The sequence below is a fragment of the Podarcis vaucheri genome, assembly GCF_965113315.1.
Source record: "Podarcis vaucheri genome assembly, chromosome: 2".
NCBI classification, from domain to species: Eukaryota; Metazoa; Chordata; class Lepidosauria; order Squamata; family Lacertidae; genus Podarcis; species Podarcis vaucheri.
In genome coordinates, this window is record NC_138760.1 from 24,957,232 (window position 1) to 25,101,410 (window position 144,179).

The 144,179-nt window shown below is 45.0% G+C and overlaps 2 protein-coding genes and 1 long non-coding RNA gene across 4 annotated transcripts; 1 reads left to right on the forward strand and 2 right to left on the reverse strand.

The window, feature by feature from the left end:
• Nucleotides 1-1,477: 1,477 nt before the first annotated feature.
• On the reverse strand, nucleotides 1,478-52,238 carry SPATS2 (spermatogenesis associated serine rich 2). Of its 2 annotated transcripts, none has more exons than XM_082212556.1 (13): nucleotides 52,109-52,238; nucleotides 42,448-42,749; nucleotides 20,039-20,118; nucleotides 19,292-19,400; nucleotides 17,535-17,584; nucleotides 16,260-16,521; nucleotides 15,321-15,527; nucleotides 11,548-11,683; nucleotides 8,250-8,308; nucleotides 7,114-7,223; nucleotides 5,001-5,103; nucleotides 3,947-4,152; nucleotides 1,478-2,665 (listed from the first exon to the last, which is right to left on the reverse strand). In XM_082212556.1, the coding sequence occupies exons 2-13, from the start codon at nucleotides 42,470-42,472 to the stop codon at nucleotides 2,354-2,356; spliced, it is 1,659 nt and encodes a 552-aa protein (XP_082068682.1). In that variant the 5' UTR covers nucleotides 42,473-42,749; nucleotides 52,109-52,238; the 3' UTR covers nucleotides 1,478-2,353. The 2 variants fall into 2 exon arrangements, with proteins under 2 accessions (XP_082068682.1, XP_082068683.1); XM_082212557.1 differs by having other exon boundaries at nucleotides 52,053-52,114.
• Nucleotides 52,239-61,692: 9,454 nt separating this feature from the next.
• DNAJC22 (DnaJ heat shock protein family (Hsp40) member C22) lies at nucleotides 61,693-68,714 on the reverse strand. The gene is made up of 3 exons (XM_082212773.1): nucleotides 68,690-68,714; nucleotides 66,047-66,934; nucleotides 61,693-62,742 (listed from the first exon to the last, which is right to left on the reverse strand). Exons 2-3 carry the CDS (start codon nucleotides 66,866-66,868, stop codon nucleotides 62,563-62,565), a joined length of 1,002 nt encoding a protein of 333 aa, XP_082068899.1. The 5' UTR covers nucleotides 66,869-66,934; nucleotides 68,690-68,714; the 3' UTR covers nucleotides 61,693-62,562.
• Nucleotides 68,715-82,143: 13,429 nt separating this feature from the next.
• Nucleotides 82,144-90,590, forward strand: LOC309526744. Its single transcript, XR_014216902.1, has 3 exons — nucleotides 82,144-82,250; nucleotides 84,704-84,768; nucleotides 90,423-90,590. It is a non-coding gene; the product is annotated as an uncharacterized lncRNA (long non-coding RNA).
• Nucleotides 90,591-144,179: the final 53,589 nt, after the last annotated feature.

Below are 144,179 nucleotides of genomic sequence, written 5' to 3' on the forward strand. Positions count from 1 at the left end.
AGGGGACAACTAAAAGGCTTCACTGGGAAAACCAGGATAAGCTCGCTTGCTCTAAGCTCTGTAAAACATGAATTTTCTGCTGCTGAATTTTACGAGGTCACCTGCTCTTAGCTCCCCCTCTCCCCTTACAAGCTGAACACTGCACTAGGAGAAAGGATTTTTTTTAAAAAAGCTAAAAAATGAATCACCACATTTTGAGTTGGCATGGAGCTGCAAGCAGGATTTGGATGTAGAGCTTGGATTCCTTGATAGCACAGTTGGCACTTAGATCCATTGGTGAACACCAGCAAAAAGAAGCAAACACAGTACTCAAGGATATGGAAAACAAACATGCATTCTATTCTAACCACTACACACTTTCGAGCCAACAGAACTGTATCATGTTTGCAATGGTTAATCCTGCAACCTAGATTAGTGGCTTTGTCCCTCCAGTTGTTGCTGAACTACAACTTCCATCAGCCCTAGCTAGCGATGCCAATGCCACTGGCTGAGAGTTGTAGTTCGCCAATATCTGGAGGGACAAAGGTTCCCTACATCTGTTGCCTATGTTCCAACACCCACTTGAATCTTCTCAAACCAGTAGCTGAGGTGTGCTTGATTAAGTTTCCAAGACAGAAAGTGAATGTGCTCTAAGCAATGAAAGATGAAAACACTCGCTGCCCTCACTCATTTCTCACTACTACCCATGCCTCTAATGTACTTGATTCGCCTTGGTGTGTTTGAATATCCTTTTCGCTGTTGTAAACGCTTCGGTCTACAACCAGGTAGATGTTGTTGCCCTCCGGTTGACTAGCAGGTTTGAGAATTTTGTTCATGTAATAGTGATGCTTTTCTAAATGAACTGCTTTGCCATTTATTGCCCCCATCCTATTCTAACCTACACAGTTCTGTGCTTCTGGAACACACCACAATTTATTAATGCTTGTCCTATGAGAACAATTATTTAGACAAGTTAAATTGATAATAAGAGTAGGGAAGTCATGCCTAAGAGCTCAATCTCTTAGCCAGAAAGTCCCTAGTTCAAATTTCTCTTCTGTTATAAAACTCAGCAGTTGCCCTCAGACAAGTTACCATTTTTCAACAGTCTTCTATTTTGGGTATGAAGCTAAATACATCACATGGTCATAATGGTTTACCAAGATGTGCTTTGAACACTTTTGACAGCATTTTTTTACCTTCCGAAAGCCTATTATCTTTCTTCTGCTATTTCCCTTTGGCCTGCAAAGCCAAGCCTGGAGTCAAGACTAAGCTGTTTGTATTATCCATCGGGTGTCTCAAATAAATTTTCCATTTTGTCTTACTGGTCACAGCTGCACAGAGAACTTAAGATTACACAAGCTAGCCAGAACTATACCAGTTCCACTTGCTAAACGCTTTAGAAATTAGATTTGACATACTCTGAACTCATCTGATCAGCCCACATCACCACAAACTCTCTTTAATTACAAGAAATAACAGCACAAACTAGAGACTCGCCGTCTTTTAAACATGTACGTCATTTTTATTTATACAAGGATAGAGAAAGACCGTAGCAATTTTTATTGGAACTTGCAATCACCTAGGATTAGCACTGCTAATTAAATTGCTAGAAATTTAGTTTAGGATCAGACGATGGGATCCTGACCGGGAGCAAATTAAACCTCCCATCCCTCACCAAACATTAAAAGTAGGGGACATCTAAATGTACGCATGACGTACAGTCAAAATGATGCTTCTCTCAGGAGGACTGGACCTCTCCATTCTCTAGTGAGAGAGAGATACAAGCCCAGTTTCCCCAAATGTAGTATTTAGGTAAGATGTAAAAAGAAAATAACCATCCCAGCAGTCTCTCTTAATGGCTCCTCCCATTAGGATCACTCATCTTGGTCTCACAATTCACAGCAATTTGTCTCATTGCCAGCATGAAGAGTTTTGCTGTTAGGAGTAAGGCCTGGCTAGCAGCATTCAGGGAGGGCGAGGGGAGAGCAAAAGCTTTTGGGCTGGGGTTCTTGGAAGACATCCCCCCCTTTTTAATTTTTTGCTTCTAGGGCTGAAAGTCTGCCCATGTTTAAGGACGGCACCAGAATAAGAGGAGCCAGAGAGTGCAAAGGAGGTGGCAGCAGTGAGGTTTGCCAAGGCCATGCCTGGAGATCATGTGTGCATTTTCCACTAAAGCCTGACCCATGTCACGTGGCAGAAAGCAAGGGCAGGAGAAGCGCTAGGGAGCCGCTTTTCCCAGAAAGGAATGATTAAAGGAAGAGAAAAGTGGCAAAGGGGGCAGCAAGTGTAAACGTTCCTTTGTTAATATCTCTAGCTAGGTGTGTCCTACAATCTCGTCATCCAGTTTTGGGAAGTGGCAGAGAGTTCGTGCTCTTCAGGAATTGGCCGCCTCATATTGGCTTGACCTAGGTTTCCGCTGCGGCAGAGCCTTGGCTTCTTTGCTGAGTGTGCCCGAATGGGACTGTGCAGTTGGGGCTGGCATACCCGGCTCAGAACCAGTTCCATTGGTTCCTGTGGAGTAAGTCTGGCTGAGGCTGTTTGCGTTTCCAGGAGGTGGCCGGGACCTGGAGTTGGACTGGTACCAAGGCCCGCTTCGGTACCGATTTGAATTGGGGTGTGGGGGCCCATTTTGGCGTTGCCCTTGGCCCCTGTAACCTTGACCAGATCTTCTATTACCCTGGAAACCCTAAAACGGAAAGAAAGGGAGGATTACTGTGAGCAATAGCTATGGCAGCCGGCAGGTTTTGCCACATTCAGCAAAGAGCCAAGACACACCAAGGATATTCCGCCACTAAATCAGTATAACAAGAATGTCTTGCCAGGCTCCTGTTTTAGGAGTGATTCAAAAAGGACAGTGCCCACTCCCACATCTATTAACAGAGTTAGAGCATTTAGACAACTAGGGTCAATTTTTAAAAAAAAGATATTAGTGATGACAAGCACATCTTTAAACCTGCAAGGCATCACTTGAGCATATTTGTACAATATATAAAAAAATGGAAGAGAGCATTTTATATTGGATACACTTTCTAGTTACAGTGGTACCTCGGGTTACATACGCTTCAGCTTACAGACTCCGCTAACCCAGAAATAATACCTTGGGTTAAGAACTTTGCTTCAGGATAAGAATAAAAATCGTGCTCCAGTGGTGCGGCAGCAGCGGGAGGCCCAATTAGCTAAAGAGGTGCTTCAGGTTAAGAACAGTTTCAGGTTAAGAACGGACCTCCGGAACGAATTAAGTACGAAACCAGAGGTACCACTGTATTAACAGATTTTCATTCTATTTTCAGGGAATATGGATTTAAGCATATTTTTAAATTTTCATGCAAATGGACACAATAAAGGCAAGCCTCTTCCGATCAGTCCAGCATACAGGAAAAAGGTTGCCCATGGGAAATTAAGATGACGACTTCCACATGCCCCTGCCTATTCAGTGGTTCCTAAACTTTCCCCCCACGGACCACCTGAAAACCACTGAGGGTCTTGGTGGACCACCTTAAGGCCTTTTGTAGCAATTGCAATGCAGCTAGATGCTGTATGATTGTTAATTGTATTTTTTCAGATACACCACAGACCATCCCAATGAAATTTGGCAACCATGGTGGGGGGAACCCCTGCATCACAGCACAACTGCCTTGCTTATTCACAGCCATGAGGAAGCTTAGCTCCCTCTACTCATGGCCTGCTAAAAAGCCGTTTAGGGTGCATGAATGCATGCAGAAAAAGAGTGGAAGAGACACAGAGCCGTAGCCCTTTCTGGGCCACAAGGAGCCCAGGGCTTTGGTAGTCTGGCCTTTTGTGGTAGCCTCCATGTTGCAAGGCTGGCAGCGAATGCAAAGCTGAGATATAAACAAGAGGGGCTGCATCCACTCGTTCTTACACTACAAGCAAAGGCCATTCAAAGCAACGTACTCATGGTCCACCCACATGCCAGTTGCAACCACAACAGGAAACATTAATCCATTACCTCACGGTAGGGCTGATATGGACGGCTTGTTGCATTTGCAGCGGCTTCTGCAGGGGGTGGTGGTTTCTTATTGGTCGTCGTAAGGCTCGGAGCAGAAACAGAGGCACATACTGTGCTTGCGGCACTGGGCTCATCTGGGCTGCTCACAGACGTGGCAATAGAGCTGCAGCGTGACCTGGTGGAGTAGCTGTTCTTTGGGTGCGAAACTGAAATAAGAACACAAGGCAAGCTCTTAGGAAGAGGCTGTCGTAATCTGAATCCCCTGCACACATCTTCTATAACAAAGTCAAAGGAGAATCTACCTCCTCTTGACAACAATGAGAGATAAAGTGCTGCATATTCAAAGGTGATATGTTACATGGGGGGGGGGGGTCTTCTCTCTGTATTCCTGCAGCACCCTTGTGGTAATATTACAAACTTTTCCCAATAGAGAACTCAAGTGGTGGTCAGCCACAGGACTGTAGCCAAAATGCAGCAATTCTTGGATAAATCCCAAGGTTTGCAGTTTTCCCCCCGTTAAAAGATAAACACCTTAAAGTGGCAAAAATTATGCATTGTCCAATAGGGACTGAATTTAGCCACTGAATGTAGAGTAACAATTGGAAAAGGAGCGATACATCAAGAGGAAAGGAGTGAGGGGAAAGGTTGAATGGCTACGTGGGGTTAATTCGAAAACAGGAGCCCACCTCCTTTTAGGAGGGAGAATGAACTGCAACATTTCGTTGCAGCCCCCACCTGTTTCCACTTCATTAGTACAACCATCAGAGCTCTGAAGCAGATGACCTCCCAAGGACAAAAGACAGATGAATGGCAGAACAGAAGTTTGAATTTGAAATGTCCAAATCCCCAATAAAGCCTTACTTAGCAATTCCCTCTTCCTCTGCACAGACAATGCTGAATTTGGTGTCACAGCAAAACATGGCATTGTCACACCTTTAGGGTACCATAAAATTATTTCTTTTTATAATAGCTTTGGAAATGAGAGGAAGAACTTATCTATATTACACACACACACACACACACACACACACACACACACACACGGTTGGCTCACCTTGTCCAAAAGATTCAATGCTCCTCTTGAGTGCATCTAGGTCACAAGTGAAACGAGCCACCCTTCCAAGATCTTCATCGTATTTGCGCTCACTAACAAAGTGCTAGAGAGGAAAATGCCGGCATGTTAAGGTTCCATTAATGACGTTCTGTTAAGTATGTTCAGGGTTTGAGCCAAGCTGAGGCCCCGATGCCAAGAGGTCTGCCAAGGCATAGCTTGCAAGAGTGTGTCCAAGGTACATGCTACCTTCCGGATTCACCAACACAGCTGCAGAAAACTAAGCCCTCCAATTGCAAGGAAATCCCATTTATCTGCAAGCGTTTTCAAAACATTCATTCCAGTGTCATTAATGCAAGGTTACCAGATTTTTTTCAATGAACACTTTTCAACTTCAATGGATTTTGTATGGGGACTGATTTGTAAATCCAGGGACTGTCCCCGGGAAACGGGGACGTCTGGTAACCTTACATTAATGGTAATTTACGTGAGATAAAAATTATGCATGGTCTTGCTGGTGGAACAGTGTGTCGGAGCTCAATGGGATGTTTATGCAACTTTGTTCTGCCCTCTGGTGGTAGAAAAAAAGAGCATTTATTGGAGCTATGTGTTTGAAGCAAGCATGCTTGATGCTCCATGATCAGATAGATTATTCTACTTTTTAGAAAACAAACGCGAGAACAAATGTAAAGAGAAAGCACAGGCAAAGGTTTCTGCTTGGTAGCTGAGAGGTTATTGTCTAGACTGGAATTTCTCTCTAAACGAGATGCTGAACACCAGTGAAGTGCAAATGTTTCTCAGGAAAAAGGGGAATGCAATGTTTTGAAATGCATTATGCAAGCAAATGAATTTACATACATTTATTTAATCTGAGCACTTTATCTTGGTTTTCTTTAGAAATAAAAAAAGATCAGAATGAGAACTTTTAATGAAACCTTAGCTTTGACTAGATGGCCACCGATTGGGGATATTGTAGCAGTGGATTTCCTGCATTGGCAGAAGTCTGGAATACCTTGGAGGTTCTTTCTATTATTCAGATGGAGGAAAAAGTTAGAACTTCAGACACCCTTGGAAACACACCTGTGCAGAGTTGGTTCCGGAGACTATCAGTAAGAAGAGATTCCTTATGAAGAATGTCTTCTTTCAAAGGTTCTTTCGCTACCAAGGTGAACATTGGCACAATTCCAGCAACACGTTTCAAGAGGATACCAAGTCTCTGCCCCCGCCCTCTCTGTGCAACCTTTTCAGACCCAGGACATGTATTTTGGGGCCCAATTTTTAATCTTTTACCATATATATGCATGGTGGTAGTAGTGCTCCTGTTGCAACCCACCTCGAATTAGGCCACTCCTAGCGGTGCAGCGATAAAACCGCTAGCACATCAGCAAAGCTATGCAAGGCCTGGTATGGTTTTAAATTGGGTGGGCAGCCATGTGCTGAAATGCCTGCCTGCGAGGAAGGGGGTTGGACTAGATGACCCTCGGGGTCCCTTCCGACTCTACAACTGTATGATTCTGTGACCCACCAGTTGGAAGACCAGTGCCTAGCCTAGTCCTCTCAACCCTGACCCTATCAAGGTCAAACATTCTCCAGAGACTCTTCGCAGCTCAGGTATGAAAGAGCACTCCTTAACACAAAATGGTACGATGGACTGAGCCTGGGCCATCCTACATGCAAAATATACCGTATTTTTTGCTCTATAAGACTCACTTTTTCCCTCCTAAAAAGTAAGGGGAAATGTGTGTGCGTCTTATGGAGTGAATGCAGGCTGCACAGCTATCCCAGAAGCCAGAACAACAAGAGGGATCGCTGCTTTCGCTGCACAGCGATCCCTCCTGCTATTCTGGCTTCTGGGATTCAGAATATTTTTTTTCTTGTTTTCCTCCTCCAAAAACTAGGTGCGTCTTATGGTCTGGTGTGTCTTATAGAGCAAAAAATATGGTAAATTCAGCTACAATTCTCCTGTAACAGGAGGATACCAGGGAATTAAGCTATGGCTACATGGTTACTATTTCTGACTCTACTTTGCTCTGACTTCTACACCAGCTGTTTAGTCCACAATCATGATTAATGGTAAGAATAGGGCTAGCATAGCACACAGAAGTCCAAGGTTCACCTTTATATCAGCTCTAAGCTCTACCAACTGCTCCTCGGACATTCGGACAGCCACATCAGTCATCTTCTTCAGCGCCTCTGCCTTCTTTTGCCGGCTGCTTAGGATGTCCACTGAAATGTAAAGGAATGCAGACCAAGCGGTTATGATGCCCAAGGCAGTTACATAACCAGCTCAGTGATACTAATCACTGGCTCACTGATATTAGCAGCTCATTGCAAGCAGCAAATTAATGAACAAAACTGAAACCTACATTAAAGCAGATGCTAAAAACGCCAACTGTATGTAGCCCCAAAAGGCCAACTCTAGGGAGTAGGAGTTCAATAGTTATGAGGAATCCACCTAGAAGGCTTCCACACACTCTGCCCTGACTTGGACTAATTGCATTTGTTAAACTGGAGCTTTCAGGACTAAACATGATGCAATATTGGAGATCTATGGATAGGATCAAATGCTAATAGCGCTAATAATAATAATAGCAACTGTGTACATTCATGCAATCTTGCTTGTACGTGAAATGCCAAGGGTTGGGAGTGGTGTTAACCCTTTCCCTCCAGGATTGATTTCCTGCTAAATAGTTACCTCACTGAAGCTGCTACTTTTCCAATGGGGTGTGTGTGCAAAAGGTATGATATATGCGCCTGTCTTTGACATTATAATGGGACACAGGGAGGAAGCAATTTCTTTGGTATGTTATGCCTAGCCATTTAGTTCTTTAAAATAAGACCCATGCACCCAGATGACACAACTGTTGATGGAGCTATTGAGGTGTTCCTGAAGTCTTCTTATAGACAAGCCTTATTGAATTAAGTTTCATAATCAGGTTCTCACACCAAAAATGAGACTCCAGTGGGTAGCCTGCCCATTGTCTGTGCCCTAGCCCTTGTTCGGCCTGTTGCTCAGGTTAGTTTCAGCAGTGGAAACTGCAGTTTTGCCCATACCTGCAAGACTTTGGTATTTGTACTCAGAATTCACTCATTTAATGCCATTTTTGCCTATGAGATAATGGATTTTATATTTGGAAGGGACATGGAATGGGCTGGAGAGAAGGTCTGGCTCACTGTTTGTTTTTAAGTCACTGCATTGCCATAAAAAAAGGTTTTAACACAATTTCTTTAAAAACAAAACAAAATACTTACTTGCTTCTGCTTTCACTTTGTCCATTTCACCTAGAAGGGCTACTTCTCGATCCATGAGACTAGAAAAAAGGAGGATAAAAGATAGAGGTGAGAGGGGCAAACCTTTTACACTCATAGCCTGTATATTGTCAGACTGTGGACAAAAAACAAGTCTGCTATAAACCCTATGCAGAAAGAACAGGGACAAAAGAGGCATGTGAATTGTTCATGCTGTTCAGTGAGCTTGAATGGATCAGTACCAGTATAAAGAATGAGCCAACAGATGGCAACAGAAAACTGCAAGCCCTTTCCAGAATTTGTGACATAACTTTATTGAGTGCACAGAAACATGGCACTAACAATCAATTCACTGCCTGGAAATCAGAAGAACCTTGATTTGAGGTTTAAGCTCTGATTCTTCAGAATTTTCTACAGTTCTAAAGGTAAAGGGACCCCTGACCATTAGGTCCAGTCATGACCGACTCTGGGGTTGCGGCACTCATCTCACTTTATTGGCCGAGGGAGCCGGCGTATTGGCTGAGGGAGTCATGTGGCCAGCATGACTAAGCCACTTCTGGCAAACCAGAGCAGCACACGGAAACGCCGTTTACCTTCCCACCAGAGCAGTACTTATTTATCTACTTGCACTTTGACGTGCTTTCAAACTGCTAGGTTGGCAGGAGCAGGGACCGAACAACGGGAGCTCACCCCGTCGCGGAGATTCGAACCACCGACTTTCTGATCGGCAAGTACTAGGCTCTGTGGTTTAACCCACAGCGCCACCTGCGTCCCTTTTCTACAGTTCTAGGTGGCCTTAATTTTTTTGCTGCAAATGCTGTTACCCACATAATCTGAAATGGCACCTCAAAGGACCACACACACAGCCTAAGGCAACTGTGTCTGCCACAGGAAGGCTGGTTCTCTGGAGGGAAATCTATTGAAAGAAAGCTTAGCATTGTGTTCTGTTCTCGTTCCACTGCTTGGTATGTCTTACGGAAGACAATATGACAATATAACATCTTTTTAAAACCAACTGCAACTCCTGTGGTGTTAAGGAACAATTCTGCTGTGTCAACCATCACAGCATCTAAAACTAAAATTCTTCCAAAGCCGGTTGCTCCTGTGACACCCTTCCTGCTTTACATACTGACATGAATTGGTTTCCTCAGAAATGGACAGAAAAGCATTTCATTTGTCTGCACTGACTTCAACCCGTGCAACAGTTGTTCCTTGAAACCCACAGGGAATGTGGAAGAGATTCTTTCTAGCAGACCCGTCACTGCGTTTTAAGGAAAAGGCAAATAATCTTGGCTATAATGTAGAGCCAAACTGACCCCAGGCTCAGTGTTTTATCAGTCCTGTGTACAAAAGCCTCCCTGCAGGAACCTTCTCTACTTGACATTTATTGAAGGAGGTTCCCCTGGCTTGCTTCCAAACAGGCACTATATATCCCTGTGTCACGGAACTGAACTTCCTGGTTTCTGCTGATTCCACCCTCACCCTTCCCATAGCAACTGGGACACACAGACTTATCTGAGCCAGGCTGCTGAACCACACTCGGGTCTTTGACCTTTCTGAACGTGACGCAAGTGTGAGTCAAAGAGCAAAGAATTAATTGTTACAAGAGGAGGACTTTTTAAGCTAGCAAAACTAGAGCTCTCATTTTGCAGAGATTATAACCCACAGAAAGGGGCACTGATGGGCGAAAATAATGCTTGACCAATTGATTATTATTATTTATTAAATTTGTATACCGCCCTATAACGGTAAAAGTAAAGGACCCCTGGAAGGTTAAGTCCATTCAAAGGCGACTATGGGGTTGTGGCGCTCAAAATAATGCTTGACCAATTAATTATTATTATTTATTAAATTTGTATACTGCCCTATAAAGGTAAAACTAAAGGGCCCCTGGACGGTTAAGTCCAGTCAAAGGCGACTATGGGGTTGTGGCGCTCATCTCACTTTCAGGCCGAGGGAGCCGGCGTTTGTCCACAGACAACTTTCCGGGTCATGTGGCCAGCATGACTAAACTGCTTCTGGCGCAATAGAACACCGTGACGGAAACTAGAGCACACGGAAATACAGTTTACCTTCCCGCTGCAGCGGTACATATTTATCTACTTGCACTGGTGTGCTTTCGAACTGCTAGGTTGGCAGAAGCTGGGACAGAGCAATGGGAGCTCATCCTGTTGAGGGGATTTGAACCACGGACCTGTCAATCGGCAAGCCCAAGAGGGTCAGTGGTTTCGACCACAGCGCAGGTCTCAGGGCGATTACATCATAAAATCACAATGTAAAAACACGAAATACATAATAAAAACAAAAGCAACCCAACCCCCCCAACACATTTTAAAAGGGCATTGGATGCCAATCAGCCAAAGGCCTAGTCAAAGAGGAACATTTTCCCCTGACACTTAAAAGGTGTATAATGAAGGCACCAGCTGAACTTCCCTGGGGAGAGCATTCCACAGATGGGGAACCACTACAGAAATATGCTAATACTATGGGCAAAACTCATTAACTGCCTCAGTCATTTTCCCCTCTGGAAGAGCCCACTCACCCGAGAGACAGGGAGGAAGTGCATGCGGATTTTGAGCCTTGGAAAGCACATGAGTTGAAAAAGGAAACTGGAAAGAGTGTCACTCTTCCAACTTTTCCCTTCAGCAATGTGTGCTTTTCAAGGAAGACAGAGGTGACTGCCCTCGCCACCTTTTGACCAAGGGGCTCAGATGTTTTGCCATCTGACCAGGGGAAGACTTCAAGAGCAGCACTGAGCCCATGGGTGCCCCACTGGCAACCCCTGAATTAAATATCTATTCCTTCAGAATTGAGTTATGCTTCACCACGTCAGAGTGCACAATTGCAACAAGGGCCTCACAGGGGATTTTTAAACCTGGAACCATTGGCATACAGATCAGGGGCTTCACGTCTTCAGCTCTTCCCCCAAAAGGGGGCTTTCCTTGCAGCTGTGGGCATTTCAAGACATGCATAGTTCAGCGGCTTCAAGGAACAATGGGAGGAGATTGTGACTGCCTATAATGCAGAACTGTCATATGATGTTTCAGGGTCCAATAGCTTGGATTGGTAGCCAGGTTTGTAACATGAAGACCACCACCAGCTTCAGTTACTGGTGGCAGCCTTTCCAAACAACCACCATCAATGAGAAGATACACGTGACCATGTACACTACCTACATGACTACCTTACAAGTGACAGGCCCCAAGGAAAACACTCGTAAAAGTAAAGTGGTTGCCTTTTCCCAAGACATGTTAAACTTATTCAGATCTGAATAATTCAGCCTCTGCAGGTGTTAGCATACCAGCTCTGAAGTTCTGCAAAGGCCTGTTTCATTTTCTTAATGGAGGCATCCATTTCTTCTTTAACTACAACACGATACCGAGCCAGTGACACAGTGCACCGTTGGAGGTCTTTCACTGATTTTTCAATATTAGAACCTGCCGGGGGGGAAGAAACACACAAAGCCTTCTAGTATTAGTCCATCCAAGTTTTCCAAATTGCTATAAAAGCAGAGGTGACGAACTGGATCCGCCTGAAGGCCCAATCCAGGACTGGCCAATTCTCCATGGAGCATTTTTGACAGGTGCATAGGACCGCCTACTGGTAAATCCCTTGAAGCTAGGCAATTCAATTTCAAAAGGAAGTTTTGGGCACACACTCTAAGGGGTGCTCTTCCTCTCTTCCTTCACATGAATTAAGCCATGGCTGCAAAGGTTCCTGGTAAAAGCGGGCCTGCATCCGGCACAAAGTTTAAATTCAGCAGCAAATGTAAGCCCTGCCTTCAGTAGAATCAACTCAGGAGTTCCCAATCAAAGCTCCTAGGTGAGACTCATCCTAGTGGGGCTTGCATTCAGCAATGAAATTAATACATAGTCAACCACTGACTAACTGCCATGAAGTACCCATTTGATTTTTTTCAAAAAAACCACAGATTACCAGATTGACCAGAAGATGATATCTTGATTTCAAGAATACGCCAGATGCACTGGACTGTGTGCACATGTGGGGCATCTAATTATGAATTAAATTTCAGAGTTTTAACTTTGAGAAGGCGTTTCCCCCTAGTAAACTCAAATCTGTACAAGCGTAGGTAAAGGTAAAGGGACCCCTGACCATTAAGTCCAGTCATGACCGATTCTGGGGTTGCGGCGCTCATCTCGCTTTATTGGCTGAGGGAGCCGGCGTACAGCTTCCAGGTCATGTGGCCAGCATGACTAAGCCGCTTCTGGCGAACCAGAGCAGCGAACGGAAACGCTGTTCACCTTCCCGCTGAAGCGGTACCTATTTATCTACTAGCACTTTGACATGCTTTCGAACTGCTAGGTTGGCAGGAGCAGGGACCGAGCAACAGGAGCTCACCCTGTTGCGGGGATTCGAACCGCCAACCTTCTGATCAAGCAAGTTCTAGGCTCTGTGGTTTAACCCACAGCACCACCCGCGTCCCTTGTACAAGAGTAGTTTCTTCTAAAAGAAAAGATGAAAGACTCAAGAGAGAGCAATAAAGGTTATAGACACTCTGCCTCATCTCTCCAGCAGAGCACATCTCCATGCTTATTTCCATCACCAAGGCATGCTGAAGTGTTCACCCCCTGCTAAGCTAAACTGCCAGTTGCTTGTTATAGCCCTTGTTACTGCGAGAAGGTGAACCATTGATGCTGGGAGCCGGATGTTCATCTCTCCCCGAAGTTAGGGATAATGGCCATGCTTAGAATCAAGGTCTTGGAGGTCCTTGCTGCTGACAGGTAGAGACAGGAACAGAGGAGACTAAAGGAAGGAATGGTAAGAAACTGCCGCTTCTCATTAACCACCAGGTTTCTTTGAGATACTGGCTCGCGTCATGGGAAAAATGTACACGATCTTGAAAAGTTTCCAGTAAGGAACATCGTGAAAAAATATGGGATAGTACAAATTCTAAATGATATGAACAGTGGGCAACGATTGAGCAGGAAAACCAATTAATTAAAAGATTTCAGTTAACCAACTCTGTGTCTTAGTTTTATAGCAGTTGGAGGAAAGGCAGTTAACAGACAGGGTGTCATCTATAGCCTGCTCAACAAAGATGCAACATTCCTATTAAAGCGCTCATAATCCTCCCACCACTAGGCAATTTAATTAAATTCAATTTCAGCAGACTGTCTGCCTAATGCGCTCTGCAAATGAAGCCCCGGCTTACCTAACACATTCTGTACCTTACAAGAGGTCTCTGCAGCCCAAATGGAAGCAGAACTGGAATTCAAATTCAACAGGGAAGAGACATTTCGCCTGGTGACTTATGTTCTCAAATCATCCAGGGGATAAGCCTCAGAGCTGGGAGACTGCTCAGTAATTCTGCATGCAATTTCTTCCCCAACCACAGGACTTGCAGAACAAGCATAAAACTGGACAAGAACTACAGGGGTGGCAGCAGTCTGACATTAAAGCAGGCTTGGAAAGTTACCACCAAGGCAGTGGGGAAGGAGGAGGTGAGCTATCAGTTTCAATCTTCCACAGGAAGATCACAACTCAGGACCCACCAGGTGCAAGATACCAATGTAGCAGCTAGCACAGTGTTTGTGTTAAAACACAGTGAAAGACAAGGATGGTGATTTATTGTTTAGAAAACGTCTTCTTAATGCATTTTTACAAGATAATAAATGGAAATAAAAATTTCAATGCTGTGCTATTACAATTGTTCTGTCAGCACACATATTTCTGTGTGCTAGACGGAACCATTTTTCCTTCTTTTGCTGTTCTAATCCCAAAGCTGATTTGAGGAGGGCACTGTATGGAGGAAAAAAAGCTGAGAAAAATCACTTTGCACCAGTGGGACTTATATTGCTGGTTCCTGCTAGTGCAATTATTTAGTTGAATCTAGCCCAAAGAGCTGCAGAACAGTAATGTAAATGATTAATTTATATTGGGCTGAGGAGCAGCATGCAGACATGTTCCTAAGACTGCTGGACATGAACAAGACAAACAGAATACAGTCGTACCTTAGAAGCCGAACGGAATCCATTTGCGAAGTCCGTTCAACTTCCAAAACGTTCGACAGCTAAGGCATGGCTTCTGATTGGCTGCAGGACCTTCCTGCAGCAAACTGGAAGCCACGGAAGCCGTGCCAGACGTTTGGCTTCCGGAAATCATTCGAAAACCAAAACACTCACTTCCGGTTTTCAATCGTTCAGGAGCCAAAAATTCGACTCCCAAGGCGTTCGACTTTCAAAGTACAACTGTACATCTCTAATGCCTTTGTATACACTCTTTACAACATATGGAACTAATAGCTAACAGCTTTCAATTTTATATCCAGTTTTCAAGATCCCATTGATGTGGGCACATTTATTTCTCTCATCTTTTATACCACCATTCTTCAAGGAGTTGGGAGCAGCATTTATGGTGGGTCAGGTTCTTCCTCTTCTACCTTCATAGAAGCTGTGAGGGAGGGTCAGGCTGAGAGTGACTTGGGACAATGTTATCCAGTGTTGTTTATGGCTGAGCAGGCTCTTGACCTAGGTGTCTTAGAATCATAGAATCATAGAGTTGGAAGAGACCACAAGGGCCAACGAGTCCAACCCCCTGCCAAGCAGGAAACACCATCAGAGCACTCCTGACATATGGTTGTCAAGCCTCTGCTTAAAGACCTCCAAAGTAGGAGACTCCACCACACTCCTTGGCAGCAAATTCCACTGTCAAACAGCTCTTACTGTCAGGAAGTTCTTCCTAATGTTTAGGTGGAATCTTCTTTCTTGTAGTTTGGATCCATTGCTCCGTGTCCGCTTCTCTGGAGCAGCAGAAAACAACCTTTCTCCCTCCTCTATGTGACATCCTTTTATATATTTGAACATGGCTATCATATCACCCCTTAACCTCCTCTTCTCCAGTGTCTTTCGGATCCTAGTCCAATGCTATCCATTCCTACCCCCATAGTGAGACAAGAGGCGGCACACATTAAAACTTTTCAGCCCAGTAATTAGAACAAATGTAGTCACTCTGTAGCTTTTTCCAGATCTGCTCGGCGAAACTATGATGTGCTCAGCGAAGCCTAGAAAATGAACAACAAAATCATGCAGCAGTCACAGATCCCACCCAGCCTACCTAGCTTTTTGTTCCCAGAGGAGGCAGGGACCTCATCCAGCATCGTCAGAGATGAAGGGGCAGGTGAATGGTTGCTGGATACAGGCCTGGAAAGCGGCTTGCTGGAGCTTCTCAGTTCAGGCTGCACCCGGAGAGGCTGGGCATTCTGGGAAGACCGTGCGGTGGCAGGCTTTGGACTGAGGTCTGCTAGCCCATTTTCTAATGTTACTAAAGAGGGAGGAAAAGAAGGTCCTACTTCATGCATCTGAAGATCATAACACAGTAAAACAGTGCAATTATGTAAGCCAGGGTTCCCAAACTATTTTTCCTAGGCACCTCTTTATAGTTTTGGCAGAGCACCATATCGCCAGAAAGAACAATGCGCTATGAACGCTCATCTACCTAGAAGATACACTAGCATCCATCTCTATGAAGCCACTTCTAAGTGAGCCTTTAGTGCAAAATTTAGATACCCAACCTTATACAGTCATACCTTGGTTTTTGAACAGCTTAGTTCTCGTTTTGGCTCCCAAACGCTGCAAACCTGGAAGTGACTCTTCCGGTTTGCAAACTATTTTGGGAAGCCAAACCTCCAATGTGCCTTCCGCAGCTTCTGATTGGCTGCAGGAGCTTCCTGCAGCCAATCAGAAGCCGTCCTTTGGCTTCCAAACCTTTTGGAAGTTGAACCGACTTCTGGAACAGATTTCGTTTGACTTCCAAGGTATGACTGTAGCAGAATTCGCTCCTATTGCCATCTCCTTCCTCTGGGAACCTGGAATAGTTTCCACCGTATTTCCAAAGTGCTGTTAAAAGTGCTAAACAGCAAAAAAGGTATTTAATCTGTTTTTAATATTATTACATATTTAAGCACAGCGGAAGGGAGAGAACAAGGCCCTCCTATTTCTTTACACACACAAGCAGCAGTACTGCTTTTCGGCAACAACCTGACAGAGAACTAACCTGCTCCATCAGGCACCTCAGGCATTGCAGGCTCGCCCTCCTCCAACTCTCTGGCATCTATGGAAAGCGCATCCAAACCTTCGCTGAGTGAGTCCACAGACTCTGTGTCATTGGCCGAGCCGTTGACATGGTAACCGTTGATCCCACCCTTATCAGATGAAGCTACAGACTGTTCTTCTTCGGTGGATGCTGGCTTGCTGGGGTCAGGAAGGCTGGCCCTCGATTCTGCAGGAGGCTTTGGCTTAGTTTTCTTCTTTTTGTTCTAGGGATTAATATATCCACCCCACCAAGGGGGAAGGGGGAGAGGAAAGAAAAACGCTAAGCTTAATTTCCAGGATCATTCTTACTACTTGAACATCAGATAATTAGATACTTTATAGCTGAACGTCCTAGGCATTGATCCCTTAAAAGTGGGATGGATTTATTTAACAATTAGAACCGACAGACTGAGATTAATGTGGCCCAAGTGTACTATGCGTGGCAACTGTGCATAGAGAAAGACTTTAGTGCAGGAGAACATTAAAAATACTGCTCTCAACCATCAATTATTCTGAAGGACTGGCTGCACTCACAGATGTGTGCACACCACTATTTTGTACAAATGCAGAAAAGGCACAGGATGTGTCACTGGGCTCTGAGAGTTGCAGCTTTCCATTTTTAGCCCTTGCAACTGAAAAGGTGTGCTTGACAGTGAGTGAGAACCACACTGTGAAATCTTAGAAGCCAGAGACATGGTTGAGTAACATTTTCACTGGCCAAAGGGATAACAATTTAATCAAGAAATCAGAAAACTTCCCCTGAACCTAGAAGAAGCCTAATAGACAGGTGCCAAGGAACAGTTTTGCAGGACTAGGAATTTTTTTCAGCATGCCAGCTGAAAATGTTCCCACATGATACTGTCTCTCATGAATGGTTTGTGGTTTTATATTCTGTTTATTCTGTGAACCAACCTGCAGGTATAGGGCAGTATTTTACACACACACACACACACACACACACACACACACACACACACACCAATAATGCTAAGCAGAAGTGAATTGTGGTTTTGAAACTTTGTTCCAAAAAGCTACCAGACACTGGAGTAGTTTCTCAGATCAACATTATCTAGTAATAAATACGCAGTGCTGCCCTACGACAAATTCTCTTTTTCTTGCGTCATTGCCGTTTGGTGTGAGTGGTACAAGAAGATGGGCTTAGAAAACCCCATGGTTCTTCCAGAAAGACTCCAAACCAACCCAATACACTGCAGTTCAAGACCAAATTACGGCTTACCTTTTTCTTTCCAGTTACTGTCCATTCTTTCAACACTGCACTGGCACTACCTGTTTTCGAAAAAGAAAAATCGTAAGCAGAAATGTATTATGAATTATGCGCTATGAATGTGAAGTAGAAAGGAGATAGTAACACGAGATATTAAAAGAGAATCTAGAGTTACAAAAGTAACTGATGTGGCGCAGATAGCACATGAAGGAAAGAATTATATATTTCTTTTCTGCCCATGGGTTGGAAAGCAGACCATCCTCTTATCCCCAGGTGTTTTCTGAGAGTTTTTGACCAAAAAAACCAAAGAGAAAAATATAGCAGAGCCTGAATTTCCATGAAGTTAGAGCCAGGAAAACGAAGGAGGGATGAGGATTTACGTACAAGGGGCATCCAAATGCTCTTGTAGGAATTTTCTCTTTCTGTGTGTGATATTAAAAGTCTTTGTATGTTACAAAGTGCCTGTTTGGTTTGGGCACAAGAAATGTCAGCGAGAACGAGATAACACTGATACAGGCTGCTGCAGAGATCTAATTTGAACTCAAGTGTGCCCCTTCTGAATCACAGTATTCCACGCAATGTGTTGCAGCATGCATGTGCTGGAGCAATAAAACTGCATTAATACAGAGGTGTTTCCTGGCACTGGAAGTACAGCCTACTAACTTCCAAGTAACTAAAAATTTATTTCTAGCCATTGCATAGATAATTTACACATTGGTTGATTTTTTTTATGGTAGTATAGCGACAAAAGAGTTTAAAAACTCTGTGCGTACAATTCTAGTTTCAATCCTATACCGAAATATGGCCTTTTTGTTTCATGTGGATCCTAAATAGATTCTGAAAGAGTATATGCAAAAAGAAAGAAAGAAAGAAAGAAAACATATTCAGGAATGAAACCAATGTGCTGCTCATTCTGAGAAAAGCCAAGAAAAACTCTCCCTACGTAGTCTAAAGACAATTACCATTTAATGAGAGGTACATTTGGGCTGGCCACCAAACTGGCTCTTGTCCAACCTCAAGTAATAAACATTTAAATGTTCATGTACCTACATAAGCATATACAAAAGAATGAAGCAGGAAAAGTGGGAATTTATATTGTCAAGATGGTGCAATATAGAACCCAGATGCTAAAGCAAAATTGTACTGATCCAAGCACATAAACTTCTGAGCCGAGAAACAAATTTCTAGCCCACGTTGACTGAAAGTAAAATCTAGAAATGTATGGCTGCTTCTTCATTAAAAAGTCAGAAAACAGTATTTGGGGGCTTTGCACACATATGTCCTACATGAACCAAATATTTGTTTTAAGTATGTATACTTGTGTAAAAGTTGCAGGAATATCTATTTTGCCACAATGATGCATATTTGGATGTCATGCTTGCTTGTGATCTTTGTAAAATAGTTGCCCAGGAGACTTTCCCCTCAACAGTTTACGGAGCTGAGGACTGATTTTCCCTTTTATGTGGATTGTCTTTGCATGTAAAACATGCAAAGGAAATAAATGTTCAGAGTGGAACTCTTTACTCTTACACCCTTCCTTCTTTTCCAGTCTTTCTCCATACCAAATTCCACACCCCAAATGTTACCTTCCTGGTCCCCAACAAAACCAAGAATCTCAAACACCCACACCAAATAAACTAGGTGCAAAAGTGAAGAGTTTGTAACTGCACATATTCACAATGCAAGGCCCATAACCCCTACCCACCATTTATCCCCATCACAGATGACAGCCAGCATCTGAGATAGAACCTGGTTATTAAAAAACTCACCTTCCATGAAAGCCTGCACCGTTCGATCTACACAGTTATCAAAGTGCTGCAGCACCAGGATAATTTCGTTGTTGCTGCGGTTGGGGACTATTGCTCTCACAGCACTGATCTAGAAAAATGAGATATGCAGGTCACATATTAACCACTTGCTTCCAAGTCAAACATTTCCCCTTGCTTCCAACACAGGAAACTAGTTAAGTTTCTTTTCTTCCAGCTGATGTCAGTTTCAGTTTTGCTCTGGGAACAGCCCATTAGTGTTGTTTTCTCTGGCAATGTTTTTCTGAAGCCCATCCCAAGGAAGCAAACCTCTCACAGACGCTATAGCTGGAAGCAACATGAACACACAGCAGCACTGAAGCCACCTGGGTCCCTTTTGCTTCAGTTATTACTGCAACGCTTACATTATGACTCAATATGTTGCCAAATGCAACTGGCCAGTACATCTCTGCCCCCAAATAAATGCTGGCCCCCCCTTTTTTTGATAATGCACATGTCTCAATCACGGCTTTAAAGTCACTTGCAGGAATGGCAGAGGAAAGGAGGCAAGGGAGAAATGGAGAGTTACAGAGAGATCATTTCCCCCCAAACCAGTAGTACAGGAATCAAAGAATCAAAAGGGGTAACAGCTTTGCTTACAGCAGAGGTCTCTATCTACTCCAAATTTCTGTTCGTCGCAGATCATAAGAATCTAGCAGCAATATAACATGCCAAACTCCTAGCTACAAGAACTGTTCAGGAATTCCTTACCTTCTCTTTCATGTTTTCAAAGGTACCTCCTTGGGCCATCACAGTATTGGACTGCACATCAAAAATAAATCCTGATGAATCTGATGAAGTGGAAAGAGACACAGAATATTCAGAATGAAAGGAACCAAGAAGATGGAAATAACCTCTCAGACGAATTGTAGATATACACTGTGCTGTGCAGAAAGAAAATAAAAAGTAGGCTGGAGATTATGCTAAAAGGTCTCATCCAATCCCTGGTGACAAGAGTATGCAAACACACCCTACTAGAGAGGCAGAGTGCACAGGGGTTCCACCTGTTGAACACTGCAGCAATTGTATACACTGCCTTGAAGCAGAACTCTGAAAACAGCCAGCCTTGGCAATATGGCAAGACCAGCCCCAAATCAGACTGCCTGGGAAGAGCTTGTGATGAGTTCTGAAGGTCAGAAGCTTAGTCTGGTATATTCCTAGGCATACTAAAGCTTATCTTCAAGATTTATCATTGGGTTAGACACACCTTCAACATAGCTTTGCGAATCCTTAACTCTACTTCAGAGCAAACATAACGGCAGCAGAAAATTGGGAGCAGCAATGTACAGCAGTGTTTCCCAAACTTTTTTGGGCAACGGCACACCTGTTTACTGAAAAAAATCTCGCGGCACACCACCATTACAGCCCCGTGACGTCAACGCGCAGCATCATGCCGGGAGGGACGCACGAAAGTGAAAGTTTTTTCCCTCCCTTGCCGGGGAACCTCCAAGCTTTGGGGGTGGGAGGAGGCAGCAGAGCGAGGGACTGAGGGACGGCGGCAACTGAGGCGGCGGTGGCTGTTGTGGTGGTGGCGGCGATAGCGGGCGGAGGAGGGGGCGGCGGCGGGGCTTGAGGAGCCGTCGCCGGGAGTTGCTGCTGCTGTTGGTGCTGCTGCTGCCCGGACATGCCGGCCTCCTCCTCCTCCGCTGTCTCGCGCTCCTCCCTTTTGCACGCGCTGCCCCGCCGCTCGGCACCACCACCGCGGAGCCGCCCCCGGCTCAACGCGGATCCTCGCCGCCGCCGCCTCTCACCGCCCGACTCGCCCGCCTCCCTCCCACGGCACACCAGCCAACGTCTCACGGCACAGTAGTGTGCCGCGGAACACCGGTTGGGAAACACTGATGTACAGTATCGCCTTAACGATTCATGGCCTATTCACACAACCCTCTCCTTTAGCTGATGCTCCCATTTTCAGTCAGTCCATGCCTGCTTCTCAGCCACATGTACACCATCAACATTCACTGAATTCAACCCAGGTAAGCATATGGCACACTGCTGCTGATGTAGCAAGAGCATGAACAGAACCACCTCGCTACACTTGACTGGAAGTCAACACAGGCTCAACATAGCAGGAGGCCCAGGCTGAACGGATCAGAAGGACGATCTTTCGCAAGATCTGCTTTGACCCGTACAGTTTTGTGAGACCCCCGACATATTGTTGAAATTCTGCTTTGTTAGCCTACTCAGGCAAAAGAAAAGAAAAATACAGAAGGATCAAAGCAGCAGCGAAGGAAGTGTAACCTCTAACAGAACTAGTCCGATATCAATTAAGACAACTGGGGCAGTCTCAATGCTGCCTTTGTTGTTTGGTACTAATCTTGAGGATAATACGCAGCTACCGAATGTGCACAGAGGAATCCATCACAGCACCAAACCTTTACTCAATATTTAATGTTGTCGCTCCCTCCTGGGTACGCAAACTGCAGTTTTTACAATTCATTTATCAAGATCTGCCAGCTGCTAATTCTGTTTAATGCTAGCATAACTGCCAGCACACATTTATTTGTTCTGCTTTTAGGACTTGTGCGTCACAAAAGGGGTGCTCCTTTTCTGTTATTCAATTACAATTTCCAGAACTAAAAGACTGAAGCAGTAAGTGAGGAGTGGCTTGACGATCAGGACTACTGTAATCCCTGGTAAAGCCAACTATGTGGTTGAGAGATCAGGCCTTCTCTGACCTGAGAGGTGGTGTTCAGGCTGCTTTGGATGGGGGTGCACTTTGCCTAAAGATTCAGGTGTTAATTTTGAGCGTGCTTTTAGATCTGACCTTCCCATTGGCGGCTGAAGTGGCATTCAAGACACAAAGTACCCATAGCCAGCTATAGCCATGTCAAACAGAGGGAGAGGGGCTACAGTTCTTTACACTCCTGAAATGTTAATGCAATGTGCTGCAATGAGGCTGCCCTCGAAGACCGCTCAAAAACTAGTGGGCTGGTTCACATGTCACTTTCAAAGCATGGTCAAGCTCAACCACGGTTTAAAGGTGAGCATGCAGCATGGTGGTACAAAGACTGAAAATCACAACCATTCCACTTCTCCTTCGGTCTTACTGCACCTGTACTATTGGGAGCTAAAAAAAAAAAAATCCTTCCAGTAGCACCTTAAAGACCAACTAAGTTAGTTCTTGGTATGAGCTTTCGTGTGCATGCACACTTCTTCAGATACACTGAAACAGAAGTTGCCAGATCCTTCTATATAGTGAGAAGGTGGGGAGGGGTATTACTCAGAAGGGTGGTGGGAATGGGAGATTGGCAGATAGCTGAGATGAGCCTGTTGACGACTCTTAACGACTGTAATAGGTCTAAGTCCTGGTTGGGTTTGTTTTCCCCCATATAAACCACAAGCAATAAGCCAAGAACAAACCTCATTCACAGCTTGTGCTATGAATGGTTTGAAGACAAACCTAATGCAGTAGCCAAGATGGTGCCCTACAGATGCTTTGGACTACAGTGGTACCTCAGGTTAAGTACTTAATTCGTTCCAGAGGTCCGTACTTAACCTGAAACTGTTCTTAACCTGAAGCACCACTTTAGCTAATGGGGTCTCCTGCTGCACCGCCGGAGCACGATTTCTGTTCTCATCCTGAAGCAAAGTTCTTAACCTGAAGCACGATTTCTGGGTTAGTGGAGTCTGTAACCTGAAGCATATGTAACCTGAAGTGTATGTAACCCGAGGTACCACTGTATAGCTCCTAACAACTATCTAGACTGGCCAATGGTCAGGGATTATGGGAACTACAGCCCACAACACAGAGAGCATCAATGAACAAAATTATTCAGCATTCCTACTCATATTCAGTTTCTGTTTTAACACCTATATCTTTTAAACATATCCTGTCGTCAAGCTAGGTGCTACACTGTTCTGTATGTGTGTATCTCATTCTTCCTACCTAGATGTGGAACTTTGCATTCATTTCTTCTGAAATTCTTGTTTTTGGTTGGTCCAGTTGCCTGTCCTATCAAGACCTCAAATCCCTCAGCATGCTGATAAAGACCTTTGCAGGCTAGTAATGCCTGCGGGCTTACTTATGAAAAGGACGGAGCCTGTTAACTCATTCACCCAAATACAGGGATTACCTGCATATAGGAGAGCAAAATCTACATTTGAGATGCTACAGGTATTCAAAACCAGTTGGGAGTGGGGAATACATTTTGCTATTGTTAAACAGTTTGGGGTCAGAAACTCACCTGACGTACTCTTAATCATTCTGCAATCTGCTTGTAGGTCTCCATCTGCCTTCTGCCTACCCTGGGTTTATAGTGAAAGAACTTAAGAACAGCAGTTGCATCTGGCCAGTAGCCAATCTATTCCAAAATCCTGCACTCATCCTGCTCCCTGCCCTGCCCCTCCCAGACCTTTTCCCACCTGGCCTGGGAGGGCAGGACCCTGACTGACTCCAGCTGCAAAAGCTGAGGCTGCTGGACAGACTCTTGGCTGGGGTATCATTTAGGGGGTATTGTTGTGGGGTGTTGCTGGTATTGGGTTTTTTTGGTATATTTAATCTAGATCTTATGATTTATTTGGAAATGGTTCAATGTGTACTTATTGATACAAGCATTTATGACTACTTTTATTATGTTGGTAATTATGCTAGCCACCTTGAGCATGGCTATAACTTTGGAAAGTTAGCATACAAATAAAATGATTGACAGCTTGATAGTGGTCAACCAGATAGATGCCCATGAGAAACGCACAAGTAGGACCTGAGCAGAACAGCGCTCTTCTGACCTGCAGTTTCTAGCATACTGCCTCCTACCAAGAAGGCAGATGATGACCCTGATTGGTACTGATAGCTTTATCCACCATGAATTTGTCTAATCCTCTTTCAAAGCCATGCAATTGCTACTCATGATGCCCTTTGTGGGAGTAAATTCCACTCAAATGATGAGCTGTGTGAATAAGTACTTCCTTTTTTTCTGCCCTGAATCTTCCAACATTCAACTTCACTGGATGCCTGTAAGATCTAGCACATTGAGAAAACATTTCTCTATTCACTCCTCCATGCCATGCATAATTTTAGGAACATTATCACGTTGCCTCTTACTTGCCTTTTCTCTAAACTAAAAAGTCCCAAATCCTGCAACTTTTCCTCATAGAAGAGGTGGCTCCACCCCCATTGATCATTTTGAATGCCCTAAAAAACAAAACAAAACAAAAAAACCTTCTCCAATCCTGCAATACAGTGGTACCTTGGTTCCTGAACTGCTTAGCTGTCAAACAAATTGACTCCCGAACGCAGAAAACCCGGAAGTACCGTATTTTTCGCCCTATAGGACGCACTTTTCCCCCTCCAAAAATGAAGGGGAAATATGTGTGCATCCTATGGGGCGAATACAGGCTTTCGCTGAAGCTTGGAGAGCGAGAGGGGTTGGTGCGCACCGACCCCTCTCGCTCTCCAGGCTTCAGGAAGCTATCAGCAAGCCTGGGGAGCCCGCGGGAGTTCCTGCAGGGCTCCCCACGCTGCGGATAGCAGCCTGCCGCCTGGCGCGCGGGGCGCCCTGAAGCAGAGCGCCCCTTGCGCCAGGCAGACATCGGCCAGTCCTACAAGCTTGGGGGACAGCGGGGAGGCGCAGCGCCGCCATCCCGCTGTTCCCCGACCTGGTTTGGGGGGGAAGTTTCCTTTATTTCCCCCCCAAAAAGCTAGGTGCGTCCTATGGGATGAAAAATACGGTAAGTGTTCCGGTTTGCAAACATTTTTCGGAAGCCGAACATCCTTCTGCAGCTTCCGCTTGAGTGCAGGAAGCTCCTGCAGCCCATCGGAAGCCATGCCTAGGTTTTCAAAAGGTTTTCAGGAGTCGAACAGACTCCCGGAACAGATTAAGTTTGAGAACCAGGGTACCACTGTATTCTTTTTGCGGCGAGGCAACCAGAACTGTACACAATACCCCTAGTGTGGTTTCACCATCATCTTTAGAAAGGCATTGTGACATTGGTGCTTTTATTTTTCAATTCTTGTCCTAACCATCCTTAGCGTGAAAATTTGCCTTTTTCACAGCTCCCACACACTGGACCAACAGCTTCATAGCAATCCACAACACCAAGGCTTTGCTCTTGGTCAGTCAATGCCAGTTCAGACATATATGTGAAATCAAGTTTTTTGGCCTCTACATGCATCACTTTACACTTGTTTACATTGAACTGCACTTGCCATTTTACTGCCCATTCACAATTTATCTAGCTTCTGTATCTTGCCTCCATGCCCAAAATTCAAAGTCCTCCAAGGCAGTAAAAATGTAACATCTATCTCTCAAAGTCCATTCACAAACTAATCAATATGCCGATCTCTTGTTTGACTTTAATAGATACTGCACTGACCCTTGATGCAAGTTGTTGTGCGTAGGATCTGCTATTGTTGGGGAATGTTTTCACGAAACATGCTTTTTCGTGACTCTGGATTCTCTTTTCTTTCCTTTGTTAAGAAATGGTTGAAAAAAGCAGCCAAGACAGTTATCGGTTAACTGCTCCTCTTTAGGTGCTTAAGATCTCAGCTTGCCTGCTAACAATGACACAGCAGTCTTTGTTTTCATAAGCAGCAGCTTGCAATTCCAGAACTTGAGTAGCAAGTATGCATTCACAGTATGATCAAGCCACTGAAAGCAGAAGAGGTTTGCCCTTTATGATTGTTGTTTTTTCTTAAGCTCATGGCACGCTGAAGCTCTTCCTTTTGAGTGGATGTGATCAATTCCATAGACCAGGGGGTGGGCAGAAGGTAGATCATAATCTATTTGGAAACTGAGGGAATTTTGAAATGTATCAGCCAGGATTTTTGGCACCTTGTTTAGCACAATACCCCCCCATGCCGCTAAAATGAAGAAAGCTGGCAGAGGGGGAGAACAAAGACTTGTGTGCAAAAGGGCTGTGAGCTCCACTCAATTCTGGGACTTAAACCAAATTCCTGGGCCTAGAATTCTTTAATTCTATCTCTTTTGCACATGCCTCCAGTTAGTGGCTCTCTCGGGATTCCAGTAAAAAATGAGGCAGATCCTGAAAGTGTGAACTCTGCCCATTGCTGCCATAGACTCAAAACCTTAACTGTTCACAGCTTCCTTTCACAAAGAGTCTAAGGCATGTATGTAGCCATTACAAGTCATTTTATTCAAGGCTATTGTTCTAAACCACTCTTTTTCATACCACACCAAAACTAGTTTGTTAAATAGCTGCAATCCTGGAAACACCTCGCAGACCATAGCATTATCCATTATTTGGCCCTAACTTTCTTGGGGAAACTTCTGTAGTTTCAGTGCCCACACCTTGAAAGATAACCAAGTGTTAATAACATTGTGTGCATATAGGCAGAGAGTGATTTTACACACACACACACACACACACACACACACACGATGCTCAATAGCAACTGTCCAACATTGTAAAGATCCAACCAGTTTGCCAAGTTCTCTACTAAAGTTAAACCCAACCCTGCACCTTCTCTCAAAACAATGCCAACAAGAAGATATACTTAGTGGAAAGGCAAGCTATTCCCTTCTAATTTAGTATGACAGAAAATGGGCTTCATAATCAGTGAACCCCAACATATCCTGATTTAGAAACATCTTAAGCATGCATATTGTAATCCATGCTTCTGTAAGCACGACCATGGATACAGTCACAGATGATATGCCATCCACCTGCCACGTCAATGGTGGAAGTTACATAATAAGCCCATTATCAGTGACAGTTTATACTGACCTTTCCATGCAACTCCCCAAAGTACAGATCACAAGGGTCAAACTAGATGCGATGCTGGCATGCACAATATTTCTTTCCATATATTCACTCCACTCATCTACGAAATAGGAGGTTAGCTGGATCTTCTTTTAGAATGAATGGAGAGGAGAGGGATGCTGAACACTTCCTTGGAAAAGTAGTTCAACAGGCATGGGGAGAGGTAAGGCATGGGAAGAGGAAAAGTTCAGTGTCCCTGGTCCTATGCTCACTTACTGTAAGTAAGGCTGCGTTCCAGCTTTATATGCAAATGAGGCTGATATATGACTTATAGCGTCACCTGGTTTAGCTTAGTTTCCTCACTTTAAACTAGTGTTCTGCTACCAAATCACTACGTTTCCCCACATTTCAGACAATGTGATGACCCTCCACTCTAGTAACTCATCCACTTCCACATGTGACACAACTCCTTGGCACTAAAGCACTTCAGAACCTTGCCATACTTTCTCTTACAAGGCAGTAAGTTTTTAACAAATAACCTTCCTCCAACTTTACCACTCCTGCACACTTTAATGACCCCACCTCTTCTCCCTTGCTGCCCTTGTCTAGAAGACGGGTGGCAAAGCAGTGAATCAGGCTGGCCATGCTGCTTTAAATGACTTGCCAGCCCAACTTCCTCCCCACCATTGCACTGGGAGGCATCAAACTCAGATGGTGGGGTATCACTCTCTCAGAACAGTAGAAAAGATAACTCTCCTCCCCATCACAGTGCTAGGCTGAGCAGAGAAGAAACTTCTCCTTTCAGCCTAGTGCTGTGATGAGAATGAATGTAGCAGTTTTGTTTTGTTTTTTGACCAAGAGCAGACCATGTGCTTGCATATAGCAAGCTATATGAGTGATGAGCACTGGCGTGCATGAGCGTAGCCAAGTCCAAGTGAAAGAGTGGAGAACATTGTGGAGGAGACAGGTGAGGAACAACCACCCTCCTTCTGAAGGCGGAAAATGCAGGAGGGTTAAGACCCTGCTGTTTTACAAAGAATATGCCAGTAAGGAACGAAAATAGACCAAGGAGAACTTGCAACTAACCTGCACGATAACTTAGCTCTACATATCAGCACCAAAAGCTTTCCTAAAATATCTCTGAGCACATCAAAAACTTTTTGTTTCTGAATTTCTTTTCCTTGTTAAAAAGGTGATCCACTCATCAGATGTTTATACTTGAAAACCTCTCATTATGGTATCAACAGCACAAGTCTATCAATGCAGCATAATCCACCACATTATGAACAGCAGCTTCTAGAAAACGATGAAACATGACATCTTCAACAAGAAAATTATGCACATTTGGCAGTACTGCAAAACTAACATACTTCTGTAAATTATTCATTGGGATTTCTACTTGTCATTGGAGCTGCACTTCAAGCACAGACAGGTGTTTATTAGGAGATTAAGGGGGGGGTGTGTGAACAGATTATTATCGTGTTCAGTTATATCACGGCTGACAATGCTCTACAGAATTTTACAAGCAAAAAGCAGACACGTCCCTGCCCCTAGAGAATTCACTATTGCACGAAGCTGTATTTTCAATAGATCTCTTTGATGGCCTAGCTATACAAAAAAAACAGGATATAGTATGAAGAAATTCTGTGCAATGCTGGCACTGCAGTTCTCAAATTGTCACAGTGACCCTTTTTACTGCAAGGCTGTTGGCCAGTTTATAATGAGCCCTTTCTCTATATTGTGTAACTTCAGGCTGCAGCCACATTCCCCACAATAAAATAAAACAAATAAAAAACCCCTAAAAGGTAAGGAAGGAAGCTAGGTTCTACATTCATTCCTAGTTTTCCATGTACAGAGTTAGCAGGCATGGGGGAGAAAATTCAAACATGATCACCATCTGCTGCCTGAATTGGTACAGATGAGGAAAATATTACAGTTCTAGCATTGTCCTGGTTAAAGCGGCCAGGATGGTGGGCAAACTGAACTTTCATTTTCCTTCATACTTGGCAATCACAGACCTAGTGATCTTCTTCTACCGTAAAGGCCAGCTTTCTACTTGGAGAACCACTGTGTTGGGATAAATCTTACAATCACCAGAATTAGTTGAGCAGAGCCAAACATAAAAGGTGCTTTGAAAACATTTCTAACTGCACTATAAGGGCAACTTTACAGTCTGTATAAAAGACTGCTCTATGGACATGCAAAAAGAGATGTAGCATTGTGAGGTGGATATTCACATCTGTACATGTAGACACAGTCAACCATGGCTCCAAAGCTCATGTCTGTTGCATGGTCCTGTGTGTTTAAATACCTTCAAATGTTAAGGTGTCCATCACACACTTACACAGACAGTGCATACTTGAAACACATCTGTCACGCTTAGCATTCAGTGACACTTAGCTTCCAAGATAACACTTCCAATAATACAGAGCAAGTTGACTGGGTGAATAAAACACTCTTTGCTTTCCTGGAGATGCCAGGAAATACTTTTAGGGCACCTCTAATTACTCATCCTGTTATTACCTTCCAATTCTATTTAAGAGCAGCTGCCCTCCAATTTACAGGCAACAGCAAGTCACACCTAGTAATTTAAACCCAAGAGCACGGTGAAATCTTGCTGCTTTTATAAGTGAAAACTTAACAAAATAGACCATTAGGGTAATTTTTAAATTACAGGAGAGAAACTGTCCTCTCAAGTCATTCCCAGCTGCACTGAAGAAGCAACAGCAAGAAATCCAAGCACCTTCTTAAGTTCAGCCAATCTAGTCCTATCTGAAAATACAGCATTAGATAAATTAAAAATTGCATTAAAAAACCAGTAATCATCTTCAATTTTGGAAATTTGTAAACTAGTAATAATGTCAATATTTGACATACAAATATTGTATGTATTTAAGTAACTAGGGAGGAGGTAGAATGCTAATTTATAATTCTAAAAAAGAAACGACAACACATGCAGTGGATTAAGAAAAACAGGTCTCTATAGCAATTAATAGTTATATTAAAATACATTTTTCTAAATCCCCTAATGTAGCTAATCTACTGATATCTATCAATTTTGTACCACAAGTCCACAAATGCAGTTACCTGTAACATATAAGAAATAGTATGTCTTTTAATCAACTCCAACTCTCAAGAACCATTTCACATGCTAAGAAATAAGTGGAAACATCACAAGCACCCACAACGTATACCATTATACATAGGAGCAACTATTTTTACATAGATGTCATAAGAAGCCGAGACCAGCTGTTGCTCACTACAATGTAAGTGTGAGTAAATGCCTCTCAAGAAGAATTCCCCCCCTCCCCCCGGTAATACATGGTCACGCATGATACACTCAACCATAGTGTACTCATTCACTTTGAGATGCATGAAGTAGCTTGCAAATTCACTTTGAGCTATCCAAAGGTTAGGACATCATCTGCTTCTCTACTATCAGCTCAAAAGAGACAGCTGGGTCATGCAGGGATATTGGCATTTCAGTTTCTGAAATTTACAGCCTCTATTGCTAATACTTCTGACAATGGTGAATTAGCAGAACGAATCTTAAAAATATTTACTTGTACTGTTACCATCAAGGAGCATTGCTCAAATGCCTACCAGTGCTTTTCCATGGAAATTATAACTAGTTATAATGGGAAGACATTAAATTTATGACTAATGTCTTCCGCACTGGCATTAGTTAGAATCATTCTGTAATAAGCCACAGAAAAACCATGCATCTGAGCTAAAAGAAACCATAATTCAAATGCACATATATATTCTGCTAGAAGAGAAGTATTACGTTAGGGTGCAAGAATTATGAGCCGAAACTTTCCTTGGGTACTTAGAAAAAAACACAACATTTTCACAATGTCTGAACATCAATGGTGATGGTGGAATAACATGGTTCCCGAGCTGCATTTTGAAAAGGTTGGTTCCTATTGCAAATAATTTAAAAGTCAGGGTTTGCTCTAAATACTGAATGGGAAATATAGGAGCTTTCAATTTTGACAATTACTTTGATTTAAAACCCCCCAGTAACATTCCTTTCTAGCAGCTGTATAAAGAAAATTAAAGATACACCCTTCCCATAGACATACAGTCTCATGTACACAGGAAGATAGGGGAGAAGGGGTACAACAGGAAAAGAAATGGAGAATTAATAGGTAAGGGCCCAAAAGCCAAAATGTCTTCCAAATTCTGTTTAACAACCAAAGTGAGCTTGTAACCGCAAAGATCACACTGATACAGTTGTAGCTACACGACTTTAAGTAGTGATAAAATTATGAGCTCAATTTAGGAAACCAGGAGATAAATGATGGAAACAGAATATACAAGCTGTAGATACATCTACATTTTAAAAAATGCTGATCTTTCAACAGCAGCTTCCCTGGAAGAACAAGCCAGCTTTTGAAATTTGTGTGCAATTGGGACTCCTGATGCACACTATGGGAGTTGTTGCTGAGAGGTAACAGAAAATCCAACTGCAAGCCCAAGTGTTTTATGTACAGAGGATCAGTAGATTGAGACCATAATTTTATCAAAATAGTGATAAAATTATGGTCTCAATCTACTGATCCTCTGTAGTTACAACCGAATGTGCCCATTATTGTGATCCTTGCAGTTGTTTACTTTTGTAACTTGCTCATTCTTTCAAACTGGGAATTCAAAATCAAGGGTAACTAAGCCAGAAGTACCAGAAAGGAGTTTAACACATGTTAGCTACTGCTGGTAAAATGATGGGATGCAATCAGGTAAGACACATTTTGACAAGATAGTAAACATGCTTAGAGTTGTTCTTTAATAACTTCTTTAAAGTACATAGTGAATAACAATCAAAGGATTTATAAAGAACTGAAGAGGATATTTTGATCAGCCCAAACACTGAGGTCCTCCTCAGAGGGTCTTCTGCTGGTTCCCTCCCTGTGAGAAATGAAGCTACAGGGAACCAGACAGAGGGTCTTCTCGGTAGTGGCGCCCTCCCTGTGGAATGCCCTCCCTTGATAAAAGTACCTCCTGTAAAGCCACTTTCCAGATTAAGATGTTAAATAGATCAACTACTTTCTGGGGTTCAGTCCCCACAGAGATCATCTGTACTCTTGCAGATCATCTGTACAGATGGAAACTAAATTAATACTTCTTAAATGTAAGCTCCAGACGCTTTTCTACCCACACCTGTTCAATTTGACTCGGTGTCTACTGTTCCAACAGTTGGAAATGCAACAGAAAGTATGAGCACTATTTCTCACAGGCTGTTTGATTTCTGGCTTTTAATCTATTAAGCACATCCTGTTTTTCAAGAAGCAGATATATAATACTCTTTAGTTAAAAGTACAGAAGTCTCTCTTTTGCTTTGGCCAATCAAGAGTTCACCATGTGAACTCTGTTTTGAACAAGTTAACCAACAAAGGACTCAAATTGGACAGAGGGGTCAGTAGCTTTTCTGCGCAGCTGCCAGGCCCTCTACTGGTGACAAAGCCTTGTGGATTTATATCTTGCTCTTTCACCAATGAAGTCAGCACAGCTTACATTAGTTATTTCTATTCTTATACCCTCTGCAGATAGGCTAAGATACTTAGGGCTAAGAGACAGTGACTTGCGAACTATGCTATCAAGCAGGCGTTAGGGCTGAGATGGGATCTGAGCCAAGGTTTTTCCTATCCAAGCCCAGAACGCTATCCAATATACTGTAATCTAATGCTATGACAGGTTTTGAGCCCCTCTTTCAATAGTGGCTTATCAGATTCCAATTAAGTTCCCCCAAAAAGACACAGAATTCAACATCACGCTAAAATGATCATTCCATCAGTGCAAGCATTTCAGCTTGCCAGACAGAACAATCTCCCCTCTCCTCCTCCTGTGTGCTGTTCTGGGGGTTCTCCCAGTCCCCCTGAGCTGATGGGGGGTCCTCGGGGGCACCTGAGGGCATGAGAGGGTGGAATTCCCTTTGCGCTAGTGGGACTAGCACAAAATCCAGAGAATTCCTATTTGAAAAGTCAGCTGCTAGAATTTTGTAAGCCAAATCTCAGTCTGAAAGCAGTGGCATCAATTTAGGGGTGGAACAGCAAAGTAACCTGAAGACTACTTATTGAAGTTCTTATTTAACATAATTTTAATTGGATTTGTTCCCAACTCCTCTGAACCAGTTATTTTAGGTTTTACCACAAAATATTACAGTCTCTTATTCATTTTATTGAAGAGGTAGATGAACACCCACGTTTCAGACATTAGAGGCAGAAGATGCAACTAAATATACTTGAATTTTTTTGAGAGAGACAGATCCAATGTATTGCCCATATCTAGACAAAACACTAAACCAGCCTTCTCCAACTTAGTTCCCTCCAGATTATTTGTACTATAACTCCCTCCAGATCCAGCCATTATAGGCTTCCTGGCTAGAGCTGATGGGAATTTAAGTCCAAAACATTTGGAGGGCACCAGGGGTGGGTGGGTGTATGCCTGCCTGCCTGCCTGATGGGACTCAAGGAGACTTGCAGGTAAAAATAAGAACTGCTAAAAACATAGAAAAAACAATTGAACATCAACAGGACTAAAACTACATACATACATAAAATCTATTAAAACCATACCAATAATTACAATAAAAATACCACAGCATCAGATCTTTCATAAAAAGCAGTGAACTCCCATAAGCCTGTTGGAACCAGGAAGCCTACCCTTGCTGGCAGAAGGGCAACAAGGAGGGAGCCAGTATAGTTTTTATAGGAAGGGATTTCCAAAGTCTGGGAGCAGCCACTGAAAAGGCCCTCTCCCGTGTGCCTACCAAGCATGCCTGTGAGGGTGGCGGGAATGAGAGAACAGCTGGGGAAGACTGCTCTGAACTACTAAGTCATACTCAGCATAGACCCACTAAAATGAAGTGGACTGATTTTAGTAAATCTACTGATTTCAAAGGGTTTACTCCAAATACAACTTAGCTAAATTTTAAGAGCTGTAGCTTGAGGAGTTCTGTAATGTCAGGTTTTCACCAAACTAGGTCCAGAAAAATGGGTTTTCTTTGTATCTCTTCAGTGAAGATGCAATATTATTTTCAACAATATTAAACTAGGCTTCTTTTCCACTGAAAACTGGCAGTTAAATCACTCTGCTTTTATGACTTCATTTAAAAATATTTAGTTCTTGTGCAATGAGAAAGGAAAAAGAAACCAGATGTTTCAACTACTAAACACTATACAGAGATACAGTTCTCAGCTGTTTTATGCCTGGGCAAAGATTATACAGGATTTATTGTCACTGGCTCATGTGTTTTCCTTACTGCAGCTTCCCAGTTCATATACAGATGGTGAAATAAAGGCATGAGAAATTGCAGTAATAAAATAAAGGTGGGCAAAATTATATGCACTACATAACAGTGGCCGCTGTTTAGAAGTGTGCAATGTTTGAAGCAAGCCTGAATCTTCGCTGATCCACACTAGCTAAGCTGGATTGATTCAGGCAGTCATAGCCCCAGTGCTTTTTTCCCTAGGGGTACGCAGGGGTACACATACCCCTAAACATTTTGTGAATCTTTGTACTTTTGTCCATTTACTGTATTTATTTTCCCCGATTTTAATGATAAAATGATTTTCTTGAGTCAAAATGAGAGTAGCACTCCTAAACATTTTTTAAAGAAAAAATGCACTGCATAGCCCTATACATAATACCATTGCTTCAGATACAAAGATGTACCGTATTTTTTGCTCTATAAGACTAACTTTTTCCCTCCTAAAAAGTAAGGGGAAATGTGTGTGAGTCTTATGGAGCGAATGCGGGCTGCGCAGCTATCCCAGAAGCCTGAACAGCAAGAGGGATCGCTACTTTCGCTGCGCAGTGATCCCTCTTGTTGTTCTGGCTTCTGAGATTCAGAATATTTTTTTTCTTGTTTTCCTCCTCCAAAAACTAGGTGCGTCTTATGGTCTGGTGCGTCTTATAGAGCAAAAAATACGGCATCTTTTCCCCTTTATTGTAAGAAAAGGAGGAAGCAGAATGAAACATTCTCATCAGTACTTTTAAGTGGCAAGAAGGGGAGAAAGAATGAGCCCAGATTCTCCTGTGTAAGGCAATGCCCATATGTTAGGTACATCTGAAGAAGACTGGTCTTCACAGTGCTGCTGACAAGCCTGGAAAAAAATCCCAGGCACCAAGCTGCTCAAACTCTTGTATAACCTAAAGGTGGCACGCCTTACTTTGAAAGTTGGGCTGTCCTGAGCAGAGTTTATGGCTGTATAACACCAATGCCTTTTTTAACAAGAAGAATTTTCCAGCTCTGGTGCCAGAAAGTGTGTCATCGGGGTTTCCCATTCTTGCCTTTGCAGAGACTTCAATAATCCACTAGACAAGGGTGAAAGCTACCAGAATTTAAAAACAACAATATAGCTAGAATGCAGTGTCTTGTCCCACCCACCTTCCTTACTCTCCAATATATATATATATATATCACTGCTAATTGATTATGTAGCTTAACAGCATTGGTTTTACTTTCCCACAAGCCTTTTGTCTGGGTTAACAGATGCAATTCAAAAAATATGAATAATTCCAGTAAGCTACAGATAGGTAGCCGTGTTGGTCTGCCATAGTCAAAATAAAAAAATTCCTTCCAGTAGCACCTTAAAGACCAACTAAGTTAGTTCTTGGTATGAGCTTTCGTGTGCATGCACACTTCTTCAGATACACTGTGTATCTGAAGAAGTGTGCATGCACACGAAAGCTCATACCAAGAACTAACTTAGTTGGTCTTTAAGGTGCTACTGGAAGGAATTTTTCCAGTAAGCTAGTAACCCAAGACTATGATAAAAGTATAACCCTTCCTTCCATGCCTCTTGTTTCCAGACATTACAGCACAGGTTATTAATGCAACTGTAATTAAGCATTTATACCGTGGAACATAACGTAGTCTGGAACAATGTGTCTGCTCTAGGATTTGGGGAAGGGGGGTCAGAACTCTTTTTCCACAGTGTGAGTAGTACTTCTCATAACAATTTAGCAGCTGGAATAAGGAATGTCCAGTCAATTATGTAATCTCTGTTCTAGAAGTTTGGCATACAGAGACCATATTCAGCTACTTTGGTGAGGGGTTCTCAGATATACTGGCATTATGGCACAGCAGCAAGACTCATTCATTCGTGTAGTTATTTTTAAATTCCCACACTTCCCTTCTTCTGAGGATCACAGTGTAGTTCACAACATAAAAACACAAAAATACCTAACATAGTAGCAAACAAAACAATAACACCCCCCCCCCAGTTGTAAAGGTCACAGATTGCTTAATTAGCCAAAGACCTGGGAGAAACTTTATTACCATTTAGTTATTATGGGGAGTGCAGTTGCTTTTAATATTTCTAACTTGTATATGGAGCACTTGGTTCAAACTAAGTCATTTCCAAGAAAGAAATCCCTATATATTTGTTATATTATGGCATATATATTGATATTTACATTATTGCTTATCTAGATTGTGCAGTGGATGACTTTTTTCCAATGGATACAGTTGATCCTCACACGAGGTTCACAAAATCACACAGGGTTACAAGAAATACCATATAATAACTTTTAAGTGGAATAGACAAATTAACTACAGCAAACCTACTGATCAGAATACAGTGGTGCCCCGCAAGACGAATGCCTTGCAAGACGGAAAACTTGCTAGACGAAAGAGTTTTCCGTTTTGGAGGTGCTTCGCAAAACGAATTTCCTATGGGCTTGCTTCGCAAGACGACAATGTCTTGCGAGTTCCTGCTGGTTTTTTCCCCTTTCCCCCACTTTTTCTAAGCCGCTAAACCGCTTATCAGCTGATCTGATCAGCAGATAAGCCGCTAAAAGCCGCTAAAAGCGCTAATCCGTCAATGGGCTTGCTTTGCAAGACGGAAAAACCACTAGACGAAGAGAATCACAGAACGGATTCTTTTCGTCTTGCGAGGCACCACTGTACTATTTTACATTATAGAATCATTCAGTTCATTTCAGAAGCGATTTACCATCTGCACAGTTTCTAAGACTAAAATTGTACTTGTTCAGATTTGTAATATCAGTGTAGTATGTAAAGAGGTTATCCTCAGGCTGTTATCAGAAGAGCAAAATACAGAGCAAAGATGTATCACAGAAGTGAACTGCTTCAAGATAAAAAGTTGGTTCACAAACATATATATATATATATATATTTGCTTTCGTAGATTTTCACGGGTACAGGAATGCAGGTTTTGGTGTCTTCGGGTGTCTTCCCGTGTAAGAGTCGGGGTGTCTGTGCGACGTTTCAACGAGGTCTCACTCGTCATCTTCAGGCTGGTGCTTTCGGCTTCTTGTTACTGGAACAGAGCAGAATCTGGTGTTTGAGTTCCTATAAATACTGTTGAGGGGTGTGGTGTATAGCCTCCAACGTTCTGGGCAGAGAGGAAGTTCCTAGATTAGTGTGCCTTTTCTTCTTTTGTTCCTTAATTACTTGAGGGATATCTTGAGTGATTTCATGAGTGATATTCTGAATACCACTGGGTGGGTCATTAAGTGTAGATTAGTTGCTAAAGCTTTTGTGTCTTGACCTCTTGAGCTTGTGAAGAGTTTTTCTGAGAAGATGGCTGTGCTGCATTTAGTTGTGCTCTGGCTTGGCTTCGTGTATAGGGGCGAGCTGTGGTTTTGTGCCTTGTGCCAGCCAGATCTGTGTAGGGATTGCAGGGGGGTGCAGCATCCGGAGGTGCCACTATAGTTTGGCTACTGGATGGAGTCTGTAATATGTCTGTGGAGAGGGTCTGGGTTTGGGTCTGGTGTGGTTGATTGGTGACGGCGTTCTGTGTGCCTCTGGTTCTGGTGTCGGTTTTTGTGGGGAGGGCTAATTTCCAGATGTCTGGCAGGCGGGACGTGTCGTCACGCTTGTTCATGTTGTGAGGGTGTTTCTCTATCTCGATGGCTTCCATGATTATTCTCTTGTGGTGATGTTCCATGTTAAAGAGCAATTTGGAATCTGCAAAATTAATTTCGTGTCCTGTTTCTTTCATGTGTTGGAAAAGAGAGGAAGTTTTTTCTTCTTTTTTGACGGCATTCTTGTGTTCTGCGATACGTGCATTTATTCGTCTGTTTGTTTGTCCAATGTACGTGGCTGGGCAGACTTTGCAGGGTATTTCATAGACCCCTTGGTTTTCCAGCTGGATTTTGTCTTTTGGACAAACAAACAGACGAATAAATGCACGTATCGCAGAACACAAGAATGCCGTCAAAAAAGAAGAAAAAACTTCCTCTCTTTTCCAACACATGAAAGAAACAGGACACGAAATTAATTTTGCAGATTCCAAATTGCTCTTTAACATGGAACATCACCACAAGAGAATAATCATGGAAGCCATCGAGATAGAGAAACACCCTCACAACATGAACAAGCGTGACGACACGTCCCGCCTGCCAGACATCTGGAAATTAGCCCTCCCCACAAAAACCGACACCAGAACCAGAGGCACACAGAACGCCGTCACCAATCAACCACACCAGACCCAAACCCAGACCCTCTCCACAGACATATTACAGACTCCATCCAGTAGCCAAACTATAGTGGCACCTCCGGATGCTGCACCCCCCTGCAATCCCTACACAGATCTGGCTGGCACAAGGCACAAAACCACAGCTCGCCCCTATACACGAAGCCAAGCCAGAGCACAACTAAATGCAGCACAGCCATCTTCTCAGAAAAACTCTTCACAAGCTCAAGAGGTCAAGACACAAAAGCTTTAGCAACTAATCTACACTTAATGACCCACCCAGTGGTATTCAGAATATCACTCATGAAATCACTCAAGATATCCCTCAAGTAATTAAGGAACAAAAGAAGAAAAGGCACACTAATCTAGGAACTTCCTCTCTGCCCAGAACGTTGGAGGCTATACACCACACCCCTCAACAGTATTTATAGGAACTCAAACACCAGATTCTGCTCTGTTCCAGTAACAAGAAGCCGAAAGCACCAGCCTGAAGATGACGAGTGAGACCTCGTTGAAACGTCGCACAGACACCCCGACTCTTACACGGGAAGACACCCGAAGACACCAAAACCTGCATATATATATATATATATATATATATATATATATATATATATATATGGTCAATGGAATAGAATAGAATGCCTTTTTCCATAGAATGCAGTGTGTTGAAACACTGGCAAGTGGTAAGAGATAGTCCAGGATTTGCCTGTTACACCACCAATTATTTAATGTAAAAGACAAAATAGCTCATTCCAATATAGTTGATACCCTCTATTGCAAGTGGGCAGTATTACGTGTGGAAAGTGTTCTTGTGCAAAATCCATACGGTTAAAAATAAACAAACTAATCCCAGAGATGGAAAGATTTTTATTTCAAGAGACTACAATGTCAGATAATGTGTATGTAGGGCAAACAAGTAGAGCTTGAAGAATTACTGATCGGTGAACACAAGAGCAAGGTTAGAACAAAATGCTTGAGGCTCCATTAACATTTTAGGAACACATTCATACACCTGAAGTACACACATCTTTTTTAAAAAAGAGAAAAGACAGACCCCACTACCATTCTACTTTCTCAACTTGGAGTGTTTTGTTTTTTTTTGCATTGCATACATTAACACCTAGTTGCTTAAATGTGAAGTTTGATTTATAATGAGAATAGTCAGCTGAATGCAGCATGTTTTCAATTGAAATAATAGTTATTTAAAAACTGGTATTGTCTTGTTAGGGGAGTGATATAAACTGAGAAATCTGAAGCTGTGCTTACGCATTTCTTGGGCTAGTGAAGTGAAAGGGAAAGTGTTCTGACAGTCTGAAATTGCCATAAGAACCTATTAGGAGATATTTAAACTGGAATTGGTTAGGTGTGTCATACAGTGAGATACTGAGAAGTGAAATATAAATTTGCAAGCAATTTGAATTACACTAAAGTTGGGGATTCATGCTCGGCAACAACTCAAGCTGGAATCTAACAAATACTCCAGCAACTAGAAACTGGCTTTATATGAACTTGAAAAATACCTGGTGCTGAAACAGACTTTTACCAGTATTCCATTGTTTATGGTAACAGTGTGTATAGAACGTAAATACTGCATGAGGTTGTAAGAATTTCTCCAGTTTGGGTCTTGTGTTTGTGGTGGGGTTACAGCAACAGGCAGGCCTCATTGTGCTGCACACTAGGCTTGCTGCAAATGCAGGAGAGTTCTTTTGTCAGCAACTTTTTCTTAATAATCCAAGCAATCATAAAAAATGAAGTCAACCAATAAAGATCAGGAACTTGAAAATGGGTTGTGGATCAACACTAGCAGAATTAAGGTTTAAGTTCAGAACTAGCCATGTCAAAGGTGTGCCATGTTGCTCACAAGTTGTGTTCAATGGTGAAAAAGACTACAAGGCATGTACATCAGTGTAGTCTTCCATGAAGAAACTGTCATGGAAGAGGTCAGCCCCAAAGGGCTAAGTTACAAATAAAGGCACAAGTTCCAAGTCATGTTGTTTCAGGGGAGCCTACTGGCATCTTAATAATGGCTGATGTCTTTCTCAGAATACCTGCTGCAGGGCCATCTGAAATTGTGAGTGGTTATGATGGAGAGCTACCAAAGACAAAGCCTTCTTGACAGTGGCACCGTATCTGCGCTACTCTCCAGCAGAAGAGCTTTCCATCATTTTCTGCTGATATTCATGCCAAAGGCAGTGCTTTTCTTAAGAGAACCTTAGAATTCAAAGTTTAGCACTTTTGTTTTCTGTTTCCACTGTTTCCTGCTGCTGAATTCAAGTAGTTGTTTCCTGTTGTGCACTGTCCATTTTAAAATATTTGCTCTGTTACTTTGTATTATTAGTTTTATTGCTATTGGACTGTTAGCTATCCCAGATCTTTTAGATCAAACTGTGGCATACAAAGCTTTTAATAAATAAAACCTGACGCATACAGGAAAAGCACAACCCCAAGCCAGAAAGAACTGGCAAGAAATCTACAGCTGTTGACAGAAACCCAAGGTGTATGTTAACTCTCTCCTTTATAACATGTAGTAAAACTTACCTGTCTCCCAATTTCATGTAATGATGTGTTTTGCTACTTTATATTATTTGCTGCTGCTAGGGGTATTCAGGGAAATGTACAACATTATGACATCAGAATACAGTTAAGTTTTGCTGGATGTTACTGTGAGGAGTGGGGCGCTAGTTGGGAGGCAGCTACCATTTTCAGGAGGAGCCACATCTAGTTCTGCCCTAAGAGACCCATTTAACAAGTCCCTTGTATTCAAGGACTCAAGACTTTGCAAATTAAACAATGTGAAATTCTCCTTCACACAAATTGTTAATCCTCTGTGACATAATGTGATGGCATGGGATTCGGACTCGGAGGCTGAACCTGAGGGATCCCAGCCTGCACAGGAGTCCCCGCCTCCAGAACCAGCTGAGCCGGGGTTGGAGCATGAGCCTGAAGGGTCCTCACCTGTGCTGGATCCTCAGGTGCAGGCATCAGCTGAGCCTGCTCTGGCTCCTGAGGTGCCTGCAGGCGCTCCACTCTCAGCCCCGTCAGAGGAAGCTGAGGTTGCCTCTGCGTCCGGTCACCCTCCAGCCTCTCCTGAGCTGCAGAGGCTCAGGGCAGAGAGGCGTAGGGAATTAAGTTCCCGCAGGAGGAGTGCTCACCTCCAGGCCAGGAGAGGCAAGTCACCAGAGGATCGGTGCCACCCTATGCCTCGGGGCAGATAAAAGCCAGCCAGCCCCAGCCACAAGTTGCGGGAGCAACATTGTTGGTTGCTAGTTCCTGCCTGAACCCTGTCCTGCTTTTCTGCCAGAGCTCCTGACCCGCCCAGGCTCTCTGCTTGCATACCTGTTCCTGACTCCCTGCCCTGCACCCAGCTTCAGCTACTACGGACTGCCTCCACGGTGCACCTTCAACCACGGACCGGACTGGGACCTCACCTCTTGGGTAACCCACGGGACCAGCACACATAAGCTGCCACAAACGACACCAGATTTGAAAAAGACGTATGATCCTTGTACCAGTGGTTCTCAGAGGCACATAAGACTCCCTGGGAAGGTAGAGGCAGATCCTAGAAAAGACACCAGCTTTTCCTTGACAGATCAGAAATGTGTGTGTCTCTCAAATGGGTCAAGGGGCAGAATATCAACCCATTGCCATAGGGAGACCATTTGCCTCATTACACCTTGCTCACTGTTAAGTACAGAGAACCATGAAGTGACCCTGTTTTCTCATGCTCCTTGTTTGCTTGATTTCCAACACCAGGAAGCCAAAAGGCTGCTGGGCTGTCTTCCTTTGGGTCGAGAAGGGAAGGGATGTGAAAGAACACATCATTATGATTCATTTCACATTTTGGAAGACATTGAGTGTTTTCTTACTAGGGAGGCAACTTGAGAATAGCCGATCTAGAGCAATTATCTTCTACTGTGGACCAAAATGGCAGGAACAAAAATTCATACTTGACATTTGCCTGTAACACAACACTCCTTACTATATATGCCCGTCTAGTATCGTAAATCTTACCTTTTTGGTTTTGCCTCTTAGACATAATAGGTTCCCTGTATTTAGTGTTCAATTACACAGCAATAAGAATCTGTTTCCTCAAGGAACAGAGAGTGGCAGGTTTAATTCAAGTGCTGCTTTGCATCAAGGCAGGAAATGGCAAATATCTGCTTGGGGACAGCAATCCTCCAGCTTCCAAGGCAACAGACGAGTTGTCAAAAACCTTCTTGGACAACCTGTTGATCACTGTAGATTTTTCCTCTTAGCATCACCTTCTGTCAAGAAGCACAAGCACAGCAGTTCATATTGCTGTTTTTCAGATTCTGAAAAAGGAAACGTACAAGACTTTGATTTATTAGTCTGGCAGACATATTGTGGTCTGTAAATGCATTCTTCAATAGTTGTTGTTTTTTTTAACCTGAATGCAATTCATGTTGCTTAAAGTGAACTGCAGAACAAGGGGTCAACAAAAAGCCATCGAGATACTCTGTAAAGTTTCAGGTAGACTTTGCCCTGCATTTGAAACAGCTTGCAGTTCCAGCACTGCAGTTATTGCATTCTGGTAAAACAAACTTTGAAACTATTGTTCAAAATTCATTAGCAGAAGCAGCACTTCAAGTTTCAGTATTTTAAAAAAATGTTATTTTCTAAGGGTTAGACTTAAAAGAATGGGAGAGAAGTCCTGGAACTGTGCACTCCCTAAGGTTTAGCAACACAGTGCAACAGAGTAGAAGTATGTAATTGAAGTAGCAGCTGCTCATTTTTCTCCTAATTGTAAACACTTCATATTGCAAAATAATAATAATCCTTCTAGATGTCCTTTAAAAATGCCCTTTTGCAGTTGTCATCTTAAAGTAATGTAACTACCAGAACCGGCAATTAACTTTGTCATGCATAGCATCATATGAACTGGAAAGCAATAGTGCCTACACTGATAATACAAAAACTGGTACAGTTCAGTAGGAATGGGAAAGTGAGGCTCTAAGTGTTGTTGGACTTCAAATTCTATCAGCCCCAGTCAGCATGGCCAATGGTCATGGAAGATCAGAGTTGGAATCCAAGAACATCTGCCTGTATTTTAGAAGAACTTGAGTTTTTCAAATGGGGGCAGGGGGGCACGCACATGTGCACAAAAATCATATTTAAGACTGATAAACATGAAGTAGTAGTCAAAAGGTGCTTTTATTGATACCCTCCAATGCAGGACTGTACTAGGTAGGCTTAAATATGAACTTTCACTTATGTATCATGACCAAGCTTTTTGCACACAAATATATATATTACAGAATTGCTAACCCTGGTTCTCATCACTATCCACCAGTTTCTCACTATTTATACTCATTCTTAAAGAAGAGCAGAAGACAACTGAGACAAAGTTAGTTGCCCTATTTAAGGCACTAAGAAATTAGACTGGCAATTCTTCCAGTTGTGATACATTTCCCCATTAACCAACAGCTCTGTCCTGTGTACCACATGAATGCGTTAAGCTTCAATCCAAAGAAGCCAATTATACAGGTGCAAGAGCAACATGCACCCAACTACTGCAGATGACACCATGATCCAACAGTTGAAATCTAAATGGTGGCTTGCCTCACAAGTCACGAGTATCCTCTACATGCAGAAATTGAACCGGCGGATTGAAGCCACAAGTGATTAAAATTTTAGTTACACTTTTAGCATAGAGCAAGCTGTGCTTTAAAGGGAACATATAAGCATAGTAGTTTTTCCTAACTTGACATGTTAATTGCTGTAAGAATGCACATGCCCTGGAACAAAGTAGCAAGCAAGGGATGCTTCACACAGCCACTCTCTTAGCAGTCAGACAACTGTTAATCCTGCCAGAAGCCAACCATGCTCTCGGTTTTCTACGTTCAGATGCCACATTTCAAGCCAACATTTTGGAAATAGGCCAAGTGGCAACATGCAAATCTAAATCTTCCGCACAGCGTGAACAATTCCAACAAACCAGTTTGAACTAAGAGTTGTATCTGAGCAGAGACCAAAGCTATATTCTAAGTGATCGTGAGCTCAGCCTTCAATTCCTATAGATTTTCTTCCATATAATGGATTTTATTATTTAATACAGTGCTAGCTATAGTTTTGATGCTTCATAAAGCTTCAAAGGCAAAAAAGAGAGAGGCAGAACCCCACTGCAAACCACCTTACAATTCAAATATCAACAGTGGGAAAGACTAGGAAGCATAGAAGAAAAGGGATAAATGTGAACAAAGCCTAAAGATTATGATATAAATCAGGAGTGGTTAAACTGGGCCTCGAGACCTGATCCAGCCCAGTGAAAAAATGTTCTGACCCCACCAATTCTGGCAGTGGCATCAAAAAGAAAAGTACTATGCACAGCACTGTGGTGGGGAAGAAGTTTAAACCTCTCTGCTCAGCCCAGTGCCTCATGGGGATGCAAGCTGCCCCTCCCTCATCACCAGATTGATCACTTAATGAGAAAGCAGGGGAACAATAACCACCCTCCTCAGCTGATCTATACAGTTCAGCTCAGCCTGTGTGTGTGTGTGTGCGCGTGCGTGCGTGCGTGCAAGTGCATGGTGTGGCCACACTCACTTTTGGACATACAGTACTGCTACACATTTTAAACAGGTACACATTGCAGAGACTTCCTGATTATCAGCAGACCCTTACATATAGTGCATTGCCGCACTTGGAGAGACAGGGCTGTAGCTAATATCCTGTGAAGCAGCTCCCAAATGCCCGTTTTAACATTCATCAGGGGCTCTTTGCTGATTATTTGACTGCAACTATACAGCTATTTCTGTCAAACAGGAAGACTACATCCAGCCCAAACTACGCAGAACTTCACATGCAAAACACTTCCTAATTTTGGAGCCTGGTCCGACCATAGCAAAGTGCTTTTTAGTCCAACTGATTTCATGAGAAAAATGTAAGAATGCACTTAACTCCTAACTGAAATCAACAGGTCTTAGAGCAAGATGAAGCATTTCTATCAAATTGGTAGCGTGCAGTTTACATCTACCATGTCTGTAGGTAAGCATGGTTTCACAATTTATGGCTATGTTGGATTTTACTCTGCTGTACTCTTTAATGAAAACACATCCACAAAAACAGACAAGTAAGTTTTTGAGGAAAAAGCTTTATAAATGATTTTGCAAAGTGAAGTCCTTCACACAGCTCACGGCTAAACTATGGAATTCACTCACACAAAATGTAGTGACCCTCCACCATATTAAATGGCTTTAAAAGACCATTAGCCAGGATAAGGCTACCAATGTCTACTAGCCACAGTGGCTATGTTCTACATCCACTATCAGCTGTGTCATGCCTCTAAACTGCCAGGAATCACAAGTGAGTAGAGTGCACTCGCAACCTACGTGTGGGCTTTCCATAGGCATCTGGCTAACCACTGTGGGAACAGGTTGCTAGACTAGATGGGCCTTTAGTCTGATCCAGCGGGGCTCTTTTGTTTTTATTTGAAGCAGTGGAGCACAAATTGATTCACTATATGTGTGTATATTCATACAAGAAGATGGCAGCCAGATGTTTAACTAATCCTGTGAAATATAATTGCTCTGCCTTGTGGTGGAACAGGAAATAAGTTTATTTTATTTATTGAAAATAGTTTTATCCTGCTTTCCCTTGAAAGAGACCTCAAGTTTAGAGTTAACAACTTTCAGAAAGAAGCTAGCAAATTTAAGCCAATGGTAAATAAAGAATACTGCTTTCTGAGTGCCTCAGCTCAGCACAACTCCAAGGATTAACCCCCAGACTTTGTCCACGCTGTCCTCACTTGATAAAAAGATATGGTCACCACTAGCAAGCACATTTGTGGATCCCATCAATCTTCCCTCAAACTCAAAAAAAAGCCCCAGATTAAATCATAAATCTCAGATTAAAAATGTAGGAGTGCACATTATCGAAGTGTGAAATGTAAGAGCAATATTGGGTACATTTATTATATTTATGCAAGAGACAGTTGTGAAATAAGCACACTTAAAATGTCAGAAAATAATGTATTTAAATCTTATAGAAACAGAACCTGGAAAAGAACAAATCTAAATCTACAGCAGCTAAGCCAAGACAAAGAAACAGATGAGAAATATTTTACCTTTGAGCCAAACACACCAAAATGGAATTTGAAGGAACGTGTTTCTGATTCCAGAAAGATACACAAGAGATCAGGGAACACAAAATTCAGAAGCAGCACAAAAAGTATCTAAAAGCACTTCTGAATGTGGCCAGATACCAAAGGTTGTCAGCCATATAGTGTGCTGATTATAACTGAAAGAAGTGTCTACGTGCTTTTATTAAAAAAAAACAAAACTATAATGACATTTGCTTACTAGCTAGACAGTTTTGTAAGCACCTATTTTAAGTTGTATTTGGCCCCAAAAGAAAAGGATTGACATTTGGTCATCTGGAAGTAATTATTTCTTGCCACATGCAACTGGGTGAGTGGCAATTCACAACTCTGACCTAACATTAATGAAAGAAAATACTGGCCTTCTCTATCAGATGAAATAGCTTAGTGGAAGTATGGAAGATAAATGACAATTCTATTGCTGAAATAAGGAGGTCCAGCTCCAAGCATGTGCAGATAGTGCAAGTCTGCATGGACATCATGTGTGAGCCGCTTTCAACTAACTCTTCAAATGAGTGTAAAACAAGTATAAAAAGCTACACAGAATGAAAAAAAAGAAGTGGAGAAGTGTGGGTCTTTTCTTCACACTCCAGAAAAATAAAGTCCACTCAGTGAATATTTTAATAATGTTAGAAAAGAAGGACTTTTTAAAAAAATGTGATTTTCTCCCTTCCCATCCGTAAACAAATACCTGAGCAGAACTATTGCACTGTCCTCTGAACTATGCTTACATTTACCTTATACTACCTATCTGATCATCTGAAAAGTTTGCTACACTATCATCAATGCCGATTCGTCTGAAGCATTCAGCGGCACTGTTTTTGCGAGAAGGAAAGTCAAGTGCTGATAAAATAGAGTAAGGTAAGACTTGTAGGACAATAGTTTTAGGTTTCTCCTGAAGAGTAATTACAAACAAATCTGAAATCATTCTAAAGCATTCTGTGGCAAGTTCATTTATGCAGTTGGCTGGTCAAGTCAATAGTTCTGCCTACATTTCACACTAAATCTACTAGCAAGACTCCTAACATCACAATACACACTCTTCAGTAGAGAGCAGTGGTTCCCAACCTTTTTAGTATGGCAACCCACAAATCCAGATTTACTTGATATGGTGATCCACTGATTTATTGTTACAAGAATTTTGAAACTTGGGTCTTCTGCAATCATTAGTTTTGCCTATTTTATAACCATTATATGAGGCATCCAAGCAAAAATTTACTTGCACACCCATTAATGCAGAATTTGCTAAAATATTTATAATACTTATAGACTTATTCAGCTTTGTATATGCATTGAATATAATCAATCAATGAGAACAATTTACAAGTAGCAAGCTCTTTTCTAATAAAACCAGTAAAATCAGATTAAAAGCGTTTAATCTGCTCAACAGCTATGCCCAGTGGTATAGTAACCCTAGTCATTCAATCCTCGGGACACACTTAAATGGTGCAATCCACAAATCAATTGTATTGGAATATTTAAGCACCACCTTTAGCTTGATTTAATGTCAAAGTAGATTAAATGGGACTTACTTCCAGGTAACTGTGCAAAGGATTGCAGACCTGCAGCATAATCCTACATATTATGTTCAGTTAGCAGGTATCTCACACTGCTTTCGGTGAGATGCATTTCTCAGTAAGGATGGGAACCTGACTGCACTTATCTAAAAGGACCACTGTATTGAACAGGGCTTAATTCTGAGATGACATGGTTAGGACTGTGCTGTGTCTTTAGGATGGCAGTTTTGCAGTGCAATCCTATACTAATATCTACTCAGAAGTAAGTTCCCTTTTGTTCAACTGGAATTACTCACAGGGAAGTGTATGGGGACCATAGACTGCTATCCTCAACAGGTATTTATTTTCAAGCTTTTTTGCCTACACTTGTGAAATGTAAAATAACAATAGTAATAATGGTGTACATCAGGGTTTTTTATTCCAATGACCAGTACATCAAGAAAACTGGCAGTTCATTCTGCAAAAGTTTGTCTGATGGCCAAAAACATAACTCCTCCAGCATAGGTGGGCTGAGAGACTACACCATCACTCACACACACACACACACACACACACACACACACACACCAACCCCTGACATCTCTCCTCCTCTCCCACACCAGCCTTTCAAAGGCCCTCCCTGCATCTCCTTCTCAGAGCCCTCTGACAAGGAAAGGGTTGCAGGGGATGGAGCTGTGGCCACACCCCGGAGTTATAACGTCTCTCCAGCTGGGTGGGAGTGCCTGCTGACAGTCAGTTCTGATGTCTGGCAAAAATGTTTGCATTTTGGGCTCCAGGAGTTGGTGCATGGGCAAAGGAGGGTGCTCTGCTACTGCAGATGGGCAACAATTCATTTAAGACTTAATTGTAAATTAAATGCAAGAATTACTTTGGGTTTGCTTATACAGTGGTGCCTCGCAAGACGAAAATAATTCGTTCCGTGAGTCTTTTTGTCTTGCAATGTTTTTTGTCTTGCGAAGCACGGTCCGTCGCAACTGCGCCTCTTCAAGTGGCTTTAAGAAAAAAGCGCAAGACATTTTCATCTTGCGAAGCAAGCCCATAGGGAAATTTGTCTAGCGAAGCAATGCAAAACCGAAAAACCCTTTCGTCTAGTAAGTTTTTCGTCTTGCGAGGCATTCGTCTTGCGGGGCACCACTGTAAAGCCCGTGACCCACTTGCACATGCTTCACAACCAACAGGCTGAGAAACGCTGCTCTACAGCAGAGGTCTATTACCTGTAAGAATCTTTTTTCATTTTGTGATTTCAAGCAAAGGGAGATCTTCTCCCACTCCACATTTGAACAACATCTATATTATGCAGCAGCAGCTGGCTAATTGGCTTTTGAGTACAATAGTCCCTTACCAAGCTATTTTAATCTTGTTGATCACATACATGAATCTTTGCAAGGGGCATAATTTGTAACTTACAGGTATTCTCACAAACACATACAGTTCGCAATATACTAGGTTTATTACACAAATAGGAAATGCCCTAGCGAACAAATATGTTTACCCCATGTCTTTCTAAGCAAGGTAGAGAAGTACAAGTCTCTGTATTAAAACCACACTGAACAATTCAAGTAGTATTCATTGGTTTCTACTTTAAGTTACACTTTAGAATTTGACATTCATCTCAGCCTTGTATTTAAAGTACAAGCCTAATAGGCACAGGCAACAAGGAACTGCATGCAGGTGAGTGTGTGGGCTGCAAGAAAGATGGAGTGCTCTGTCCCTCTTCTGTGCCCAATATAGAAATCAGGTGGGTTGTTAGAGGACAGAAGTTCCTCCCCTTCATATGAAGCACCCCTGAAAACATTCAGCTTTTGCTATGACAGCTTGTACCTCAGAAAGAAGTTTCAGTTCTGGCCTGGAGAGGCCTCAAGGGAGAACTCATTACAGAATGCCATGCTCACATGTTCCAAACAAGCTGAGCTGCAAGAGCATCTGCTAAACTCATTGTCTCTTTTCAATGTAAATCTCTGCCATTCCCCTCTTATCATTTATAACATTAATAGTAAATAAAAGACTCCTTCTGGAAGTGTTAAACCAATATATGGTCACTTCTTCCTTTCCCTGCTCCTTACAGTTACTTATCAATAAGTAAATAGAGCTTATTTTTTATTTATTTCGGTGGTCTGTGTTAATTCTTGGGGTAACAAACTCTGGAATGCATCCAGGTCTCAATGTCAGAAGATCCCTAGAATGGAGTGTCAGATTGCATGTGAGAATTGTAGGCTTGCATGCCAACTACACTACATAAAAACCCTAATCTAGCACAGAGATGCAGTGGGCTGCTGGAGTAGGGACAGAGCTCTTCATCCTACCTATATTAGTGCCTGACAACAGGCTAGTTAACTTCTGTGGGCTTATCTGAAAGACTGGCTTATCTATACCATCATTTACACAGCTCTTTAATTGTGCAGCATTATACCTGTGTTGTTTCTAAGCCCCCTGAGAAGGTAGGTAACCAAAAATTGAGACTGACTCCTCAAAAGCCACCTGATTCCAACTAGGCTGCTATTCAAACTCAGGACCCAGCACAGTAGGGTTGCTATATTTTCAAAAGTAAAAACCAGGACACCCTGGATGTGAGCTTTTTTTAAAAAAATCACAAAACTGCCCCCAAAATGTGATTTTTCAATTGACTTGCCTATGATCCAGGACAAAGTGCCGTCTTTCAGAAATTCCCCAATGTCAGTACCACCTTTGAAATCCTGGTAATGTCAGGGAAAATCCAGGAGGTGTATGGCAGCCCTACAACACAGCAAATTCCCTGCATAATGCTTAACTACTTATCAGAACTGTAGGCTTGCAATGCAGCTTTCTGGAAAAAATATAAACATATATTCGGATACAACTGAATCTGAAGTCTTGCAGCATAACTTAATATAAATTGCATACATGGTAGGCAAACAAAAGCAGCAAATGATTAATCACTACAAACGGTAATCAAACAAGGCTCTCTGCACACTTAGGAAAACCTTACTTTTTGTTTAACTTCACTCAGCCTAAGTTTCCTGTCTCCCCTTCCCCTCCCCAAGCACTGGGCCCATTCCATCCTACACTCAAGCTATAAAGTTCTTAAGCTTTTGTTCCCTCAGCGCTGCTCCTTCAAGAGAAAGGTTACTGCTGCTCTTCTGTTCAGGAGACTGTTCTTTAAACCATACCCCAAAACCAAGAACAACCCAAATGGTTGCTGGTCAGATGCAAACCTTGCAGCAGCAAAGAGCAAAACCAGCGACTACTGCAAGCTGCTCACACCCTTTGGGAACCGCTTCCTCTCATTCGCGTCCCTATTTTTCACACTCAGCTGCCCGCCGCCTCCATCATTCCAGTGCTTCGTTGTTTCGGGGTGGTACCAAACAGGGTACTATTTCCAAAAGTAAAAACCAGGACATCCTGAAAGTTGTTGAGCTTTTAGGAAGACCCCAACATTGTTGGTTCTGCTTTTTAAGGAAACAGAAATTGTAGAGCCTTTTTTAAGGAACCCCCCAAAATTGTTGATTTTTTTAAAAAAGGAAATTGCAGCGGTTGTTTGTTTTTTTTAAAGGAAACCCGGCCGTCAATTCTGCCTTTCAACTCCCTGGAAAATCCGGATTTATGGCAGCCCTAGTGCCACGGCTCCAGTCTGTCTGGGAACAACCCCCTTCCGGCCTGGAAGCCAAATCCCCAATATATGTGTGTGTGTTTGTGGGACGGGGCTGGGTGTCTCCCCCGCACTACTCTCCTTCACTACCATAGAGAAATGCACTCTGAACATGCTCAGAGGCACTCTCGCGGTCTTTCCACAGGTCGCCCTGCTTTGCGGGAAAGAGGCCCTCACCGTCCGCGCAGGCCCCCTTCGCCCCCCCCACAAACCAGCTCCCCTCCGCCGCCCCCTCGACGGCCTGCCTCGAAGCCCACCCCCTCCTTTCGCGAAACGGCCCATTCGCTCGCCTCAGCCCTGCCTCCCCTTTCCCTCCATCGACCCCATTAAGCGGCAGCGCCCGGGAGCCCCGTCCTACCCCGACGACGACCCAGCCGCTGTCTCCACAACCGCCGCCCCCCCCGCCCCCTTTACCTCAGGCCGCCGCCGCCGCCGCCAAACACCGGGAAAGCGAGCCCCGCCCACCAGCGAAGAGACAGAGAACGGGAGCGAGCAGCGAACGGTGCGCGAGCCCCGGCAGCCAATGGGGCCGCGGGAGCCTCTCCTCCCTTCAGCCAATGCTTAAGCGCGGACGCCGGCCAATGGGAGCGAGGCAAAGGCGGGGCCCTCCCGTCTCTCTCTCTCTCTCTCTCGCCCACTCCGCCCGCCTCTCCACGCTCGCGCGCGACGGAGTTCGGAGAACAACGGAGCCCCTGAAGCTCCGCCTCCCCTCCGCCCGCCCAATCGGGCTTCTTCGTTAAGGGACAGCCAATCAGGTGAAAAAGGGGTAAGGCTGCTCTTCGCCCGAACCGTGACGGCTCTTGGGCCAATCGGGGAAGCCGCGGGGCACAAAAAGCCAATCCGGGCGCGTGGAACGTGGCGGAGATGCCGCGGGTTGCCCAATACCGCAACGCCTAGGAAACAAGCCTGTCTCTCTTTTAACCCTTTCTTTTCTTCTCTCCGCCTGCGCGAACGGAGACGTGGGTTTGCCGTCTCGCGGCAGGATCCCTGTTAATAGCTACGTGACAGATAGAAATCCAACAGGTGATGCTTCCATCACCGATTCTGCGTTTCTATGCTAAAAAGTTGGAATTTCTGCCTGTCGGGCTTAAACATTTTGATGGAAGTAATAATGGAATTCTGATGGAAGTAATAATGGAATACTGAATGGTTTGGTTTATATAAAATATGCTGGGATTTATGTTATGCAAAATGAACCATGGAAAGAGAAGAAAGGGAAGTCATTGATATTTTAAGGTTGTTTAAATGAATACTCTTAAATTCTAAAACAGAACATTTAATAAAAATGTAATAAATAAATAAATAAACGTACACACGCCACCTTGGGAGCTCTCCTATAGGAGAAAAGTGGCAATTCAGCCCGGACACTGAGATCCACTTCCAAGGGCCTTCTGGCAGTTCCCTCGCTGCAAGAAGCGAGGTTACAGGGAACCAGGCCTTCTCGGTAGTGGCACCCTCCCTGTAGATGTCAGGGAGAGAAAGAATGACACAACTTTTAGGAAACATCTGAAGGGAACTTTTTAACGTCTGACTTTTTATTTTATATATTTTGCTGGAAGCTGCCCATAGAAGAATTATTATTATTATTATTATTATTATTATTATTATTATTATTATTATTATTTCTGTTCAGCAACCAAAACTCTTAGCAATTTATCAGCAACTAAAGGGCAACATGCTCCACTTGCTGCTAGAGTCACCCTCTTTGAAAAGTCCTGTTCAGCGCCTCTCCCCGCAAAACCTACAAGCTGATAGGATAGGTTATGTATTGGTTCTTTAGTTATCTAGTTATGACCCCCTGCGCATGATACTCAGAGTCATTCTTGAGCAGATCTCTTCAGATTCCCAAAGCGAAGCTGGGGCATTGCAAACAAGTTCCATGACTGAGCTTTGGTGAGCCATTATTCGAATTCAGAATAAGAATTTGAAATTCTCCTCCTTCGGACCCCAATGTTACCAGCATGGCCCATTGTGGATTTGAGCACAAAGTCTATTTTCATTCGTGTCCGCAGCCTGTTATCGCGCTGTTGCTTCTTCTGAAATATTGACAAACCCCACACATATTTTCTTTGTGCAAAACCATAGGATCATTTTTCTTTTCCCAGGGAATTTTCTTTTTTAAGAAAAAACACAGGAGCCCCATTCATTCCTACTTTTCAGCAGCTCAACGGCGGCACCTGCTGGGTTCAGCTAGGCTTGCAGGCTTTTCAAACCAACAAACCTCTATCTGCATCTCCCAGGAAAGGCAGTTGTGCATGAGGAACAACACCACAATTCACAATCTGGGGTCCTACATGGACCACTTGAAAATTGTTAGAGGTCTTGGCTCACCTCATCCTGATTTTTCCTCCTGTTGTAGATACTGTAACTTGCATGACTTTTTAATAAAATGCAAACTGACTATAAATCTATTGGAAATGTTGTACCGTATTTTTTCGTGTATAAGACTAGGTGTCCCCCCCCTGAAAAATAATGTCAAAAATTAGGGCATGTCTTATACACAGATACTGTCTCCCCCCATTTTCTTAAATCTGAGTCCCCCAAAATAGGGGGTGTCTTATACATGGGGGCTTCTTATAGACGGAAAAATACGGTAATATCCAAAACTTCCGGAATGTCTTTTTCATTATTTGTTTTTTAAGTGTCAATTTTAACATGAAAAAGGACAGAGAAAGGTTAATAATGACAGTAAACAATGTCAGGTTGCACTGAGAATATAATAGCCACCAATATTTCCTATCTAAAATAAAACATACAAGTCAATACAAGTCAATCCAAGTGTCCAAATAGGTATACACATGACGCTATAAAAATGTTTCCATGGTGGTGAGATATAACATATCCTTCGAGGTTTATGGCAACCATAAGGGCTTACATAAGATGTACTTTTGACCTCTTGTTAACTACTATGCTTATAGGAATATACTTTAAAAGTACATGGGCATGGCAATACGTAATTTATATTGACAACTATTTCAGACCAAAACGAATACATCATGGATGTGCTCACCACCATATTCCACAACAACACATTTGCAACATTTCGCCTCCAGCATCTATAGTTCTTAAACAGGGCCTTCCCGTGCACAGTCCAATTTACCCGAAACATAATTTTTTGTTGGATCAACCTCAAATCTAGACAAATGTTCCATATAGATTCTAGAGCAATTTCCGATTGTTTAGGTTGTATAGCATAATCCCTATTCCACAACTCTCTAGGTTCCTGCCAGTCTACTTTACAAAGGTCCAAGAAGCATTTATAAACAGCAGTCATAGGAGGACTTCCGGTTCGGCGCCAGCGCTAATGGCTGCTCCCTCTCCGAGCTCCGGAGAGAGGACGGCTCTGCGAGTTCGGGTCTGACCCGCTACGGCAAGCGGGGGACCCCTAAAATCACAGGAACGGAGCCTGTGAACAAGGAGATTCGGTGGGCACCTGAAGCGCCCCCCTTTACCGCAGAAAGAGCCTTTTTAAAGGCTCCGGAACAACAACGGGGAGCGCGGTGCTGAGAATCGCTACCCAGCCCGCAGGGTGAAGCCGCGTCGCCATTAGTGGAGAGCGCCGATTCCTTCCTGAATAATTTGGACAAAAAAGACCCGTGAGTAAGATTGAACCTCTATTCGTGTCAAAACTACTTGAAATTAGGCTGAAAACGGGAAAGGCGAAAATCAAGGAAGTCTGCCTTCCCCCGACTGCATGACAATTAAAGCAATGAAAGTTACTAAGCTGCATCCGTATGGGATATTGTTTTTAACTGCTTGAATCCGACATCTGGACTTTGACTATCCCCTCTAGCTTGCAGGGCAGAGGGGAGGAAAAAGCGACTTTATAAGCTGCATGATCAATTTAAAGGAAAAGGAAATTTTCTGCAGCCTTCAACCTGGCACAAACTGCTTATAAAATAAAGGAACACTGAACTGACTCTAGATTCCTGTGAAAGTAACAAAGTGGAAGTCTTACTGCTTACTTGATACAAAGTTTTGGGACTCTGTGGCTACAATATATCAGGGAAGGCTGGGACTGTATCTATTGGGAAAGTGTTGCAATATACATATAGAAGCCTCCTGATATACTTGCTTTTTAAATACTCTTTGTCTTTGCTTGTGGACATTTTGATTTGCTCCCTCTAGAGGGTAAATTAAAAGTTGCTATACCTTGGGACAGTGGAATTTTCCTTTAGGAGAAGACTCCCGTGGGAAACGACCTTGGGATATGAGTGGCCCAGCAGACGAGATAAGCACGAGAGCCAAGACAAGGCAACATCAACAACAGCTACAGCAACAAAAGAAAAGAGGCTCGATCTCAGGCATAACCCCTACAGTGACAACAGGACAAGAAAAAGGTACAGCAGTCTCCATGGATGCAGTGTCGCAAGCCCTTCTTAAGATAAACCAATCTCTGGAGAATTTAACAAAGCAGAAAATACCAAGAAATTGGCAGAGAATTCACAGAAATTGACAGATTTAACAACAAGACTTGACCTGAATACAGAATCTATAAACAGGCTTACGCAAGAAAATTCTGCCACACGTCAAATTGCGGAGGAAGCCAGAACTATTGCTGGAGAGACCCAAGAAAAATTAGAACCGATTGCCAGGAAGGTCTATGACCACGACGCAACTCTGGCATTGTGGGAACTACAAAGAAAAGAAAGGAATTTGAAATTACGATCAATTCCAGAGGACGAAGGAGATAATCTTACGGACTTCTTAACGCAAGAGTTTGCTGACGCCTGGGAAGATCTAGAGGAAGACGAATTTAAAATCACAACAGCATTTAGACTGGGCAAAAAACAGAACAGAAAGGCACCGAGAGACTGTTTGATTACCTTGAGATCGAAGGAGGAAAGAGACAAAATTTTAAGACTGCATTTTGAAAAAGCCTTACAAATCGGGAACTCACCGATACAGATCTTTAAAGATATTCCTAAACACATTCTGGACTTGAGAGCTTCTTACAAGGATTTGGTCTACCTGCTGAAGAAGAACACCATTCTCTTCAGGTGGGAATCTCCACAGGGATTGTCTTTTGATTACAGGGGGAAGAAGGTGAAAATAAAGACGATACAGGATAAAGACAGGTTCCTGCAAAGAAATCAAGAAGACTTACAGAAAGGAACTGTAGACCCAATTGCTGAGCAAAAGAGTGTAATAGACATCTTGAACCTCTCGTTTGGACAGAACCTTCCACCACCAACAGAGGAGGAACAACAATTGGGAGCTGTTGGAGGAATACCAGAAAAATAACAAGATGGCCCTGCAATTCCTTAGTTGGAATTGTAATGGGATGAACATGCCTTTGAAGAGACGACAAGTATTCCATATTTTGTACAGAGAACAACTGGACTTGATTTGCTTACAGGAAACTCATATAACTAGAGCTCACAGGAGACTGCTTATAAATAAAAGATTGGGACAAGAATTTATTTCGTCGGACAAAGTGAAAAAAAGAGGAGTTGTGATTTATGTAAAAGAGAAGTGGGCCCCAAAAATGATGTTCAAGGATGAACAAGGAAGATATTTAGCGGTGGAGATACAGGTACAAGGAGAAAAATTTTTGATAATTGGGATCTATGCACCAAATGAAGGTAAAGCAGAATTCTTCAAAAAACTTCATGAAACCTTGATGGACTATTTGGAATATAATATGATAATTATGGGAGATATGAATGGTGTAGTCTCTACAAACATGGACAAGACACAAAGACTGACACTTACTAAAGAAGGGAGACTCCCGAAGACCTTCTTTGAAATGACTGAAAATATGGACTTAATAGACATCTGGAGAACAAGGAACCCTCTTGAAAGAGAGGGAACCTTTTTCTCCCAAGCAAAGATGACCTGGACCAGAATCGACCAAATATGGGTTACTAGTGGAATGGCTCCGAAGATTAAGAAGGTAGAAATCTGCCCAAAAACCTGCTCCGACCATAACGCCGTGAAGATGGAAATGAAATTTACAACAACTGGTCAGTTTAGATGGAGAATGAATGACACCCTGTTTCGAGATAGAGAGATCCACAAGAAGGCCCAAAAAACTCTAAAGGACTATTTTGAAATTAATCTAAAGGGCGATGTGGAAAAAAGAGTGATCTGGGACGCAAGTAAAGCTGTGATGCGAGGATTTTTGATTCAACAAAACTCAATAAAGAAGAGAAAGCAGAATGAGAAAAAGGAAAAACTTTTGGAAAAGATAAAAGAAGGAGAGAAAAAATTAAGATCAAAACCAAAGTCCCAGGAGATTTTAAGGGAGATTAAGTTATATCAAACACAATATATGGAATTGATGAACCAAGAGATAGAGTGGAAAATAAAGCAAATGAAACAAAAGACATTTGAGTCGGCAGACAAATGTGGTAAACTTTTGGCATGGCAACTAAAGAAAAGACAGAAATTAAATACAGTTACAAGTTTAGAAGTGGATGGAAAGACTATATCTAAACCCAACGAGATAAGAAATTGTTTTGTGAGCTATTTTAAAAAACTTTATTCTCAAGGACTACAAAATGAAGAGGACATAGATAAATTCCTTAACAAATTTGGATTACAGAAAATCTCTCATCAAAGCAAGATGGATCTAAACCAGAGAATTACAGAACAAGAGATAGAGGGTGCCATTCAGGACATGCAATTGGGCAAATCTCCAGGGCCAGACGGACTGACTTCCAGATATTACAAATCTTTAAAGGAATGGCTGATAAAACCGTTAAAGGACGTCTGTAACGAGATCTTAGAGGGAAAAAGGGCACCCGAATCGTGGAAAGAAGCATATATTTCACTCATACCAAAGACAGAGACTGAAAAGACTCAACTGAAGAACTACCGCCCAATTTCGTTACTCAATGTGGATTACAAAATTTTTGCAGACATTTTAGCAAAAAGATTCAAAAGAGTACTGATGGAGAAGATTCACAGAGACCAAGCAGGCTTTCTCCCAAAGAGACACCTCTCAGACAATGTTAGGAATATAATAGACATTTTGGAAAAGTTAGAGGTGAATATAAATACTAAGGTAGTTTTGATATTTGTGGATGCGGAGAAAGCCTTTGACAATATTTCTTGGAGTTTTATGAAAAAGAATCTTCATGGGATGGGGGTAGGACAAGGATTTGAGAATGGTATGGGTGCAATATATTCCGAACAAAAAGCTAAGTTGATTGTAAACAATGTAATAACTGAGGAACTTAAGATAGAAAAAGGAACACGACAGGGGTGCCCAATTTCTCCATTGCTTTTTATTTCGGTCCTGGAGGTGTTGCTGAACATGATTAGAGAGGACCAGCAAGTTAAAGGTGTAAAGGTCGGAGCCAAACATTATAAGTTAAGAGCGTTTGCAGATGACTTGGTATTGACCTTGCAAGAGCCAAACACTAGTACAAAAAGAGTGTTGGAAATAATCCAACAATTTGGACAGGTAGCTGGATTTAAATTGAATAAACAAAAAACTAAAGTCTTAGGGAAAAATCTAACAGACATGGAGAAGAATAAGTTTCAAGAAGAGACAGGTTTGATGGTGGTTAAGAAGGTGAAATATCTAGGGGTTAATTTAACATCTAAAAACTTGAATTTGTATAAGGATAACTATGAAAAATGTTGGTCAGAAATTAAAAAAGATCTAGAAATATGGTCAAATTTGAGATTGTCAATGTTAGGCCGAATTGCAGTGATTAAGATGAATGTATTGCCTAGAATGTTATTTTTATTTCAAACTTTGCAGATTATTGACAAGATGGACTGTTTCAAGAGGTGGCAGAAAGACATTGCGAAATTTGTCTGGCAGGGCAAAAAGCCCAGAATAAAATATAAAATATTAACAGATGCAAAAGAAAGAGGGGGATTTGCCCTGCCGGACTTAAAATTGTACTATGAAGCAGCAGCATTCTGCTGGCTGAAAGAATGGATGCTCCTCGAGAATACAGATATCTTGGACTTAGAAGGTTTCAATAATGCATTTGGTTGGCATGCATATCTATGGTATGACAAAATTAAAGTGCATAGTGCCTTTAAAAATCATATTGTTAGGAAAGCGCTGTTTAATGTTTGGATGAGATATAAAGATCTGTTGGAAAACAAAACCCCTAGATGGTTGTCACCTTTAGAGGCTAAGGCACACAAGAAAGTCAATATGGAGGTCGGATGGCCAAAGTATTGTGAGATTTTAGAACAGGATGGAGAGAAATTGAAATTAAAGAGCCATGAAAAACTAAAACCCAAAGTACAAGATTGGCTCCACTATTATCAAATAATGGAGGTTTTTAAACAAGACAGGAAAATTGGCTTCCAGGTGGAAAAATCAAAACTTGAGACAGAACTGTTAGAACCCAATACTAAAAATTTGTCAAGAATGTATAACCTGCTGTTGAAATGGAATACACAAGATGAAACAGTTAAATCAGCTATGATTAAGTGGGCACAGGACATTGGTCATAATATTATGTCTGCTGACTGGGAAAGGTTGTGGAACACCGGTATTAAATTTACGGCATGTAATGCCTTAAAGGAAAACGTGATGAAAATGATCTATAGGTGGTACATGACCCCAGTTAAGCTAGCAAAAATTTACCATTTGCCTGATAACAAATGTTGGAAATGTAAGGAAACTGAAGGTACTTTTTATCATCTTTGGTGGACATGCCCGAAGATTAAGGCTTTCTGGGAAATGATATATAATGAAATGAAAAAGGTATTTAAATATACCTTCCTTAAGAAACCAGAGGCCTTTCTCTTGGGCATTGTCGGCCAATTGGTGCCAAAGAAGGATAGAACTTTTTTCATGTATGCAACAACAGCAGCAAGAATACTGATCGCAAAGTATTGGAAGACACAAGATCTACCCACCTTGGAAGAATGGCAGATGAAAGTGATTGACTATATGACATTGGCGGAAATGACGAGCAGAATCCGTGACCAGGGAAAGGAGACTGCGGAAGAAGACTGGAAGAAATTTAAGATTTACCTTAAGGACTATTATAAACTTGATGAATCTTAGAATGTCGAGATTTTACAGAGAGAAAGGGTTGCAGTAATATAAGATTAGATTAAGAAAGGACTATGATGAATTAGGACGGGAAAAAACATTTACAATTTGCTATAAAAATTTGGACATGAGGATGCAGAAAGGGGAGGTATGGGGAAGTCCGAGGAAAGAAGTTTATGAAAGGACATTATGAAATTATACTTGTTTGTTTGTCTTTTGTTTTTTAATGTTTGTTTGTTATAAAAACTTTTGTAAAACCAATAAAAATCTTATAAAAAAAAATATAAACAGCAGTCATAGATTTAGCTTTCAGGGGAGATCCAGTAATTCCCTCCAACAATTGAGAAGTTGCTCAATGCAGATGGTCCATAAATACACACCAACAGGTATTGTAATTGAAGATATTGCCATTCAGCACTCACTGGTGAATTATATTAAAAATGCAATGTGGGGGGGGGGATCCATCTGAACCTATCAGTTGATCCCACCAGCAAACTCACAAAATTCTAAGAAACCCAATAAATGTATTCTTCAACTACTTGGAAGACTATTGGGAATGTAGATGCAGAAATGGGTACTATTATTTTGATAGCATCAAAAATGTCAATTTCAATGTATTGTAGGGGAAAGATGCCTCACCATCTCCCCTGGTCAGACTAGTTCTTTAGTATTTGGGATAAAGCAGTAAATCATAAGCTAACTTATTATGTACAAGCAAGAGAAAAACTTATAGGGAAAAAAATGTCCGATTTTATTTCCTTCTGGAACGAAAAATTTGGTGATAATGTGAGACAGGGCTCATTATTTTCTTTAGTTTAGATTTTGAGTCTCTGTGGTTTTGGATTAATGATTATATGCCATTCTTCTTTTCTAGGGTTGCCATATGTCTGGAATTTCCTGGACATAGCCGGGAACCAGCCGTCGGAAACTGTCCTGGTGTGGGAATTGCTGAAATGTCCGGGAGAAACCAGATGAATGGCAAACCACGTTGGCGATTTCCCTTAAAAATAGCTCAACAACTTTTTAAAATATGACAACCCTATCTTTTTTGTACTTTTAAAAAATACAATGAAAACATTATATATGTTTTCAAACCTCCTGAGTGGTCCCCCCCTAAAAACCTCCCAAATATTATTAGCAAACATTTTATTTGTATAATAAATGTATCCTCCCTGCAATATAAATATTTCTAGGACACAAAAGCAAAACTTGAAAGCACTGCTTCTCCTCCTATGTCAAAAGACAGGCAACATAAAAAGAAAAGGGATCATGCCAGTCCATAGAGCGCTGGAAAGTCTCTGGAAAACAGACCCAGATAATTTGAAGGTGGGGGGGGGGAACAGGGAGGAGGAAGACTTGGCACCCCTAAGTCAACAGATGACCAAGTGGAAGGGCATACTATATGTTATGTACTGTGTTGAATAGGATCCAAAAAGCAGCAGTCTGATTGGTCCTAGAACAATAGGGTCCAGAATGTACCAGTCTGACTGGTCCTAGAACAATAGGGTCCAGAATGCAGCAGTCTGATTGGTCCTAGAACAATGCAGCAGTATGATTGGTCCGCAGGAGCCACCCAATCCAGCTCCAGGTGGAAGTGAATCCGCAACCTGATTGGCCTACAGGAGAATCCCAGAATTAGCCAATCACGTGCGACCCATTGTGTAAATAATGTATATAAAGCAGATATTTTGGGGGAGCTTTCATTCCTCACTACTATGAGCTGAATAAACAGCATGAAATCAACACTGGACTCCAAATATATTTCACTATACAATTTGTGTCCTCCATCTTCTGGACCAATGTAGGGCTGCTCTGAGAAGCTCTTTTGAGAACCATGGCTTCAAGGCCCCCAGCAACATAAACGCCAGTGTTTTATGGAGGCAGTCAGAGTCCCTTATGTTGGCTTTGGCTTCCTCATCTGTGTGAGGAGCTCGTAGGCAGCTTGTACCTCAATGAAACGTCTCTCCGCTTCTTCCGCCCGGTGCCGATTGTGATCTGGATGCCAAAGCTTCACCAGCTCCCGGTAGCTTTTGTGGATTTCTTCAGGTGTGGCATCATCATGGATTCCTAAGACCTAATAGGGAAAGGATGAAACATTTCAGGCCTGTTAGGTGGAGGAGATGTCCTGGTGGGCCTCACAGCTAGTGGCACAGTAGAGGCTGATGTCGGTGGGGAAGCCAAGAACGACTGCCTAGTTTTATAGATCTGTATAAGCTGAGTCCTATGCAGAATGACCTTCTTAGAATCATAGAGTTGGAAGGTATTGGGAAACTGTGTCCGTGCAGCTACTCACACAGAGTCAATTAAGGTTTGGCAGACAGCCAGAAGGCAATCTGAAGGAATAAGTCTGCCTGGTGATAACAGAGACATGGAGACCGCTCCCTGATTGGTCAAGCTATCTCAAAGGGGTGGTAATTAATGGCCTACTAACTGGTAGTTTGGAGTTCAGAGTTCTGTGTGTCAGTGTAGGAGTTGTGAGTCGTGTCAGAGAGAGCTAGCAAAAGATCCGTGTTCTGTTCCTGTAAATAGTCCACTGTATATAATAAACACCTAACTATAAGTTCCTGGTTCCTGCTTCGTCTATCCTGTCTGCAGCCAAGTCAACAATTGCTTCCATGGATTCTGCGTTTACTCTGCTAGGTCTGGCTAAGGTCCTGCAACTAGTCGGAAGTTGCGAAACCCCAAATAGGTTTTGCCAATAGAAGGGACCCTGAGGATCGTCTAGTCCAAGGCCCAATATTAACAGAGAAATATGAGGGCTCCCTTGGACAAAAAACAAGGACACCAGCTAGGAATACCAGAGCAAAACAGCCACCAGTAGGCTTGGTCTTTATTGAAGACTGTCACGACAGGACTCCCACCTGCCACAAGGTGGAACAAGACGGAAGCCTCAAACAAAAGAGGCCCCAAACTTTTATTAGCTGCTAATCCCCATGTTACACCCCCTCCCCAGACTACATCACTCATACATCACGGTTATATCATGAAAGGGGAGGTCTGGTGGTAGTAATCAGAGCATCCTGGACCCTGCCCCATGGTTCTCCTTGCCCTTCACCAAACACCCATCAAGTGTAACAAAAAAGATATTTACATTTCCCTGTTTCCCAGCCAAGTTAATCACACCCTTTTGTCTTCATCTGGGTTTGTTATTTCTGGAATGGCTGGAATTTCTGGAATGGCTACCTGTCTGGCACTCAGGTATCAGGATGCCAGGGATTATCACTCAGGCAGAGGGGCTGCTGAGTAGTTGAGCTCACATGTCCTTCTGAATTTCTGGAGTTTTCCCAGTGAGCCAGTACACAGATACATTTAACAGTGAATTGTCACATTTGGTATTGTGCAGCAAAGGCTGTTTGAATAGATAGGAAGAAACTGTGATGAAGTGTTTTGTGGGGACAAATCACAAAAGTCACAAAAAGGATTGTGCTGATTTTGGTAGTGGGCTGCATGTGCATGATATCTGCTGGAGGGGCAACCCCCCCCCCAAACCTATACATAAATTCCTGCAACACCTACAATGCTGGAAAATGCAGCTGTCCCATATGGGGATTGAACCTGCAACCTTGGTGTTATCAGCACCACACTCTAACCGACTGAGCTATCCAACCTTTGAGACTGAGTGTCTTTCTCCTATGGTTTCTAGCGTTGTTGTTGTTCTTTACAGCTTACTGGCCTTAAAGCTGGCATTCTCTGCTCTACGATTAGGGCTTAGGTTGCAGTCTTAACCCCACTTACCCAGGAATAAGTCCTATGGACTTGTATTGAATTTGCTTCTATGAGTTTGAAGAGTTTTTTAATGAGTTTTTTTGGCTCCTGTTTGTTTGTAGCGTGTTGAGAGGGTTGCAATATCCTGGACTGAACTTGCTTCTGAGTACACTTAGTTAGGTTTGAGCTGTTCGGCTGCAATCCTATACACGCTTACCTGGAGTGCATCCCATTGAACGTAATGGGGTTTCTGAATAGACGCATATAAGACTCTTATATTATTTATAGCTCACCTTTCCTCCAAAGAGCTCGAGGCAGCAAACGTGGCTCCTCCTCACCTCCATTTTATCCTCTGAGAGGTAGGTTAGGCTGAGAGGTTATGACTGACCCAAGGTCAGCCTGTGAGTCTAAATGGGGTTTTAAACCCAGGTCTCCTCAGCTTTAATAAAAACAATAATTCCATTATTTATACCCCGCCCATCTAGTTGGGTTTCCCTAGCCACTCTGGGCAGCTTACAGCATATGTAAAGGTAAAGGGACCCCTGACCATTAGGTCCAGTCATGGCTGACTCTGGGGTTGCAGTGCTCATCTCGCTTTACTGGCCGAGGGAGCCGGCGTACAGCTTCCGGGTCATGTGGCCAGCATGACTAAGCCACTTCTGGTGAACCAGAGCAGCACACAGAAACACCATTTACCTTCCCGCTGGAGCGGTACCTATTTATCTACTTGCACTTTGACGTGCTTTTGAACTGCTAGGTTGGCAGGAGCAGGGACCGAGCAACGGGAGCTCACCCCGTGATGGGGAGTCGAACCGGCAACCTTCTGAACAGCAAGTCCTAGGCTCTGTGGTTTAACCCACAGCACCACCCGCGTCCCTTACAACATATATATAAACATAGCAAAATAACAAACTTCCTGATACAGGGCTGCCTTCAGATGTCTTCTAAAAGTTATGTAGTTCTTTATCTCCTTGACATTTGAAGGGAGGCTGTTAAAGTTGGGAATAGAGACATTTCGATTCCCTCTTCCCAAAGCCCAAACTTCCTGTTTCCCAGTTCACTTGAAAGATGGATACAGTAGCCTTAGTTACCAGCTAAGTCCAACTCTAGCCTTATCCTTGAGTTGGCTGAAGATTCAAAAACCATGAATCTAGAAATATGAGCATGACCAAAAAAGCAACGTCACCCGATTCACTCCAAAATGGAGCCAAATATTGGCAAAAGCCCCACAGAAGCCTTTTGCGCCCCAAAATCTGTATTCTACAGAGACTTCCTAAATGGAGTCACCAAAAAATTGTTGACTCCCAATTCACTCCAAAATGTCGCCAAACGTTGCCAAAAGCTCCACAGAAGCCTTTTGTGGCCCAAAACCCATGTTCCGCGGAGACTTCCGGAATGGGGAGCTCAGCATCCTAAATCATGGGATCACGGCATTGGCATTGCCCTATTTATTCCAAAACGGTGCCAAATGTCAGTAAATGTCCCTCAGAAGCCTTTTGCTGCAAAACCCCACATTCTGGAGAGACTTCCGAAACGGGGCCCTCAGTATCCTAACCCACATGGCCACAGCATCACCCAAAATGGACGTTGCCCAGATCCCACTCCTCTAACCCAGCTGCTATAAAGTATACCGTCACAAAAACAAAACTGAGCTGAAGAGTATTGCCCTGTACCTTCAATGCCATCCTCTGCCTCTCGTTCTGGACCGAGTGCACAAAGGCAAAAACTTGCTCCCACTCCTGGAAGGAGCCACCGCTGAAGCCCAGCATCTTCCAAGCATGGTAGGGCAGGAGGAGCACCGATTCCAGCGCACTGCTCAGGGATGGGAACACACTGAGCCAATCCAGCGTGGATCTAATAGTGCCGGCTACGTAGCTGGCAGTGGCCGCTGTGTTGTAGAAGGCAGAGTATGCCAAAGGTGTCGTGAAAGCAAGGTACGCTAGGCCCAGTCGGTACAGTCGGGCACCAAGCTTCTCCCTGGTGCCCTTGTTGGATTTATAGCACCGGTGCCTCTGGGCTGTGACACTAGTTGTGAGAGTGATGGGAAAGATGGCCAGAGAGCAGCCATAGAAGATTGGTGCAGTTATGAAGGCCGCCTTTAAAGTAGCTTGGAGATCAGAGGATTGGTCACCCACTGCAGACACCAGGTGAACTCCGAGTCCCACCGCCAGGGGGAGAGCCAGGAAGTAAAAACCCGGGAGGGCTGAGAGACCCACCAGGGCCACCAAACCAAAGTAGATGCCTACTGAGGCTTGGCCAAGGAAGCGCACAGGGCTGAAAGGTGGAGGTCCATCTCTGGGCAGTTCCAAGGTGCGATTGGCTTGCGTCACCCAACCCGGCAGCAGCCACAGCTCCCAGAGCCACCCCATCCCAAAACCCCCCAAAGTCAGCATCCACAATAGGGCATGGTTATCCCGGCCCAGGTAGAGATGATGGAGCCCAGCGGGGCCTCCCAGGGCCCAGAGGGCAATAGCCACCAGAAGCCGCTTGGCCATCGTTCACCAGGCACCTCTTCACTACTGTGGGCAGGGCCCTCTGCTGCAAGACATCTCACTGGCAACCTGAGGAGAGAGAAAGAGAGCAAAAGGTAGCAGGAACATGAAGAACACCCCCCCCCAGCCGCACCATATTTCAGGGCATTGGACCATGTTTCGGCTGACATAATACACACACCCCTCCCTCCTCCCGCGATGTCCAATATGATGATGATGATGATGATGATGATAATAATAATAATAATAATAATAATAATAATAATAATTTATTTCTACCCCATCCATCTGGCTGGGTTTGTCCAGCCACTCTGGGCGTCTCCCAACATCAGACATTAAAAACTTCCCTAAACAGGGCTGCCTTCAGATGTCTTCTAAAAGTCAGATAGTTGTTTATTTCCTTGACATCCACAGGGCGGGTGCCACTACCGAGAAGGCTCTCTGCCTGGTTCCCTGTAACTTCGCTTCTTGCAGTGAGGGAACCACCAGAAGGCCCTCGGAGCTGGACCTCAGTCTGAACAACAGGGGTGGAGACGTTCCTTTAGGTATATATTTTCCAGGTTCCTGAATGTCCACAGAGTAACTAGAAAGAGCTAGTATGATTTTCCTGGCAAGAAACAGTGGCCCTCTGGGCTCTGCCCCCACCTAGTGTTATTCAGATAGTCCCCCACACTCTGGCTGCGATGGTCTTTGAGTTTGACTTCAACCCTCGGGTAAGACTGACTTGATTTGGCAAAGGGTGTTTAAGGAGATAACAGAAATCACGGAGTTAAAACCGACCAAAAGTCCAGAGGTGGCATTATTATCAATTTACAGTGGGGTGGGAGGTTCACAGGCTATGAAGGACTTGCTCACAAATTTATCGACAGCTGCATGAATTAATAGAGCTAGGAAGTGGAAGGGGCAAGCAGAATATAAAATGGAAGAATGGTATAAAGAGGCGTGGGATATAGCTATTAATGATAAATTAACATGTGCCATTAAGGTAAGTTGGGAAATATGCGGGAGAAATGATTCTGAGGAGAAATGGAAGGTGTTTGTAGAATTTGTACTGTTAAAATGGAAAGGGGTCAAGCCATCACAAGAGGTGTTGAATTATTGGAAGGCTGGATAGTTACGATGGAATGGTCTCAGTGGTGGGGTCACAATTTTATTCTTATTTTATTATTATTATTACTTTGTCAAAATTATATATATATATGTGTGTGTGTGTGTGTGTGTGTGTATACGATATATATGTATATATGTGTGTATATATATATATATGTGTGTGTGTGTGTGTGTGTGTGTGTGTGTATACACACATATATATATACACACACACACAGTGGTACCTCAGGTTACAGATGCTGCAGGTTACAGACGCTTCAGATTACAGACTCCGCTAACCTGGAAGTAGTACCTCAGGTTAAGAACTTTGCTTCAGGAAGAGAACATAAATCGTGCGGCAGCAGTGGGAGGCCCCATTAGCTAAAATGGTACTTCAGGTTAAGAACAGTTTCAGGTTAAGAACGGACCTCTGGAACGAATTAAATTCTTAACCAGAGGTACCACTGTATATATATGACTTGATTCCCACCTCTCTGTTTCCCAATGTAGATCTTCACTCTCCCCATGTTCCTGATGAAGATCTTTATTCCCTCCTTGTTCCAGCTGTAGATCTTCCCTCACCCCTCCTTCCCTGGTGGTGGGGGAAAGCACCATTTTGTAGTTTGCCTCTAGTGCCAAAACGACTTGGGCTAGCCCTACCCCCTACGGCCCCACTGTTCCCAACATAAAGGATTCCCCAGCCGCAATGCTGCCTATAGGCAAAGATTCCCATACCTGTCGCACGCTGGATCCAGCCGCTTGCTGAATCGAGGAGGCAAATCTGAACAACGCAATCACTGCAGCTCAGTGGCAGAACACATTCTTGGCATGGAGAAGGTTCCAGGTTCAATTCTTGGCTCTTCCAGGCAGAGCAGACAGTACTGAACTAAGTGAACTGATGGCCTGACTCACTCTAAGGCAGTTTCCTTTGTCCCCAGGAACAGCGTTTCCAGAATCATAAATACACACCTTTTGTCTCACTCCCAGCGGGGGCGAACATCGGCACAATTTCATCAGGGCTATAATGTCGACTCAGAAAGCCTTTGATCCCATTGCACTAGGCTGGACTTTGCTTTTCTGGGGTGGGGGTGGGGACTGGGCACAGGACATCTGTCAGGAAAGGGGGTGGGGATAGTGGCCAAAGGGCAGTGTGGTGGCACACCCAGCATACCGACAGCACTGAAGAGTCAGGAGTTCTGTCGAAGGCCTTTGTCACAGTATGGAGGGAAATCAGCGCTGGAGCTGGGCTTCTCCCAATTCATCCAGGCATTTCAGAGTTATCCACGCAGCACCAATTGCTTCTTTCTTCTTTGGGGATCACTCATAGCCGAGTCAGATTGTCTTCCATGAACATGGTTTTAACAGTGAGTCCGTAAGTGACTGTGGAGGCCAATTCTGGATCCACACGTCCTTCCACAGTGGGGACATAGGTTTCCAGGCGGGAGCTGATCACAGTGAGGGTTTGGCAAGCGTGCTTTCCTCTTAGCACATTTCTCCCTTTCGTCCTGAGTTTGAGCGTCTTCAGTGCTCATGACGCAGGCCAGTGTTTTCCAGTTGTCGATGTTTATACTACATTTTTAAAGATTTGCCTTGAGATAGTCTTTAAACCTCTTTTGTTGACCACCAGCATTACGCTTTCCCTTTTCAAGTTTGGAATAGAGTAGTTGCTTTGGAAGACGATCATCAGGCATCCGCACAACATGACCAGCCCAACGAAGTTGATGTTGAAGAATCATAGAATCATAGAATCATAGAATCATAGAGTTGGAAGAGACCACAAGGGCCATCGAGTCCAACCCCCTGCCAAGCAGGAAACACCATCAGAGCACTCCTGACATATGGTTGTCAAGCCTCTGCTTAAAGACCTCCAAAGTAGGAGACTCCACCACACTCCTTGGCAGCAAATTCCACTGTCAAACAGCTCTTACTGTCAGGAAGTTCTTCCTAATGTTTAGGTGGAATCTTCTTTCCTGTAGTTTGGATCCATTGCTCCGTGTCCGCTTCTCCGGAGCAGCAGAAAACAACCTTTCTCCCTCCTCTATGTGACATCCTTTTATATATTTGAACATGGCTATCATATCACCCCTTAACCTCCTCTTCTCCAGGCTAAACATGCCCAGCTCCCTTAGCCGTTCCTCATAAGGCATCGTTTCCAGGCCTTTGACCATTTTGGTTGCCCTCCTCTGGACACGTTCCAGTTTGTCAGTGTCCTTCTTGAACTGTGGTGCCCAGAACTGGACACAGTACTCCAGGTGTGGTCTGACCAGAGCAGAATACAGTGGCACTATTACTTCCCTTGATCTAGATGCTATACTCCTATTGATGCAGCCCAGAATTGCATTGGCTTTTTTAGCTGCCGCATCACACTGTTGGCTCATGTCAAGTTTGTGGTCAACCAAGACTCCTAGATCCTTTTCACATGTACTGCTCTCAAGCCAGGTGTCACCCATCTTGTATTTGTGCCTCTCATTTTTTTTGCCCAAGTGCAATACTTTACATTTCTCCCTGTTAAAATTCATCTTGTTTGTTTTTGCCCAGTTCTCTAATCTGTCAAGGTCGTTTTGAAGTGTGATCCTGTCCTCTGGGGTGTTAGCCACCCCTCCCAGTTTGGTGTCATCTGCAAATTTGATCAGGATGCCTTTAAGTCCATCATCCAAGTCGTTGATAAAGATGTTGAATAAGACCGGGCCCAAGACAGAACCCTGTGGCACCCCACTAGTCACTCTTCTCCAGGATGAAGAGGAACCATTGATGAGCACCCTTTGGGTTCGGTCAGTCAGCCAGTTACAAATCCACTGAGTGGTAGCATAGTCAAGACCGCATTTTACCAGAATCATTGCTTCAACATTGGTGATCTCTGCTTCTTCCAGTACACTGATATTAGTTCACCTGTCTTCCCAAGTGATGTGTAAAATTTTTCGGAGACACCGTTGAAGGAATCTTTCGAGGAGTTGGAGATGGCATTTATAAGTGGTCCATGTTTCACAAGCATATACAGTGGTACCTCAGGTTAAGTACTTAATTTGTTCTGGAGGTCCATTCTTAACCTGAAACTGTTCTTAACCTGAAGCACCACTTTAGCTAATGGTGCCTCCCGCTGCCGTACGATTTATGTTCTCATCCTGAAGCAAAGTTCTTAACCCGAGGTACTATTTCTGGGTTAGTGGAGTCTGTAACCTGAAGCGTATGTAACCCGAAGTGTATGTAACCCGAGGTACCACTGTAGTAAGGTTGGTAGTACAATAGCTATGTAAACAAGCATTTTGGTTTCCCTGCGAATGTCCTGGTCCTCAAACACTCTGTGCTTCAGTTGGGAGAAAGCTAACATGTATCACAAAACACACACACACAGCATATAGGAATGCACAACGGAGGCATGGGCTCCTGCAAATTGGCACAGATGTGCGTTCAAAGCTTACATTCTATTTTTTGGCCCACAGCAGCTATGCAATCTGATCAGCGATATGGTTGCATTTGGACTGAGGGATCATCAGGACTCTTCCTTCCTGATGGGTGGAGCAGAGGGAGCTATCTAGCTATGGAGACGCACATCGCTCTGTGAACACATATCCGCAAGGGAGTCTGTAAACCTCTTTTGTTGACCACCAGCATTACGCTTTCCATTTTCAGGTTTGGACTTTAAAATGTATTGCTCTATACCTGGAACTCAACCAATGCTACCCTGATTTTTTAACTACCTTTGTTTCTCCTGGGATACACAACTGGGGTGTGAGCGCTTCAGTCCCCCAGGGCATAAATAATTGGGCAGTGTCCTTTTTCAGAGCCTGCTCAAAGTCAAAAGCCTCCGTAACTCCTTTTGCAATGCATGGGAGAAATGGAAAGCTAATACTTCTGAGCCTGGTGGTAAAGCTTTAAGGACATCAGAATTGCCTTCCTGGATCACACCAAAATCCACCCAGTCCTGATGGCCTCAGAAAGTTTCCAAACCGTCATCTACTGTTGCTGCTTGCCTGAATCTGATGCTCTCATAACTCAGAAGTAAAAACCTACTGCATTCTCTGGAATTCAAGCAAGCATGCACAGAGCTGGAGCTTCAGAGGCATACTGTGTCTGAACAAAGAGGGGTTTTGTCTGGGTGCCTTTCCAGCAATCCTTTCTCCAAGCATCAGAAGTCCCCACCACCACTAGTGTTCCTGCATATACTTGACCCACCCCTGACAGCTAAGAGTGGTCCAATTATGCCAGATCCAACTAAAGCTCAGTACTGTTAAGATGCTTCACAACATGGGTGGCACTGTGGTCTAAACCACTGAGCCTCTTGGGCTTGCCGATCAGAAGGTTGGCGGTTTGAATCCCTGTGGTTCGAATCTCCTGTTGCTCTGTCCCAGCTCCTGCCAACCTAGCAGTTCGAAAGCACGCCAGCGAAAGTAGATAAATAGGTACAGCTGCAGCGGGAAGGTAAATGGCGTTTCCGTGCGCTTTGGCTTTTCTCATGGTGTTCTGTTGTGCCAGAAGCGGTTTAGTCATGCTTGGCCACATGACCCAGAAAGCTGTGTGTAGACAAACTCCGGCTCCCTCGGCCTGAAAGCAAGATGAGCGCTGCACCCCCATCGTCGCCTTTGACTGGACTTAACAGCCCAGGGGTCCTTTGCCTTTACCTTTACTGTTAAGATGCTTCATATATCCAAAACTAGCAGAACCAACCAGCAGACCAAGCCTCTGTGCTGGAAGGTACCTTCAAGCCAAAAAACGCTTGAAGGATTAGCTAGCAACAGCTAATGATTGTTGATATATCTACAGTGGATCGGAAATTATAGAGACCTGCGTCTGATAGATGGTGAAATCTGTAATTATGTGTTGATTGATAAGATGATTGAGGACCAGGGAAACAGAAAGCAAGTACTTTACTGTGGGTGTAAACCACAAGCATTTCACAGGTAGACTTCATTCCAATGATCCTCTTTTGCATGTCTCTTATGTAAGATACTTGATACCCCTCCAGATCCATGTTTTTAGCAAAGAGGTCCATCTGAATCAGTCAGCAGGAATAACCTGTTTATTTATTTATTGCATTCCACTAGGTTGGTTTTTTTAATGTTTATTGAAAGTTGTGCACCAGAGATGGTGAGACGCAAACAAAAAAGACAGAAATGTTGGAGGGTATCAGTGGCGTAGCGTGGGTTGTCAGCACCCAGGGCAAGGCAAGTAATTTGTGCCCTCTAACCCGTGGATTTGCGCCCCTAACCCGTGGATTTGCGCCCCCTAACCCTAACCCCCAGATGTTGCGCCCGGTGCGGCCGGCCCCCCCTGCACCCCCCACGCTACGCCACTGGAGGGTATGAAAGTTGCATAGGAGAAAGGGAAAACACGCCACAACGAAACCATGATGCAAGCTTTTAGACTACATTTGACTGCTACTCAAGTGCCCTGTGTAATCAGGTCATGTGGCAGCAGGTGCGAGACAGGTAAACTCATGCACTTTTCAGATTCAAAATCTGTAAAAGAAGAAGCAGGAATTGAGAGTTGCCCACTGCAGCTACTGCTTGAACTGCAGGAAGAATCCTTGCAACTCTTGAATGCAAGCCAGGGTAGCAAAGGACTAAATTTAGACAGCACTTCTGATTCTTCTTTTTCAAGCCATGGGTTCAAAGCAGCCCCACTCAGCTATCAATCGCCCATGGGGGTGGAGTCCTGCATCTGGCCCTCCAAGAGGATTCAGTTTCCCATCTCTGATTTTAAGCCATGCCAGTTACTTAATTAAGCACTCATCTCACACCCAGGACTAGTATAGGCCATCATAAAACATCACAAAATACCCATATATAAAAATTTAAAATATATACAAATAAACAGCCATGTAAAATACAGTGGTACCTCAAGTTACAGTTTACAAACGCTTCAGGTTACAGACGCTTCAGGTTACAGACTCCGCTAACCCAGAAATAGTACCTCAGGTTAAGAACAGAAATCATGTGGTGGCGGCATGGCAGCAGCGGGAGGCCCCATTAACTAAAGTTGTACCTCATATTAAGAACAGTTTCAAGTTAAGAATGGACCTCCAGAATGAATTAAGTTCTTAACCCGAGGTACCACTGTATATAATGACGAGGATTTTCATTGGGATTTCTTCCTGCTAAACAGTGCCATTTACCACTCTGATTGATACTGTTGATAAAAAGCTCAGCCACCCTTGCAGTTACTTCCGGGTTAATGTCACACAGATAGAATCTGACATTTTCATTGTGCCGTGATTTTAGACTACCCAAATAAGGGGATAGCATAGCTGGTTGTACAATAGACAGTAGAAAAGGATATGTTCTGCAATGTCCGGTACATTCAAAGAGCATCAGCAATGTCTGCTATTTCTGGGGATGTTTAAATATCTGCCCTTCACAAAAGCTGAGGGGGAAACGTTCAGTCAGACTAACAAAAGACTGGAATTATTAATTTTGAGATATAAGTGACTCTGTTATCTGTTATCTGTAAACCATAGAACTTGGGGAAGCAACTTTTATTTACAGCTGACTCAATGTTTTGTTTTTCAACGTCCCTTAATCTGGTTTGAATATTGCGATAAATATATTGCTCACTTGAATTCTACAAGGGTTCTAAGTCAATACCAAAAGATCTGATTTTGCTTAAATAAGTCAGAGAGCAGACTCAAAGGTAGTCTTCCAAGCACTGCAGTAGTCTCCCAAGTTGCAGGCTCACTTGAATAAAGGGGAAAAGCAACACTGCCCCAGTAACCTTTCTGTGGTTTTATTTTTATTTTGCATTGCTTCAAATTAAAGCGAGTTCAAGTTCCTAATCTTAGGAAATGCTTTAAAACACCAGGTGGCAGCATCTATCTGCATCATCCTAAAAGCACAGACAAAACTCCTAACTAGGGAGTGGAACTCTTTGTACAAGGATCTCTATCTTCACAGGTGCAACACACAAAGGAAGAATGTCGTTGGATTCGGGGATAGTGGAAGCACTTTGAGACATGAAGAACTTCCTACACGAAAGGCAGTCCCATACAGGAATTCGCCCTGTGCAGATCCTCATGCACAAAGAGGTACAATCGTTGTCTTCAAATATCTGAAAGGCCATGGATAAAAAATGGAGAAGACTTGCCTTCTGTTACTCCAGAGAGCGCACAAGGGGTCCTGCTTGCAGGTTTCCTATAAGCCATCTGGTTGGCCACTGTGACAACAGAATGGTGGATTGGATGGGCTATTATTATGTTCTTGAACTAATGGTCAAAATAAAAAAATTCCTTCCAGTAGCACCTTAAAGACCAACTAAGTTAGTTCTTGGTATGAGCTTTCGTGTGCATGCACACTTCTTCAGATACACTGAAGAAGTGTGCATGCACATGAAAGCTCATACCAAGAACTAACTTAGTTGGTCTTTAAGGTGCTACTGGAAGGAATTTTTTTATTTTGACTATGGCAGACCAACACGGCTACCTATCTGTAACTTGAACTAATGGGTGATACTGGAAGCAGATTTCAGTTGCACACAGAGACAAATCTTAACAGGGAGTTTCTGTTATGTCTATCTGTCAGGGACCCTGTAGCTGCAAAGATTCCTAGACTCCAGAGAGGGTTAGATTAGATGACCACCAGACCCTTCCATCTCTCAAATCCCATTATTCAATTACTATTGGTGCACAATTTTTATGGTGTGTACTGTGCCTGGAAAGCTGCAAGCGATTGGGGTTTCATTGATTGCCACTAGTAGTGGATGTCAATTCCCACTCAGAAGTATTTTCTGTCTAAGGGATGCGGGTGGCACTGTGGCCTAAACCACTGAGTCTCTTGGGCTTGCTGATCAGAAGGTGGGCGGTTCGAATCCCTGGGACGGGGTGAGCTCCCATTGGTCTGTCCTAGATCCTGCCAACCTAGCAGTTCAAAAGCACACCAGTGCAAGTAGATAAATTGGTACCACTGCGGTGGGAAGGTAAACAGCGTTTCCGTGCACTCTGGTTTCCGTCACGGTGTCCCATTGAGCCAGAAGCAGTTTAGTCATGTTGGCAGCATATCCCGGAAAGCTGTCTGTGAACAAACACCGGCTCCCTTGGCCTGAAAGCGAGATGAACGCCACAACCCCATAGTCTCCTTTGACTGGACGTAACCGTCCAGGGGTCCTTTACCCTTTACCTTTATTTGCTTTCTGTCTAGGAATGTCACAACAAGTGAAAATAAGCGTTTCTTCCCTACCAGGTAACCAAAGAAAATTGGTGGTGGGAGGAACAAACATGCATATGATAAATGTTTAGGTACCAGGAATGTTCCCACATCTGAACAACGAATGTCTGTGCCACTCTATGGTGGGCCAGTCCATCCATCCATTTCAAAAAGTCTTTTTTTTTATATATAATTTTTATTAGTTTTTTTAACATATCATTTTCAACAGTAATTAAACATACTTTTACATCTTATTCAAATTTTTGACTTCCATCAATCCTGTCTGAAAAATTTTCAATCTAATCTCTCAGTATGTATTTCTTATCTTCCCTATTACATTTCAAACTCATAACCAATATCTCTATCTTTTTCTACTTTGTAACACTTCGTATATTTCTCCTTACAAAACTTCTTGTAGTCCTACTAGTGTAATTTGTTGATTACAGTTGCTCTTCAAATAGTTCATATACTTCCTCCAATCTTCTGTAAATCTCTGGTCCCGCAGGTTTCAAATCCTTCCTGTCATTTTTCCAATTCTGCATAGTCCATTAATTTCGTCTGCCATTCTTCTTTCGTCGGAATTTCTTCTTGTTTCCATTTCTGGGCTAACAACACTCTTGCCGCAGTCATTTCAAAAAAGTCTTAATACATGGACATCATCAAACCAAACTCTTAATATAAAAATAAAAAATATGTGAAGAATATCTGAAGAAGTGTGCATGCACACAAAAGCTCATACCAAGAACTAACTTAGTTGGTCTTTAAGGTGCTACTGGAAGGAATTTTTTTATTTTGACTATGGCAGACCAACACGGCTACCTATCTGTATCTTAATATAAAGTTCAGCTCAGAATGAGATTCCCAGCAGCATAGGCAGGAAGGAAAACCACCCACATTTGTTCTGCCTACTGCATTATTCTGTTTGCAGCACAGAATATACCTATCAGTGTAGTGTGCAGAACTCTTGTGCTAAATTTGTTTATTGGGAAGGCCCCAGGTCTGGTTATCTGAGAGTCACTTTACATGTTAACACTTTGGTTGATGTTGATAAAGGATTTGCCCATCTGCAAATGGTAAAGTTTTCCTCTTACGGTATAAAAAACCCATTGCTTCTCTCTGTACATTTCTTTTTAAAGTAGTCGTAATGTTGGTCCCCATTCAGGAAACAGACCTGAATAAGGCATCTACATTGTCATGCCCGGTGCTCACATTAAATGAGCGCTGGGGCACAATCCACTATTGCCTTTTGTCGGTACTGATTTCAGAAAGCTGCAAGAGAGCAGGCATGATATGGCAGAGCTTGGGGAACTAATTGAGGGCTCCCGATCCTCCAAGTGTCCCTATTTTCCAGGGCCAGTCCCGGATTTACAGAAGCCGTCCCAGTTTCTGATTTGAACTCGGAATGTCCTGCTTTCCCTTAGGGTGTCCCCATTTTCATGGGAGAAATGTTGGAGGGTATGGAATGGGACGTCTCCATTTTCATGGGAGAAATGTCGGAGGGTATGGAATGGGACGTCCCCATTTTCATGGGAGAAATGTCAGAGGGTATGGAATGGGACGTCTCCATTTTCATGGGAGAAATGTCGGAGGGTATGGAATGGGACGTCCCCATTTTCATGGGAGAAATGTCAGAGGGTATGGAATGGGACGTCTCCATTTTCATGGGAGAAATGTCGGAGGGTATGGAATGGGACGTCCCCATTTTCATGGGAGAAATGTCGGAGGGTATGGAATGGGACGTCCCCATTTTCATGGGAGAAATGTCGGAGGGTATGGAATGGGACGTCCCCATTTTCATGGGAGAAATGTTGGAGGGTATGGAATGGGACGTCTCCATTTTCATGGGAGAAATGTTGGAGGGTATGGAATGGGACGTCTCCATTTTCATGGGAGAAATGTCGGAGGGTATGGAATGGGACGTCCCCATTTTCATGGGAGAAATGTCGGAGGGTATGGAATGGGACGTCTCCATTTTCATGGGAGAAATGTCGGAGGGTATGGAATGGGACGTCCCCATTTTCATGGGAGAAATGTCGGAGGGTATGGAATGGGACGTCCCCATTTTCATGGGAGAAATGTTGGAGGGTATGGAATGGGACGTCCCCATTTTCATGGGAGAAATGTCGGAGGGTATGGAATGGGACGTCCCCATTTTCATGGGAGAAATGTTGGAGGGTATGGAATGGGACGTCTCCATTTTCATGGGAGAAATGTCGGAGGGTATGGAATGGGACGTCCCCATTTTCATGGGAGAAATGTCGGAGGGTATGGAATGGGACGTCCCCATTTTCATGGGAGAAATGTTGGAGGGTATGGAATGGGACGTCCCCATTTTCATGGGAGAAATGTCGGAGGGTATGGAATGGGACGTCCCCATTTTCATGGGAGAAATGTCGGAGGGTATGGAATGGGACGTCCCCATTTTCATGGGAGAAATGTTGGAGGGTATGGAATGGGACGTCTCCATTTTCATGGGAGAAATGTTGGAGGGTATGGAATGGGGCGTCTCCATTTTCATGGGAGAAATGTCGGAGGGTATGGAATGGGACGTCTCCATTTTCATGGGAGAAATGTCGGAGGGTATGGAATGGGACGTCCCCATTTTCATGGGAGAAATGTCGGAGGGTATGGAATGGGACGTCCCCATTTTCATGGGAGAAATGTCGGAGGGTATGGAATGGGACGTCCCCATTTTCATGGGAGAAATGTCGGAGGGTATGGAATGGGACGTCCCCATTTTCATGGGAGAAATGTCGGAGGGTATGGAATGGGACGTCCCCATTTTCATGGGAGAAATGTCGGAGGGTATGGAATGGGACGTCCCCATTTTCATGGGAGAAATGTCGGAGGGTATGGAATGGGACGTCCCCATTTTCATGGGAGAAATGTCGGAGGGTATGGAATGGGACGTCCCCATTTTCATGGGAGAAATGTCGGAGGGTATGGAATGGGACGTCCCCATTTTCATGGGAGAAATGTCGGAGGGTATGGAATGGGACGTCCCCATTTTCATGGGAGAAATGTCGGAGGGTATGGAATGGGACGTCCCCATTTTCATGGGAGAAATGTCGGAGGGTATGGAATGGGACGTCCCTATTTTCATGGGAGAAATGTCGGAGGGTATGGGGCTCCCCCCGCCCATCCCAATACTTCAAGAATTGGACAAACACACACAAAGAGTTAAGTATCCCAGGACTCTAGCTGCTTGCATTAATAAAAGACCATCCTTGTCGATCTCATACTGAGACAGATATGTAAACAGGCAGGCAGACAGACAGGCAGACAAGAGGGACACCCTTCCTGGTTATTCATTTATCAGTCGTTCCCCTCTGCCTACAGCAATTCATTCCCCCCACCTTTTTTGTTAGTTGACCCACTGATGCATTCAGCATCCATTTCAACGGGGCAGCTCACCAGATAGGCAGCATCTCATTGCCCATGCAAATTTCATTCCGACACCCCCATAAAAATTAATGGCACCACAAAGTCTCCCCTGACCCACCACTGCAGGGAGATGCCTCTCCTTAGCAAGCTCCTGTTTGCTCAGGCACTCACAGTATTATCGTCCTTATTTACATAGATTAGCGAGTAGCAGGCCGCCAATTTGTCCTAATTCATAATTAATCAGCCCAATCTCCTTGTGCGCTGTTGACTCAGCCGCATGCCTCCCAGCCCCATGCAAATTGGGATAAATTTGCTTCGACCTGGAGGTGGATGGGGAGACTTTAATATTTAATTTTTTAAAAAACCACACTGATGCCCCAAGGCTGGTACGTTGTTGTTGTTGTTTTTGGTTTTGTTTTGTTTCCAAAGGATGGGAATTATTGGTGTGCTTGACACATCAGACCATGACCTGACTTTTTAGGGGGGGGTTGTAGGCATATTCTGCAACATGTCATCAATGCCACCCTGGTGCATTTATGGTAGATTTATACTGGACCGTCCACACGTAATTCTGCTTTGTTAATTGTTCTGCAATGCTTCCTTCCCAATGTTATCAATGAAGTCTGGAGGGACACTCTTGTGCTATTGTGTAACAAAAGAGGGACACACACACACACACACACACACACATATACACACATCCTGAACATTTGTGATATGAAAAGTTACAGGATTTCAGCAGGAAGTTACAGTACATGCAGTGTGTCAGGGACTGTGCTGAGAAGTATTCGCGTCCCTACATACATACATACAATTTTGGGGTCTTCCTAAACCAACATTTGGGGTGTCCTAGCTTTTACTTTTAAAATATGGCAACCCTGGCGCACGTGGCAAGACTGCAAAGCAGGGGTGGGGGTGGAGAACCTGTAGTCTTCTCCATGTTACTGGACTACAACTCCCATCACCCCTCGGCCATGATCGCAGGGGCTGATGGGAGTTGGAGTCTAGCATCTGACTGTAGCAGGCATAGGCAAACTCGGCGCTCCAGATGTTTTTCGACTACAACTCCCATCATCCCTGACCGCTGGTCCTGTTAGCTAGGGATGATGGGAGTTGTAGTTCCAAAACATCTGGAGGACCGAATTTGCCTATGCCTGGCCTAGCCCAAGGCAATTCGGCAGTGGAGGCAAACCACAAAATAGTGCCCTTTGCTCTGCCAGGGAAGAAGGGGTGAATAAAGATCTATTGTCAGAAGGGCGGCACTGAGGAGGAATGGAGGGAGCACCCCTCTCCCCCTGATCCTGATCCAGATCCTGACTCTTCCCAGGAGCAGGAGGACAATATAGATTTGGAACAGTGGTTTGCAGAGGGACCTATATAGTTCAGAAGGCAGAAGCTGGGAAATACTGGATGGGAAACAGCCAGGAGAAGAAGCACTGGGGGAGAGAGAGTGAACAGATTCACTGTCTCTGGAAAGCATTCATCCGCTCAGCCCAAACTCAAGAAGAGCAGATAAGGTGTCAAGAAGAGAGCACAGTGGTTATAGGCTCAGGTTACAAGATGCGGTAGTGATGTGGGTGACTTGGGAGGAAGTGGGTGGAACCCTTAACTGGGAGCACCGTCATTCCTAGGAAATGGATTCTTTGTTCTCTTGCTGTGATCATTAAAGTTTCTAACTGGTAAGAAGACTCCTTTTCCTTTGTTCTGCTTATCTACTGCCAAAGGGGGGGGGAGAAAGCCTATTCCCTGAAGCCTGACATAAAGGTAAAGGGACCCCTGACCATTAGGTCCAGTCGTGGCTGACTCTGGGGTTGCAGCACTCATCTCGCTTTATTGGCCGAGGGAGCCGATGTTCAGCTTCCGGGTCATGTGGCCAGCATGACTAAGCTGCTTCTGGCGAACCAGAGCAGCGCATGGAAACGCCCTTTACCTTCCCGCCGGAGCGGTACCTATTTATCTACTTGCACTTTGACGTGCTTTCGAACTGCTAGGTTGGCAGGAGCAGGGACCAAGCAACAGGAGCTAACCCCGTCGTGGTGATTCAAACCGCCGACCTTCTGATCGGCAAGTCCTAGGCTCTGTATGACCACCCCAATATCATCATGAGCACAAATCATCATGAATGCACCCTTGAAATGACCACTGGAGGGGCCAATGTTGCTAATAGGTGTTCCTCACCTGCACAAAAGGTGCAGTCTTTGATTTGGCACTGGCTGCCTTTGTTGCTACTATTTCACATGTTTGTACCACCTGTACTGTACTGGGTAAGTCAGGAATTTAGCTTTTCTCGGAGCAAACTGCAGACTCTGTTCCACATGTTTTCTTCTGGGCTGGCATGAGCAGAGTGTGCAGGCCGCTGTGGCACAGATCTGGACCTCTTGCAGCTTTTGTGTATTCCCTGACCCGATCAAATAATTTCACTTAGTGGCCTAACAGTGACGTTGACAGGTGAGAAAAACCCTTCTTCCTCTGAAAGCCCTCCTCTACGCATTATGCCTTCAGCAAACAGAGTTAGGAACCAAAACAAAACCTTTTTCTAGGCATCCCCCTAAGTTCTGGTCCCGCTTAGCTGGCAGGAGTCATCAGCATCACAGCTCCATTAGAGAATTGATGGCTATGCGCAGAGACAGTGAGGTCACAGAGAAAGGGAGAAGCAGTTAAAACAGACCGGCCGGGAGCCAGAACTTCTGGGTTTAATCCTTCCTTCTGGGAAAGGAAGAGGGGTTTAAATGCCTGCGATGGGAAGTAAGATTACAGCATTTCATTCCCAGATATGGAAGGTAAGTGGAGTCCACTTTCATGGGAATAGAGCTTGGATAGACCAGGGGGGGAGAGTCTTAAATATTTAACAGGCTGATGAATTTTAATGCGGAGGTGCTGCCTCTTAGTGCCATCTTATCCCCCTAGGAGCTGGCGGTGCAGCATGGCCCTGAATCACCGCTGCTGATTAGCAGGTCCTCGTCCTGTGATTGACACAGATGTTAACTCTGCTCGCTGCACACCTGGATTTTCAGCCCTCCCCAGTAGGATGTATCTAGGGTTAGCCCCCACCCAAAGTGGATTTCATGAAGCCCGCTCAGCTTCCCCGGTGGACGGTATTGTGGCAGGGGACCCGGGACCTTCCAGTGACCCGGCTGGAGGGCAGAGGGATGCCGCTTGCATCATAGGGACTCCCGGCCACGTCATGCCCCCTGGCTGACCAATCGGCACAGCCAGGGACGTGGCCGCTGGCCGTTTAAATGGAGGCATGGCGGGGGGGCGTCCTCATTTCACCTCCTCGTGGGATCTCCTCTTCTTATGTGTTGCTATGACAGCGGCCTTGCTATGAGATAATGTCGGCCGCCATATTGTTGGGGCAAGGTAGGATTTTTTCCCACTTGCCAAATTGTCACCAGCCATTGGGTTTTCACTTACCTTGTAGCAACCGTCACAACTCTGTAAGGTTAGGCATTGGGTAAGCCTTTGTTTGGATGGAGGGGTGGCTGTAGCCTCCGCCTGCCCCTCCTCGTTAAGGGTATCCTGTTAAAGGGATCTGGGGGTGTGGATCTTGTCTGAAGCCTGGGCGTGGGCTAGGGCCATTCTATATCTGAAGGAGCGTCTCCAACCCCATCGTTCTACCCGGACACTGAGGTCTAGCTCTGAGGGCCTTCTGTCGGTTCCCTCACTGCGAGAAGCCAAGTTACAGGGAACCAGGCAGAGGGCCTTCTTGGTGGTGGCACCCACCCTGTGGAACACCCTCCCACCAGATGTCAAAGAGAACAACAATTACCAGACTTTTAGAAGACATCTGAAGGCAGCCCTGTTTAGGGAAGCTTCTAATGTCTGATGCATTACTGTTTTTTAATACAGTGGTACCTCAGGTTACATACTCCGCTAACCCAGAAATAGTGCTTCAGGTTAAGAACTTTGCTTCAGGTTGAGAACAGAAATCGTGCTCCAGTGGTGCGGTGGCAGCAGGAGGCCCCATTAGCTAAAGTGGTGCTTCAGGTTAAGAACAGTTTCAGGTTAAGTACGGACCTCCAGAACGAATTAAGTACTTAACCCGAAGGACCACTGTATTTTGTTGGAAGCCACCGAGAGTGGCTGGGGAAGCCCAGCCAGATGGGCAGGGTATAAATAATATATTATTATTATTATTATTATTATTATTATTATTATTATTATTACCCCAATGGGGACCCCGTGGGGTGACCCTATTTGACGTATGTCATACGGCTCCCCCTACTGGTGGTTTACCCTTAGTGGGACTCCCTGAAGATGGGCAGGAGTGGTGATATAGTCCAGTCTCACCCAATTCCTAAGCCAAACCACTCACATCTGTACCCAATAAAGTTGTGGCCTATTTTATCCCATTAACTCCAAATATTTGTGTCTGTGTGTTTATTACCTAAGGGAACTGCGGGTCCTGGGGCCTCAGCATGCAATCAAAGGTTCCCACTGCTGCGGTGTGAGGTTTAGGGAAAGGACGCGAGTGGAGTCATCTAGAAGGGGGAAGAAAGCATCAAAGTCGGAAATATGGGGAGTGGGGATGAATGGGAAGGGATAAAGTCCTGGCACAGGTTTCCCGCTGGCATCTGGTTGGCCACTGTGAGACCAGGATGATGCAGGGCTTTTCCGATGTTCTTAATGGCATGGAACAAGACACTCAACACACCACATCTGACTTTGGAACACCAGGCATAATTGCACCAAGAAAACCACAGGCTGCAATTCTCCAAGCAGAGAGCACTCTAAGGGTGCAGCAGTCTGTTTCTAGGGTTGCCATATGCCCGGATTTTCCCTGCTGTATCTGGAATGCCGCCATCGGCAGCAGTGTCTGGGCAGAAATCAGCAAAAATGTCAGGGAAAATCCAGACGTATGGCAACCCATGTCGGCAGTGTCGTTTTTGCCGATTTCCCACAAAAATAGCCAAAGAATATCATTTGCAGTTTTGCCCAAAAAAGCTCAGCCACTTTTCCTACCTTTACCTACCCAGTGACCTTCATGGCTGAGTGGAGATTGGAACCAAAGTCTCCCAGGCCTCAGTCCAGTACCTTAACCACTACATGACACACACGCAACTTCTGGAGAAACACCAGCTGATGGGAATCAGAAGTGGAGAGAACGCTCCTGGGCTCTTGATTTGCTTGTGGGCTTCCTATAGGCAGCTGGCTGGCCACTGTGAGAACTGGATGGTGGACTCGATGGGCCTTTGGCCTGACCTGTTTTGATGCTTTTTGTCCCTTCTCCTAGGTGCCTCCTGAGGCCCTTCTCAAGGCCCAGAAAACTCTTGTGTGGTCATCTTCTTGTATAAAAAGGTAAAGGTAAAGGACCCCTGGACTGTTAAGTCCAGTCAAGGTCGACTATGGGTTTGCGGTGCTCATCTCACTTTCAGGCCGAGGGAGCCGGCGTTTGTCCACAGACAGCTTTCTGGGTCATGTGGCCAGCATGACTAAACCACTTCTGGTGCAACAGAACACTGTGACAGAAGCCAGAGCGCACGGAAATGCCTTTACCTTCCCACCACAGTGGTACCTATTCATCTACTTGCACTGGTGTGCTTTCGAACTGCTAGGTTGGCAGGAGCTGGGACAGAGCAACGGGAGCTCACCGCATCCTGGGGATTTGAACCACTGATCTTCTGATGCGCAAGCCCAAGAGGCTCTGTGGTGTAGACCACAGCACCACCCGCATCCCTTTCTTCTTGTATACCAGTTAGAGGCTTTACTGCAATCAAGTGGTATATAAATTTTGCCAAATAAACAAAGTCTCCAAGGCTGGGATAGCCAATTGGTACCCTTCATATGTTGTTGGATTCCAATTCCCCCCAGCCCTGGCCATTATAGACAATAGGGGTGATGGGAATGCCAACAATATCTGGAAGGTACCATGCTTTGGCTACCCCTATACTACAGTACAGCAAGCCCACAACTTACATGGAGGGTTATGTTCCGGAGATCCTGCCTAAAGCAAAGATCACATTAGCCGCTCCCAGGCCATGACTTTAAGAACTGCAGAGGAAGCTGGGAAGGGAGAAGAGGAGTTTAGGGATTTATTTATTTTTACAAAAATTGTTGTACAATTTGTGTGTCTTTATTTCTCAATTTGATCTTTTAATATGGTTTTGTATGTATTGTGACGTTTTATGCATTGTGACTTGCAGTTGTTTTTGTTGATCATAGTTTAGTTGTTACTTTTTGTAATTGTTAAGAGTGAACTTCTGTTTGATTATTATTTGCTGATGTTTTGAGAGTTAATTTTCTTGTGTACTCTTATATTCTAATAGATTATTGAATATTACTTTATCTGATATAAGTCGTTCCACCTTAAAGTTATGTTTTATTATGACTTTTTGTATTGGAGCAGATTACCATAAGGTGTGTGTTGTATATTTTGTTGCTGTTAACTGCCTTGTGTATAGGAATATAGAAAGGCGATAAACAAATTAAAAGTGAATGTAGTTAAAATACATTGGGTGCAATGGCGGGTGGGATTGCCAAAGCCTCCCCCCTCCCACTGATGCCTGCCCCCTTAAAAAAAAAATCCTTTTTTGCCAAGCATGTAAAGTTGAATGTGTATAAGTTAAATGTGCAGTCCTACTGTACAGTTGTACCTTGGTTGTCAAACGGAATCCGTTCCAGAAGTCCATTCTACTTCCAAAAATGTTCGACAACCAAGGCGCGCAATCGGAAGCTGCGGAAGCCACATTGGACGTTCGGCTTCCAAAAAATGTTCGCAAACCGAAACACCGGGTTTGCACCATTCCGGAGCCAAAACATTCAACTCGCAAGGCGTTGGGGATCCAAGGTACAACTGTATATAGGAAAAGTGTACTGTTCCCTAAATAACTTAAGAACAAGAGTATTTCTCCTACTGCGGTAACAAAACAAAGCAAAATCTGACATGGAGAATAAAGGAAGTATGTAGAATGCCTTCCGTCCGGAGTTAAATGGGTCCCTCCAGTGAGATCAACAGGCAATAACAACAACAAAGAGCAGGAGGAAGAGATGAACAGCAGCAGCAACTATGCCTCTCTCCTGTCGGTGTGGGGTTTTTCTCCGGCTCCGTTCCCACATCTATCCATCATTCATCCAAATATTGCCCAGCACCTTTGGACGGAGGTGCAGTCCTCCTTGTCTGTCTGTTCCAAGACAGTGGGTCCCACCGGAATGACAAGCAAGAATCTTCCAGAGCCAAATGCTTGGCTGGCTTTGAGCTGAGCCGTCCCACTGGGGATCCAGGAGAAGCAGTGAAGGATGGAGCCCAGCCAAGCGCAGACAGACCACGAGAGCCTCCTCAAACCAGACACCGGCTAGCCAAGAGGAGGAGGAGGAAGTACGGGGAGGAAAGAGCAGGGCTGTGAGCCAAGTCTGCAGAAACAGGGCCTGCTGTACACGACACAAGCCTTTCCTAATTCGTTAACCCTCCAGCTTAGCCACTTCCAAGTCGTTTCTCCCCCCCCCCCCCGCCCCAGCAAATGACACCAGGTGACAGGGCAGTTCTGGGTCTCCTTCTATCTCATCCCAGCAGGTCATTTTGAACACACACACACACACACACACAATCACACCCCATAGACTGTGTTTCTTACATCCATTAAAGATTTCCTGCCCTACTCCTTTGAGAAGATCGATTGCCGAGGGGTGGGGAGGACTCATCTCGAGACTCTGATCGATTGAGTAAAAGATCTGGCTTTAAACTGTCAAATTTGCCTTTTCCCACTTGGGGGTCGGATAGGGGGTTTGTGTGTTTGTGTGTGAGACCAGCGTTCAAGACGCGCAAGCATTTCAAAAGCTCTCTTCTGCTCAGGATGAATCTCGAACGCCGGTACCCTGAAGAATCCTGTCCCTGTCTCTGCCCATGTCCACCAACCTGTCATCTGAGCTAAGGACCATTAATATGCCCCAAGTACTAAGAAAGCAATTAGCTAAGGATGCTCGGCTTAGCTTTCTTCCGCTCTCAACCTCTCATTTCTATGCATTCAACTTTGCTGGATCAGTCTAAGCCCTTCATTCCAACTCCCTGTTTGTGTGTTGTCATAGAAATATATTGCTGGCATTTCCCCATTGCCATGAGATAAATACCTGACAGGTAAACAGGCAGGTGATGGGGCTGTCAGACAGACTTTGGGGTGGGAAGGAGGAACATTTGAGTCTAGAGATTCGGGGGAAGGAGGGGGAAGAATTCCTTGACTGAAGTGTTGCCATTTGCCAAGCGCAGGGCTCTTTGAAATGCCTGCTATTTAAAGAGGCAGTCCTTATTTTATAGTGCAAGCGTAGGCTGGTTTACTCAGGAGTAAGTTCCGCTTTGTTCAGTGTGAATTACTCACTGGTAAGCGTGTTTAGTATTGTAGCCTTAAAAGGCTTCTCCTTATTCCTGAATATTACAAAACAAACAGTACACTGTACCTCTTATTCTTGAAAAGCTGGTTAGATAACCCTAGCGAAGTGCCTAATAAAATAACAGCAAACACACAGACAAGTCTATGTGAACACACATTGTTTAAAAATCTCACACTATCTATAAATATGAATTAGTATTTTAATTAATTCCAGCAATGAAAATCTATCACAGTGTTGACATGTATATTACAAATGAAGTCTGTGCACAGCAGCATGAACATATAAGCAAAGCAGGCATGTGCATACACATGTACATTAGGGACACGGGTGGCACTGTGGTCTAAACCACTGAGCCTCTTGGGCTTGCCCATCAGAAGGTCGGCGGTTCGAAACCCTGCGACAGGGTGAGCTCCTGTTGCTCTGCCCAGCTCCTGCCAACCTAGCATTTGAAAGCACACCAGCGCAAGTAGATAAATAGGTTCCACTGTGGCGGGAAGGTAAACGGCGTCTTTGTGTGCTCTGGTTTCCATCACGGTGCTCTATTGCACCAGAAACAGTTTAGTCCTGCTGGGCACATGACCCAGAAAGCTGTCTGTGGACAAACGCTGGCTCCCTTGGCCTGAAAGTGAGATGAGCACCACAACCCCATTGTCACCTTTGACTGGACCAAACCGTTCAGGGGTCCTTTACCTTTTTTAACCTAAGCTGGAACCTGAAAACAGAATAACAGGTGTATCATACTGTGGAACCCCTTGCCATTGGAGTTGAGTGAGAGACAATAAATTTCCTCTACGGTGGGCCGCTCATCTGCCTCAGGCAAGAGATTGGTTTGTGTATGTGTGGTTGTTCTTCTTTTATTCTTTGCCTGCGGTAAACTACCTCACTCTGTCAGTAACTCCTCTTGAGTTGAGTTTGTTTGTGTACTGGGCTGGATGGGCCAATCCTGACCTCCCTGCCGTCCCTATAGCTGCCTGCCTGACAGCCCCATCACTTGCCCAATTGCCTGTCAGGTACCTGTCTCTTGGCAGCACATAAATGCCAGCGCCTTTGTTGTCTTTGTTTCCGTGACAACTTGCAAGCAGGGAAATGGGATGAAGGACCTAGCCTGCCCCGCTAGAGAGGATGGAGGAGCAGGGAAGGGTTCTACACCCTTCATGTGCCGGGCTTTAGCATCCTTTGCATATAGCAATATTAGTTCTAATTCCTTCAGTGCACACCAGCAAATCCAAACGTTCCCAAATTTAGAAGCTAGATCTAGTGAGTCTGGAACTCTTTGGGAAGACTCCATCTTGCACAAACACCCTTTGTTATAATGTATAATATTAAAGCAGCCACGGAACTGGCATCACGTGTCCTGAGAAAAAGAGTCGTGTGCGTGTACGGCTGTGGTTTCTGTGAGTAAATCTGTGTGTGTGCATTTCTCTGCATTACTGAATGCTGCATCTACTTGTATGTACCGTATTTTTCGCTCTATAAGATGCACTTTCCCCCCTCCAAAAATCAAGGGGAAATGTGTGTGCGTCTTATAGAGCGAATGCAGGCTCCATGGCTTCAGCAAAAGCAACGCGAAGCTTCTGGAGTGCAGCGGCAGCTCCCACCACGCTCCGGAGGCTTCACGTTGCTTTCGCTGAAGCCAGGAGAGCAAGAGAGATCGGTGCGCACCAATCCCTCTTGCTCTCCTGGCTTCACTTCTCTGTAGAGGTGCTGCGCAGCTTTCCCTCTCTGCGCAGCGCCCCTTCAGCGAAGTGGGAGGAGAAATGGAAGGGGCTTGTGACCTTGGGCCAGTCATGGTATCTCAGCCCAGCCTATCTCACTGGGTTGCTGTGAGGCTAAAATGATCAGGGGGAGAATCATATGTGCCCCCCAGAGCTCCTTGGAAGAAAGGTGGGACACGTAATTAAATAATGCACATATCTCTGAATGCATGGCATTGCTTATACCTGTAGCTATGCATACACATGCATTGTGTGCATTTAGAAATGTCTACATGCACATGTGCTTTTCTGCATGTATATATGTAGGCATGCTGCACAGACAAGTGCACACACTTTAGATGTGCATTTGTGTGTATTTGTACAGCTGTAAAAAGGTAAAAAAAGGCAAAGGACCCCTGGACGGTTAAGTCCAGTCAAAGTCGACCATGGGGTTGCGGCACTCATCTCACTTTCAGGCTGAGGGAGCCAGCGTTTGTCCACAGACAGCTTTCCAGGTCATGTGGCCAGCAGGACTAAACCGCTATTTATCTACTTGCACTGGCATGCTTTCTGCTAGGTTGGCAGGAGTTGGGACAGAGCTCACTCCGTCATGGGGATTCGAACCGCCGACCTTCTGATCGGCAAGTCCAAGAGGTTAAGTGGTTTAGAACACAGCGCCACCCATGTCTCAGCTTACATTCAGTTGTCAACTGGTTAAGATTAGGAAAATATTGTATATGATCCCTGATCAATTGAGGAAAGGTTCTCTTTTCTCATCTTTGATTTGGAGCAAAACAGTCCTGTTGTTTTTCACTCTGTTCAGTCTCTAGGCTTGACTAGAAACAGGCTTGACAAATGTTGCATGAAGCAAAAATCTGTCTTCAGCTCGTTACACTGTATAATCACTGGGCTACATGATCTCTCTTCACCCCTCAGACACAGCTCATGGCATCAGGTATTTGCATATACAGAATGGGAATAAGACAACGAAGGACTCAGTCTCCATTGGTCCGTCCTGGGATACCAGCCCACAAATTGCCTAAGATCCAGGAACACAGCCAAAACCTGGTTGCATCAGTGAAAGTTAACCTACTTTGAGAAATCGATGCCATTCCTTGCATCCTGAAGGCTTGCCAGGCTCTCTCCCCAATAAACATTTAGTGGCACAAATCCCAGCAGCATTTAAGGCTTTTGTTTTATTTACTTACATCGTCCATATACAACCGAATTAACAATGTCTACTGGGCAGCTAACAGTAAAAAAGTTTTTTAAAACCATAAAAATAAACAAGACTGCCTAAAAATCGAGCACACTAAAAAAAACCCAATCACAGTACAATGCTAAATTAATAAAGAAAGATAAAATCAAGATGCAAAGACCAATAGAAGACCAAATATCAGAAGAGTTTGATCAATCATGCTATATTTATTTAGAAAGCAAAACAAGCAAATAATAATAATATTTATTTATTTATTTGTATTAAACTTATTAGTCACCTTTGTTTGCCAATGCAATGTACAACAACAAGTAAACAACATATTTTAAAACTGCCATAAAACAAAGCATAGAAAAATCCAAAGCACCTTCATCTTTTTAAAAGGCAAGATTAAAACATCCCATCCACTAAAGGAGGCCACAGATAATTAAAAGTCAACATCCTGGCAGGAAAGGAAGGCTTTTCCTGGTGTCTAAAGATATGTAATGATGGCACCAGGCAAGTCTCCCTGGGGAGAGCATTCCACAAGCAGGGAGGAACCACTGAAAATGCCCACTCGCATGTTGCCACCCTCCAGACCTGCCATGTTGGGGGCACACAGAGATTGGCCTCGGATGACACTTGCAGGGTTTGGGTTGCTCCGTATGGGGAGAGGCAGTACTGGGGTACTGAGCCACATACGGCTTTGTAGATAGTAGAATAGTAACCAATGCAGTCAGGCGACGATTGATATTATGCACTCAGACTATCTTGCCCCTGGGAGCAGACTGGTCGCTGAATTCTGTACCAGTTGCAGTTTCTGAACCATCTTCAAAGGCAGCCACACATATAATGTATGGTGGTAATCTAACTTTGTTGTTGTTGTTTAGTCATTTAGTCGTGTCTGACTCTTTGTGACCCCATGGACCAGAGCACGCCAGGCACTCATGTCTTCCACTGCTTCCCACAGTTTGGTCAAACTCATGTTGGTAGCTTCGAGAACACTGTCCAATGATCTGGTCCTCTGTCGTCCCCTTCTCCTTGTGCCCTCCATCTTTCCCAACATCAGGGTCTTTTCCAGGGAGTCTTTTCTTCTCATGAGGGGGCCAAAGTATTGGAGCCTCAGCTTCAGGATCTGTCCCTCCAGTGAGCACTCAGGGCTGATTTCCTTAAGAATGGATAGGTTTGATCTTCTTGCAGTCCATGGGACTCTCAAGAATCTCCCCCAGCACCATAATTCAAAAGCATCAATTCTTCGGTGATCAGCCTTCTTTAAGGTCCAGCTCTCATTTTCATACATCACTACTGGGAAAACCATAGCTTTAACTATATGGACCTTTGTTGGCAAGGTGATGTCTCTGCTTTTTAAGATGCTGTATAGGTTTGTTATTGCTTTTCTCCCAAGAAGCAGGCGTCTTTTAATTTCGTGACTGCTGTCACCATCTGCAGTGATCATGGAACCCAAGAAAGTAAAATCTTTCACTGCCTCCATTTCTTCCCCTTCTGTTTGCCAGGAGGTGATGGGACCAGTAGCCACGATCTTAGTTTTTTTGATGTTGAGATTCAGATCATATTTTGCACTAACCTAGAGGTTACCAGATCACAGACAACAGAAGCTGGACCAGCCCTGTCCAGAAAGGAGTGTAGATGGGTCATTAGCAGAAGCTGATGGAAGTCACTCCATCCGACCATGGCCACCTGAGTATCAAGTGACAGTGATGGATCAGAAAGTACCCCCCAAGCTATGTATCTGCTTCTTCCAAGGGGGTGTAACTGAGTACAGTGCAGAGTTTTGGGCTGGACAAGCGATATCTGGGCTTTGATTTCCATTCAGCTGTGATAGACAGCAGGCAGGAGAGTAACCTTTTGCTAATCACTCCCTCGGTTTAACCAACCTCACAGGGATGTTGTGAAGAGAAAAGAAGAGGAGGTGAAGCCACATATAAAGGTAAAGGTAAAGGACCCCTGGACGGTTAAGACCAGTCAAATGCAACTATGGGGTTGCGGTGCTCATCTCACTTTCAGGCCGAGGGAGCCGGCGTTTATCCACAGACAGCTTTCTGGGTCATGTGGCCAGCATGACTAAACCGCTTCTGGCGCAATGGAACACCATGATGGAAACCAGAGCGCACAGAAACGCCGTTTACCTTCCTGTCACAGTGGTACCTATTTATCTACTTGCGCTGGTGTGCTTTCAAATGCTAGGTTGGCAGGAGCTAGGACAGAGCAACAGGAGCTCACTGCGTCGCAGGGATTCGAACCGCCCACCTCAGAGGCTCAGTGGTTTAGACCACAGCGTCACATTATACCTCCTTGAGAAAATGTAAATGAGTGCTGGATAAACACGGAACTTTAGCTTAGCCATCAGTGTCAGGAAGTTAACCAGGGCACAAAACTTTGCTTTTCCATCCACATCCTGAAAGAAGCAGAGCCTCTCTTCTGACATCAGAATGACATGTAGGTCATCAGCTGGCAATCAATATATTCTCAAAACATCAGCTAGATAGCTGTGTGGTTGGTTAGAGTGTGGTGCTGATAATGCCAAGGTTGCAGGTTCAATCCCTCTAGGGGACAGCTGCACATTCCTGCATTGTTGGACTAGACCAGGGGTCTGCAACCTTTAAGACAAAAAGAGCCACTTGGACCCGTTTCCGAAAAAACAACAACAACTGGGAGCCGCAAAAACATTGCAACATTTAAAACAAATATAACACTGCATATATTGTTTCTGGCCTTAATGCTATATATACAGGATCGTGCAGTCAGCTGTCAATCTCAAGAAAAAAAGGACAAATTAATAGCTAATTAAAATATTTAATTTACAACCAGGTAACCAAGTTAATGGGACTTTTGCTCCTGAACCTCAGTGCTCAGTGTCTGCACATCAGGGCTGTAAGACGTCACCTTCATTTTCACACAGGCTTGCAAGCTGTCATCTGTGAGGCGTGATCGGTGTTTGTTTTTAATATAGTTCATGTTGGAGAAGACCTGCTCACATACATATGTGGAAGAGACCACAAGGGCCATCGAGTCCAACCCCCTGCCAAGCAGGAAACACCATCAGCGCACTCCTGACATATGGTTGTCAAGCCTCTGCTTAAAGACCTCCAAAGAAGGAGACTCCACCACACTCCTTGGCAGCAATTCACCAAACTTTCACCAAACTTTCCCCTGCTTAAGTTTAAAAAGGGGCTTCGCTTAAAAAGGGGCTTCAGGCAACTAACTCCACGTGGAATTCCACGCGACCGCGACTGCATAATCAATGCCACAAAATGCCAAGGAAAATTAACCAGGGCCCCAGTGAACCATAAATCATAATCAGTGCCTGATGTAAATAATAATTAATATTGAGGGCCCAATGTCATCCTCGTCATTATAAAAATAATCCCTCTCTTCACGCCGCCCAGCCTCCCAAGAAAAAAACCCCACTTCAAACGGTCACAAAGCACAAATTCCACGCGACCGCAACTTGCTATGCCCAATAACCAATGCCCCAAAATGCCATAGAAAATTAATCAGGGCCCCAGTGTACCATAAATCATAATCAGTGCCTGATGTAAATAATATATAATAATGAGGCATTCGTCATTATAAAAATACCTTTTTTGACACTTTTTATTATTTCTTTGTTTGACCCCTCAGAATTACTCCTCCTCATAGAAATAAACATTAAATTAACAAGTTACCTTTTTTTGAGTGTGTGTTCTTCACTCCCCTTCAAAACAGTGACCAGTGTATATGCCCCCTTTCAATGCAGCCTACTTACAAAGGCGGGACGACAAAGACCAGCAATAAGCTGTTGCATAACGTTCCCCCAAAACTTTCCCCTGCTTAAGTTTAAAAAGGGGCTTCAGGCAACTAACTCCCACGTGGAATTTCCTATAGTAAGATGGCGGCCGCCTCAGAAGACCACATGGGCAGATAAGATGGCTGCTGGGACGATCCGGTTACCCAGCAACAGCACAGCTGATTCCGACGCTTTTGAAAGCAGCCGGCAAAGCAAGTGTTGGAGCTCCGAAGCCACAATGCTGCGCATGTGACCAAATAGCGAGGACTTACTTTGCTAGAGACAAGCCCCGACGCTACCACAAGCCTCCCTCTCTTCGCGTCGCCCAGCCTCCCAAGAAAAAAACCCCACCTCAAACAGTCACAAAGCACAAATCAGTAAACATAATAAACATTAAATTAACAATTACAGATAGGTAGCCGTGTTGGTCTGCCATAGTCAAAATAAAAAAATTCCTTCCAGTAGCACCTTAAAGACCAACTAAGTTAGTTCTTGGTATGAGCTTTCGTGTGCATGTATCTGAAGAAGTGTATCTGAAGAAGTGTGCATGTGAATTTATTTATCAGACGTGACCTGCTAATTGGTTTACGACCCAACTTAGCTCTTAACAGCGGTCCGGCGCGCTTCCATCAGCTGCGCATTCTGCTTCTTCCAGTCACGCCTAGCAGAGTGAAACACAGCGGTAAAGCTGTCACGTTGCTTCAGACAGACACACAGAGCACTAGATTGTCCATTTACAGCTCTTTATTGCGACATTTCTCAGAAAACTCCAGGACTTCTTGCAGCCATGACAAACTGCGTCCTTCTCCCTCAAAGACCGAGAGGAACAGACAGAAAACTCCTCCCAGCTTCCAAAGCTGACGTCAGAATGTTGAGGCATCATGGGAACAACTTAACCTCTTAAGTTCCGACACCCACACGCTACCACAAGCCTCCCTCTCTTCGCGCCGCCCAGCCTCCCAAGAAAAAAACCCCACCTCAAACAGTCACAAAGCACAAATCAGTAAACATAATAAACATTAAATTAACAATTACAGATAGGTAGCCGTGTTGGTCTGCCATAGTCAAAATAAAAAAATTCCTTCCAGTAGCACCTTAAAGACCAACTAAGTTAGTTCTTGGTATGAGCTTTCGTGTGCATGTATCTGAAGAAGTGTATCTGAAGAAGTGTGCATGCACACGAAAGCTCATACCAAGAACTAACTTAGTTGGTCTTTAAGGTGCTACTGGAAGGAATTTTTTTATTAAATTAACAAGTTACCTTTTTTAGAGTGTGTGTTCTTCACTCCCCTTCAAAACAGTGACCAGTTTTGAACAGTGGCTTCAGGCAACTAACTCCTCCGCCTCCTCCCCTCGCGCCCTCCCCTCGCCCCCGCCCCTCGCCTCCTTCCCTCGCGCCCTCCCCTCACGCCCTCCCCTCGCCCCTCGCCTCCTTCCCTCGCGCCCTCCCTTCGCCCCTCGCCTCCTTCCCTCGCGCCCGCCCCTCGCCTCCTTCCCTCGCGCCCTCCCCTCGCGCCCTCCCCTCGCGCCTCCACCCCGGAGCCGCAGCAAAGGCTTTAAAGAGCCACATGCGGCTCTGGAGCCGCAGGTTGCCGACCCCCAGACTAGACAATCCTCAGGGTCCCTTCCAACTCTACAGTTCTGTGATTCTATGATCTCTTATTAAGCATGCACACACAGATATAGATATATGAGAAAACTGCATGTGTGAAGGGCTTGTGGCATGATAGCCCATTCCAGTTTCGCCAGTCCCAATCCCACTTTCCCTGGGATTCTCTTTTTTTAAACAATAATAATTTTTATTTCCCCTGGGATTCTCAGGGTATCATGCCTAATTTCCTAATTGCACAACCCTGTGAATTTGCAGATGCAGGCACTAATAAAGAAGACCTAAAGGCATCTGTGTAAACTTTTTCCTTTTTTCTAGCAGGGTGTGGTTGCCAGGGTCCACAGATCAAAGGGACGGCTTTAAGCCATCAGGAAGAGAGCCATCAATTAGGTAATTAGGGACTTTCAAGTGAAGAATAATTGAGAGGCTGGAAGAATCTATCTCAGAAGGCCTTTGAAGTACACAGCGTAATTTGCATGAGACAAGGAAGGGTAGAACAAAAACTCCAAGGTTGGCTTTCGGATTCAGACTAACAGATGGTCTTTGCAGAAATATAAAGTGTGGTGTTTCTTGAGAGTAGAAAGAGATAAGAATACAATGCAAAAGAAAAAAGTCCTATCTGTAATAAGATTTCAACAGACCCTGTACGGCATCACTGTAATGGGGAAGTATTTGTAGCTATGCAGCTGTTTACATTGTACATAAATTATTTTCTTTGTCAGAATGTCAATCTGAGTGTCGCTCAAGGTCCAAAAATAAGGCAGATTCTTGTTCAATGTGCTCAAACCCATCCAATGTCCTGAATTTCTCCATTCAGCACTGCAGCAATGGACACACCAGCCAGGAATCTGACCAAGTGTAGGGTCTGAACCGAGCTCCAGTGGCGTAGCGTGGGGGGTGCAGGGGGGGCCGGCCGCACCGGCCGCAACATCTGGGGGTTAGGGTTAGGGGGCGCAAATCCACGGGTTAGGGGGCGCAAATTACTTGCCTTGCCCCGGGTGCTGACAACCCACGCTACGCCACTGCCGAGCTCACAGGTTTCCTGGTCTGGTGCTCAGCACCAAAGCAGTGGTTGAGGGCAATAAGCAGGTGAAGAGTCACTGAAATGGTTCCATTTCCTCCTGCCCTGAACATCATCTGCATAAAAAGGTTCCTGAATCACATGCCTTGGATCTTTGGACTGAACCACTAGGATCTCTATGCAGATATCATGCCATTTCCCTGCCCTTTGATCTTAGTTTTGCCTCACTCACTTTCTTCAGATGTTTGCTTGTTCTCATCTTCCTGATTTGACCAACGCTTGTGTCTATCTGTGGCCTGTTAGAGATTATCTATACCAGAGGCAAGGATGCAGACACAATGCACCTACCTTTTCAGACTTCCACCTAGGCTCTGGTTTAAAGGGACGCGGGTGGCGCTGTGGGTAAAAGCCTCAGCGCCTAGGGCTTGCCGATCGAAAGGTTGGCGGTTCGAATCCCCGCGGTGAGGTGCGCTCCCGTTGTTCGGTCCCAGCGCCTGCCAACCTAGCAGTTCGAAAGCACTCCCGGGTGCAAGTAGATATTAGGTACCGCTTACTAGCGGGAAGGTAAACGGCGTTTCCGTGTGCGGCTCTGGCTCGCCAGAGCAGCGATGTCACGCTGGCCACGTGACCCGGAAGTGTCTCCGGGCAGCGCTGGCTCCCGGCCTCTTGAGTGAGATGGGCGCACAACCCTAGAGTCTGTCAAGACTGGCCCGTACGGGCAGGGGTACCTTACCTTTACCTTTAACCAGGGCCGGATTTAGATGAAGAGAGGCTCTAGGCTACTGTACTTGTGAGTCCCCTCCCCACCCCCATCCTCACAACTAGAAGAAAATGGAAAAGTGTTATACACAAAATTGAGTGAAGTCAAGAATGATGACGGATATTTAAAATTCTGCAATTCACAATTTCTCCTCTAAAGGACATAAGATGTTATTTTTAAATACCATGGTGATTTTTAAAAAATGCATAAAATTAACACTGAAAAACTTTTGCAATAGCTGAACTTTGTAAACATTTTGAGGAATAAGCATTATTTCTTAGGAAAATGAGCCCTGTAAATGTTGCCCCGAAATCTAATGCACCTTCAGCTTTTTTGAACAGAAGAAGAGGTAGAAGTGAAGGTAAAGGTTTTTGCTCCTGACATAACTGATTTTGTAGTTTCGAACCAGGATTTGTCTTGGATCTTAGGCAAGCCAATCAAAAAATTGCATTTTTTGGCATTTTTGTTTTCAAAAAGCCCAACAACTTAAGGGTTTGCCTAAAAACAGCTCATCAACTTTCAGGATGTCCTGGTTTCTACTTTTTCAAATATGGCAACCCTACTGTGTTGGGACCTGGGTTTGGATAGAAGCTTAGTTGGAATCGGGTGGCTTTTGAGGAGTCACAGTCTCAATTTTTGGTTACCTACTTTGTAGGGCAATTTTTAGACTTGTAGCGTGGTTCTAATTGTGTTGTGTTCCATTGATTTCAGTGGAACTGACGTCTAACTTAAGGCGCTTAGAAACTTGTAGGGCAATTGTTAGTAGGCTTGTAGCATGGTCCTAAACCACAGGTTTTCTGGTGTTTTTGTTAAAAAAAAAAGCGCTCAACAACTTAGGGGTTTGTCTAAAACAAGCCCAACAATGGGGGGGGGTCATTTTTTTTAAAAAAGCTCCACAACATTTGGGGTGTCCTGGTTATTACGTTTTGAAATACGGCAACCCTATGTTCTGCCACACCTGACCTGTCATGCATCAGATCCTCAGCTCTACCAAAGGTCAGCAGTATCGATCTTTCAGGCTTGTCAGAGCTCACGTCAAGGAAAGGCTAACAGGGTAGGGAGGGAAGAAGGCTAGAACTGGCTTCCCTCCCCTGATGTCGGCCCTCAACACACACTCACGTTTGCCCACTTCTGTAGACATCACAGCCAGAAGGAGCACTGAGTCACACACATGCACACAAGAAGCAGAAGCTAATCAAGTTCAAGCAGGGCCGGATTTAGGTTTGATGAGGCCCTAAGCTACTGAAGGTAATGGGGCCCTTTATATGTCCAGCTGTCCTTTGTCAACAACAAATTGTCGCTGGATTTTGTGTTGAATATATGCTATATGGTAATTTATGGACCTAATAGGTATCTAAAGCCATTTTATTTGTTTTTATCTTGTATTTTGGAAATATACATCCAGGTTTTTTTCTTTAAAAAAATTTTGGGCTCCCAAGAGAGTGGGGCCCTAAGCTATAGCTTGTTTAGCTTATACGTAAATCCAGCATTGAGTTCAAGAAATGGAGAGCAAGGTGGACGGACTAGGTCTTAACTGCTTGCTTCTGTGGCTAATCCCTCCATCACCATACAAAGGGGTAAGACAAGGGCAGGGGTCAGCAAACTTTTTCAGCAGGGGGACGGTCCACTGTCCCTCAGACCTTGTGGGGGGCCAGACTATATTTTGAAGAAGAAAAATGAACGAATTCCTATGCCCCACAAATATCCCAGAGATGCATGTTAAATAAAAGGACACATTCTACTCATGTAAAAACACGCTAATTCCTGGACCGTCCACAGGTTGGATTTAGAAGGCGATTGGGCCGGATCTGGCTTCTGGGTCTTAGTTTGCCTACCCATGTACTAGGGGGACGGGAAAAGGCACTAGAGAACCAACGGCAGTTGCTGAAGGGAGGCAGGGACTATGATGAGAACCCCAAGAACAGTGATTCTCCAGCAAAGCTGTATCTCACCTCTCTGCCCTGTCCCTTCCTCCCCTCCCCACCCAGACTTGGACAAGATGACAAATGCCTCAATTAGTAGGCAGATTTTGCCAATCGATTCTCTTAAGCGTTGGTGGCCGGGTCTGATCAATGCTACCAATTATGCATTATAACAGGCATCTAACACATACTTGTAAAACACGTGTCAGGCCCCCCTCAATCCAGGAATATTCATTACTCTGGCATCTCCCCAGGCCTGATCAGAGCTGGAGAGATGGGAGAGCCTGGCGTTCCCCCAGAGAATCATGGGAACTGTATTTGACCTCTCGCAGAGCTACAATTCCTAGAAGACTTTTAAATATATATATATATATATAAAATTACAGTTCCCAGGATTCTTTGAGGGAACCAAAATGCTTTAAATTGTATGCTGTGGAAGTGGCATTCCACAGAGAGATGGGGGACATGGGTAGAGCTGTGGTCTAAACCACTGAGCCTCTTGGTTTTGCCGATCGGAAGGTTGGTGGTTAGAATCCTCGTGACGGTTATGATCTCCTGTTGCTGTGTCTCAGCTCCTGCCAACGTAGCAGTTTGAAAGCACACCAGTGCAAGTAGATAAATAGGTAACACTCTGGCAGGACGGTAAACGGCATTTCTGTGCGCTCTGGTTTCCGTCACGGTGTTCTGTTGTGTCAGAAGTGGGTTAGTCTTGCTGGCCACATGACCCAGAAAGCTGTCTATGGACATACGCCGGCTCCCTCGGTCTGAAAGCGAGATGAGCTCTGCAACCCCATAGTCACCTTTGACTGGGCCTAACCATCCAGGGTTCCTTTACCTTCACCACAGAGATACTATCACCCATTACAGGAGGGAAGGAAATAAATGAGGATGTTGCACCCAGGCATTGATGGAGGATGGGGGGGAGGGGGACAGTTTACCCCATGGAAGATCCATAATACCCCATTGCCAGGTTTTCATTAAAATAAAGTAAAATAAAATAAAGTGTTAAGCTTCTAGCATTTGCAGAACCTGGTGTATGATGCAAAAGGTAGAGGCATTAGTCTTGAGTGATCACTGCTTTTAGAGTTGTACTCCCCCCCCCCCGCGCTCATTATATTCCTAAAGATGCACTGATGCGCTGCATCTGTTTTTAATCTTGTATTTTTTTTATTTAAAAATTGCATTTTTATGTTCTAATCTAGAAGCTGCCTTGGCCAACAATGTAGAGAGACCGAAGGTACCTTTTACCACCTCTGGTGGACGTGCCCGAAGATTAAGGCTTTCTGGGAAATGATCTATAATGAAATGAAAAAGGTACTTAAATGTACTTTTCCTAAAAAGCCAGAGGCCTTTCTCTTGGGCATTGTCGGCCAATTGGTGTCTAAAGGGGATAGAACTTTCTTTTTGTATGCCACAACAGCAGCAAGAATACTTATCGCGAAGTATTGGAAGACACAAGATCTACCCACTTTGGAAGAATGGCAGATGAAAGTGATGGACTATATGACATCGGCTGAAATGACAGGCAGAATCCGTGACCAACGAAAGGAGACCGTGGAAGAAGAATGGAGAAAACTTAAAAGTTATCTTAAGGACTATTATAAACTCAATGAATGTTAAAGTGTTGCGGTTTTCAGAGACAAAGGGATACAGTGATATAAGGTCAGAATATAGAAAAGACTAAGATGACAGAGGTCCGAAGTAACAATTGGGAGTTGCTAAAAAAAAATAATGGACATTGGGATGCAGAAAGGGGGGGGAGGGGAAGTCCAAGAAAAGAGGTTTATGAAAATATGCTATGAAACTATACGTGTATGTTTGTCTTTTTAAGTGTTTGTTTGTTATTTAAAAACTTTGTAAAACCAATAAAAATTTTATAAAAAAAAAAAAAAATAGAAGCTGCCTTGGTGACCAAAAGGTGGGACAGAAACTTTTTAGTAGAATAAAATGAGATCTTTAGCACTATTTTTCACCCTGTACACACAGACCCAACCAGCCATTTGTATGGATTTCATTTTTTATTGCGTACAGTCAAACCTCGGTTTTTGAACGTTATCTGTTCCAGAAGTCTGTTTGACTTACAAAACGTTCGAAAACTGAGGATCAAAGGGCTGTCAGCAAGTTCAAAGGGAGAAATTGAGAAATGTGCCTCAGAAGCCGTTCGATTTTTGGGACACGTTTGAAAATGGAAGCATTCACTTTCGGGTTTCCGGCGTTTTGCTTCCAAAACATTCGGCAGCCGAGACATTTGAAAACTGATGTTATAGGAATTCTAAGGTCTCACACATATATAAATCATATGTTCATAAATGTACAAGGCAAACACGTACGTAAGTATATAAACCACGTGTCTGAAATAGTACAGGAGAACAATTCTGAAGCCATTTTGACTCTTCCAGACACCTCAAATATTCTCTGCAATGAGGAAGGAAATGGGAAAACCTCCCCATTGTCTCTTTGCTCACAAATCCTGTCTTAAGGGTTTATTTGTGCATGAATAGGGTGAGCCTGTGACCTGGATTCAGAAACTAAGTCTGGTATTTAACATCTCAAAAGGAATGGCCAGGCTGCCAGGTAAAGCGATCAAGTGACCATTATCAGTTTCCTGCCAAACAGGATTTCGCCTCCCTGTGATGTATGTATCATGTTTTGGGGAGTGGTCTTGAGAGTCCCATGGACTGCAAGAAGATCAAACCTGCCCATTCTGAAGGAAATCAGCCCTAAGTGCTCACTGGAAGGACAGATCCTGAAGCTGAGGTCCAATACTTTGGCCACCTCATGAGAAGAGAAAACTCCCTGGAAAAGACCCTGATGTTGGGAAAGATGGAGGGCACAAGGAGAAGGGGACGACAGAGGACAAGATGGTTGGACAGTGTTCTCGAAGCTACCAGCATGAGTTTGACCAAACTGCGGGAGGCAGTGGAAGACAGGAGTGCCTGGCGTGCTCTGGTCCATGGGGTCATGAAGAGTCGGACACGACTAAACGACTCAACAACAACAACTTGAGCTACAGGTGGGCAAATTCAAAAGTCTATATAAGGGCTTGCACACCATTATTCTGGGTTCCTCCTCCCTCCTGCGTGGGGTGAGTGAGTGCCATGTTGCCACAGCGGTAATAAAGATCAGGCATAATAGCCGCTTTGCTCTGACTTGACCGAGGTTGATCTCTATTTCCTTCCTTTTAGGTTCTTATATAGGTTTCCCAGTAAGCCTCCTACAAGCAGGGAAACAGGTTTACTGAATTCCATTTTCACAGAGGTTTGACTGTACATGCATGCATACTTCTCACACAACCAGAGCTTACCTTATATACTTCTGTTAGGTGCTCTTGCATAGCTGCATATACAGTGGTACCTCGGGTTAAGTACTTAATTCATTCCAGAGGTCCGTTCTTAACCTTAATGGGGCCTCCTCTTGCTGCTGCCGCGCCGCCGGAGCACGATTTCTGTTCTCATCCTGAAGCAAAGTTCTTGAGGTAATATTTCTGGGTTAGCGGAGTCTGTTACCTGAAGTGTATGTAACCTGAAGCATATGTAACCCGAGGTACCCCGCCCATATGGCTGAGTTTCCCCAGCCACTCTGGGCAGCTCCCAATCAGTGTTAAAAGCAGCACAGTGTTACATATTAAAAACTTCCCTGAACTTCCCTGAACTTCCCTTAAGATGTCTTCTGAATGTCAGGTAATTATTTATCTCTTTGACATCTGATGGGAGGGCGTTCCACAGGGCGGGCGCCACTACCGAGAAGGCCCTCTGTCTGGCTCCCTGTAGCCTCACTTCTCGCAATGAGGGAACCGCCAGAAGGCCCTCGGCGCTGGATCTCAGTGTCCGGGCTGAACGATGGGGGTGGAGACGCTCCTTCAGGTATACAGGACTGAGGCCGTTTAGGGCTTTAAAGGTCAGCACCAGCACTTTGAATCGTGCTCAGAAACGTACTGGGAGCCAATGCAGATCTCTCAGATGTGGTCCCGGCGGCCACTCCCAGTCACCAGTCTAGCTGCCGCATTCTGGATTAATTGCAGTTGAAGTCACCTTCAAAGGTAGCCCCACGTAGAGCGTGTTGCAGTAGTCCAAGCGTGAGATTACCAGAGCATGCACCACTCTGGCGAGACAGTTCGCGGGCAGGTAGGGTCTTAGCCTGCGTACCAGGTGGAGCTGGTAGACAGCTGCCCTGGACACAGAGTTAACCTGCGCCTCCCTGGACAGCTGTGAGTCCAAAATGACTCCCAAGGTTGTCTCTGATCATATGAAGAATGCAACCCAAGGTACCACTGTACATAGAAAGTTTATCTCTTCCTTGCATACTCAAGACACATGTACATCTTTTCGCATGCACAGTTTATCCACCCCTGTTGAATACACAGATTTAGATGTGTACATCTTTCTATACAGGTATATAGCAGTTAATTCACTCTTGCATATGCATAGCTGTCTGCCCCCCCCCCGCCGCTTATGCACACATACAAATATGTACGGTTTTGACAGTTCAGGTTTTAAGGCATGCACACATTGTGTATATCTTACAGCATGCACACATTCCTTGGCAGTGTAAAGTTTACAACATTTGCACTCCAGGCAGGCAGACCTGTGTGGAGTTTTTACAAATATATGCACAATGTAAAACCCTCCCATTTGCGCGCGCGCGCACACACACACACACAGAGAGAGAGAGAGAGAGAGAGAGAGAGAGAGAGAGAGAATGGCTACAGATATTATAAAGGGTTTGCTGCCTATTGCATGCTGTCACGTCGGCCTGTCAGTCGGCTGGTAATTAATGCGAACTGCAGGTCCAGCGCCCCATCGGAGTCGTATATCACTGCCATCTCCAGAGCAGCAAAGCAACCCCTTTTACCCAAGCACTGTTATTAGGGGAATTTTCTATGTATTAGCTGTTGATGCACATTAATACATTAAAAATGTCAGTAGCGGAGGCCAGCTAATTGTCTGATTTAAATGTCTATTTGTCAGCGCGCAACTCAGGTGGGCATGAGCCGAATCGGGAATGAGGCACGGAAACCTGTCTTGGAACGGGGAGTGGGTGTCACCAGAGCGGGGCGTGCGCAGGTGATCGATGGCAGAGACGCACCGTCCGAAATGTTTGCGTTTCTTCTTGGCTGTCTCTGCACATGGCGGGCGGGGGGGGGGGAGAAGGGAGAGGACATGCGACGAAAGGAGGGAGCGATATCATGGAGACAAGAGTCCCCCCCCCACACCGAGGGGGATACCCTGGCACTTCCAAGCCCAGCTGTTGGAAGTCTGGTTCCCAGCTGCTCCCCACTCCCCACAGGAGGCGCATAGGAGAAGGAAGCAGACCTAGTACTCAGCTACACAGCTGCAAATAAAACGTTGTAAAGCGCAATATACAAATGTGACACTAGATGGTGAGAGCGAGCCATGCCAAACTCAAAGTATTTTTCAAAACGGGTTTTTTTTAAAAAAGCATGTTCACAGTTTTTTAAAATTTGTGTGTAGATTCCACCCTACAGACTCTGTAGGAAGCCAAGCAGGGGTACTTATTGGCTCCAGATAATTGGCCAGGCTGTTCCCTCAGAGGGCCCTGTTTCATAATACATTAAGGCACCACGGGCTCTGCAAAGAACCCCCCAGAAACAGCTACGTCACCAGAAGGTGTTGTGCAGAGCAAGGGAGAAAACAAGGCAGCCCTACCCTTAGGGAGCAGCTGTGCTGGAGTGTACACAGGTGTCAGGCTTCGGGGAATCAGCTTCCTCCCCCGTGGCAGTAAATAAGAAGATCAAACGAAAGGAGCGTCTTACCAGTTAGATTCTTTAATAATCACCGTGAGAGAACAAAGAGCACGTCTCCTAGAAATGGCGGTGCTCCCAGTTAAGGATCACTCCCCCCATCCCTACTAATCTACGTCACTCCTACGTCTTGTAATCTGATGTTGGATCCGCTGTGCTTTCCGTTCTGCCACTTTCTGAGCTCTCCAGGACTTTGGGGGAAGGGGTGTGTGAATACTATCCAGAGACTATGAATCTGTTAACCCTCTCTCTTCCAGTCTTTCTTCTGTTAGCTGTTCCCCATCCAGTATTTCCCAGCTTCTGCCTTCTGAATTATGCCCCTCTGCAAACCACTGTTCCAAATCTATACTGTCCTCCTGCTCCTGGGAAGATTCAGGGTCACACACAGTCAAATCTAATTGGCTACATTTTGATTTCATTATTCACAGGGAGAGGATCTCTTTTTATACCAATGCAACAGCCACTCGGTGCTTCAAACATCTACAAAGATTAGCATAGTGAGGTGTCTGGGGTTTTTAAAAGAAGGCTCCCACATATATACTCACAAACTTTTACAGGCAAGATATGTTAGCTTGGGAACACACAGTGTATTCCTAGTAATAGTAACCTAATTCCTAGGGTGGATGTGGACCATCATGATTCCCTAACTAGTAAAGATAAAAAAGGTAAAGGACCCCTGGACGGTTAAGTCCAGTCAAAGGTGACTATGGGGTTGTGGCGCTGATCTCACTTTCAGGCCGAGGGAGCAGGCGTTTGCCCACAGACAGCTTTCTGGGTCATGTGGCCAGCATGACTAAACAGCTTCTGGCACAAAGAGACACCGTGACAGAAACCAGAGTGCACAGAAACACCATTTACCCTCCTGCCGCAGTGGTACCTATTTCTCTACTTGCACTGGTGTGCTTTCGAACTGCTAGGTTGGCAGAAGCTGGGACAGAGCAACGGGAGCTAGCTCTGTCATGGGGATTCGAACTGCCTTCTGATTGGCAAGTCCAAGAGGCTCAGTGGTTTAGACCAGTGTTTCCCAACCGGTGTTCCGCGGCACACTAGTGTGCCGTGAGACACCGGCTGGTGTGCCGTGGGAGGGAGGCGGGCGAGTCGGGCGTCGAGAGGCGGCGGCGGCGAGGATCCGCGTCGAGCCGGGGGCGGCTCCGCGGTGGTGGTGCCGAGCGGCGGGGCAGCGCGCGCAAAAGGGAGGAGCGCGAGACAGCGGAGGAGGAGGAGGCCGGCATGTCCGGGCAGCAGCAGCAACAGCAGCAGCAGCAACTCCCGGCGACGGCTCCTCCTCCGCCCGCTATCGCCGCCACCACCACAACAGCCGCCGCCGCCTCAGCTGCCGCCGTCCCTCAGTCCCTCGCTCTGCTGCCTCCTCCCACCCCGGCAAGGGGAAGGGAAAAAACGTTCACTTTTGTGCGTCCCTCCCGGCGTGACGCTGCGCGCTGACGTCACGGGGCGGGGCTTTAATGGTGGTGTGCCGCGAGATTTTTTTCCGGTAAACAGGTGTGCCGTTGCCCAAAAACGTTTGGGAAACACTGGTTTAGACCACAGCGCCACCCACATCCCTAACTAGTAAAGCTGAAGGAAACACGTCTTGACCCCATTCGCATTTTGACATTATCAGGTATACTCAAAGAGCTTCTTATGTGCCCATCCCATGTGAACAACAGTGCTTGAGCAAAACTTAAATTGGATACTCAAATTTTCCTGTGAATTATACCCCTATTTCTTTTTTTAAAGGTGATAATAGTTTTTTTTTATATACCAAATCATAACCATAAATAAATAAGAACAAAAATGTGCACCCCACCATCGAGACCATTCCATTAGAACTATCCAACCTCCCAAAATTTCATCACTTGCGATGGTTTGACCCCTTTCTGTTTTAACAGCACAAATTCTACAAACACCTTCCGTATCTCCTCAAAATCATTTCTCCTGCGTATTCTCCGTTTTACCTTAATGACACATGTTAGTTTATCGTTAATAGCTATATCCCACACGTCTTTATACCATTATATACCCCTATTTCTGTGACTCAGGCCGCCTGCCCAGCTGCCAAATTTTCAGACTTTCTTTGTTTTAGAGAAGACTTACAACTCACTTACAACTGCCATTGGAATACATAGGAAATAATTTCACGTCTTAAAGCAGGTTTCTGCATGATTGTGATCACTCCATTGTCATGAAAAAAAAGCATTCTTCATATGCTCAGAGACAACCTTCTTTATTACTACAGCGGTACCAAGGGTTACATACGCTTCAGGTTACATACGCTTCAGGTTACAGACTCCGCTAACCCAGAAATAGTACCTCGGGTTAAGAACTTTGCTTCAGGATGAGAACAGAAATCGTGCTCCGGCGGCGCGGCAGCAACGGGAGGGCCCATTAGCTAAAGTGGTGCTTCAGGTTAAGAACAGTTTCAGGTTAAGAACAGACCTCCGGAACGAACTAAGTACTTAACCCGAGGTACCACTGTATTTTCAAGCACAATTGCGGAATTCTGGCATTGGAAAGAGCACAGAAATCCAACCTGGACTTAGGAACTCTGTCTCCATCCTCTATTTTTTGCTATTCCTAGTAGCATTGTGCCCACTGCAGAGCAGAGCAGGGCTGGCAGGCAAGGGCAGGGGTGAGGGGGGGCCTCCTCCTGTTTCTTGGGAGCCGAGCGCTTATTGCAGCTAGGACAGGCACTGACCCTTGGCATCTGTACCCCGCTGGGAGCCCCATCTATCCACCCTGATCTTTCGCTCCCCGCCTAATTGCCAGCGAGGGCAGGATGGATTTCTTCATCTGACATCCTCAGAATGCTTAATAAATGCCGCTTGTCCAAGGAATTAATTCAGGCCGCCCTGCAGATATCAATCTTGGCGTTGGCTGGCATGCAGGTGATATACGGCCCGGCTGCCATTTATTAGCGCAGGGCCGGTGGATTTAGGAAATGACTAATTTTATATGGTCTGGAGCGCAGTGCATCTCCTCGGACAGTAAATCCCAGCTGAGAAAAAGTGGGGAGGGAGCCGGGACACAAAAACTGCCTTCCCCAACAATAGGCATCATTCTCCCCCTGTCTAGCTCTGGTTAGGGGAGCAGCAAGGCTTTAGCAATAAGTTCCCGAGGAGGAAGTACAGTGGTACCTCAGGTTGAGAACTTAATTCGTTCCAGAGGTCCGTTCTTAACCTGAAACTGTTCTTAACCTGAAGCACCACTTTAGCTAATGGGGCCTGCTGCTGCCACTGCATGATTTCTGTTCTCATCCTGAAGCAACGTTCTTAACCCGAGGTAATATTTCTGGGTTAGCGGAGGCTGTAACCTGAACTGTCTGTAACCTGAAGCATATGTAACCTGAGGTACCACTGTATTCCGAAAAACAACAGGGGTTTGGATGGATCTCATCTGCATTCTCACCTCATTTAGGGAATAGTCCCTAGCAGGGTTGTCATATTCCCCAAACTAAAAATCCAGACAAAGCTGTTGAGCTTTCTTGGGGAACATCTCCCCCCAGAAAATTGAGTTTGGGGGCTTTGGGGATATTTTTGATGATTTTTTTCAAACCCCCCTTTGAAATACATCTAGGTTTTCCCGGACATTTTGCCAATTTCGCAAAAATATGCCCAGACACCAAAATGCTGCCCGATTTCTGGACAAATCCGGAAAAATATGGATGTATGCCAACCCTAGTTGATGGAGCAGGGCAGAAACAGTGAGGTGGAGCTGGAAGGCAATATCCCAGTGGTGCTTCTCAGAGACAGAAGTCCTAAACAGCCTCAGTCCAGTATACCTGAAGGAGCGTCTCCACCCCCATCGTTCAGCCCGGACACTGAGGTCCAGCGCCAAGGGCCTTTTGGCGGTTCCCTCCCTGCGAGAAGTGAGGTTACAGGGAACCAGGCAGAGGGCCTTCTCGGTAGTGGCACCCGCCCTGTGGAACGCCCTCCCACCAGATGTCAAGGAAACAAACAACTATCAGACTTCTAGAACACATCTGAAGGCAGCCCTGTTTAGGGAAGCTTTTAATGTTTGATGTTTTATCGTGTTTTTAATATTCTGTTGGGAGCTGCCCAGAGTGGCTGGGGAAACCCATCCAGATGCGTGGGGTATGTATGTATGTATGTATAAATAAATAATTTCTTATTTATACCCCGCCCATCTGGCTGGGTTTCCCCAGCCACTCTGGGCGGCTTCCAACAAAACACTGAAATACAATAACCATTATTATTATTATTATTATTATTATTATTATTATTATTATTACCCTCCCTTTCCCACCAAATGCAAAGGCCTGAGGGTCTGCCTGCGTTCTTTTAAACAGCTTGTTTTTAAACTTCCCTAAAGTGGGCTGCCTTCAGATGTCTTCTAAAAGTCAGGTAGTTGTTTATTTTTGACATCTGGTGGGAGGGTGTTCCACAGGGTGGGCACCATTACAGAAAAGGCCCTCTGCCTCTTAAAAACCATTGTAAACAGTTTAAATCATTAGTAGGATTGGAATATCACTTGTAGCTTAAAGGTGGACACAATGGCGAGGTAAAAGATTTGGATTATCATAAAAGATTCAGGAGGAAATGATTAACAATAGGACCCACAAAGGGGAGGAGGGAAATCTTTGGAATCTTGTTTTTATGTTGTATTCTCGATATGTGACTGTAAAATTTTAATCTGAAAAACCAAATAAATAAATTTCTATATATAAAAAAAGAACTGCCACTGACATCAGCTGTAACTTGAAGGACTTGTGCTTAAGCTTGTTTTCCCCTCTGCCCTCCTGTTCTTTTTTCCTTTTGTGTCGTGCCTTTTCAGAACCGACGTTGGTAATTTGTGGTAACCGCAATTTTTTGGAGGAGCTTCCCAAAATGAGAGAGCAAGGGGATATTAGGTGGTAGTCATCCAAATATCGGGTTGTAGCCAATGTTAGACATCCTTAAGAGTGGGCCCATGAAAAGCAATGGACCCAAGTGAGTCATGCTCATTAATTTCAAGAGAACTCAGCCGATACGCCCCACTGATTCATAGAACAAATGTCCTGCGTGCTGACACATGTCCCCTGCTCCCTGTCATATCCTCCAAATTGGTACACAGGTGGACGAGATTAAGTTATTCATTGCAAGGAGCAAGACAACAGAGCAATCCTGTCTCATGGAGCCTGATGGCATTGTTCTGCCGGAGAATTCCGAGAGACAGAATTCACATTATGAAGTGATGAAAAGGTACCTCCTAAATCATGGCGCTCCACAAACAGAGCCGCTTCCCCACAGTTTTGTTTCACAGCATGAATGCTTAAAGCAGAGCTTTCCAAACTATGTGCTGCAACATGTTGTTGCGTCGGCTGCCGTGTACAGATGTGTCGTGTGAACCATGGGTAGGCAAACTAAGGCCCGGGGGCCGGATCTGGCCAAATCGCCTTCTAAATCCGGCCCGCAGATGGTCCGGGAATCAGTGTGTTTTTACATGAGTAGAATGTGCCCTTTTATTTAAAATGCATCTCTGGGTTATTTGTGGGGCCTGCCTGGTGTTTTTACATGAGTAGAATGTGTGCTTTTATTTAAAATACACCTCTGGGTTATTTGTGGGGCATAGGAATTCGTTCATTTTTTTTAAAAAAAAATATAGTCTGCCCCCCCCACAAGGTCTGAGGGGCAGTGGACCAGCCCCCCTGCTGAAAAGGTTTGCTGACCCCTGGTGTGAACGCTCCTTCCGAGGCTGGAAAGTGCTTAGTTTAACCTCCGGATAGCTAGTAAAACTGAATTACTGTGCCGCATGAAATGATGCGCATCTAAAAAGTGTGTCGCTGACATGAAAACATAGGTGCCGACTCCATGGGGCCTGAGGGGGCTCGAGCCCCCTCAAAAAAATTTTTTTGAGGGGCTCAGCCCCCCCAATAATCTCAGGCACCCTTCCAGCAGAGCGCCGCCGCTGTCCCACGCCTCCTCCCCACCTGCTCCCTCGCCAGCCAGCCAGCCAGCCGCGCGCCCTAGTCGGAGAGCCCCGGCCGTCCCCCGCGAGATTAGGGAATCCCCGGGGGCGGGGGCTCCTGCCTCGCTGCTTCGCAGCACCACCGCCACTGCCAAGGCACTGTCAGGGGGAATTTCCTTCCTCCTGGCGGTTTCAGCGGTTTAGGGCCGGAGCGGAGGGGGCTCGCCCTCTCTTCTCCGGCTAGCCCCGCATTTCCCGCATATCAGCTGTTCCGGAGCTGATTAATAGGCGCAGCACACTCTCCCCTATTCGCTCACGAGGAGGCGGCGCCACTTTATTTGCATATTCATGAGCTTATTTATTATTCATGAGCTTTCCCGGCCCCCCCCCAATATTTTTTATAAGTCCGCGTCCCTGCATGAAAAAGTTTGGAAAGCTCTGGTTTAAAGGCTACCAAACATGTGGGCAAAGTCAGTTGTGTGGGTTCAGCTTACCAGGATGAGGAGGGCAACGTCATCTGAACACAGTTCAGAAACTTCAGCTGGTGCAGAATTCATTAGTCAGGTTGCTCATCAGAGCAAGACGGTTTGAGCATATCGCACCGATCCTGGTCCGACTGCACTGGCTACCTATGAGTTTCCAGGTCCAATTCAAAGTGCTGGTTTCAACCTATAAAGCCTTAAATGGCTCAGGACAGCAATACCTCAAGGACCGCCTCTTTCCATATGAACCTACCTGGACCCTGAGATCATCTTCTGAGGCCCTTCTTCATGGGCCGCCTCCTTGAGAAGTCTGGAGGCTCAGTGGCGGAGGAAGCCGCTGGGGCACCCAGACTAGCAAACATGGCGTGCACCCAGGGGTGGGGCGATCCAAAATGGTCAAAGGCCTGGAAACGATGCCTTATGAGGAACGGCTAAGGGAGCTGGGCATGTTTAGCCTGGAGAAGAGGAGGTTAAGGGGTGATATGATAGCCATGTTCAAATATATAAAAGGATGTCATATAGAGGAGGGAGAAAGGTTGTTTTCTGCTGCTCCAGAGAAGCGGACACGGAGCAATGGATCCAAACTACAAGAAAGAAGATTCCACCTAAACATTAGGAAGAACTTCCTGACAGTAAGAGCTGTTCGACAGTGGAATTTGCTGCCAAGGAGTGTGGTGGAGTCTCCTTTTTTGGAGGTCTTTAAGCAGAGGCTTGACAACCATATGTCAGGAGTGCTCTGATGGTGTTTCCTGCTTGGCAGGGGGTTGGACTCGATGGCCCTTGTGGTCTATTCCAACTCTATGATTCTGTGATCCTCCCACGGAGGTGGGGCGATCCTCCCGGGGGTGCCATTGGCAGCGCCCGATCCTCCCAGGGGTGTCAGCACCGCAAACGGGCATATTTGTGCAATCAGCAGGCAGATTTTCACAACAATCGTGAAAATCTGCCTGTCGGGGGTGCGAACACCATCCCGTCAATCCACCCGGCACGAGACCCGGGGTGGACAGCATCCCCCGCACCCTCCTTGTGATGCGCCTGCAGAGGGTGGCAACACGAGAACAAGCCTTCTCTGTAGTGGCCCCCCGTCTGTGGAATGCTCTCCCCAGGGAAGTTCACCTGACGCCTTCATTACACACCTTTAGGCACCAGGCAAAAATGTTCCTTTTTAACCAGGCCTTTGGCTGATCTGATTTACATCCTATGCCCTTTAAAAATGTGGGGTTTTTTTGTTGGGGGGGCTATTGGGTTGTTGTTTTTATTTTGATTAGGTATTTTGTGGTTTTATAACTTGATTTTATTCTGTGAACTGCCCTGAGACCCCCAGGTATAGGGCGGTATATAAATTCAAATAATAATAATTAATAATTAATAAACCCGCACCCTGCCCCCATGGCTGAAGACCTTTAAATGTTCCTGCTGGAATGTGGAATAAGTCCACAGAAAAGAGGTTTGAATAGCATCCAACCTCTGCTTAAAAACCTGCAAGGTCATTTAGACCTTTTTTGTTTGTTTGTTTGTTTGTTTGTTTGTTTGTTTGCTTATTTGCTTGTTTGAAGGACAAATTTGGGGTAGTCTTGGGGGCCACAAAAAACTTCGGAGGGCCAATATACAGCCTGCAGGGTAACTTATGCTAGATGGCATTCCAAGCCTGCCCACTTATGAAGGACTCAGTTTGTGGGGCAAAATATGCTTCCAAACTCTCCTCTCTGGCCTTGTTGTTTGAAAAATCAGCTGGTCCCCAACAATTACTGTTTTATCATTATTACTGATTAAAGTTTTCAGTCACTTCATCAGTCGCTTTATCTTGCCCAGGGCAACAATACGAAGTGACTTGCAACCAACCAAATAGACAAAGGTTAGAGAAGGGGACCATCTTTGCTGCTCTTTGTGGGCAGCATATTGAGTTGTGGCATTTTGAGACATTTGTGTGTTTGTGTGTGGAAATCTCTGCTCACTTTTTCCACACTATGTCTAATTGTATGAGCCTCTTAACATGTTTTCCTGTAGTAGCCAGGGACAAGGAACCTGTCACCCTCCTTACAGAAATGATGACGACGACGACAACGACAACAACCTTGGACTGCAGCTCTCATCAGCCCCAGGCAGGCTGGCAAATGGTCAGCAATGATGGGAGGGCCATAGGCTTTCAATCCCTGATGAAGACTATCAGGCTGCAATCCAACACTCATCTACCTGGCAGCAAACTCTACTGGAGGGACGCAGGTGGCGCTGTGGGTTAAACCACAGAGCCTAGGACTTGCCGATCAGAAGGTCAGCGGTTCGAATCCCCGCGATGGAATGAGCTCCCTTTGCTCGGTCCCAGCTCCTGCCAACCTAGCAGTTTGAAAGCACGTCAAAGTGCAAGTAGATAAATAGGTACCACTCCGGCAGGAAGGTAAACGGCATTTCCGTGCGCTGCTCTGGTTCGCCAGAAGTGGCTTAGTCATGCTGGCCACATGACCTGGAAGCTGTACACTGGCTCCCTCGGCCAATAAAGCAAGATGAGCGCCGCAACCCCAGAGTCAGTCATGACTGGACCTAATGGTCAGGGATCCCTTTACCTTTATCCAATATTCGGAGGTAGACTGCTGCTGTAACTGGAAGGTCTGTTTACATCAGAGATGGGGAGTCTGTGACCAGGAGGTCTCTAGGCTGGTTGGAATAGCGAAACTTTGCAGAACTGCAGAGCACTCTCCCAAGATTTCCCATGCCGTGAAGGCAGCTGTTCACTGAGTGCCACCCGTTGACCTCATGTTTCCTGACGAGAGAGCTGGCTGCAGATATGAAGGGGCCAGTAATTTCACCTGTCACTCAGGCAAGGGATACGTTATTGAGCTGTGTGGCAAGTGAGATTGCAGAGTGAGTGAGGCCAGGGTCCCGGGGGTGTCATAAAGAGAGCCTGCTTGTCTCCCTGCAACACACCTAAAAGCTTTGTTGGGGTTGCGGTGATGACGGTGGTGCTTAAGGTTTATTAAGAAGTCCAATTCCAAAGAGCAACTGAGGAGCTCAGTCTTGGACCCTAATGCTACAGAAGAACCAGATAGATCCATTTGTGGAGGGATCCAGCACGTGTGTGGGGTGAAATCAGAGCAGTGCCCTTGTGGTTAGTCCGCTGTCTTGAGAGAAACACTGTTCAGAGAACCCAAACGCTACCTGGGCAGCCTTTCCATCAGACAGTGGCAGAGGAAGAAGGGGAAGTGATGGAGGACCACTCATCAACACAGCTGAGAGACTAGCAACTTCCCCTTCCTCGTCCCCTTGAACTGTTTTTTTGTCCCAGCTGGTTATTAGTAGAACTTGCAGCTAAGAAGTTTTCTTTTTTCCTCTTCCCTACCAATCAACTTTCCTTTTGTGCTGTGTCTTTCAGACAGTAAGCCTGTTTTTATTGATCTGCAAGCTTCTCTTTGTTTTGCAGAAGGGTGGCCTAAAAACCCTTTCAAACAGGTAAGTAGAGGAATAGCCCAATAACTCTTCGGTTATGGAGAGTTGGGAAACTTGATGCTTCCATGGAACTTTGAATGCAAAAGGTTTCCCTGGCAAAAGCTCCCTTTTAGCACTCCCGTCTGCCTGCATCTCTGACTGCGAGGCTCAGCTGGGCTCCTTGAGCTCTGGCAGGATGTTTTATGGCGCACGTTAAGGCTGGAGGCAGCCTGTCAAGAGAGGAGCCTTCTCCCTGGGCAGTCATGCCTGTTGCCTTGACGGGCTGGGAGGAGCGACACAGAACTAGACACCTGCCGGCTTTTCAACAAAAACAAGGATGGGGGGGGGATTTCCCCTCCCCCTGCCGAGCGTCACCTCTTGCCCATGCTTAATGAAATATTGAAGCAGGTTGCTGGTGACAGACACCTGCCCGCCGCAGGCTGCACAGCAGCAAGGGATGGGGGGAAGCATTGATATTAGATCTGAAGACTGACAGGGGCTAATGGATGGGTGCAAGGAAGCTGGCCGGGTCCTGAGTGGAGAGATTCAAAAGTCCTGCTGAAAAGATCCGCAGGGGGCAAGGGGCAGAGAATCCCTAGGTGGCTAGAATGCTGCAGGGGCAATGCCCTTGACTTGGTCACCATCCTTTGTGAGTGCCTGGAGGCGGTGGGAGGATGGATGGCGGCTAACATATTGAGGTTGAATCCTGGCAAGACAGAAGTACTGTTTGGGGGGGACAGGAGGCAGGCAGGTGTGGGGGACCTCCTAGTCCTGAATGGGGTAACTGTGCCCCTGAAGGACCAGGTGCGCAGCCTGGGAGTCATTTTGGACTCACAGCTGTCCATGGAGGCGCAGGTCAATTCTGTGTCCAGGGCAGCTGTCTATCTGCTTCATCTGGAACGCAGGCTGAGACCCTACCTGCCTGTAGACTGTAGAGTGATGCATGCTCTCGTTATCTCCCACTTGGACTACTGCAATGCGCTCTACGTGGGGCTATCTTTGAAGGTGACCCGGATACTACAATTAATCCAGAATGCGGCAGCCAGACTGGTGACTGGGAGCAGCCACCGAGACCACATAACACCGGTCCTGAAAGACCTACATTGGCTCCCAGTATGTTTCCAAGCACAGTTTCCAAGTGTTGGTGCTGACCTTTAAAGCCCTAAACAGCCTCAGCCCAGTATACCTCAAGGAGCGTCTCCACCCCCATCGCTCACTGAGGTCCAGCTCCAAGGGCCTTCTGGTGGTTCCCTCACTGCAAGAAATGAGGTTACAGGGAACCAGGCAGAGGGCCTTCTTGGTAGTGGCGCCTGCCCCATGGAATGCCCTCCCATCATATGTCAAGGAAATAAACAACTATCTGACTTTTAGAAGACATCTGAAGGCAACCCTGTTTAGGGAAGTTTTTAATGTTTGTTGTTTGATCATGTTTTTAATATTCTGTTGGGAGCCGCCCAGAGTGGCTGGGGAAACCCATCCAGATGGGTGGGGTATAAATAGAATAATAATAATAATAATAATAATAATAATAATAATAATAATAACAACAACAACAACAACAACAACAAACGGATGGAAATGTCTGGCTGTCCCCCAATACACACACACACACACACACACACACACTGCACTTACAAGTTGAGGGGATGCTTCTAGCAAGTCGTAAATGGGAGAAGCTACAGCCAAGTGACTCTCAAAGGGACACAAGGTGGATGGATGGATGGATCGCAGAGCAGTGGGGAAACTTGTGGGCTTAGGCTCACGATTAAACAAGCAATGGTGTGCTTTTTACCTTCATTAGTAAACAGAATGCTTTCCAAGGAGGAAATCAAGGGAAATATAATAATAGTTTCACCAAGCGCAGGCAGTAATCCTGCTACCACCAGCTTGACAATCAGAGGCACCGATAACGGATTCTCTTCCTCCGTTTACAAGACAATCCCATGTGTGTCTATTCAGAATTGAATGGGGCTTACTCTGATGTAAAGGGCCGTAGGAGTGCCACCTTACAGTGCAGTCCTAGGCCATTAGTTCCATTGCTTCCCACAGGCTTAGTCCCAAGTCAGCCCTCCATTAGCGCTGGGGCAGAGCAGAGTTGCTTTGCTGTCCTCTATAATCTTGAATATGCAGATCACCCACCATCCACCCATTAGGCTAATCTCACATCACAAGAAACATAACACTTTTTTTTTTACAGTGTTTTATTACAGGCTTGTATTTTAATTGCTCCTGGGAGCAATGCAAATGCATCGGAAGGGTGGGATATAAATCTCTCAAATAAATAAATAAATGTGTGCGGAATTTCACCCGTAAGGTCGTAACGCTAGTAGTGATGGACAACACAATCCTCATGCGACTCCCCTGAAATCGGTCCCATTGTAGTCAGTAGAGTTTTTGTTGTTGTTTAGTCGTTTAGTCACGTCCGACTCTTTCTGACCCCATGAACCAGAGTACACCAGGCACTCCTGTCTTCCACTGCCTCCCGCAGTTTGGTCAGACTCATGCTGGTAGCCTCAAGAACCCTGAACCATTAGGTCCAGTCGTGGCTGACTCTGGGGTTGCAGTGCTCATCTTGCTTTATTGGCCGAGGGAGCCGGCATACAGCTTCCGAGTCATGTGGCCAGCATGACTAAGCCGCTTCTGGCGAACCAGAGCAGTGCACGGAAATACCGTTTACCTTCCCGCCGGAGTGGTACCTATTTATCTACTTGCACTTTGAGGTGCTTTCAAACTGCTAGGTTGGCAGGAGCAGGGACCGAGCAACGGGAGCTCACCCCGTCGCGGGGATTCGAACCGCAACCTTCGGATCGACAATCCTAGGCTCTGTGGTTTAACCCACAGCGCCACCCACGTCCCTACTGAATAGAAATTACCTTCATATGTCTAAAGGCATGTAGCACTTTGAAGCAGAATGCTGAAGTCTGATCTTGCTAGGCAATTCTTATGGAAACACCTCTGAAAGTAGTTTTTTTCTATCTTTAAAAGATACAGCACTTGTTATGGTTCAAGAGAAAACTATGTGAAAACATTATACAGATGGTATCAAACACCAAGTAGATTGGCAAACGTGTATAAATCATAATTGAATATGTGTTGGAAATGCAAAGGGAAAGAAGGTAACTTTCTTCATATGTGGTGGTCTTGTAATAAGGCGAAAGCTTACTGGGAAATGATATATAATGAATTGGAAAAGATGTTTAAGATTACCATATTTTTTGCCCTATAGGACGCACTTTTTCCCCTCCAAAAATGAAGGGGAAATGTGTGTGCGTCCTATGGGGTGAATGCAGGCTTTCGCTGAAGCCTGGAGAACGAGAGGGGTCAGTGCGCACCGACCCCCTCGCTCTCCAGGCTTCAGGAAGCTATCCGCAAGCCTTGCGAGCCCGGGGGAGTTCCCGCAGGCTCGCAAGGCTTGCGGGCAGCAGCCTGCAGCCTGAAGCATGGGGCGCCCTCCGGAGGACGCCCTGTGCTTCGCGCAGGTGCACGCAAGGCTTGGGGCGGCAGCCTGCAGTCCGAAGCACAGGGCGCCCTCTGGAGGGCGCCCCGTGCTTTGGGCAGGTGTCGGCAAACCTGCCCGAAGCACGGCGGGAGGTCCTGTTCTGGCAGCCTGGCGGTAGGTCCTGTTCTTGCGCGCCCAGCGGGAGGTCCTGTTCTGGCAGCCTGTTCTGGGGGCTGGGGTCGGGGGAAGCTTGGGCTTCCCCCTCCCCAGCCCCGTGGCTGGGGGGGGGAATGATTTTTTTTTATTCATCCCCCCCCCCAAAAAAAACCAGGTGCGACCTATGGGCCAGTGCGCCCTATAGGGCGAAAAGTACGGTACATTTGTAAACAAAAAACAGAAGCTTTTCTTTTGGGAATTAAGGGATCAGAGTTATCTAAACAAGATAGAAATTTATTTATGTATGCAACTACGGCCACAAGAATAACATTCGCCCAAAAATGGAAAGAAGAAGTCCTGACGAAAGAAGATTGGCTACAGAAATTTATGGACCATGCAGGAATGGCAAAACCTACCAGAAGAATAAGAAATCAAGTTAACAAACTTTTTATTAAGGAATGGAAATCATTTATTGAATATTTACAAACAAACTGCAAACAAACTAAGACATTAGCAGGATTATGCTAAAAACTTACAGTTTCTAAAACATATGTGAAATAGAGGAGGAAAAGAATAAATAATTGGGATATGCAGAAGAAGAAAGAGGGTAAATTCATGGAACCACTGAAAAAGGGATAGGGAACTCGAGGTTTGATATGTGAGAATTGTTTAAATTCTTTTTTATTGTTGAAATGTTTATTTGTTATAAATTAAAATTAGAGAGAGAGAGAGAACTAAATCCTCTTGTCTGACCCTTCCAACATGACAAAAGACAAGCATCCACAGTTACTTTCTGGCCACTTCTCTAAACACATTTTAAAAATGTCAGCAGGGAAGGGGAAGGTCAGAAACGGCCTGTAGACATTGGACCTTTCTGTACAATTGGGTTACTGAGCATTAACAGCGCAGCTGTTTCAAAGTATATGTGTGTGTTTTGGTCGAGATGATAACTTCCACTGGAGGGATATTGCATTTACCGAGCACGCAGTGATACTCCATGTGTTGCACCTTGGAAAATGTGATAGCGTCTGAGAATAGTGCACGGATAGCTACAGCATCTACTGCGAAGTGTGCAAAGTTGCATGGGGGTGGTCGATATTGTATGAAGTACTGGAACAGTGACTCCCCTGCTCAGTTGCATTCTCTGAACTACACAAACATCACACATCCTTTTAAACCTGAGTCTCCAGTATGATGCCCTGATGTCTTTTACACGCACACACCCTTGTGGAAGCGAACCACTAATAATATTAATAATAATAATAATAATTTAAAATTTTATACTGCCCTACACCCGGGGATCTCAGGGCAGTTTGCAACATACAATCACAATACAGTGATTGGTTTACGACCAATCGTAATCGTACAGCCAGTGATTTGGTACCTTGGTTTACGACCTTAATCCATTCCGGAAGTCCATTCTTAAACCAAGGCGTGCTTTCTCATAGCAGCGGGGGATTCAATTACAAATGGAACACACTCAACAGGAAGCAGAACATGTTCTGCTTCCAAGGCAAAGTTCACAAACCAAAACACCTACTTCCGGGTTTGCAGTGTTCTTAATCCAAGTTGTTCATAAACTCAGCTGTTCTTAAATTTAGGTACCACTGTATAAGAAACAGAAAATACATAATAAAAATAAAGACAACCCAATAATCCACGACACATTTTAAAACGGCATCAGATGTCAATCAGCCCAAGTCCTGGTTAAAGAAGAATGTTTCTGACCGTCACCTAAAGATGTATAATGAAGGCACTGGCCAAACCTTCCTGGAGAGAGCATTCCACAAACATGGAGCCACTGCAGAAAAGGCTCTTTCTCATTTTGTCTCCCTCCCAGACTTCTTGTGGATGAGGCACACAAAGAAGGGCCCCAGAAGATGATCTCAGGGTGCAATGAGGTTCATATGGAGAGGGGGGGGTTCCTTGAGGTATTGCAGTCCTGAGCCATTTAAGACTTTATAGGTCAAACCCAGAAACTAACTGGTACCCAGTGCAGTCAGATCAGGATGTGTTCTGTGAAGGAGTAATTCAGTTTCAACACCAGGACACCCCAAAAGTTGTTGAGGCTTTTCCCCTGAGCTTCTGTTAGGGAAACCCGAAATTCCATTGACTTGCCTAAGATCCAGGATAAAGTGCTGTCTTTCGGAAATCCCCCCCCCCATCAATTCCTCCTTTGAATCCCAGTAATGAGTGGGAAAATCCGGGTGTATGGCAGCCCTAATTTATTTATCCTGAATCTTCTACCTTTGGGCCTCATTGAATGAGGGAGAGAGAGGAGGAAGAGAAGAACAGTTCTCTCTATCACCTTTCTCTACACCGTGCATAAATTTATACAATTCTGTCATGTCCTCCCTGACTTCATTCCCCTCATAAACTGGGGGAAGAGCCAAACCACATGTTTAAAGTCCATTCAATGCCCACTTGAAACACATGGGTACCCTTAACAAATCACGGCGCCCAGAATTCTTTTGGGAAAGTCATATGCCTTGAATGTGGCTGTGCTTTAAACCAGTCTTCCTCAACCTCAGCCCTCCAGATGTTTTTGGCCTACAACTCCCATGACCCCTAGCTAGCAGGACCAGTGGTCAGGGATGATGGGAATTGTAATCTCAAAACATCTGGAGGGCTGAGTTTGAGGAAGCCTGTTTTAAACGTATGCCGTGAACCTAAATTTCCTCAAACGTGGTTAACTTCATTTAGCTGAGTTGCTCCAGCCCAGGCAGGGCGGATAACATTTAAGGCCCTGCTCTACATTCCACTTCCAGCAGGGGGCACTGTGAGGAACGGCACAAGCTTGCCAGGCAGGGTAGTGGGTTTCAGAGGGGCGAGGGGTGGGTCACCCCCCCCAGCTCCATCCCCCTTTTCTGCCACAGCATGCTCAGCCTGCTGGTTATCGACCTCGCTGTGGCAGGCTGGATCTCGTTTATCAAGCCGCCGGCATGGGGGCCCTTTGCCACCAGAGTCAGCCGCCTGCCCTGACACTCTTTAAATTGCTTTCTGCTGAGCCCAATTTAAACAGCGTGACAAGACTGCAAAGCGGGCCGGGCTGACAGCTCGGGGACCTGCCTGCACCTCAGGAGCCCTTAATAAAGAGCAGCTTTCCCGAGCAGCCGACGGGCAGAGAGCCAGGCCTGCCGCCAGGCAGCCCAGTAAATGGGGCTGGGGGGGAGGAGGGGTGGGGCAGGTCCTGCTAATTGCCTGCAGCATCTCTGGGGAGGCTTGGCTCATTATCACCAATTAGGGCCAAACACTTTAATTGATACTATATTATACAACATAAAGTGGTATATCTCTCTCTCTCTCTCTCTCTCTCTATTCATGCACATAGATAGGGGTGACAAAGTCAGGAATAGCAGAGCTATGGGTGCAGGTGGGAGGAACGGAAAATGGGTTCAAGGCTCTGGGTGCTCCTCCTCAACTAAGCCTCCCGTTCCTCTGTTTTGGGGGTGGCCTATCACTGAGTTAAGACAAGACACCCAAAGACTGGGAATATACGTTAAGCTACTGCTTAATGTACTGCTTAATTGGGACGCGGGTGGCGCTGTGGGTTAAACCACAGAGCCTAGGACTTGCCAATCAGAAGGTTGGCGGTTCGAATCCCCGCGACGGGGTGAGCTCCCGTTGCTCGGTCCCTGCTCCTGCCAACCTAGCAGTTTGAAAGCACGTCAAAGTGCAAGTAGATAAAGAGGTACCGCTCTGGCGGGAAGGTAAACGGTGTTTCCGTGTGCTGCTCTGGTTTGCCAGAAGCGGCTTAGTCATGCTGGCCACATGACCCGGAATCTATACGCCAGCTCCCTCAGCTTATAGAGCAAGATGAGCGCCGCAACCCCAGAGTCGGCCACGACTGGACCTAATGGTCAGGGGTCCCTTTACCTTTACCTTTACTGCTTAACGGAGGTCGTTTGACCGACCCACGAGTCACTCCTGAACTGAGCTGCCCATTCGCATGCTGCGCTAAACCAGCGCGGCGCGGGGACTTGCTTCCGCGGCCCTGAGAACTGCGTCTACACAGACGCTGAAAATTGCAAGTGCGGGCGCTCATGTGCACACGCAATCCAGCCCACAAAGGGATCTCTGCAGGACCGATCTGGCCCAGGCAAGATAAACCTTGCTGACCCCTGGCTTAAAGTCATTCTGGAGGGATGGGAGTGACTTTCTCCAAATCTTCTTTTAAAAATCATTTTTATTTGATTTTACAAATATGAATTTATAACCATGCCAAATGCACATCCATATAAAGAGATTAGTCTGAGTCTCAAGGCTCCCCTTCCCATCCCATCCATGGATCCTATTGTCAACATTTTCAACTGCATATTATTTTGTAATCTATATTTTATGTCTATCCATATTGTCCATGACATTTGTTACATTAAAAGTGAAATTAAAATCTTGCTAATGTTTTCATCTGCTTACAGTGGTCTCCTGTTGTTGTTGTTGTTTAGTCATTTAGTCGTGTCCGACTCTTCGTGACCCCACGGACCAGAGCACACCAGGCACTCTTGTCTTCCACTGCCTCCCGCAGCTTGGTCAGGCTCATGTTTGTAGCTTTGAGAACACTGTCCAACCATCTCGTCCTCCGTCGTCCCCTTCTCCTTGTGCCCTCAATCTTTCCCAACATCAGGGTCTTTTCCAGAGAGTCTTCTCTTCTCATGAGGTGGCCAAAGTATTGGAGCCTCAGCTTCAGGATCTGTCCTTCCAGGGAGCACTCAGGGCTGATTTCATTAAGAATGGAGAGGTTTGATCTTCTTGCAGTCCATGGGACTCTGAAGAGTCTCCTCCAGCACCATAATTCAAAAGCATCAATTCTTCAGCGATCAGCCTTCTTTATGGTCCAGCTCTCACTAGATAAATTATAAACTTTTCCCATTCTTTCTTGAATTTCTTGTCTTCTTAGTTTCTGAGCTTTCTGGTCAGTTTTGCCATTTTGGCGTAGTCCAACAAGCTTAGTATGCCATTCCTCTCTGGCAGGGACTCTTTCTTCCATCTCTGGGCTAGTAGCATCCGTGCTGCTGTTGTTGCATACATAAAAAGCCTTTTCTGCTCCTTTGGGATGTTGGTACCTATAATTCCTAATAGAAAGTTTTCTGGTTTGTTTTTTTACAAAAAATATTTTACACATTTTTTTCAGTTCATTACAGTATACCGTATATAATTTCCCAGAAAGCCTTTATTTCCTTACATGACCACCACATATGATAAAAGGTATCTTCTTCCTTAAATTTCCAGCAGGTATTTGTACTTGTTCTAGACATTTTTGCTAGTTTACTAGGAGTCAAATACCACCGGTACATCATTTTCATATAATTTTCTTTCAGCGTACAACAAGCCGTGAATTTCAAATCTGTTTTCCATTATGCCCCAAATCCCTTGCCCAGAGTAGCATTGCAGATTTAACCTGTTCATCTTTTGTATGTATGGGCCAATACTTTTATATGGCACATGAGCACCTGCGGAAAGTGCCAGGCTTGTTTTGATATGGTTAGAACCCTGCTCTTCGGCCCCTACATCAAGGGTGGCCAAAAGTCCACATTCGCCTACGGCCAGCCTGGGGGAGGAGGTGGGGCTCCATGCCAGCTGTGGATGTGGGCAAAAGTGGGTGAGGCCACACCATAGTCTCCCACGAACACCCTCCCCCCTGGCATGCACATACGGGCACACCAGCCCTGCCTCCTCAGCTGGGGAAGGAGCCTCTCAGCCTAGCTTAGCAAATGATCAAACCCAGACATGACGACAGCACTACGTATGAAAAGGAACCAAGGGTCTTAGTAGACTGCAAGCCCGACATGAGCCAACCGTGTGATGCAGCAGCAAAAAAACCTAATGCAATTCTAGGCGACACCCACAGGAGTATAGTGTCCAGATCAAGGGAAGTAATAGGTTTCACTCTATCCGCCTTGGTCAGATCGCACCTGGAGTACCAGTTCCAGTTCTGAGCACCATAGGATATCGACAAGCTGGAATGTGTGCAGAGGTGGGTGACCAATAGGGTAAAGGTTTAGAAAGCTATTGTACTACCAACCTTACTATATGCTTGTGAAACATGGACCACTTATAAACGCCCTCTCCAACTCCTCAAAAGATTCCATCAACGGTGTCTCTGAAAAATTTTACACATCACTTGGGAAGACAGGCGAACAAATATCAGTGTACTGGAAGAAGCAAAGATCACCAATATTGAAGCAATGATTCTTCAACATCAACTTTGTTGGACTGGTCATGTTGTGTGGATGCCTGATGATCGTCTTCCAAAGCAACTACTCTATTCCAAACTTAAAAATGGAAAGTGCAATGCTGGTGGTCAACAAAAGTGGTCAGCTGCTGGGTGCCCTTGGGCCAGTCACACTTCTTTGAAGTCTCTCAGCCCCACTCACCTCACAGAGTGTTTGTTGTGGGGGAGGAAGGGAAAGGAGAATGTTAGCCGCTTTGAGACTCCTTAAAGGGAGTGAAAGGCAGGATATCAAATCCAAACTCTTCTTCTCTTCTTCTTCTTCTTTAAAGGCAAATCTAAAAAAAATGTAGTATAAACACAACTGGGAACACTGGCCTGAGAGCGCTCCAGTTGGAGAACAGCCTTTACCAAAGGTGTTATGAGCTTTGAAGACACTCGAACTCAGGACACAAGGGAGCAACATGCTAGGAGGAAGGCACGCTTGGCAAATCCACACTGTTATCAACTCCTGCCTGGAAACCTATGTCCCCACTGTGGAAGGACGTGTGGATCCAGAATTGGCCTCCACAGTCACTTACGGACTCATTGTTAAAACCGTGTTTATGGAAGACAATCTTACTTGGCTACGAGTGATTGCCAAAGGAAGGAAGGAAGGAAGGAAGGAAGGAAGGAAGACACATTAGCCTAATTTAGGGTTGTCATGTGTCCTCTTTTTCAGGGGGAAAATTTCCGTCTGGGTGGATTTTTTTAAGATTTGCCCAAATGTCTCTTGCTATACTTTCCGGATGAGACTTAGACAAAACTGGTGGTCGAAGACTTGCTTTCCTCTTTTCTTCTCCTGCCCCCCACCCTCAGCAATATATCGCAGCTTCTATTGCCTACATATAGTAGGGGGATTTGAAATGAGAGTCGTCATGGCACCCTCTTTTTTGCTCTTCATAATATGGCAACCCTAGCATAATTCTGCCTGCCTTGGCCTATTTAATCCCCACGATCTTCTCCCCCTTTGCGTGCGAGATGCCCCACATCCACGCCGGCGACCAGAGAGGCGAGAAGTGTGCCGTTTCTATGCATCCTCTCGCCTTCTCATTTCTTGCTGCCTCCGGGCATTTTACGATCCCATAAAACTTTGCTGAGCATCGGCCAATAAAAGCTTGACGGCGATTCCCACCTGCCCTCCAGCCAGCCGCTCTCACACACACCTCGGGCCTGCGCCTCTTCTCGCTTGGCTCCCTAATACACCACCCTACAAACACACATATACAAAAACACACACCCCTCCCCTTGTTTGCCTTGTTGATGGTGGGCCCTCCAGGGGCTCCATCTTCTGATGTACGAGCTGTCCGCAAAAACGTGCTCTCCACCCAGGCATGACGCTAACAGCTCCTGGCGACGGGCTCTATTATGCTAACAAATCTATTATCCGCCGCGCCGTTCCATGCCACGCTCCGTAATCCCCAACAATCAAGTCAATTTTCATTTCAATAAAGCCCTGCCGGGCCCTCGCCTTGCTTTGCTTACATTTTGCAGAGGAGACAGATGGATTTCCGGCTGCCCTGGGAGACGTGCAGCTCCTTCCCACCCCCACCCCCCCAAACCGGTCCAAACCCACTTTCAAAAACAAAGCCGCCGCCCCCCAACCTCCGCTCTCCAAATCTGTACACCTAGTCTAGGGTTGCCATCATGGGCTAGCCAGGATTTTTGTTTTTTTTGGGGGGGAACCTCAGTATTTTTATTGGTTTTTATTGATTTGGGGGGGGGCATCTGCCCCTTCCTGCCCCCGCCTCCGCTACACCCATGGTTGCAAAAAGGAAAAATGAGGACATCCCAAAAGCTGTGCTTTTTTTTTTTTTAAGGAACACCCCAAAATTGCCAAAAAAATAATTGTGATATTTATTTTTAATTGACTTGCCTAATATCCAGGTAATGTCCGGGTAAATCCAGACAAATGGCAGCCCGAATTTAAAAAACAACCAGTGTTTATTTGCCCTGTTTCTCTCTCTCTCTCTCTCTCTCTCTCTCTCTCTCCAACAGTTCCTGGTTTATGTAGCCGTTCAAGGACAATTTTCATCCAATTTAGACCCCGGCGTGGAAGCGCTTGTTTTATTGCAAACATGCCCTGGATTAAATGGCGAGCCGGCCCAGCCGCCTGAAGCCCATCTGTATTCATTTGCACAATTCTCCTTCCAAACCCACTCCAGCTGCCTCTGACATGCCAATTTGTCTCCGGGTCCCGTCACAACAGAATAATTGAGAGGGAAGAGGCACAGTTTAGCCCTCCGAATGGGAAAGTTCCGCTACTTTGCTTCCCGTCAGGCCTACTGGGGGAATGGGCGCATCTCAAGAAAGACGACTCTCCCCGTTCTCTAGACGGTGCCCGCTTCAAGCAAAGACATCCTGGACCCTGGGAGGTGGAGGGGAGGAGGGAGGAGGCAGCCAGCGTTTCCCTCCGGAAGATTAAGATCCAGTTGGGGGGGGGGTCCAAACTGGAGGGTTTGGGGCTGAAAGGACAGAGGGCCACAAGGTTTGAAGGAAAGAGATAGATTCCAAGCACCAGGGCTTCCTTGATCACAGGGTACGCACGCCGAGACCCTACCTTGCCTACAGACTGTCTCGCCAGAGTGCTGCATGCTCTGGTTATCTCCCGCTTGGACTACTGCAATGCGCTCTACACGGGGCTACCTTTGAAGCTACAACTGATCCAGAATGCTGCAGCTAGACTGGTGTCTGGGAATGGCCGCCGAGACCACATAACAGCGGTCCTGAAAGACCTACATTAGTTCCCAGTATGTTTCCGAGCACAATTCAAAGCGTTGGTGCTTACCTTTAAAGCCCTTATGGCCTCGATCCAGTGTACCTGAAGGAGCGTCTCCATTCCCATCGTTTAGCCTGGACACTGAGGTTCAGCTCCGAGGGCCTTCTGGTAGTTCCCTCCCTGTGAGAAGTAAGGTTGCAGGGAACCAGGCAGAGGGCCTTCTTGGTAGTGGCGTCTGCCCTGTGGAACGCCTTCCCATCAGATGTCAAGGAAATAAACAACTATCTGACTTTTAGAAGACACCTGAAGGCAGCCTTGTTTAGGGAAGTTTTTAATGTTGATGTTTGATCATGTTTTTAACATTCTGTTGGGAGCCGCCCAGAGTGGCTAGGGAAACCCATCCAGATGGGTGAGGTATAAATAAATTAGTAGTAGTAGTATACGTTCATGCACATTTTACAGTCCTTGAGTAAGCTCTGTGGAAGAGAAAGATGTTGCAAGCTTTCCAGGGTGCCTGAGAAAAGCCTGACGTCTCTTGGTTAGCACTTGATACATCACCCACATCCTTACTTACATCTGACCCACCCCAGATTAGTTCTCCAACTATTTATGAAAGTTTCGGTTATTTTCTTTGGGCGGGGGGAGATGAAGGATGAAAGAACACACAAGCACACATACATAAAAATCAAACAATAAATATAAAATATACATCATAAATAGTGGAAAGCCTGACTGGAAGGAAAAGGACAAGCTTGAAATCTGATAGTCCATACAGTGACTGTGCCCACCCTCAACAACGTGACAAAAACTCAGAACCTGCGCAATTTTATTCTTCTGATCTATGGAGTACTGTACTGGCTTTGACCTGAGACTAGATGTGTGTGTGCTGGGCACAAAAACCGATCTGTGTGCTTTCCTTTTCATCCCTGGTCTAGAAGGGATGGGGCTGAGCTGGTTACAGAAAAGAACCTTTCCCCATTATGCAGAGGTGCACCGTGGCTCACATACCATTTGTCATGAGGAACTTGAGTTACCCCAAATTATCCTGCCCAGTTCCCTCATGGCAAATACTTTAATCTCTCCCTTCATCTTTGACTCTTTGCCTTCTGCTCATCAATAATCTGGATTAGATCCATTGAATGGATGCACCTACCTGTGCAATGTACATTTATATCAATGATGAGGAACCTGTGGCTTCCAGATGTTGTTGGATTCCAACTCCCATCAGCCCCAGCCAGCAATTATGGGAGTTGTAGTTCCACATCCCTGGTTTATATGATGGTTTCCTTTAATCCAGCTTTTACTTGCCTTCCTGCACTTTTTAAACTTGGTAATCTCTGAGGAAATAAGCCACCTGTTATCTGTTAAGCCCATGATAGAGCCTGGATCCCTCACAACAGAGAAAACTACAAATGCAAAGCGGAAAAAATATAGCAATCTCTGCATGAAATGTGATCGCAGAACAATAATCTGTTGGATATTCATATGCAACTAACTAATGCATGGTCCCGGGATGCGGGTGGCGCTGTGGTGTAAACCACTGAGCCTTGGGCTTGCTGATCGGAAGGTCAGCGGTTCAAATCCCTGCGATGGGGTGAGCTCCCGTTGCTCGGTCCCTGCTCCTGCCAACCTAGCAGTTCGAAAGCATGCCAGTGCAAGTAGATAAATAGGAACCACTCTTGCAGGAAGATAAACAGTGTTTCCATGCGCTGCTCTGGTTTTGCCAGAAGCGGCTTAGTCATGCTGGCCACATGACTCGGAAAAACTGTAGGCAAACATTGGCTCCCTCGGCCAGTAAAGCAAGATGAGCACCGCAACCCTAGAGTCATTCACAGCTGGACTGTCAGGGGTCCTTTACCTTTTTTAATGCATGGCCCAATTCTCCCTTTGCACCTGTATTATTTGTGGGAAACACACACACACACACACCACACCACACCATTGTTTTCTTACATTTTTTTAGTTATCATTCTTCAGAGGCAGTATATTTTTCACTCAGAATCGCTCCCAATACTGGAATGTCCTCAGAAAACACAGAGCTCCCTTTACTTTCCTCCTGCTGCACAGAATCCCAAACTGTGAAAAAGGAGGACAAGACCCAAAGATTCACAGCTGCGTACAGGTGTTGGCTCCAAAGGTCATCTCAAGGTAAGGGCTGGCTTATCAGACATTTCCAGATATTTTTGCCTGGCTCCAGCCACTGCGTCCAGCTGGGGAACCCTTGCCCCTTCTCTGTGTTAATGCCGCCAGCAAGCAACTGGCTCTCCTGACCCCCATCTGCTTCTCTCTCTTCTAGGGCAGGGTGCAAGCATTTTGTTTCTGTCCAATGACAATAGGCACCCAGTGTGTATGATTCCTAAGGACAGGGCAGGCTATCAAGGGGGATCCCCTAAGGGTCCTGACTGACCTCCTGACACCTTCTCTGACAGATATCGGGTTGAAATTCTTTAACACAACACCAGCTCTGATGAGAGGCAGTCGAATCCCACGGCAAGCAAGTTGCAGGCGCGACAGTTTCCCCATGTCCCTATGTCTGCTCCATTAGCTGCAAAGGGCAGAGCCATAAACAACACAGCGAAGATACAGATTCATTGAAAATATCTCTTCTGACAACTGGGGAAGATGTGAGAAATCCAATCCCTCACCGAGTTTCACATTAGTTGGAAACTCTGGCATGCCGGCCGTGCTTTCCCGTGCGATCACAAAAATTGCAAGTGAACGTACACGAATTACGGAAGCCCAGTCAAGGTTCGCTTACAACCAAAAGACAGCCTATAAATGGAAAACGTAAGCACACAAAACATTCACATTTTCTTTGTGCCTCCTATTCTCAGTTGTCGGCCAATGTACAGCAAATGCACACAACAAAAGAGAATGTGTGCAAATTCCGTACACAAGTGCATGGCAAATACATGGAACATGGCTGAGAATGTGCATCGAGGATTCATTTCCTACACAGCTCACAGGTTCCGCATTCAAGAAATCAATTTTGTACGATCAGCATTAAATACGAAAATGCCAGAAGTCTCTTTTTATGTAGTGCACTTGGAAGCTTCGTCCCAGAGGTCTGCACTTCCTTCCCAAAGGCAAGGCCAGCCAGCCAGGAGCTATAGGTCTCTCTGAGGCATGCACCGATTAGCAGATTGTGGGACCCTTGGCCTAAAGAACCCTGGGACACAAACACACCAATACACAAACTGTAAAAAAGGTTTAAAAAGGTAAAGGACCCCTGGATGGTTAAGTCCAGTCAAAGGGGACTATGGGGTTGCAGCGCTCATCTTGCTTCCAGGCCAAGGGAACCAGCGTTTGTCCACAGACAGCTTTCTAGGTCATGCAGCCAGCATGACTAAACCGCTTCTGGCACAACAGGACACCATGACGGAAAACAGAGCGCACGGAAATGCCTTTTACCTTCCTGCCACAGTGGTCCTTATTTATCTACTTGCACTGGTGTGCTTTTGAACCGCTTGGTTGGCAGAAGCTGGGACTGAGCAATGGGAGCTCACTTCGTCGTGGGGATTCAAACTGCCAACCTTACAATCGGCAAGCCCAAGAGGCTCAGTGGTTTAGACCACAGTGCCACTCGCAAGGTCAGTCAGCTAGGAGCTATACATCTCTCTGAGGATGCATCCATTAGCAGTTTGTGGGACCCTGAGCCTCAAGAACACTGGGACATAAACACACCAATACACATATACTGTACATGGATGGAACACTGCGATGGAAAGGTAAACAGCATTTCCGTGCGCTCTGGTTTCTGTCACGGTGTTCTGTTGTGCCAGAAGTGGTTTAGTTATGCTAGCCACATGACCCAGAAAGCTGTCTGTGGACAAATGCCGGCTCCCTCATCCTGAAAAGCAAGATGAGTGCCACAACCTCATACAGTGGTACCTTGGGTTACAGACGCTTCAGGTTACAGACTCCGCTAACCCAGAAATAGTACCTCGGGTTAAGAACTTTGCTACAGGATGAGAACAGAAATCGTGCGGCGGCTGCGGTGGTAGGCCCCATTAGCTAAAGTGGTACCTCAGGTTAAGAACAGTTTCAGGTTAAGAACGGACCTCAGGAACGAATTAAGTTCTTAACCCGAGGTACCACTGTAGTCACCTTTGACTGGACTTAAGCGTCCAGGGACCCTTTACCTTTTTTTTAACCTTTTGCCTGCTGCTGGAGAGGAGCTGGGTCCAGGCCCTGTTATTGATCCATCCTTCCTCTGATCCTTAAGCAGAGCATCCTCCTTTGCCTCTCTCTGCTCTCAGAAACAGCAGTGCAGTTGCACAGGATGTCAGACAGATCCTGCCCCTTAGAAACCAGAACCTTGACTGACATGGGCTGGCTGGAGGCAGGGTGTGCATGTGTGGCAAAGAGCCCATCTGGGGTCACATTTAACAGAAGCAGCACAAGAAGAAAGATGCAGGGACCCAAACAGTGACTGAAAAGGGAACTGGATTTGTATCCTGGTCCAAGATTCTGTCTTTGGCTAAAAGCACGGACTGGATGGACGTCCTTGCCTGTGACCTTTCCCATATGAAGCTCTTCAACCCTCAACTGCTCACAGGACTTAGACGCTTTTAAGTGACTTCTTCCTTTCTGTCCCTTATGCCTGGGGCTCCATCCTTCAATGCTTACCTTCAGATTCCTTCTCAGAAGTTCACCTTTTTCCAGAAGCTTTGATTGAACCCAGCTAAGCCCAAATTAGGCGTTACCTACCTCTGATTGCATATTCATCCCTTGCTTTCCTTCCCTCCCTTCCCAGCTTCTGTTGTTTTCTGCACTGTTTCTTGGGAGGCAAGGAAGAATCTTCCTTTTTTCTGTTTCTTTTGCTTATGCAACTCTGTAGAGGGTTTTGTGGACATGGATGCCACCGTACAAATAATCCAATTGTTCATTGATCACGTACACATGCAAAATGTGGAATTGCCCTTTGCCGTGAGAGAGTTTCGGGTGTTAGTGTTGTAAACAAACTGTGTGCCCCTCTTGATCCAAGCAATAATGCTTTAAGGTGATACTTTCCCCAGCAGCGAAGAATTTGTCTGCAACGGAAGCAATGCCTTTATTGGAACAGCTAGCGTTCAAAATGCCTGAAGCAAGCTTTCAGCCTACACAGAACTCTTCAAAGCAAAAATAAAGAGACGGCACCTTGAAATCTAGCTTCTTTATATTTCATAGCTGAAATATACTCAAATACCTGACTTTTTATTGTCTTACACCACGTGTAAGGGACCAGTATGGACAGTGTATGAGAAACTGTCAATTTAATTTAATCAGTGATCACCATCTTTATTGAAATACTGTAATAGGGAATTGAATATGCAGGTTAATTAGAGAAAAGCAAAATATGCAACTCAGTTCCCTTTGCATCCCAGTCAGAGCTCTCAATTCTGCACTGACCAAAGGGTGTGATTGCAGTATACAGACCTCAAAACAGAATTGAAACGGCTTGATAAAAGGCTAGCTGTAGTTTTCCTGTGTTTTGTGACAAATTAGACTCCCAGCCTCAATATTTTTATACCATCTGTCTCTTGAGAGGAGAGTTGAGGGATCAGAAATCAAAGGCAAACAATGGCAAAGAGGGCTATGGGTTTTTCCTCCCCATTATTAATAATATCCAAGAGGTTTCTTAGCCCATTTGTATTCTCTTTTTCCCCCATAACGTTTGGGGGGGGGGGAGAAGGGATGGCAGGACCTGATCTCTCAGCCCTGACTAACTCACATTCACAAAGAAGCAGATGGAGGAAAAGCTTAGTGAGTACCTCTTACTTGGGGAGCCAAAGAGATTCCTAGCTTCTGTTTTCATTCCTAAAAGAGAAATGGAGCGCAGTGGGAGCAAAAATTGGAAAGCACGGGTATCTGTTCTGAGTTCTCAGGGCAGGGAGCAATAGGGTGTTAGCAGTCTAACATGGGTGGGCAAAAGCTAGATCAGGATACACTCCTAGATCTCCGGATTATTTGAAGTAGGTATGCTTAATATTATGTACTGAGCTGAATAGGATCCAAAATGCAGCAGTCTGATCGGTCCTAGAAAAATAGGATTCAGAATGCAGCAGCCTGATTGGTTCTAGAACAATAGGATCCAGAATGCAGCAGTCTGATTGGTCCACAGGAGCCACCCAATCCAGCTCCAGGTGGAAGTTTATCCGCAACCTGATTGGCCTACAGGAGAATCCCAGAATTAGCCAATCACGTGGGGGCCATTGTGTAAATAATGTATATAAAACAGACATTCTGGGGGAGCTTCCATTCCTCCTCACCACTATGAGGTGAATAAAGAGCATGAAATCCACTCTTGACTCCGAGTATATTTCACTTAACAAACTTAATAAGTACAGCAACAAATCTTCCACTTTTCCACACATACACCTTCTCCTGAAATGAAGAAAACTTAGAAACCAGGAGTGTATTTTTGTGTGAAAGATCCGAGAGCTCAGTTCAGGTAATGAAATCAAATTCCTGGGCTGAACATATACTCAGAAATGCTATCTGCCCTTCCGTAATTCTAAGAGTCTGTTGGCCCCACTGAGCCACTGTGCAAACACTACACAGAACGTGTGCGGGTGGCGCTGTGGTCTAAACTACTGAGCCTCTTGGGTTTGCTGATTGGAAGGTCGGCGGTTCGAATCCTCGCGACAGGATGAGCTCCTGTTGCGACTTCCGGGGTTGACGCGATCTGGGAATGGCGGATTCCCTCCGAGCTCCGGAGGGAATCGGCTCAGCAGGGGACGGGTCTTTGCCGTGCCGGCGACACGGGGACCCTTAAAACCGCAGGCGCGGTGCCTGCGGACTGAAGACTCGGCGGGTGCCTTAAGCGCCCCCCCTGATTCGCGAAGAGCCTTTTTAAAGGCTGCGGAGGGGATACGGGGGGTGGCGTGGCACTGAGAGTCCATCGCTACCTCTGCTGAGCGAAGCCGCGAGCCATGACCGGAGAGCGCTGACTTCCTTCCTTGAAATTCGGCTGAAAAAACAACCCGTGAGTAATTTGGACTTGGCTTTTAAGAAATTTATCCACTGAATTTGAGACGATCGGGGGATGTGCTAAAAGGAAGTCCGCACCCCCCACCTTGCAGACGATCTAGAGCAACGAAAAAAGAACTAAGCTGGAGTGCCCACCCTGTAAAGGGTGAGTTTTTAAAAAAAAAGACAGTAACTTCCAAGATTTGGAAATTTTGAGCAGGAGAGAGGAGTGTTGGATGTTTTGTGTTCTGTTGTAAACAACCCCCCCTCCCGGGCCCGGGAGCGTCCTGCTTTGGAGCTGGTTTAAGAAGTGCAGAGTTTGACAGCTGTCAAAGCTGTCAAACGGACTGTTAATAGTGGAAAATTGCTACCTAAGTTACCTCTGGATTAAAAAGAGTTACAATTGATCTAAAATTGTTGGAAATAAAGAAACAATAACAAGACAAAGGACTGTTGGGGAAAAGAATACTAAGTAACCAGATTCCCTCTAGAGGGAATTCTGTGGAATTACAATGGCTGTGGATGGAAAGATACTGGGAGAAATCGAAAGGATGTTCTATTTGGTTGGAATCTTACAAGAGCAGACTACGGCTATGAGTGAACAATTGATGACCTTGACTTCTGAAACAAGTAGTTCTGCTGAATGTAACGAGGACCTCAATGAGAAAGAATCCACAGCTGAACCAGAAATGATAATAAAAGAAGAGGAGAAGACAAAACAAGAAAGAGAAGAAGTGATGTGGGAAAATACAGAGCAGAAGCTGACGCCTGTGGAATACAAACAAGGAGATTATTGGAGCAAATCTACTATAAATCCACGAAAGATGCAGAAGACGAAAGTGGAGGTCCTGGGAGTCTATGAAATTAAGGAATTTAAAATAAAGAAATATAATCGGGGCCTCCACATAGACTCTGACTTTGATTACCTTCAAGATTCATGCCTTGTGGAAACTCTTCAGCAGCTGTTTGCAAATATGGGAAGAGACTTTGGATTGATGGTGAAAGAACTCTTTCGAGATGTGACGACTGGCATAAAGGATTACCAACAAGACCGGCGGAGAGGGACTGAAAGAGACTGGAGGGCCTCGGACGTGAGGAACCCGGGCTAGGAACTGTTATTTTGGACATGCTTTGGGAAGGGACGCAAACCGGGGATGGGAGGGAGGGAAAAATTAAGTTCTAACAACACTCATGATTATGGGATTTGGTTAAAAAGATCATTATTCAAGACAAAATGGGAAATCGTTGGAAGGGAATTGAGGTCCAACTTAGAAAAAAATAATTTTGTTTGTTTTTATAAAAGGACTAATATTAAGACAGGGAAATGCCAATTTGCTGACATAAATTTGGAAATGGGGATGCAAGGGAGGGGGTAGGGGGAAGTCAATGACCAGGGTTAGGAAATAACATTTTCGGGAAAGTATATATGTTTGTTGTTGTTTTCTTATTTTCTTTTTTGTTTATGTGTTTATTTGTTTTTTGTGTCTTTGTTTTTGTCTATATAAAATGTGAAAACCCAATAAAAATTTTATAAAAAAAAAAAAAAAAAAGGATGAGCTCCTGTTGCTCTGTCCCAGCTCCTGACAACTTAGCAGTTCGAAAGCACACCAGTGCAAGTAGATAAATAGGTACCACTACGGTGGGAAGGTAAAGGAGTTTCCATGCGCTCTGGCTTCCGTCACAGTGTCCCACTGCACCACAAGCAGTTTAGTCATGCTGGCCACATGACCCGGAAAGCTATCTGTGGACAAACGCCGGCTCCCTCGGCCTGAAAGTGAGTGCTGCAACCCCACAGTCGCCTTTGACTGGACATAAGCGTCCAGGGGTCCTTTACCTTACTTTTTCTACTCTACCTAGTGGACCTTGGGAATCTAGCACACTCAAAAAACAATGTAGATTCTACCAACCTGAAGCACGCCTTCCTGAAAGCTAAGAGACTGTAGAGACTTTCCGAGCTTTGGGAATTCAGGACTCTCAGCGAGGACAACCTCAGTGCATCCCTTAACATCAGAGATCTGGGACATCGTGTAAATATTATTCTCACGCCAACTCTTTCACATGTTTATTTGGGGCTCAGTGCAAAGTGAGAAATGACAGCACTGCAGGAGCAAGGGAGGCCCTGCAAATTCAATTCAGGAATTCACTATGTTGGAAATGATGCCTTTTTCTGGGGTTATTCAAGGGTACACAGGCCAACACCTTTTTTTCTAGAACAAAAGCACTGGTTAAAAGTGCAGCACTGTGGCAACTTCGCGGTGAGTACCAGCACTTTCCCCCCCCCCTAGAAGAAAAGCACTGACAGCACACAATAAAGATCAAAACTATCACATTGAAATCAATAAGTGAAAACAATACAGTGGTACCTCAGGTTACATACGCTTCAGGTTACATATGCTTCAGGTTACAGACTCCGCTAACCCAGAAATAGTGCTTCAGGTTAAGAACTTTGCTTCAGGATGAGAACAGAAATCGTGCTACGGCGGCACAGTGGCAGCAGGAGGCCCCATTAGCTAAAGTGGTGCTTCAGGTTAAGAACAGTTTCAGGTTAAGTACGGACCTCCGGAATGAATTAAGTACCGTACTTAACCTGAGGTACCACTGTAACACGAAGTATTAGAACACAACAAACAGCATAATTTATTGGAGTAGAGCACGTCAATAGATTTAAACAGAATAGGGAAATAAAGAGGGTTTTGCTCAGTGCAGAGAGAGCGCGCACTGCTAGATGCCAGGCTAGTGTTCCTGGGGTGAGTTCTGAAGCTGGCACCACCACGCAGAAGGCCCCGTACATGGTCATTGCGCTCCAATGGCAGGGAAAACAAAGAACTGTCTTCAGGACTTATCCAAGGCACAAGCAGTCAGGAGCCCAGCAAATTCCACCCTATGGAGCCAGTCACAGCTGTGGAAAAGGCTGGGACCTGGGATGTTTGCATTCCCATTCCTGCCTAGGGATGAATCTACACGTGAGGCTTTGAGGACATGATGTTAAACTCGGGAAGTGTTATGTGGCTTGAATCCCACACCCTGAGCATCTCCCCCCGCTTGACAGCTTCACAGTGGCTCTATCACAAGCTGTTTTTCGCCACATGAGCCAAGGTCAGGTGATGGCAGGGGGTGCTTCTCTTGTCATTTCGAATGCAGATTTCCCAACAAATAGAAACCCAGTTGCCTTGCTAGCTCAGGGGGTGGGGAGCCCTCCTTGTGCAGCAGAAAGGAGCTCCTGGCAATGAGTAGGTGGCATGAAGACAACAGGTCTCCTCCATCCCCTGCCTATTAGCATTTGGTAACCTGTGGTATAGTGACCTTTTGGGCAGTTTTGTTTGCTTGTTAACTAAAGTTTAAGGTAGAGTGACAGCAAAATATCCTTTAAAATGGTTACACGCTCGATTTCTTCTGGCAGTTGTTTCTCATAAGGGAACTGTCCAGCATTTGACCTTCCTGAACATGAGGTCCGAGAGAGGGAACATTCCCTTTCTTGCCCCACGCAAACACAAGCGGCCAGAGAAAGTGTCAGATGGCAACTCCGTGTCACTTACACATTCTGAAACAGCTGACCACCGAGAGCTCAAGATGCAGTCCAGGAATGCCGATGCCCCAATCTGTTTAAGGGAAGGAGCGTCGCTCCAGAGGAATACAACACGCGCTCCGCATCGCAGAAGGTCGAAGGCTCAGTTTCCCGTTAAAAGCATGTGGCGATCTGAAAGACCTGTGCTTGAGACCTTTGAAAGCAGCTACTAGTCAGAGCTAAACTAAACGAAAGGTCCGTATAGTTAAAGCTATGGTTTTCCCAGTTGTGTTGTATGGAAGTGACAGCTGGACCATAAAGAAGGCTGATCGCCAAAAAATTGATGCTTTTGAATTATGGTGCTGGAGGAGACTCTTGAGAGTCCCATGGACTGCAAGCAGATCAAACCTATCCATTCTTAGGGAAATCAGCCCTGAGTGCTCACTGGAAGGACAGATCCTGAAGCTGAGGCGCCAATACTTTGGCCACCACATGAGAAGAGAAGACTCACTGGAAAAGACCCTGATGTTGGGAAAGATGGAGGGGACGACAGAGGACGAGATGGTTGGACGGTGTTCTCGAAGCTAAAACATGAGTCTGACCAAACTGCGGGAGGCAGTGGAAGACAGGAGTGCCTGGCGTGCTCTGGTCCATGGGGTCACAAAGAGTTGGACATGACTAAATGACTAAACAACAACTAGTCAGAGCAGTATACTGATTCAATATAAGGAAGCTTCCAATGGGTTTTACCCCTGTTTAGGGAAGTTTTTAAATGTTTGAAATTTTATTGTGTTTTTAATATTCTGTTGGGAGCTGCCCAGAGTGGCTGGGGAAACCCAGCCAGATGGGCAGGGTATAAATAAAATATGATGATGATGATGATGATGATGATGATGATGATGATGATTACTCCAGCCCCATGGATGAATGAGAACAAAACCCAGCAGCTTTGGTTCTTACTTCCCACTAGGTCACACTCCCCTTTGAGAACCAAGAATAGAAATCAGGATTTACAGGTGGCACCTGCAGCAAAATGTTCCAGCGTAGAGAACTCCTTGCTCAGTGTTGCAGCCTGACAGCCACGCCTTCTTTCAGAATACGCCATCCCATTCCCCTTAGTACACATCCTCTCCCAATTTCAACCCCTTCCCCCAGACGCTCAGCCAGTGGCGTAGCGTGGGGGGTGCAGGGGGGCCGGCAGCACCGGGCGCAACATCTGGGGGTTAGGGTTAGGGGGCGCAAATCCATGGGTTAGGGGGCGCAAATTACTTGCCTTGCCCCGGGTACTGACAACCCATGCTACGCCACTGCGCTCAGCATTCTCGGGCCATTGTTTATGGAAGTTATTAATGTTTGATGTTTTATCGTGTTTTTAATGCAGTTGTACCTTGGTTCTGGAATGCCTTGCAATTCAAATGCCTTTTGGCTTCCAAACGCTGCAGACCCGAAAGTGAGCCAGTCTGCGAACGTTTTTTGGAAGCCGAACATCTGGTGCGGCTTCTGCAGCTTCCAATTGAGTGCAGGAAGCTCCTGCAGCCAATCGGAAGCCGACCCTTAGTTTTTGAATGGTTTCGGAAGTCAAAAGTACTTCTGGAACTGATTCTGTTCAAGAACGAAGGTACGACTGTATTCTGTTCGGAGCTGCCCAGAGTGGCTGGGGAAACCCAGTCAGATGGGCGGAGTATAAATAAATTATTATTATTATTATTAAGCATGCTCAATGCCCATTGGGCTGTTTTCTTTGCCCTGTTATTAGGCATTTCCCTCTCTCAAAGTTTTTTTAAAACATATATTTCTAAAAACCTTAGTTTCCCCCCCAGAATGCTGATACCCCACTCTCGCTTCTCATTAGCCTCATTGTAGCTACGCAGCCATTGTTAACTGGATGCTCAGTTAATATATATATGATTGCTTTCTTATGACTGCGTCTCATTGCTTATCACCCACTCAAAATACACTGAGCTACGAGGGTCTGTTGAATCCCCTACTGGACTGATTTAAAAGCATTCGGGTCTTTTTGAAAGGGAACGGGGAGACTCCCAGCAGACTAAACGTATAGGTGTTATGATCCCGAGCAATAATCCCGGCAAGATAATGAGGAGCCGGCCACCGTCCCCCCAACACTCCAGCCCTCCTTCTCAGAAGCAGGCAGCGCGTCACCGCCCCAAACTTTGTAGTGACTGTTTCAAGGGGAAGAAAGAGGAGGCAAATAGCTGCAGGGGTCACTGAGAAGCGGAGCCTCAGGCAGCAACACACAGGAGCCTGGAAGGGTCCAGAAATCAGCCTGACCCTTCATTTAGACAGTGTCCCACAGCAACGTCCACCTGTCATAAAAATGCAAGGCTGTGCACGGTGAGGCAGGGGAGGGGAGGAAGTTCACACATTACATTAAGCAGGTGGCAAATGAACGCATTGCGCTGTCTGTGTCATTGCTCCGGACTCCAGTCAGCCAGGCTTTCCCTCTAGATCTAGAAGACTATGGATTGTAATAAGATCAAGATGGGCATTCCACTCCCCCCTGTTTTTATTTTCCAACTGACACGGATTCTGCAGTTACTGAGCATGCACAGTCCTCTTTAGGCTGCTTCAGGGAAGGGATGCTCTTTTGGGGGTATTTATGCAACCTCACAGGGACGCGGGTGGCGTTGTGGGTAAAAGGCTCAGCACCTAGGACTTGCCGATCGAAAGGTCGGCGGTTCGAATCCCCGCGGCGGGGTGCGCTCCCGCTGCTCAGTCCCAGCGCCTGCCAACCTAGCAGTTTGAAAGCACCCCTGGGTGCAAGTAGATAAATAGGGACCGCTCACTGGCGGGAAGGTAAACGGCGTTTCCGTGTGCTGCGCTGGCTTGCCAGATGCAGCTTGTCACGCTGGCCACGTGACCCGGAAGTGTCTCCGGACAGCGCTGGCCCCCAGCCTCTTAAGTAAGATGGGCGCACAACCCTAGAGTCTGTCAAGACTGGCCCGTACAGGCAGGGGTACCTTTACCTTTTATGCAACCTCACAGTTGTCTCAAGGATACAGATGCTTCGCTCTTGCTTCTCATTGGCTCTTTTTTTGGCTCCGGTCCTGTTGGTACTCACCACCTTATTTTAGTGGGAAAGTACCATCAGTGGACAGTGGTACCTCGGGTTAAGAACTTAATTTGTTCTGGAGGTCCGTTCTTAACCTGAAACTGTTCTTAACCTGAGGTACCACTTTAGCTCATGGGGCCTCCGCTGCTGCCGTGTGATTTCTGTTCTCATCCTGAAGCAAAGTTCTTAACCCAAGGTACTATTTCTGGGTTAGTGGAGTCTGTAACCTGAAGCATCTGTAACCTGAAGTGTCTGTAACCTGAGGTACCACTGTACATAGCAAGGTTGTGCTTTTAAAAAAACATTCTTTGCTCAATGAATTCTGGGAGCTGTAGTTTACCCTTTGCCGAGTTACAATTCCCGGCAAACCTTAACAAACTACAGTGGCCCAGAATTTTTTGAAGGGGGAAATGTGCTTTGAATGTACTTTAAAGGTATATAGTGTGTACATAGCCACACAAGGTAACACAAGCAAAAGACAGGTCCCTGACCTCAGGAATTTATAGTACTGATATAGATACAGTGGTACCTCAGTTTTCAAACGTCTCCATTGACAAACGTTTCAGTTTTCGAACGCCGTAAACACAGAAGTAAATGCTTCGGTTTTCGAGCACGCCTCGGAAGTCAAACATGCCACATGGCTTCCGTTTTGAGTTTTCCGTATTGAGTTTTTGGTTTTCGAATGTTTGGGAACGCAAACGGCCTTCCGGAACAGATAACGTTAGAAAACTGAGGTACCACTGTACTTGATATAGATTGTCAAACTGAGGTGAAATTTAGACAAGGACTTAAGAGGGAGGGGAAATTATGTGTTGTTGCATGCAGTGAGGGGGGGGAGAGAATATGATGTGGGGTGTACATGGGGAGGCCTGGAGAATGACAGTTTTCTAGCAAGAAAATATTGTCACCTGAATGCAAAGGAATGTGATCTCTGCTATAGAAGCACTAATTAGAAGGAAGATATCTGACTCTCTTGCAACAAATGAGGGATAAATAAATTGACATTTATTGAATTAAGATTGGATTGCCTGGAAAGGCCCAAGATGTCAATGAATGGTGTTTTATCCATTGCTGTATATTTGTGCAGTCATTGATGGGACTGGAGAGCCCCAGGTTCAAATCTCTGCTCAATTCTGATGTATGCTAAGTAACACCAGGCCAGGATAGATAGCTAGAATAATCACCACGCTTGGGATGACCTTGGCTAGCATGCCTAAGATTCCGTACTAAAAGTTTTTAAAATCTCATGACCAGCAAATAAAATTATGCTAATTTGCCATTTTTAAGAGTACATTATGCAAATGGCTACATTTGCATACATTCATTATTCCTATTAATCATTCCTATAGCACTTTCAGCATGCTAAATGTCTTACAGTCCTTTTCTCGGCCATCCTCATAACAACTCTGGGCCAATGAATTAATCTTCCCATTTTAAAGAAGGGAAGGACTGAGAAGAAAAGGCAAGCATTGATGCTCGGTAGCTATTGGCCACACAAAGATCCGAGCCCCGCTCCGGTTCCTACACTCTGTCCCTGTACTTAAGAGCTCATATTTTAGTCTGCATTTTCATCCGAGTTGCACAATTATTTTTAGAATGATTATGCAAAATGTTAATTAATAAACCGGATGCGGTCTGAGAAGAACTGTGGTTCAGAAACCATAAAAGACAAAGGGGGTGCAGGAAGTGAGTAGAGACAGGCCCCTGACATGAAAAGGGAAGTAGAAGGAATAGGAACTTTCTACTTGCCCTTACTAAGATCATGGACACTGGTCCCATCACCTCCTGGCATATAGAAGGGGAAGAAATAGAGGCAGTGAGAGATTTTACATTCTTGGGCTCCATGATCACTGCAGATGGTGACAGCAGTCACAAAATTAAAAGACGCCTGATTCTTGGGACAAAAGCAATGACAAACCTAGACAGCAACTTAAAAAGCAGAGACATCACCTTGCCAACAAAGGTCCATATAGTTAAAGCTATGGAAGTGAGAGCTGGACCATAAAGAAGGCTGATCGCCGAAGAATTGATGCTTTTGAATTATGGTGCTGGAGGAGACTCTTGAGAGTCCCATGGACTGCAAGAAGATCAAACCTATCCATTCTGAAGGAAATCAGCCCTGAGTGCTGACTGGAAGGAAAGATCCTGAAGCTGAGGCTCCAATACTTTGGCCACCTCATGAGAAGAGAAGACTCCCTGGAAAAGACCAATGATGGGAAAGATGGAGGGCACAAGGAGAAGGGGATGGCAGAGGACGAGATGGTTGGATAGTGTTCTCGAAGTTACCAGCATGAGTCTGACCAAACTGCAGGAGGCAGTGGAAGACAGGAGTGCCTGGCGTGCACCGGTCACGAAGAGTCGGACACGACTAAACGACTAAACAACACCTTCCCTTCAATTTCCCTTTACTTTTGTCTTCATTTTTGTACAATGCCTGGCACATATTAGAGCCTTTTACAAATATTAAATGTTGCGGATTATGACAACCTTTGATGAGCAAATGCCAGCACTCTGCTTAAGCACTGGAACTCCTATTTGAACCCCCAGTCATTTAAAATAGGGGCAGCCACTGTGGTTCCTTCCAGTTGATTTGGAGAATAAATCCCATCACCCCCAACCATTGGGCATGCCAGCTGGGAATGGTGGATTTTGGAGCACAGCGACATCAGGAGGGCTCCACGTTGGCAACTCCTGGAAGGATCAGGCAGAAGCCACTTATACCCCTCTGCAATCATGACTGAAGGCTAGACACAAGTTCCTATTAAAAACTCAGAGGCTCCGAAT

Excerpts from the sequence above, each read along its gene's own strand:
- SPATS2 (XM_082212556.1), bottom strand. The coding sequence starts at position 42,472 with ATGTCTAAGAGGCAAAACCAAAAAG. Across the intron at positions 19,401-20,038 it reads TTGAAAACATGAAAGAGAAG|ATCAGTGCTGTGAGAGCAAT; the intron begins GTAAGGAATTCC and ends TCATTTTTCTAG. Across the intron at positions 16,522-17,534 it reads CAGTAACTGGAAAGAAAAAG|AACAAAAAGAAGAAAACTAA; the intron begins GTAAGCCGTAAT and ends ATTAATCCCTAG.
- DNAJC22 (XM_082212773.1), bottom strand. The coding sequence starts at position 66,868 with ATGGCCAAGCGGCTTCTGGTGGCTATTGCCCTCTGGGCCCTGGGAGGC. Across the intron at positions 62,743-66,046 it reads GGCAGAGGATGGCATTGAAG|GTCTTAGGAATCCATGATGA; the intron begins GTACAGGGCAAT and ends TTTCCCTATTAG.